This window comes from Hemiscyllium ocellatum, chromosome 12 (assembly GCF_020745735.1).
Source record: "Hemiscyllium ocellatum isolate sHemOce1 chromosome 12, sHemOce1.pat.X.cur, whole genome shotgun sequence".
Lineage (NCBI taxonomy): Eukaryota > Metazoa > Chordata > Chondrichthyes > Orectolobiformes > Hemiscylliidae > Hemiscyllium > Hemiscyllium ocellatum.
Window position 1 is genome coordinate 32334742 of NC_083412.1, and position 144179 is coordinate 32478920.

Below are 144179 nucleotides of genomic sequence, written 5' to 3' on the forward strand. Positions count from 1 at the left end.
ATCCTGACTCTATGCTGTTCTTTATAGATTGTGCAGCCCCTGTATCTCAGCTGCATCTCGCTGATCCAGAGATGGTGCTTCTTCACACATTAGGGCCAGTTTCTCCATGAGTTTGCAGGCAGCAGATTGTAGGTATCTGAAAACGGAAATTTCATAAACAAAGAGGGGTTTTGGATGAAGGGAAACATTTAGGATGGAAAGCAAGAGATTGATCAGGTCGTCTGCAGTTTATACTAATGCCAGTCAGCAGAGTACGGGTGAAGTAGAACAGGAGAAAGGCCATGAACATAAATCAGCCCAAATGCTATTCTTAGTACAATTATTTCAATTATAACCAGCTTCACTTCATCCCCATGGCTGGTCATGTCCAAAGAGCTCAGGCAAAGAATGCTTACTGGGATTTCTACGCTGCTCCCTCTCTGCTGCACCACTGTGTCCTGCAAGAAAAAGAGGTAAGATTGCCAGTAAGCATTTTACCATGCATTTAGCTGGAGGGCTGTGAAAGCAACACGTTGCAATTGGGAGGATAGTACCATTGTTAGGCAAGAACCTATTACAATGGTAATAGAAAGTGATGGCAGGTACTGCAGGGAACCATGCATCTGTGTGGAGGTCACTGAGCTTCATTTGGCAATGTGAAATGATGTTCAGGGCCAACTCTGGGCATTCACCTCTCTCGCTACATCACTCATTTCCTTTTCAGGCTTATGCCTTAAGCATCTTCGAGTCATCTGTGAAAACATAGGTTCTCTTCTCCTTTCCAAGTCCTGCACCACACCCAAAATGTTATGAGACATCTCTCTTTCCTGTAGCTATCTTTAGTGTTCTTTTCCGCTTTGCGAATGTGGTCATTGCTGGCTAAGGATGTTTTCCTAGTGGTAATGGATAGTGATTGCCTGCCACAATGGTACAATGTTACTTGCCACTAATCATTCCAAGCCTGGATATTGTCTCGGTTTTGCTATATTCGGACATGGAATCATGAAATGTGTTGAACAAGGTGAAATTATTTCACGTTCTCACTTCTGACCGTATGTTAGAGGGAAATTGATGAAGCAGCTAGGTCGGGAGATTCCTCTGTGGAACTCCTGTAGAGATGTCCAAGAGCTCAGCTGATCTACTTCCAACAACCACAACAATCTTCTTTTGCATCACATTAATCTCTAACCAGAACTTTTTAAATAAAAACCAATTTCCATTGATTCTAGTTTCACTAGGGTTCCTTGATACCACATTCGATCAAAGGTTGTCTTAATGACAAAGGCTTTCATCTCACTTCTGGAATTTAGCTGTTCCATCCATATTTGATCCTGAGCTCAGGAATTTAAGTGGCCTTGGTGGAACATAAACTTAATATCAGTGAGCATGTTATTGCTGAGCAAGTGATATTTGACAACAAAGTTGATGACACCTTCCACCACTTGGCTAATGATTGAGAGTAGATTGACAAAGTGGGAGAAAGTGAGGACTGCAGATGCTGGAGATCAGAGCTGAAAAATATGTTGCTGGAAAAGCGCAGCAGGTCAGGCAGCATCCAAGGAGCAGGAGAATCGATGTTTCGGGCATAAGCCCTTCTTCATTCCTGAAGAAGAGCTTATGCCCGAAATGTCGATTCTCCTGCTCCTTAGATTGACAGAGTAACAATTGGCTGGGGTAAATTTGTCCTGCTTTGTGTGTGCAGGACATACTTGGACAATTTTCTACATTTGAATAGATGCCAGTGTCAGAGTCAAAGAACTTGGCCAGGGGCATGACAAGTTCAAGAAAAAAATTCAAGTACTATCGTTGGTATATCAATGGGGCTAATAGCTGTTACAGTAACCAGTACCTTCAACATTTTCTTGATATCACTTGGAGTTAATTGAATTGGATGAGGACCAGCATCCGTGATACTGGGGACTTCTGGAAGAGGCCGAGATGAATCATTTGGCAATTCTATCTGAAGACTGTAGCAAATTCATCAGTTTTATCCTTAACACTGATGTATTAGGTTCCCCCATCACTGAATTTTAGAATTAGCTTTGTTATCACATATACTCACATGAGGACTGTGAAAAGTTGACAAGTTGCCACTTACGGCACTATATTAGGTACAATCTGTACATAGGTACAGACTCTTAAGTACAAATTCTTAGGGAAAGAAATTTTAAAAAATAAAGAAGTAAAAGTCTTTCCAACCCAGTTCACGTTAGCACCTAACCTCTAGTCTGTGTCAGGTCTTGACTCCAGACCATGTTGGGCTTGGTCAGGAGAGTACTCTGGAATGATCAAGACCAGAAGTCCATGCTGAGGCCAAGGGGGGCCCAAAAGAACACCACACTGGGCCGCCGATCGGCTGACACATTAGGCTCAGAGTGAGGCCGGACGTTCAGGACATCACCAAGAAGAAAGGAGAAAAAAAAGAAACACAAAATAAAACAGATAGAGTGGATGAGCTCCAGTGGAGGAGTCCTACTCCACCACTATCTTGGATCTGAGTCCGATATTGTGGAACTGCCTCCTACAGTGAGTTAATTGTTGTTCAGCTTTCTCAATGTATATGGCAGGACTGCAAAGATTAGACCTGATCCTTTAGTCATGGCATCACCTCCCCCTGTCTAACACTTGCATACCAAGCAGCATAAACAGCATGTCGTTCTGTGTCATAGTTTCACAGGTTGACACCTTAGGTATGTCTGATACAGCTTCTGACATGCCTCCTTGCACTCTTCATTTTAATCAAAGTCTTTTAACAGATCCAACAGCATTTGTATAATATGTGCGGCTCACCTTTAAAGAAGGGAGGTCAGCCTTAAGAGGTGCAGCCTAGATTGCACTGGCCAGGCACAGCTTGGTCTCCTGTTGAGTATGCTGGCATTTGGCAGCATGTTACACTCTGGATTGCAAGATCAAATAACAGTTTGTGTGTCTAAGGGTCTGATCATAGGATCAAAATTTCAGTGTTTAAATCAGGCCTTATCTAATATTTCTCCCATGTTCTTAATAAGCCATATGCCTCTATGTTTGCAGCTTACAGTATCTGGTTTTCAAAATGGATTACAAATATTCGTAACAACACAGTTTGGCAGCTTGATATGCAGAGATAGATTAGTCACCTTAAACACGCAGTTACATAAATCATTTGTAGAAACTGGATTTTCTTCTGCAAGGGGAATGTAAACAACTTTGACTTGCTGGTTTCTTCAATTCAACCCTTGTTGAAGGATTTTCGCACCACACTGCACTGAACTGATCAATACTTCCCACACAAAAGCAAAAATCCAATCTGTGGCAAACTGGAATAAAATCAAAATATGCTGGAAATATCCAGATATCAGACAGTATCTCTGAAGAGAGAAAAAAAAAATTGAGGTCAATGATCTTTCAATAGAAAGAAAAAATATTATAAGCATAACAGGTTTAAAAGAAAATAGAAAGAGAAAAATCAAATAATAAAAAGGGAAGGTCACAACGAGAATGAATACCAGGCAAGATCGAATTAGAGATGGAAACATGGTGTAAGGCAAGAGGAGATCATAATGACAGAAGAAAGGAAATAAACTATGGGTCCAGGTGAGCTGTGGATAGGAAAAGCAGGAGCATCAACAGTTGGTGTCAAAGAGAGAAAGAAGCAATCTGAAATGGGTCAATCCAGTGGTGAGCTGGCAGTGGGTGCCTAATTGAAAGAGAAGGTGCTGTTCCTCAGCTGAAATTGAGATTCCTTGGCACAGTGCAGAAAGCAAAGGATCAATAGCTAGTTGTGGGAGCAGGGCCAAAAGTTAGATTGGCAAGTGGCTTGAAGTTGAGCTCCACTTGGGATTTAAACAATGGTTTTCCGCAAAGCTATTACCCAATCTGCATGTGTGATGTGTTTCAGAGACCAATTCATGCACGGTGAATATAGTACATATAATTAAATCAGGAGAATAAACTCACTGTTTTACTTGGGAAATGATTCCAGGGCCTTGAATAGTTTGAATCAAAGGGATAAAAGCATAGTTACAGCATCTGAATTTACATAGGAGGATGCTGTAGGAGGAGAAGGGGATATCTGATGAGTAGATCAGAATATCCCAAAAGGTGTGTTCCACATCTAAGCTGAAAAGGGAGAACAATACATTTGTTGGAGGCATCACACTTAGGATGGTAGGAAAAAAGAACATGTTGGCAAAGACTAATAGAATTAGAATCCCTACAGTATGGAAACAGGCCCTTTGGCCCAACAAGTCCACACCGACCCTCTGAAGAGTAGCCTACCCAGATCCATTCCCCTACCCTACCTAACCTACACATCCCTGAACACTACGGGCAATTTAGGATGGCCAATTCAACTAATCTGTACATCTTTGGATTGTGGAAGGAATCCGGAGCACCCGTACTAAACCCACGCAGATATGGGGAGCGCGTGCAAACTCGAGACAGTCACCTGAGGCGGGAACCAAACCTGGGTCCCTGGTGCTGTGAGGAAGCAGTGCTAACCACTGACTCATCTTTAGACAGGGGATTCCAAGATTTTGATCCAGCAACTGTGAAGATGTGTTTATGGTGAGGATGGTGAGTGACTTGGAAACGAACTTACAGGCAGTGGTATCTTCTGCCCTTGTCCTTCTAGATGGTCGTGGCCTTGGATTTGCCAGGTGCTGTCTCAGGATCTTTAGTGAATTCAGCAGTGTATTCGAGAATAGTACACACATTGGTGATTTTCTGCAAAGATCCTGAGACAGCAACTTTCAAACCCACAATGTACAAACGTATAATACCATTTATTTTCATTTTTAAGTAGTGGCAACCATTGCCAAGACACTAATACACAAATAGAAATAACAATTGCAATTAACCAAGAATTTGAGATTTAACACATCCCTAGTCAGTGTGCATGAATGTCTGTGTTTAAGTTTAATCTTACTCTAAAGATTAAAACATCACAAGCTAATGAAACCAAGTGTTCTTCTGCATATCATGCAAGACAAGACCATTGACTTCACAAAATTGTTTACCCTCTCCTGAATAATTTTACAATATCAATCAAAACACTACTGCTGTTCAAAAATGTGTCACACATAACACACCTGCTCTTTTGCAAACTCAAATTACTCAAACAATGCTGGAAAAACTGTTGGAAACACTAAAAAACTGAAGAGTCATACTGGACTTGAAATGTTAACTGTTTCTCTCTCCATACATGCTGCCAGATGTGAATTTCTCCAGCAGTCTGTTTGTTCAGATTTCCAGCATTTGCAGTGTTTTGCCTTTATTCAAATTAGTGTTTTCTCTATTCAATCACTTCAAAATGCATTGAGTGGCGTTAAAGATAAAAAGACAACTGATTGTTCTCATGATCAAATGAACTGAGACTAAGAAAGTAAAACAAACAGACAATTGCAAGAAATTTAGACTTATGAAGAACTTACATTTGGTTGGCACTTGCAGTTCCATTCTTAAAAACAACTAAGAATTTTTTTAAAAAGTAATTCTGGTTGTTTGAATCTGAATTCACATGTCCTCGACAGCGACAATGGCCTTTATATTAGACTTTATCTATGGCAATATAAAGAACATATAAATGTACAGGTTTCAATTCAAACATCCTAATGCAAAATCATCTACTCCCACAACTGAAGATGATTGGACTGAATTTTCAGGCCTCACCAACATTGTAAATGGGGACAGACAGAACCAAACAGACATGCACTGGCCAACATCTCAGTATCCTGATCTTGTTGCCAGCACAGACATTTTTGGGAGAACAATGGATTTAGTCAATATTACAACCTACACATGGAGATTCCAGCCTGGAGCATCTCGGACTGAAAGTGTCTGCACATATACTGTGCCTGAGGTTCCATTTTGATATTTCAGGCTCTTCAACTTCCTACATATTGGAACACTCCTTCACTTACATCTCTGTGTGTAGTAATCTGTCAGTACAGTTTTCTAGTTAAAAGGTGGCTCTGAAGACGGTTCACTGGACTTGAAAAGTCAACTGCTTTCTCTGCTTAGATGCAGTCAGACCTGCTGAGTTTGTCTGACAATGTGTTTTTAGTTCTCTAGTGTACTGTCCAAGTCCATTCTCTTTACTAGGTAATTCTCAAGGTGTGTTTTCTTAACTGATGTTGGTCTTCTGACTAGTTACATCATGATTTCCATGAATCTCATTCTACCGCAACGTGCAAGTTTCTCTCTTCTTGGTTGACATTGCTCCACGATTTACTTTAGTTACCCAGGTTATGTTAGTAATCATTAATATTATCATTATCACTTTTCACCATAGAAGGCGATGAATGTAGGGGGTGATGGTGATAGGTCAGAATGGAAGTGGTGTGGATAGATGGGAAGGAAGATGGACAGGTAGGACAGTTCAAGAAAGTGGTGCCAAGAGGGAGGATCTGGGATAAGGTGGGGGAAGGGGAAATGAGGAAACTGGTGAAAGCGACATTGATGTCATATGGTTGGAGGATGCCAAAGTGGAAGATGAGGTGTTCTTCTTCCAGGCATTGAGTGGCTTGGATTTGGTGGTGGAGGCGGCCCAAGACTTGCATGTCCTTGGCAGAGTGGGAAGGGGAGTTAAATTAGTTGTCCACAGGGCAATGGGTTTTTGGGGTGCGTGTGTCCTGGAGATGTCCTGGAAACATTCTACAAGTTAACATCCTGTCTCCCCAACGTAGAGGAGACTACATCGAGAGCAACAGACACAGTAGATGTGTTGTTTGGATGTGTAGGAAAATCTCTGTTGGATATGGAAGGATCCTTTGGGGCGTTGGATGGAGGTGGGGGAGGAGGGTGAAGTGTGAGTCCAGGTCTTACACCTCTTGCGCTGGTAAGGGAAGGTATCAGGAGTGGAGAGTGGATTGATGGGGGGCATGGACTTGACGTGGGAGTTGGGGAGTGAATGGTCTCTGTGGAATGCTGATAGGGATGGAGAGGGAAATATATCTCTGGTGGTCAGGTCCAACTGTAGGTGGCAGAAATGGTGGACAATGTGGGTTGTATTCATAGATTGGTGGGGTGGTTGAGGACCAGAGGTCTTCTGTCCTTGTCGCGGTTGGAAGGGTGGGATCCAAGGACGGAGATACAGGAAATGGTGATGTGCTGGAGGGCATTGTTGACCAGGTGGGAGGGAAAATTGTGATCCTTGAGGTAGGAGGCCATCTGGGATGTTCTGGAGTGGAACTGGTCCTCCTGGGTGCAGATGCTGCACAGGCAGAGGAGTTGGGAGTAAAGGATAGCATTTTTACAGGTGGGGGATGGGTGGGAAGAAGTGTAGTTCAGGTAGCTGTGGGAGTCAATGGCTTTGAAGTAGATGTCCATGTTGAGTTGGTCACCGGAAATGGAGATGGAGAGGTCCAGAAAGGGAAGGGAGGTGTCCAAGATGGTCCAAGTAAACTTGAGGTCAGGGTGGGTGATGTTCATGTAGTTGAACAACCATTCAACCTCCTTGTGTAAGCTCAAGGTGTTGCCAATACAGCATCGATGTAGCAGAGTAAAAAGCAGGGGAATGGTGCCAGAGTAGCTGTGAAAGATGGACTGTTCCACGTACCCTACGAAGAGGCAGGCAAGGCTAGGGCACATACGGGTGCCCATGGCTACTGTTTTGGTCTGAAGGAACTGGGAGGATTCAAAAGAGAAATTGTTGAGGGTGAGGATCACTTCAGCCAAATGAATCAGTGTGTTGGTAGAGGGGTACTGGTTGGGTCGGCAGGAGAGAAAGAAACTGAGGGCTTGGAGGCCTTCACCATGGTGGATGGATATGGATAGGGACTGGTTGTCCATGGTGAATATGAGGCAATGGGGGCCAGGGAACCGAAAGTCATGAAGCTGGTGGAGGGTGTGGGTGGTGTCCCGAATGTATTTGGGGGTTCCTGGACCAAGGGGGACAGGATGGTGTCAAGGCATGAGGAAATAAGTTTGGTGGGACAGGAGCAGGCAGAGACAATGGGTCAACTGGGGCAGTCAGGTGTCTCCACCACACCCCTTTCCAAATCTTAGTTTGAGATAATGTGGGACTCTGACAGGATGTCTAGCTTATCACTAGGGTGAAGGAATTGTTCAGTGTTTGGAGTCGTTGTGCTGTGCTGCACCCTGCCTAATGTTGTATTGGTATAGCTGCCCGTTTATAATCATACTTCACTTGAGTAAGCTCAATGCCATCCTATTTCCTCTGAATGTCTCTTCAGGTGTACTGACAATATAAAAAGGTCTTTATTGATCTGTCTGTCTGATGACTGTAGGTATTGTTTTGTCTTCCTGACTACTTATGAAGAGGATTGGCAGAAAATCTAGTTAATGTTGACAGAGTTCTAACTCCCATGTTACATTTTGCAGGGGCTTTTCTCATGTTGCTGGACATCCTGGTGATCTAGAGCGATTATATTTGGCCTGAGGTTATGTTCCAGAATGGATAGGCTGGATTTTTAAAACCACCTCCTCAGTAATCTTTCTGCTGGTGATTCAACTGTGATGCTCTGTAACTGAACAGAGCTGACTCCAGTCTTGATTTTTAGGCATTGGTGAGTTTACAGACTTGATTGCTCTTTTTATTCCTCCAGTTGAAGATGGGTTGGAGAACTTGTCACCTGATTAATTGATCATTAACTAACTCCTTCTGAGAAACCTCAGGGTTTCAAGTGCTCTGATCACTGAGTCTGCTGTGGTTGAATGAACTCTCGCCACTTCAAATCAACTTGAATAATAGTCTTCCAGGATGAAATATATATCAGTCTAGTCAAACAAATTCATTATCAGTCTTTCCAAAAATCCTGATGAAATCATTGACTGTAATAGGCACTTGGCTGCATATGACAAACACTTGACACAGTAAGACGTAATCCTGCAAGTTTTTCAAAATGCTTAGCTATCACACAATCGGTGTATTTTTGTTTTGTAATTCATACCGAGGATGACTGCATTAAATTGCTGTAGGTTTCTCTTCACATTGTTTGGTATAACCATTCTAAGATCATTTACCAATAAATAGTGGATGCTTATAGAATGGTGATACTAAACTTGATGTGAAGAGAAACCCTGCAGAAACACCATGGGCGACATCAGTTTGTGCATCCATGAGGCACTGTAGGACATCAGCAACTTGTATTCAACCACAACCTTTAACCTTATGAACCCGAATATCCTCCCTTAACTATTACTGTCAAGAGAAAGCACCAACCCGGGTTCAATGAAGAGTGCAGGGAGCGTGTCTGGCTCAGCACTAAGCACACATAAAAAAAATGTTAAGATGGTCAAGCGACACAGGACAACTTGAATGACAAACACAACAGTACGTAAGAAACAGGGCTGAGTGATTCTGCAACCAACAGATCATATTGAATGGTGATAGGCAATTAAATTGATTATGAGAAGATAGCTTAACAATTATGCCCATCCTCAATAAGGGACACAAATTCAACCTGAACAAGTTTGCACTTGATCAAAGCCTTTGAAAGGGAGTGATCAACAATGCTTACAAGTGGGCCTTGCTGAGTAATAATCTGCAGACTGACATTCAGATTAGATTTTGCCACAGCCAGTTTCTTCTTTTAATACATGCTTGGTGTAATCATGGACAAGAACTGAACTCCAGAGGTGAGAAGGGAATGGCTGTCCTTGACAATTAACTAAGTGTAGTATCAAGAGGCCCAAGCATTTTCGAGTCATTTGGGGGAAAAGTCTCTATGGCAGCAGTCATACCTGGCACATAGGTAGATGGCTGTAGTTGTTGAGTACATTACTGTAGGAGTTCTTCAGGTCATTTTCAGCTGCTTCATTAACCTTCTGTCGATCATGGCGTCAGGAATGAAATGATTACTTATGATTGTTTGATGCTCAACACCATTTGCAGCTCCAGATACTGAAACAATTTGTGTCCATATATAGAAAGATCTGGACAACATCAAGGCTTAGGCTAATGTGTGGCACAAATATTTCTTGTCACTTAAGCGCCAGGCAATAACCATCTCCAACAAGAGAAAATACAACCATCACCTCTTGACATTCACTGGCATTACCATTTCCTAAATCTCCCACTATCAACAATCTGAGGGAACCCATTGATCAGACTCTGAACTGGGCAGGCCAGATAAATTCCTGATAAAGGGCTTTTGCCTGAAATATTGATTTTCCTGCTCCTCTGATGCTGCCTGACCTGCTGTACTTTTCCAGCCCCACATTCTTCACTCTTGTCTCCAGCATCTGCAATACTCACTTTCACCACATACATTCCATAGCTACAAGAACAGGTCAGAGGTCAGGAATTCTACTGTGGGTAAGTCACCTCCAAATTCCCTGCTACCTGACTACCACTGAGTAGGTAAGTCAGGAGTGCAATGGAATGCTTTTTCAATGCCTGGCCCAACATCACTCAATAACTCAATATCCAGCCAGAAAAGAAATGCCGGCTTGATTGTACCCTGCCCACCTTCTTCTAGATGGATTTCCTTCAGCACATACGCACAGTGGCAGCAGAGTACCATCTCAAGATGCACTACATTAACTCATGATGGCTGTTCTGACATAGCCCTCCAATCTCCCAACCTCCCAACAACAGTTCAGGCAGCATCTGAGGAAAGGAAAATCAACGTTTCAGGCAAACGCCCTTCATCAGGAATTTATATGGCCTGCCCAATTCAGATTCTGATCTGGCAAGAAATATTTGTGTCACATGTTAGCCTAAGCCTTGATGTTGTCCAGGTCTTTCTGCATATGGACAAAAACTGCTTCAGTATCTGGAGCTGCAAATGGCGTTGAGAATCAAACAATCATAAGTAATCATTTCATTTCTGACTCCATGATGGACGGAAGGTAATTGAAGCAGCTCAAAATGACCTGAAGAACTCCTGCAGAGATATACTACCTATGTGCCAGTTATGACTGCAACCAGTAGATATTTTTCCCCCCAATTCCCATTGACTCGAAAATGCATGGGCCTTTTTTGATAGAAAAAACAAAAAGGTGGCAGATACGTGGATCTGCCCAAATCACTCATCATCCTGACTTGGAAATAAATCATCATTCCCTCACAACCCATGATAAAATCCTGGGACTACCACCCAACAGCACTGAGTTACCTATACCCCAAAGACATTGTTTTACTAATTCCTGTCTAATTTAATAAATATATCATATTTAGAGCCTGGGACATCTCAGAACAAGTCATAGATAACAGGAGGTTATAAAAGTAAAAAAAAATCATTAAGTGATAATATGGAAGGCTTGGCTAGAATACAGGAGTTAACCAAACATTGTGAACATCAGATTGAATAAATTAACAATCCATCATATGATGCAGATCTGTGGTCACAAGATGCAAAAAATTTAAAAAGATCAATGGTTCTATGTGGATAAAGAGATCAATGTTGCTAATTAGCTATTAGCATATGTGATATTAACTCAATATTTAATTATTATTATGAACCACATTAAATGGTCAATAATTCTAGTCACTGACTATGAAGTTATTATAAATCAAAATGGCAGATGCTGCTATTCAGTGTTTGAAAGTGAAAATTATTTTTAAAACTCCAAATAAAAGGTTCAAAGAAATGCCAGATTATGAAACCTTCAACATCATTGGACATAACAAAAGAAATCTATACCCCTTCCCCACCTGGATATGTCCTAAATTTAGTCCAGGATTATTTTAGCAATCAATCTGAAGCTTCCTCTTTCATAGATCCAATGGCTTCTCCACCAAACATTCACAATCCAAGTTGGTCAGCAACCTGGGAGCTGAAGGATTAATTTAGCAGTTAATTCTGAAGCAACTGTCCACTGAATACTGTTTTAACCACCCACAATCATAAATTGGTATTTGCTACTAGGCTTCCCCCAATTGTAGTGTGGTGCTGGTAAAGCATATAATATTACTAGATATTATAAACTCTTTTATATAAACTATACTACAACTATTCCACTGCAAGTTGGAAAAGATTGTGAGCCAGCCACTCTATGTCTTCCCGTTAGCCAATTTAAGTAGCTGGAGAGCAAGAGAGACAACGTTTCGGGCATAAGTACTTCATCAGCCCACATTCCTGATGAAGGGCTTATGCTCAAAACATCGACCCTCCTCCTCCTCAGATGCTGCTTGACCTGCTGTGATTTTCCAGCGACACATATTTTGACTCTGACTCTCTCGCATCTGCAGTCTCACTTTCTTCTTCTCCCAATTGCACCCAACAATCTGATTCCAAGTTATCGCCAAAAGTGCACAATTATCAGTTTCCCAATTATTTTGCCAACCACTACATCAACTTTTGAAAGGATATCCTGACTGTCACATCAACAAAAGAAATTAAAACAGACCAACTTGTATCGAGCAAAAGGTAGCAACAATTTTACAAACAAGTAACAATGCGTTGTCTTGGCTATAAAACAGACAAGATTATTAGCATATGGTAAAGAGAGTACTTTCAAGTAGTATAATTCCTCATCTGCTCACATGCAAAATTAGTATTACAACCATATCTTGATTATTCGATATTTTTGATTTAGGAATTAAAAGGAGATGGTTTTAAAATGAAGAATTGTGAATGATTGCTGCACTTTTTAAAACAAGTAACCTTACACTCATTATAAGTGCTTTTTACACTGCTGGGTCCTCAAGTAGTGGGGGAAGCCTAGTAACAAATAAGCTGGGGCCAAGGGAAGTGTACAAATGGAGCTCCAGACAGCAAGAAGTCATTGATTGGTCTGTGCTATGGTAAACCAGTTGTTGATGACAAAGACTTTCTGCCTAGCAATAACTATTTGTTGGCTTCCAAGGCACTGAACAGCTGGGGGGATATTAACATTTGAGGGCGAAGCCAGAGGAGTTATCCCATTTCTCTAGAGTAAAAGAAAACTCTATCCTGAAGAAAGTCAGTTTGTTCCCCCTTATTAGGCATTATAAACTATTTTATATAAACTGTACTACAACTATTCCACTGCAAGTTGGAAAAGATTGTGCGCCAGCCACTCTATGCCTTCCTGTTAGCAAATGTAAGTAGCTAGAGCAAGATGATCAAGGAACAGCAAGTTCTGAAAAGCCAAGCGATGAACTCCATGTGGACAGGATCTATTGAACCTCCTTCCTAGTCTACCTTCTACCACAACACCTATATTTTGACACCCCCCCTCTCTCCCAACGTCTGTATCCATCTAGATTGGGGGTAGTTTGTAAGGGAATTATTGTTATAACTAGTAGAGTCGTAACTGTTTACCTTGAGCTAGAATCTATTCATTTGTAATGGATAATAATTCTTGTTAAGAACAGAAACGTGGACTATGCTTTTGGGCAACTTGGGTCTGAAGTACAGATACATTGTGTGCACATGTAAAAATCTTTTACTTTTATAGCAATTCAGAAGTGGTAGGGCTCGATTTCTAGCATGGTATTCTAGTGAGAAGTAACAGTACAGTTCCTGCTGCAAAGAAACCTACCATTCTACCTCATTGTTTTATCTGCTACTACTAATCAGTTGAACTCCAGTGTCTGAACCTTCATTAATTCCACAGTAAACATGCAAACTTTTCCATCTCAAATACAAGCTGTGAAATTTTAAACAGCGGTTCAGGACATTGTAAGAGTTAGAAAGGTGGATGTTATTACAATATTACAGCACTGAAGGAACCAGTTGGCCAAGTGTGCCTACTATTTGAAACAGCTGTCCAATTTGGCCCAAACAGTCCAGATTTGTTCACTTCACTCGACAAATCTGTCTTCAAGCACCTGTCAAACTGTTCCACAGGAACTTTGAAAAGACAATGTGTTCCAAATCTTTACAATCATTAGCAGGAAGAAAACTCTTTACTTACCCTCCAGTTCTTTTTCCAATTATTTAAATCAATGAATCTAGTTACTGACTCATACGCCAAATGAAACGTTTCTACCCTCTCCTCCCCACTTCAACTAAATTACCTCAAATTTTGATTAATATTCCCTCCACCTGTCCTATAACCTTATCTATGAGAGGAATCTAACTTTCTCCAAATTACTCCAAAATTAAACTCTTTCATTCTCAGGACCAATTGATTGAACGATTTGAAGCTTTCCTGAACTGTCATGCTCAGAACTACGCAAAAAACTAAAGCTGAGATGACCTGTAAAGGTTTAACATGAATTCTTTTGCATCTAATGTTACATATTTTGATGAAGGTTTACAATGTTATTTTGGAAAATGGATTTGAAAGTATTAGATTTTTCAGTTTTCATTTCTGTAGAAGTGCTTTTGTCCTTAAGGATCAAAAACTTTTAGCAAACTTTTAGTAGTTGCATGAAATCATGTGATTGAAGCTAAATGACTAGACTAGCTGATGAGGTAATTGCTGAAATGATGGTGAAGTTAAGATTTACAGTCCAGATAGAGAGATGGAGAAGGTCAATGGCAAGTCTAATTCAGACAAAAGTATCAACAGAAGGGTAGCTTACTGTTGGCAGCCTCTTGGCCTTCAAAGCCTGAAGGAATTATTGAGTTGTTTTAGCTATCCAAGTAGACAGGCAGTACACAGTCTTCTCAGGAAGACACAGGAACTGAGAGAATCACATTTGAAGAATGTAGAGACATTCACTGCTTGTGATCTTGTAAGTTGATCAAGAAATTAAAAAATTCATACGGTTGGGTTTTATAAAGATATTGTTAGGGAAAAGGATTAAATAGCAAAAGAACGATTCATTGCAAGTTCTTCCCAAATTGGATTTCATATAATTGTTATTTTTCCTTTCATCGAGTAAACTTATGTTTCTTTATTTACATCAGCAGATTGTTGTGAATATGTTTAGGGACTGACCACTGAGGTAACCAAATTGCAAAGATAAATCTGACATCTCACAGCCAGGTTTCACTCTGGGATCTGACTTGTCTATTAATACCATCAGCTGGGATCATAACACTATTTACTAAATCCACCATCCCATACATTTTTCTAAATTGCCATTCCATTTCCCAGCCATATCCAAAGACTTTAGATTTCAAGTCCCTCTTGTTGATTCCCTTGCCACGACTGTATGCTCCAAATGATGAATCTCTATACCATTACTTCCAAAGTGTAGCAGTTCAATTTATCTATATTATGTGTGCACTAGTGGCATATTTGGATTTTACCAATCTAGATTTCCTAAAGTTCTATTACTATCCTATTCACTAATTTGCATGTTGCCAAGGTTTGCATCATTTACAAACTTCAAAATTGTGCTCCCTATACATGAATCCTGGTCATTAATATATTTAAAGAAAAGCAATTTTCTTGACATGAATTCCTGGGGGAGCTCAGCTGAACACCTCTCCAGTCAGGTAACCATTTGTTCCATATTTCTGTCTGCTCCACTTCATGTAGTTACATATTTACTGTCCCTTTAAGAATAGACATCAGAAATAGAAGCACAGGCGATGTGGTAGTTTATCAAATGCCTTTTGAAAATTCTTCCATGGAACATGTACTGTACTGCCTTCATCAATGCTAACTGTTATTTCAATGAACTCAATCAGGTTAGTCAGACAATGGTGCAAATTTTAACAATCAGCACTAGCCCCTGCAAAGTATTCTTCAGGTTGGTGCAATCTTTAAAACCCAGACAAGCACCCAGTCAACAAACTAGCAAAAGCTGATTGGGGGCAAATGTTTGCAGGAAAGGGGACAGCTGGAAAGTGAGAAGCCTTCAGAAATGAGAGTTCTCCAGACTCTCGTTACTCCTGTTAGGATGAAAGGAAAGGCTGATAGGTATAGGGAATGCTGGACGACTAAAGAAATTGAGGGTTCGATTAAGAAAAAGTTGGAAGCATATGTCAGGGATAGCCAGGATAGATCGAGTGAATCCTTAGAAGAGCAGGAGAAGTATACCTAAGAGGGAAATCAGGAGGGCAAAAAGGGAACATGAGATAGCTTTGGCAAATAGAGTTAAGGAGAATTCAAAGGGTTTTTACAAATACATTAAGGACATAAGCCATGGGGTCAGGTTGGGCAGTGGGAAGAGATTGGTAGCATTGAGTCCAGCAGGCTCAAGGCAGAGTGGGAGGATTCGATGGCAGGGTGAGTCAGGGAGGGGGGTTGACTTTAATATTTCCCTAAGAGTTACAGCAGGTTTTCATTCCTCTAACCTCTCCTACGTAGCTTTATGTTGAAGAGAGTTGGAACCCTCCAAAATCTGTGACTCCAATTCAGACTTGTGGACAGTTTCAGGGTTCCAGATAATGGGTAGTTGTGCCATCAGCTTTCCAGCCAATTCCCATAAATCCCATTAGAATTCCACATGATCCCAACATGCCACAGGTCATTCTGCTATAACACAACAGTGGTGTTCCTCTGCAACCTTCATGCTATAGAAAACTATGCTACCGGAAACCATCATAGAAATTGTGCCGTGGAAAAGCCGCTATACCCATTCAGCAGAGAGTTGGCATTATGCAAACAATGTCCAATTCATCAATCGTGTTATAGTCAATTTGCGCTGAAGAAACACGCGTTATAGAAGAGGTACTTTTGCTCCAATCCACATAATTGTAATGACTACCTCCCTCTCACAATTTCTGGGCCATTCAAAAATCCATGCTGGTTGTCCCTTATTAACACATAATTCTTAAAAGTAATAATTATTTTTCTTCTTGGTTCAATGCTCTCAATGTTTTCTCACAATTGATGTAGTTATCCCACTTATCCTGATACGCACGCATCTGGAGATTGTGTTTTCCATTGTTAGACAATCCCTGGTATTGTCAAGAAACATGGAGGAACTCGATGGCCAATTGACAGAGAGTGTCACACGGGAACATGCCTTTATGGGGCTTCTGCTCCATTTCCACATCATGCTGTTGACCCAGAAGAACTGTAACTGCAACCCCCATGCTTTTGCTAGTATATGTGTGGGCAAGTCATTATCCTATATCCTTGACAGGACACAGCTCAAGTCCTTGCCAATTCCAAGACATCGCCACAATACTTTCAAAACCACTCCACAGTACAGCCAAAGACTTTGCAATTCTAGAAGTTGTTCTAAATTTGTAAGTTGAGGATGTGGTGCTTTAAATAAAACTTGCTGAGTGCCTTTGCAGCTAAATTCTTTTGTTTTTTTGGAAGCAAGAGTAACAAATGAATACATTGAACAGACCTGTGAGATCTACATTTGCAAATTAGTATGAAACCACTCAGGAGTACTGAGAATTGGTAAGACAGCACCAGTTCAGAGACTTCAATAAGGTATCATACAGACCACTTTGGAAACTATTAGGAGCACAATGCACTGCACACTAAGAACCTCTGATTCCCCTCATGTCATCCCCAATATCACTACTGGTCTCAAACATATAGGGCATGACATTCAATGAGATCTTTTGAAATTCAAGAAAATAATCCTAGTCTACTCACTTTCTCCTCACAAGACAATCCCCGAATCCTAGCAATGAGCCTAGTGAACCTTGGTTGCATTACCTAGATCAAATATATACCCTTCTTTTAGCAAGGAGGCTAAATCTGTACATGGTACTCCAAGACATTTGATCTCACCAAGGACTGACCAAAATAAAACATCAATGTCATAGCTAGATAATCTCTTGCAATGGCTTCTCTTCCTGGGTTTGCAGCTTGACCGATGGTGTTTCTCAAGGATCAAATCTTGACATTTGAAGGCAGAATGTAAGTTATCAGCTGCGTAATGACAAGAGTCATTTCTGCCTCATCTCTCATCTGCTCTGCTGTTGTTAAGTTATCAAACTGCTGACGTAGACATCCAGTTCTGGATGTGCAGAGAGTTCCTCCAACTAACTACTGGGAAAACTGACATTCCCAATCTCTATTCCTAGCTACTAACTTCATCCTCCTATCTGGCAGCAGTCTAACATTAGGCCAGTCTGTTTGAAACCTTAACATCACATCTGACCTACGTGCCAAGATGAAAAACTATTCCCACCTCTGTGACATTGCCTGATATCATCCCTACCTCAACTCATCTGCTGAAAACCTCGCCCATGCCTTTGTTACCTTTTGACTCAACTATTGCCCCATACTCCTGAATGGTTTTCTACATTCTACCCTCCATAAACAGGAGATCAGCCAAAATTCTTCCTATATCTTAAATTCCAACAAGTCCAGTACCTCCATCACTTGCTGACCTACAATGGGTCCTGATCAAGCAAATTTCTAGTTCCATTGATGGCTTTGTTCCTCCCTACATCATTAATTACACAACCCTTCAAGGTATCCCTTGATTCTGGCATCTTATACTTTCTCAATTTTATTTGCTCTGTCGATAGCAACTGTGTTTTCAGTGATATATCTAAACAACTGTGTCTTTCCCTCACTTACCCCTTAAGACACATCATAAATCTTATCTCTTTGGTCAAGTGAAAAGTTTTGTCTTGCGAGCAATACAGGCAGATCGCAGAGTTAAGTAGCATAGATAAGTAAATGATAGGTAAACAGCGGCAAAAACAAAAACACAGGTACAGGTGAATGCTAAGAGTTTGTGAGTCCATTCAGTAATCTAACAACAGTAGGGTAGAAACTGTTATGAAACCGGCTGGGGCGTGCGTTCAGGCTTCTGTACCTTCTCCCCGATGGTAGAAAAACATTGCCAGGGTGGGATGGATCTTTAAGAATGCTGGTGGCCTTTCCTTGACAGTGGGCCTGGTAGATTGATTCGATAGATGGGAGGTTAGCCTTTGTGATTGTCCGGGCCGACTTCACCACTCTCTATAACCATCTCCGATCTTGAATGATACAGTTGCCATACCAGGTAGTGATACATCCAGACAGAAGGCTCTTGATGGTGCACCTATAAAAGTTGGCAAGGGTATTCGCCATCATGCCAAATTTCCTCAGCTGCCTAAGGAAGAGACATTGTTGAGCCTTTGTAACCAGCGCGTCTACATGAAGAGTCCAAGAAAGTTTGTTATGGATGACCACTCCCAGGAATTTGACACTCTCTACTTGTTCCACCTCTGTGTTGTTAATGTGTAGAGGAGCATGAGTAACATCCTGTCGAAAGTCAATAATGAGTTCCTTGGTTTTGTCAACATTGAGAGCTAAGTTGTTCTCAGTGCATCATTTTTCCAGGTCTTCCATCTCCCATCTGTAGTCTGTTTCGTCGCCATCTGAGATTCGACTGACTATGGTAGTGTCATCAACGAACTTGTAAATAACATTAGTCTGGTAATTGGCGATGCAGTCATGGGTATATGGTGAGGACAGTAGGGCGCTGAGCATGCACCCCTGGGAGGCTCCAGTGTTTAGTTTGATGATGAAATACTGGTCCCAGTCTTTACTGATTTTGTCCTGTGGGTGAAGAAACAGAGGATCCAGTTGCAGAGAATGGGGCTTAGACTGAGATCGCTAAGTTTAGTAATCATCCTCAAGGGGATTATAGTGTTGAAAGCTGAACTGTAGTCAGAGTAGGATGCTTACGTAGCTGTTCTTGGTGTCAAGATGTTCTAGGGAGGAGTGAAGGGCAAGTGATATGGCATCTGTTGGTCCGATAGGCAAATTGGAGTGGGTCAAGAGTAGTGGGGAGGCTGTAGTTGATTAATGCCGTGACCGGCCTTTCAAAGCACTTCATGACCACTGTAGTTAGGGCCACTGGGCGGTAGTCATTGAGACATGCTGCATGAGCCTTCTTAGGCACTGGGATGATGTTGGTCAGGGACAATGGCCTACTGCAGGGAGAGGTTGAAGATGTCTGAGAAGACCTCTCTCAGCTGAACTGCACATGCTCTGAGTGCACAGTCTGGTCCCATCGCTTTCTTTGGAGTCATACGAAGGAAAACTGCTCTGACCTCTGATGCAGTGACTGTTGGGATAGGTTCGTCAGGACTTGTCAGAATAAGTGCTACCTCTCCTCCAAAATTCTACTCAAAACAAGTATAGAAGGTGTTGAGGCAATTTGGGAGGGATATGTCATCATCTGCTATCTTGCACTATCTCTTTTTAGAACCTATGATGTAATTCAGTCTTTGCCATAGTTGCCGGGTGTCTGTCTGAGTCTCTAGTTTGGATTGGTATTGGTCCTTGGCTGTTTTAATGGCTCTGTGAAAGTCATTATGGATTCCTTATATTTGAGTAGGTCTCCTGATCTAAAGGCCTCACACCTTGTTTTTAGCAGGTTCTGTATGTCCGGATTCATCCAGGGATTCCTGTTGGGGAACACCCGGATTGACTTTCTCGACATGCAGTCCTCCACACACTTGCTGATAAAGCCTGTGACAGTGGTGGCGTACAAGGTACCTACGGGCTGTTTGAACATGGCCCAATCAGCCGATTCCAGACAGCACCGGAGTTGATCTTTTGCCTCCTCTGACCAGCACTGGACGTGTGTCCACGAGGGGGTCTCCTGCTTGAGCTGTTGCCTGTAGACCGGGAGAAGAAACACAGTATTGCGGTTGGAGTTCCGAAAATGAGGGTGGGGGATGGAATGGTAGGCATCCCTCACAGTGATGTAAGTTCACTTTTATTTAGAGAAGCCAAAAAGGAGGAACAGGGAAGAAATTAAATTGATTTACAGGACTTCCAAATACTTAAATTGAAGGGATGTAATTTATTTTTAATAATTTGCATCTCAGCATTCAAATTGAATTCCAGGAGAAAAGGTCCTTCCTGCTCACACCTCGAGATACTGAAAACTGAATTGACTGGGATGATTGATGCAGTCATCAAAATAACAGAAAATTGTGCAGGTATTCAATCAGTGGACAGTTGCTCTCAATATGTGAAAACACTAACCCAGGGGAGAAGTGCTTCAATCACCAAAGGGATTTCATGGTGTAGTGGCACTGCTCCAATCTCTGAGCTGGAATGTCTGATCTACTCCAGAGGTGTATCATTGCACATTTTCAAAATCAGTCTCTACTTCCTGCCTTACCCAGCTAAGGTCATTTACAACCTTTACTTTCCTTTGTCTCTCTTGCTTTTTTTTTGCTGATGGAGTTGGTAAATGGCCAGCCAATGAGAGACGAGATAATTGATTGCTTGGTTTCAGCTACTTGTTGGAAAAATGCAGAGTCAACCAATTAGAGTTAAGTGGAACTGAAACTCGCTATTGGTAGTTTGGTAGGTGCTCTTCAAAAACCCAGATCTTCCCCATTTCAGATTGCTGTGTTGACAGCATCAATCATCTTTTACTTCACTTTTTGTTTATGGAATGGGAAAATTATTGTCAAGGCCAGCATTTATTTTCACCCAAATTGCACCTTAGAAAGCTACTATCCTGACCCGTTGTAGTCCCAGTGGTGTAGATATACCCATGATACTAGATTAAATTAGAGTGGTGCTGGAAAAGCACAGCAGGTCAGGCAGCATCCTAGGGGCAGGGAAATCAACGTTTCGGACAAAAAGCCTGTCATCATTTTGCCCGAAACTTCGATGTTCCTGCTCCTCAGATGCTGCCTGATCTGCTGTGCTTTTCCAGCACCACTCTAATCTAGACTGTGATTTCCAGCATCTGCAGTACCTACTTCTGCCTATACCTGTGATACTGTAAGGGAGATTATGGAAGGCAGCAGAGTTTGTGCCTGGCACAGTGAGATGCAGGCTCAGCATGGGAATCAAGGAGCTCCCATACCTTCACATTCCTTTCTTCCTGATGCTCCTTTTCAAATCCATTAGTGCTGAGTTTTAAATTAGATTAGATTAGATTCCCTGCAGTGTGGAAACAGACCCTTCGGCCCAACAAGTCCACACCGACCCTCCGAAGAGTAACTCACCCAGACCCATTTCGCTCTGACTAATGCACCTAACACTATGGGCAATTTAGCACGGCCAATTCACCTGACCTGCACATCTTTGGACTGTGGAAGGAGACTGGAGCACCTGGAGGAAGCCCACGCAGACACGGGGAGAATGTGCAAACTCCACATGGACAGTCACCCCAGAACTGGCTTACCCCATTTCCCTACCACAGCAATGGCCTCTGATAACCCTGCCTTTACTTCCATCAAATACAGCCTTAGGATTGACTGTTTTTCAGAACAGGATTAACTGCCCTGACTAATAACTAACCAAACCTCTGGGTAATCTGTGTGCAACTCTGTAACTGACTTAGTGTGAGTACCTGGACTGGTTGCACTGCACCGATAGGGTTGACTATGGCCCACCCCTGTCCTGTCAAAGTACGAACACCCAGAACGCACCAAATGGTCAACTGACTGATGTTAAATGCTGCCCTTGTCTTACTGAGTGAAAGGCATGTCCCTTGACGGGATTGAGGATTACAATCTTTGGACTTTGACACATGCCCATTTGGATGAAGCATAAGCAAAGTGTTGCTACATAAGCATCTGGCACATGCCACAACTGTAACATTGAATCAGCATGTCCACTCCCTTGACTGAACACTACTGACAATCATGGCAAACTGCCTGGCTTCGTGCATGCATTAAAAAGCAAGTCAGGACAAAAGTATTGCCAGCTTTCAAATTATGGTTGAGGAAGCAAAGTGGAAACAGTCAAGGCAGAATTAGTATGAGCATCAAAGCAGTTGCAAAGTGAGTGAGGGAGACTAAGAGAGCAACAAGGAACCCTGAGATGCACCCTGGTTGAATTCATGAGATTGGTTCTATACTTGCACACAAATATTCTCATAGCAGAATGCCAATGAAAGGTGCTAGCCCACTTCAAAGTGGAGGTGCAGTGCCATCTTGCGTGTGGATCAAAGATGTACCATATGGGTGCAGTGAGGCTAGTACATGTCTCATGTCAACATCTATGTCCAAAATGGAGGTCTGGAGGAGCATGCAGCAAGCTAGATTCACCAGGTACATACACTAACTTCCCCGTTTTCTACTTAGTGGAGAAGGTTGGGACTATAGAAACTGCATATAAACGAGGCAAGTCTGGTTAACAATGTGCATGCAAATAAATGGAAATAGACATGTCCCCCCACCCCAACCCCCCCCACCCCCGCTGCTCACTTACTAGATTTTTGTCTTGGCATCGAAAATGGGCCTTTCAGTTCTCAACTTCAAAAAGCTTCTCACTGCTGAACTCATGTGGCTTTCTCTTTCACCAATGCCAGGGACTGGAAAACTTGCACTCAATACTGCATTAGGAGAAAGTTTTGTTTCATAAAAAGACTGTAAACAATATTTCAAACAACATTCCAAATGCAACCATGGAGAAAATTCAGATCAATGAATAATGAGTATTAAAATATTATGGACACAAAGTTATAATAACAAGTTAATTTTGTCAACAATTCTTACAATGCTTGTAAACTTCGGATGTCACTCCATAATACAGCATTGATGAAGAACATTGTCATCAGTACCAATTAGCAACATGATATTTCTGTGAGCTTATTAGTTGAGTAGGAAATTAAAGAGTGAAGGCTGGAGCAATAATTCACTGGATTGAATATCAAAGTAATACAATAAAAGCACACTGCTGGGAAAAAGAATTGTATCTCTCTTTCTGCAGTTGTTATAAAATCTTTCCAAGTTGTTTCCAAATTGTTGTGCACCTAAATAATTCTGTAGTTTCTTTTTTTCCTTCTCTATCATAAATTTATGTTTTTCCTTTCAAGGTGATATGGCAGCCTCTTGTGAATATATTTGGTGATGGACCACCAAAGTAACCAACCAAAATAAAAGTTATGGTCTATCAAGCCAGGTTTAACTTTCAGACCTCTCTTGTCCTGTATTACCATCAACTGGGAACATAGCAGGATTTGAACTTAATCCTCAGTGATTTTACAAACTTACTGTGCCTCTGCAGTCTTTGCCCAGTGCTCATCATATTAAATTTACATGGGTGCCATCAACAAACTGGCTTATTTTGATTTTTTTTCCTGCATTTAGTTTATAAGTTTCATATGAATTCAATAATGCCTTAAGCATTGTCTGACAATCATTTGCAATTATATCCCACTGGGTGGGCGTGATTCCAGTTCCATACACCCTCAGGGACCTGAAGAAGAGAAAAAAAGGCAAAAGACTTGGTTACTATTATTAGGTGTTCCAAAAGTACTGTTGAGCATTGGAGTTCAAGAAGCCAATGTGTTCAATAAAATAAAATAAATCAGGACTGAGAAGATTTAGACTAGTCAATTTAACATTAATAACCTGTGTAGGTTACTGGAAATTGACATTCATATAAAAAGCACAAAGGTCATAAGGACTTGTTTGCACAGAGGAAGAGGAACAGGATATGCATCATGTATTTATTGGAAATAATTTTGAGTGCGAGCAGCAGCGGAGGTAAGACGAACCCGAAAGACTGCAGCTAAGGTAAGGCAGTTTTTTAAAAATTACTTACCGGTAGCGGACATCGGTGTTTTCCCTTTCACAGAAGGAGCGGGAGCAGCGGGGAAAGTGACGAGGACCAGAGGGGCAGCCGGGAAGGAAAGCAGTGACCATATATGTCAGCAAGGCGGCTAAACCCGAGACTCTACAACTGTGGTGTCTCCCACTCACCCTCCTCCTCTAACCTAGTTAATAAGGTAAGGTTCATTCTAAACTTCCTCTATTGAATATAAGTTTGTTATTAATTTTATATCAACTTGAACTAAGCTTTCTACTTTAAATCCTTCCCACTAGCTGGCCTACCTCTTGCTATTGCCTCATCTGCATCAACTCTCACCTCTGGTATATAGCTCAGGTTCCCACCCCCCTGCCATACTAGTTTAAACCCTCTCGAACTACTCGAGCAAACCTTCCACCCAGGGCATTGGTCTCCTTCTAGTTCAGATGCAACCCGTCCATCTTGTACAGGTCCCACCTTCCCCAGAAGGCATCCCAATTATCTACATATCTGAAGCCTTCCCTCCTACACCAGCTGCGCAGCCACATGTTAAGCTGTGCCCGCTCCCTGTTCCTCGCCTCGCTATCTCGTGGCACCGGTAGTAAACTAGAGAACATTACTCTGTTCTTCCTGCTTTGCAGCTTCCATTCTAACTCCCTGAAATCACTTTTTATATCCTCAATCCTTTTCCTGGCTATATCATTAGTGCCAATGTGTAACATGATTTCTGGCTGTTCGCCCTCCCCTTTTAGAATCTTATACACCCGATTGGAGACGTCCCGGACCCTGGCACCAGGGAGGCAACATACCTTCCGGGAATCCCTGTCGGTTCCCCTAACTATCGAGTCCCCTACCACGAATATTTCTCTATTCTGCCCCCTTCCCTTCTTTGCCACAGTGTCAGACTCAGTGCCAGAGAACTGACTGCCATGGCTTTCCTCTGGTAGGTCATCCCCCCCAGCAGTATCCAAAACGGTATACTTATTGCTGAGGGGAATGTCCACAGGGGATCTCTGCACTGTCTGTCTGTCCCCTTTCCTCCCCCTAACTGGAACCCATCTATCCTTGTCCTGAGCCTTAGGAGCGACCAACTCCCAGTAACTCCTAGGAGAAAGTGAGGACTGCAGGTGCTGGAGATCAGAGCTGAAAATGTGTTGCTGGAAAAGCGCAGCGGGTCAGGCAGCATCCAAGGAGCAGGAGAGTCGACGTTTCGGGCATTTTGCTTGACACTGTGGCAAAGAGGGGAAGGGGACAGAATAGAAAAATACTCATGGTAGGGGACTCGGTAGTTAGGGGAATCGACAGGGATTCCCGGAAGGTATGTTGCCTCCCTGATGCCAGGGTCCGGGACGTCTCCGATCGGGTGTATAAGATTCTAAAAGGGGAGGGCAAACAGCCAGAAATCGTGTTACATATTGGCACTAATGATATAGCCAGGAAAAGGATTGAGGATATAAACAGTGATTTCAGGGAGTTAGGGTGGAAGCTGCAAAGCAGGAAGAACAGAGTAATGTTCTCTAGTTTACTACCGGTGCCACGAGATAGTGAGGCGAGGAACAGGGAGCGGGCACAGCTTAACACGTGGCTGCGCAGCTGGTGTAGGAGGGAGGGCTTCAGCTATGTAGATAATTGGGATGCCTTCTGGGGAAGGTGGTACCTGTACAAGAAGGACGGGTTGCATCTGAACTAGAAGGGGACCAATGTCCTGGGTGGAAGGTTTGCTCGAGTAGTTCGAGAGGGTTTAAACTAGTATGGCAGGGGGTTGGGAACCTGAGCTGTATACCGGAGGTGAGAGTTGATGCAGATGAGGCAATAGCAAGAGATAGGCCAGCTAGTGGGAAGGATTTTCCTGGGAAGGAACCAAGGGATCAGTTAAAGTGTGTTTGCTTTAACATAAGGAGTATCAGGAATAAAAGTGATGAATTTAGAGCATGGATCAGTACCTGATGTTATGATGTTGTGGCCATAACAGAGACATGGGGTTGCTCAGGGGCAGGAATGTTTGCTGGATGTTCCAGGGTTTAGAGCATTTAAAAAGAATAGGGAGGGGGGAAAAAGAGGAGGGGGTAGAGCACTACTAATCAGAGAGGGTATCACAGCTACAGAAGCTTCCATTGTCGAGGAAGATCTGCCTACCGAGTCAGTATGGGTGGAAATTAGGAACAGCAAGGGAGCAGTCCCCTCATTAGGGGTTTACTACAGGCCTCCCAATGGCAGCAGGGAGATTGAAGAAAGCATAGGTTGGCAGATTTTGAAAAAGTGTGGACGTAGCAGGGTTGTTGTAATAGGTGACTTTAACTTTCCCAATATTGATTGGAACCTCCTTCGAGCAGAAGATTTGAATGGAACTGTTTTTGTAAGGTATGTTCAGGTGGGTTTCCTAACTCAGTACATTGACAGGCTGACGAGGGGAGACGCCATTCTAGACTTAGTGCTCGGAAATGAGCCAGGGCAGGTATCAGATCTTGTGGTAGGAGAGCATTTTGATGATAATGACCACAACTGCCTCACATTCTACATAGCCATGGAGAAGGAGAGGATTAGGCAAAATGGGAGGATATTTAATTGGGGAAGAGGAAACTATGATGCGATTAGACATGAGTTAGGAAGCATAGATTGGGAGCAATTGTTCCATGGTAAAGGCACTATAGACATGTGGAGACTGTTTAAGGAACAGTTGTTGCAAGTGATGAGTAAATGTGTCCCTCTGAGGCAGGCAAGAAGGGGTAAGATAAAGGATCCTTGGATGACGAGAGCGGTGGAGCTTCTCGTCAAAAGAAAAAAGATAGCTTACATAAGGTGGAGGAAGCTAGGGTCAAGCTCAGCTCTAGAGGATTACAGACAGACGAGGAAGGAGCTCAAAAATGGTCTGAGGAGAGCCAGGAGGGGGCACGAGAAAGGCTTGGCAGAACCGATTAGGGAGAACACAAAGGCATTTTACACTTATGTGAGGAGTAAGAGAATGGTCAAAGAAAGAGTAGGGCCGATCAAGGATAGCATAGGGAACTTGTGTATGGAGTCTGAGGAGGTAGGGGAAGCCCTAAATGAGCTTTTTGCTTCTGTCTTTACGAAAGAAACAAACTTTGTAGTGAATGAAACTTTGAAGAGCAGGTGTGCATGCTGGAATGGATAGAGATAGAGGAAGCTGATGTGCTGAAAATTTTGTCAAACATTAAGATTGACAAGTCACCAGGCCTGGACCAGATTTGTCCTCGGCTGCTTTGGGAAATGAGAAATGCAATTGCTTCACCACTTGCGAAGATCTTTGCATCCTCGCTCTCCACTGGAGTTGTACCTGAGGACTGGAGAGAGGCAAATGTAATTCCTCTCTTCAAGAAAGGAAATAGGGAAATCCCCGGTAATTACAGACCAGTAAGTCTCACGTCTGTCATCTGCAAGGTGTTAGAAAGGATTCTGAGGGATAGGATTTATGACAATCTGGAAGAACATGGCTTGATTAAATGCAGTCAACACAACTTTGTGAGGGGCAGGTCATGTCTCACAAAGCTTATCGAGTTCTTTGAGGATGCGACTAGAAAAGTTGATGAGGGTCAAGCTGCGGATGTGGTGTATATGGACTTTAGCAAGGCATTTGATAAGGGTCATAGTTTTAAGCTGGTTGGAGGAAAGTATAAAGGGGATGTCAGAGGCGGGTTCTTTACACAGAGAGTTGTGAGAGCATGGAATGCGTTGCCAGCAGCAGTTGTGGAAGCAAGGTCATTGGGGACATTTAAGAGACTACTGGACATGCATATGATCTCAGAAATGTGAGGGCGCAGACATGAGGATCAGTGGTCGGCATAACATCGTGGGCTGAAGGGCCTGTTCTGTGCTGTACTGTTCTATGTTCTATGTTCTATATGTTTAGTAGAGTTTAAAGTTTCGAAAGATTAATAAGATTTTGAAAATTAATGACAATCTGCAGAGAAGTTGAAAAATCCTTAGAACTGAAGGCAAAACTTAATGATAAATGGACCTGCTTTTGTCTCTATTGAAGAAAATTAATTAACAGCACTAACAAATAGATGTCTGCAGGCAACTGCTTTGGTTAACCACCCTCGGCATTTAGACAACAATACAAATAAAATTGATAGCATTTGAACAGATCTAGAAGAATTAAGCAGCTTGAGTTTAATAGTTTTTGGACAAATGGCAATTTCCTTGAGGCTAGCCATTATATTTTTTAGGCTTTTATTTTCTAATGAAGAACCATTCTTCAACAGTACTGTTTATGTGGAAACTATTGTGTTCAAAAGTAAACAGTGACTATAAAGTTTAATGTAATCTGTTGTGGTTTTATTGTACAAAATAAAAGCTGTCAAGGAAGCTTAAAGATTTACAGTACTTTTCCAACTGCTTGTGATAGGTAAGCTGATTTCCATTATATTCCCACTCTGCTACACTGTTTAATGGACTTCAGGTACAAGAAAGTGTCAAGGTTTCCAGAGAAGACAACTTTGAAACTGTTGCATTTCAATAAATCTTTTGTATGAAGATTATTAATATAGTTAAAAATCACACAACGTCAGACTATAGTCCAACAGGTTTATTTGGAAGTACTAGCTTTCAGAGCATTGCTTTTTCATCAGTTAACTAGTGTTGCAGGATCATAAGACACAGACTTTATAGCCAAAGATCATTGTCATGCAATTAAAACAATATACTGAACAAACCTAGATTGCTATAAAGTCTTTCATCCTTTAGAATGGGTTGCAGATTTTGATTCATTAATATGTAAATCTCAGGATGTCTTTTAAGTCACAATTAAAACCTGCAACCCATTCTAAAAGGTGAGCCTGAAGTTATCTTGAGAATGTGAGGTAAGAGGGGGTTCTGAGGGATCGACTCGGGGTGCCCTACTGGAAGGAAAAACCAATAAAACATATGATTGACACATACTGGAGTGATACGTCTTGTCCACTTCAAAATAGTACTTCAAGAGGACCAAGACATTCATTTACAAGTACAGTATTATTGTTTTCTTTCTTTCTGGGTTTCTGCAATCACCCCCCACCTGTAACCCCATCCATGATTCCAATTCTCCCCAGACTTAGGCAAATGGTGGAATCCCCTATCACCACTATCACCGTCACTGTTGCCGACTAAGCAGGCAAGCAGAATGCCTTGTTTTTCCTGTCAGCAAGAAATATCGATAATTGGCCAATGGTGTGTTGAACCCTTTAAGTGGTTGTTAATTGACCATTTAAGGGCCTTAGTTGATGATGTGTAAGGAAAGTAACCTGTGCCGTCATTCCCATGCCAGATTATTTGAACTCTCCTCCTTTTGTCCCGCTACTTCTAGGAGACGCAAATTCCTGCAAGAATGTGTGCTTTACATGATCACATTATTGAGTGCTATAGTCTGACTTGTTGCTGTTAGGTCAATTTGTTGTTTTAATGGCAGAATTGAGGACAGATAAGGAATATGCATAAGATTTGCATTTTGAAAGACTGTGCATTTTTTACTGTATATAGTCACTGGCTTGCACAGTGAATCACATTTGCACAGCTTAACTCTAATGTAGTTGTACAAACACGAAGCATAATCACACTTCCAGCGTGAGCCTTCCTGACATTGACAAATTCTTGCCAATGACTTACTTAATAGTGTTTTCAAAGGGCTCATGAAGTTTGGTTTACTGTGGTCTCTCATCCACATCAACTGCTTTCTGCTAAAGCTCAAATTTTTATAAGTAGTAGATAAAAATGCATTAAATGAGCAAATATTTCCCACTGCATTTTAAGCAACAGTACAGTTTATGTAGCCTTTGCATAATATAACTGAATGTAATGCACCTTAGTAAGATTTGTGAAAATATTTAAAGCTGAGCAAATAGTCTAGATTTTCTGATCGAATCAGCTAACTAAATAGCCATTTACTTTTAAATGGGTTTCTATACCAACATATTAAATTACACCAAAGCGGAAATTAAATTGCAAATCCCAATTGCATCATTCTGAGCTCTTTTTCAAACTTACTGTGCAAGTTTGCAATCATGTTTATTACTTTCCCTTTGCCTTGCATTTGCAGAGGTTACTGGATCGATTCAGGTTTTGTAATCTACAAATTTCAAGCAATCTTATTTGTCATAAATTTTGTGTCAACATTCTCTATTGTAAAGTTGTAAGTGCACAGTTAGGCTGAAACTCTTTCTGTAAACTTATCAAGATTAAACAGAACATTTCAGCTGCCAAATGGCTTTCACCCTTTATTTGAACCATCACTGCCTGTGGGAGCTGTTTTCCTTTCTGTTCAAATACATACACATTTGTATAGCACATTCCGAATACCCATAACTAACCAATTTGTCCTATTTTTATGTTCGTTCTAGGAGTTCGGTGTTCACCACCTGGCAACTAGCCACTCTCTGTCTCCAATGAGTAAACATGCCATTCCCCTTCCTCTTGAAATAATATTTTCATTGTCAATTCACTACTCACTGAGTAGCATGCCAACTACACAATCCACAACACTCAATTTCAACCTGAAAAAGTACTAACACCTCCACTATTCAATTGCACTTCCATCATTTACTCAAACTCAGTTTTGAGAAAAAAACTACCTGACACATGTCTCTCCAAATACCCCACCTCACCACCACCCCTACCAGTTTCAGTGCACAGGCATCACCTCTGAGCAAATTAATTCTCACTATAAATCTCGCCTAAGTCTAGCACATGATGGGATAATATTGATAACAGATCAAGAATTTTTACATGATCCAATTATGAATAATCTTAAAGAAAGTGTACAAAGGTACACAATCAGCTCAGATGCTTACTATGGTGGCAAAGTAACTCAGTGGTTAGCACTGCCACCTCATGAGCCAGGGACCCAGGTTTGATTCTAGCCTCAAGTGACTGTGTGAAATTTGCACATTCTCTCTGTGTCTGTGCAGGTTTCCTCTGCGTGCTCTGGTGTCCTCCCACAATCCAAAGAAGTGAAGGCTAGGTGGATTAGCTGTGCTAAATTGCCCATAGTGTGCAGGTTAGGAGGATTAACCATGGGAAATGCAGAGTTACAGGTGGATCTGGATGGGCTGCTCTTCAGAGGGTCAGTGTGAACTTAATGGGCTGTATGGCTTCCACACTGGAGGAATTGTATTACTGTGTATGAAGCTGATACTGACAACTTTTGATTCATTTATTGGATATGATCAGCACTGGCTGGCCTAGCGTTTATTGTTCATCCCTAACTACCCTTCAGTAAGTGGTAATGAGCTGCCTTTTCAAACTGCAGTGGTCCGTAAAGTGTATTATTAGGGAGTAAGTACCAGAATTTTGACCAAGTGCCATTAAAATGAACAAACAGACATAGAAACTAGGAAGAAAAGTAGGCCACTCAGCTCTTTCAGTCTGCTGTTCTGTTCAATAAGATCATGGTTGATCTGATATTATCCACATCTCTACCTCCCTGCATATCCCTGGTACTCTTTCATCCCCTTGGTAAGCAAGAATGTCTACTTCAGTCTTAAAAATATCTAAAGCTTCTGCATCCTTTCTCTGTTGAGGAAGGAAATGCCAAAGATTCAAAACTACTCAAGAGAAAAAAATATTGACTGATCTTAAAAGGACAGCATTTAATTTTTAAACTGACTAGTCTGGTTCCCCGCAAAAAGAAATATCCTTTCAGCATCCAACAGGTCAAGTCTTCTCACAATCTTATGTTTCAATTAAATCACCTCTGACTCTTCTAGACTTTAGAGCATTAAAACCCAGCATGTCTAACTTTTCCTCATAAGGCAATCTACTCAATCAAATATTAGTCTTGTAATCCTTTTCTGAACTGCGTCCAATACAATAACGTGGTAAATACAGTGGTCAGTCCTCGTGGTGAAGTCTCACCAATGCCCTGCAAAACTGAAGCATAACCCCTTACTCTTGCTTTGAGTTTGCTTGACAATAAAACATAACACTCTATTAGCTTTCCTGATTGCTTGTTGCATCCGTATACTAACCTTCTGTGATTCATGCACTAGAATACTCAGATCTCTCTGCAGCTGAGTTCTGCAAACTTCTCACCTCTTTTATATTCTTTCTGCCAAATGGACAACTTCCCACTTTCCCACATGGTACTTCATTTGTCAACTCACTTAACCTATTTAGATCTCTTCGAAGGCTCCTTATGTTCTCTTCAACCTCACTTTCCTACCTATCTTTGTGTCATCAATAAATTTAGCTGCAATACCTTCATCCAAATCATACATACAAATTATAAACAGTTGAGACCCCAGCCCCTACTCTCTGTGGTACACCACATCTTACCAACCTGAAAAAAAGACACATTTATTCCTTTCCTCCACTTCCTGCTAGAAAGCAAGATAGTATTCCCAAGTCCAGGTGGCAAGTCACTTGAGGGGAAAACTCGAAGGTATTATGTTTCCGTGCACGTACTGGATGGCAGAGTTGGAAGGTGGTGTTTGAGAAACTTTGCTTAATCACAACAGTACCTCTTGTAGATGATACACACTGCATCAGCGGTGGATGGGGTGCTAATCAAGCATGATAAGGCATGAAAAATTCTCAGGCTACTCAACGTGCTCATGATCAACTGTTTCAAACATTCAGTGCTGCTGCGTGCTTATGCTAATTATATTTGCAATCTTGTTGCATTATCAGTTGCTATGCAAACAACAGCCCACTCCACAATTGAATTTTTAAACTCAATCTCACAAAAGTACATAATTAGCAGCAGGTCACTAACCAGTGAACACGTTTCAAATATAGGCGAAAATGAGAACTGCAAATCTGAAGGTTAGAGCCCAGATTAGAGTGGTGCTGGAAATGCACAGCAGGTCAGGCAGTATCAGAGGGCAGGAAAATCGACGTTTCGGGCAGGAGCTGATTTTCCTGCTCCTCGGATGCTGGCTGACCTACTGTGCATTTCCAGCACCACTCTAATCTTGACATTTCAAATATAATCATTTTTGTACACAGCAAATAGAAATGACCTTAATTGACTTTAGCAGCGTGACTTGATTATGATGCTAGAGGACAAAAAACATACCCTATGTTTTTGATGAGGAATAAGTGAGTGAATATTAGCTGATTTATAATATTTCTTTGTTCATGAGATACAGTTGTCGCTGCCCGAGCCAACAATTACTGCCCATCCCAAATTGCCCTTGAGAATATGATGATGAACCACCTCTTGAACCATTGCAGTGCTTGAGGTTCTGAATTTTTTCTTCTTCAAATTGTGGGTAATCTTAAAGAACACACAAAGACAGCGTCAACAGTGCAGAGGACTTGTGCACTGTGCCAGGTTAGCACCAACATTTTTTTGGTCCGTTCATGAGATACAACTTGCGCTGCTAATCTATATGACTAATAGAAGCTTTTTCAATAAGACTTAACTCGATTCTTAGGTTTGTTCACATGGATATACTTTCAGCAGAAGATTAATAGGGAGCAATCAAGGGTGGTAATCCTCGACTTGCCCCTCCTCCCTGAGGATAATTGTGGTGTTCTTACCTGTGGTCTGACTGAAATCAATTAATTCAGAGATCAGTGAATGAACCATGGACTTTCTTGGTCCCTGTGCATATCGATTGGATAAATTGACAGAGCCATTGAAGAAGTGCAAGTATTGTATTGAAGGAGATTATTTGTACCTTTGAAGACATGTCGATGTTTTCGTTATGAATCTTTTTTTTTCCTTGAAAGCACATAACAATTACAGATTGAGCAATTATGAATTCGTAGCCTACATCGCTGGAGGTGTACTATTTGTGTTTTAATATAGGGTGTCATGGTAACCATGCCTGGAAGAAATAGGCAAATGTATTATTTGTTAGAGATGTTGTTTGCAAAGATTGGACAGAGCTTTCCAGGATTGGAAATATAGGCCATACTATTTTCCAGCAATCAAAGTCAAATTATTTTTCAATTAACTTTTTAGTGGTTATGTGACAATTATTCATGTATGCCATTGAGCATCAATGTGCATGAGGTAGACTGGTAATCAGCAGCTGTGCTGAAAATCTTACTTAAATAAAACACATTCAATATCTTGTGAAATTGGTAACATTATGATTTCAAAACTATATGTGGCTGAGAAGATGGATATTCTCAAACTAGTTTGTTAGTCATTGAATTATGTGATAAGTTGTTTTCCTAAAAAGGATGATATACCATCATTATTGGGACACTTTCCTTTGCTGCAATGAAAAGTCTCATCATGTGTCTTGTAGACAGGGAATTATAATATGAAAACAGAAATAATAAATAACAAAAAATAAGTTTTAGTCACATTTCATGTGACAAACTACAGAAACAAGGCATTCACAATATCTAAATTTCAAATTAAATTATAGGCTTTAAATCGATCTGTTACTTCAGGTTTCTTTGAGTGACTGTCCTTTTTCCTTCCTCTTTGTCAAAATAAATACAAAATAAGCCCTTTACTTGCATCTATTTTAAACAGATACTGCTTGCCTTTACCACTCTCTTCCAGTTCACCGGATTTCCATTTTTCCCTGCATTTGTGTGAGGCTTTTATTTCAATACTGAATAGCTTTTATTCCATTTATTGACTATGGTTGCTTCATTGTAAATGTGGAACTTTTAAGGATAAATTCTGGTATTGTATCTGATCAATTCTTCTTTGAACAACAGCTTGGCACCATCCAGTACAAAGTAACCTACTTGATTGGCACCACATCTACAAACATTCACTCCGTTTACCATCAGTGCTCAGTAGCAGCAGTATGACAAGCAGAGTAAGCAGTGAAATACATGGCAGATGAAATATAATATGGATAAGTGTGAGATTACCCATTTTGGTCGCAAAAACGGGAAAGTGATTATTAACTGAATCGCAGTAGATTAGGTAAGGGGAGGTGCAACAAGACATGTATATCCTTATACACCAGTCACTGACATTAAGCATGCAAGTGCAGCAAATGGTGTAGAAGGAAATCTCCATGTTGACCTTCAGAGTGACATGATTCAAGTACAGGAGCAGGAATGCCTTACTGAATTTTACAAGACCTTGGTGAGACCACACTTGAAGTACTATGTGCAGATTTGGTCTCCTTTTCTGAGGAAGAATATTTTGGCAATGGATGGAATGAAACAAATGTTTACTGATTCCTGGGATGGCAGGAATGATGTATGAAGAGAGACTGGATCAGTTAGAACTCTATTCACTGAAGTTTAGCATAATAAGGGAGTGGGGTAGAATCTCATAAAAACCTATAAAATTAGAACAGGACGAGACAGGGTAAATGCAGAAAGGATGCTCCCAATGATTGGGGCATCCAGAATTAAGATAGCAGTCTAAACTTATGGGCTGAACTATTTAAGATTCAGCTGAGGAGCAATGTCTTCACCCAGACCGTGGTGAACCAGTGGAATTCTCTGTCACAGAGTGCAGTTCAAGTCAAAACAATGAATATTTTCAAGAAGAGTTAACTATAGTTCTTGGACTCATGGGATCAAAGAGTGTGAGAAGAATGTGGGAACAGAAAACTGAGTTGGATAATCAGCCATGATCGTACTGAATAGGCGAAATAGGATTTGAAAGGCCAAATAAGTAACTCCTGTTTTTATTTTCTATGTTTCTGTACACAACACAGAAATTCACAGTCTCCTTAAAAAGCACCTATTAAACCTATGACTATTACCACCTAAAAGGGTTTTGGTAGCAAATACAAGTAACGTTTGCACTGCATATTTGTCAGGCAATGATCATTCCCAATAGAAGAGAATCTAACAATTGCCCCTTGACATTCACTGGCATCACCATAATTCAGCCTCCTATTATCAACATCCTAGGGGTTACCATTAACCAACAACTGAACTGACCTATCCTATAAATACGTTGGCTCCAAGACCAGGTCAGAGACTTGCAAATCTGCAGTGAGTAACTTACCTTCTAACTCTGCAAAGCCTGTGCACCATCAACAAGATTAAGTCAGCAGTGTGATGGAATACTTCCCACTTGTCCTGACGAGCGTAGCTCCAACAACACTCCAGAAGCTTCACAACATCCAAGCCAAAGCTGACTCAATCACTTCCACAAACATCTACTCAGTGGTCAGTTGTGGCTATGTGTACTATCTACTAGGTATACTGCAGACATTCACCAAGGCTCATTAAACAGCACCTTTCAAAGCCACAACGACTTCCATCTAGAAAGGCAAGGATCGTAGATACATGAGACCATCACCACCTGCAAGACCCCTCTTCTCCACTCTCATTTATGATTTGGAAATATATTGCCGTTCATTTCGTGTCACTCAGTCAAAAACCCAGACCTCCTTTTCCAACAGCATTGTTAATGTGTTTACAACAAATAGACTGCAGCGGTTCAAGACAACTGTGCAACTCCACCTACTCTAGGGCAACAATAAATGCTGACTCAGTTAGCAAAGGTATATACCTTGAATGAGTTTTTTAAATGTTTCATTAAGGTATATTGTATTTAATGTTGCAGAGGCTTGCCACAGCTTTACTTTATATTATAAAGCAGCAAGTTGTTTGGCAAGGGGATGTTTCCACTGTAACAGTGAATGAGGATATGGTGGAGAAATTATAAATAAAAAGGCAAAAATGATTTGGAGATACTTAAATGGATAGATGTGCTAAAGTAAAAATGTTGCCTGATTCAGATGGGATACATCCTTGGTTCCTCAGGGAAATCAAAATGGAAATTCCAAAGGTTCTGGTCAAACCACAATCTTCTAATCCTCTTTAGATTTAAGAATGAATCAGAGGACTGATGAATAGGAAATATAATACCACTGAAGAAGAAAAAAGGACAAACCTGGCAATTGCAGGTCTGCCAATTAACATCACCAGTGAGGATGTTAATCCGGGATTAGTTCAATTAGTATTTGAAAGTTTGTTAATAAAAGCAATGGAACATTGATTATGACAACGGCAAATTGTGTTTGACTAACTTGAGACCTTTGACGAAGTAATGGATAAGGTTAGTGAAGTTAAATACAAGTCATTCTGCTTTAATGCCACAGTTACGTCTCTCTGCAAACCCGTGCTATAGAAAATCATGCAGTAGGTGATCACTATAGAAAATTGTCCAAACCACTCATGATTCATTAATGATATTACAGCCAATTTGTGTTAATGAAATATGCAGTATACCCAAATGACCTGTAATTTATACAAATTTTCAAAATGCTTTTGAAAGGTTCCACATAGCAAGCTTGTTACCAAATTGAATTCCATGGGATTTGGAGGGTAGTTGCTGTGTACGTACAAATTTGAGAAAGGTACAGACAGCAGAGAGGAAAAAAGTAAGGACTGCAGATGCTGGAGATCAGAGACAAAGGTGTGGCACTGGAAAAGCACAGCAGGTCAGGCAGCATCCGAGGAGCAGGAGAATCGACGTTTTGGGCATAAGCCCTGAATTCCTGCCTGACCTGCTGAGCTTTTCCAGCGCCACACTCACAATACAGACAGTAGAGAGTAGGGGTGAAATGGTTGTTTTCAATCTCCAATGTCTGTACTATTTTACTTTTATGATAAATGTGAATGATGCCATTTTACAGAAAACAGAACAAACTGAGGGTGTAGATAAACAAAATTTCTCAAGATGGTAAGTCAGATAGAGAAGGCTTTTAAATAGCATAAAAGACTTTAATTACTGAAGAAGCTGGGATGTTCTCCTCCTATCAGAGAAGGTTAACAGAAATGTTTGTGAATCTATTCAACATCTTGAAGCATTTCAATAAAGAAAGCAGCATCCTAGTGGCAGATGGATTGTTAATCTAATGATCGAGATTTAAGATAATTAGACAAATAACTAAGGGTGTCATGAGGGAATAGAGTTACAAAGGAAGTTGGATGATTTGGAATGCATTGCTGGATTGGATGGGGGAAGCAGACTCAATAATAATATCCAAAAGGAATTGAATAATGACTTGAATAATATGCTGGGCTACAGGGAAGATCCACAAATTGGCACTCATCCAATAGTTCTTTCAATGAGCAAACACAGGCATGATGGAATGAATAGTCTCATTCTTTGGTCAGTCATTCTGTGGTTAAGGAATATGAATTATGCTGTTATTCAAGTAAACTGCTCGCAGATTATGAACTATAACATAGAATGCCTGAACATTGATTCTAAGACTGTACAAATAAATTAAAGTCCAATCAAGAAGGAAACACTGACAGACCTAATCAAGTAGAGTGGCTCTAGATACATGTGGACCCATAAATATTGGAATAGATCAGTTGGACCATATAGACTGGGTCCATACTGTAACATCTCTGCATGATATACATCACACTTCAAATCTGAAAGTCACATGCTAATTACTGGGATGAATAACGAACAGGAGAAAGTGAGGACTGTAGATGCTGGAGATAAGAGTCGATGAGTGTGGTGCTGGAAAAGCACAGCTAGTCAGGAGGCATCCAAGGAGCAGGAGAATCAATGTTTCCAGCATAAGTTCATTCCTGATGAAGAGCTTATGCTCGAAACGTCGATTCTCCTGCTCCTTGGATGTTGCCTGACCAGCTGTGCTTTTCCAGCACCACTTTCAGTTAACTGCTCTGATTTGTTAAAGTAACTAATTTGCACAACTAGCAAACAAAACTACCTCAAAAATTCACAGTACCATTCCAAGATCTAAACTACCATCCCTTATTGTAGCACTGTTACACACATTGGACCCCACATCCAAATACTTTCTCAGGGCTTCTTTCTTGTATAAAGTTTCAGCATCTGTCTTTGCATCTTGTGTTTCTTTTGGTAAATGTGGAGAAGAGAATTACTGAGTTTATTGTTTACTGAGATTGTGGCAAGCTCCACATTCTGAGATAATGTAAGTAATGACACAACAATGGAAGTTGTTTCATTAGATGCCTTTAGTGCCTTGTAAGCTTTATGTGAAGAGATTCTTTTCAACACTAGAGTGTTTATTTATACAAGGTTAAGAGGTAGGAAGTAAATAAAAGCTTTTTGTCAGTGATGCTATAACTGATTAACTGATTTATGAATAGGTAAGAAAGCCAATTTTGAATGGTTGCTTTTATTGGCTCCCAATTCAGAATTATCGCTCACCCATGGTTCACAGTCTTCTGCGATGTCAGAAACCATGCACACTAAATAATGGGCCCTGCTCCATCCAAACGACAAGGAAATTTGAAATGCACACCTTGCAATGGACGCAGCAAGTGTGGAGTGCTTTATGTAGGCTGACTACCTGCAGACTTATCCTGCACTGGCAAAAATTGCTGGAAATGGGAAGGGGGCAGTCTAGAAACAGATCCCATTTTTGGCTGCTTTCCAATTCAACCCTCTAAAAAATCCAGGTTTTGGTGTTAATTGTATAATTAAAGCTAAGAATACACTGATAGAGAGCACTGCTTGATAAGTACCTTGAACACATTAAAAAAAAACTTCTAGGCTGCTAGGTCTTGTTTAGAAAGGAAGCAGATATTTGTGATGATGTGTTCTTGAAATTATGCCATATGAATTTTTCGTTATTATTTAGCCTATTTTTATAATCAACTGTTCAGAGACATTATCACACACCTCTGGAGCAGGTGGGACTTGAACCCTAGCTTCAGCCTCCCCCTACTCTGTTATACTGGATCAAAGTTCTGGACTTTTTAAATTAACTTTTAAGAAGTAAAAAGGGCGGCTGGGCTATGCAATAGGAAAAATACCTGGACATTGAGACAGCTGCCCAGAACCATTGTTCAGCCCGAAAATCCAAGTCACATCTCAACTCTAAAAGAACAATCAACCAGGCCTAACGCTACCCAACTCAGACTGAATGGGGCCTCAGCAAATACCAATCAATATTCATGCACAGATATGCCAGACAGTCCACTTAATCAAAATACATTCACACCTACTCTTAACTAGCAGATAGCCAATTGACCGCAAAAGGGAACACCAGGCACACAATGGCAAGCCCAGGTTTGGTGCGAAGATAACTGGCCAGCAATTGGTATAATTGCAGGCCCTGATCTGACCTGAGAGAGCTATCCCTGCAGCTAATATCAGCAGAAGGATTCCAAAAGGGTGATTTTCCCCAAGAACTATCTACGCAACTATCTTCAGAAGAGGGATATCAAAGGCCATTCTGAAACCTACCAACACAGGCCTGCACCTTTCCGGGGAACCGATGGCAATCGACCACGACCAGCAGACCTGAGCACAGACAACCTTCACAAACTGCTGACCTGACTGACACCACAAAGCCTCAGGCACACCTTGAGGTGAACACCGGCTCACATAAACCACCAGAAAGCTAGAAGAACCAAGTACTCACCGTAAAAATCCAAAACACGTCCTACTCGTCAGCGGACTTAACCTGGAGTTACCTTTCTGTAGTTGGATAAACGCAGAGATTCTTTTGCCCTAAAACACTCGTCTCCTGTCTTCTTCACTTCACAGTTCCTAAATAGGTCCAGTGCCAAAGCCAGGGATCAGGGGGTGATTTAAACCACCTAAAAATCAGCAAATTACTATTGCATGCTAAAAACCCAACAATGGTCCAGGGGTGGGGATGCTGCCAGTGTCCCATTAGAGCTAAGGGATAATGTGAGCAGCCACTGCTGGCATCTAGTATTCTTGGGGCGTCTCCCATCCAAGTACTAACCAGGCCGAAGTCTACTTAGTTTCCAAGATGGTATCAGCCATTTTCAGACTGCATAGCTGTAGATGTTATACTAGTATTAAATGAAACATTGCTGCCTGGTGACCCAATTCACCAGTTGATTTTAAAGTTAATTAACAATTGCCCTCTTTCTATTTAGCTTATTCTGGTACAGAGACTGGAGCTCTTATCCAGATTATCAATACTCCAGAAAAATTGCATCTTTAATACTTTGGAGGATAGTATGTTCCAAAGAACAGGTGAGGATTAAAGTTGTATGGGAAGAAAGAATTGGAAACGTTTCAACCTAGATCCTAAACCACCTACTCCACTTTTAATGAAGGCAAAACAGGAGTAAATCACTAGTCTGTTCCCCAGACCTGGGCTAATTCCCGAAATCTCTTAAGGAAGCTGGGTGATCAGGATCTATACTTTAAAAGTTTTTTGAGATATTAGAAATATGAGATTTATAAGATTTGGAGTAATTCCTTTACTTTAGGATAAAATGGAGAAATGATCTCTTCTGACTTCTGTCAACGACTCACTTGCTGTTTAAAGGTTAGAACAGACCCAGGTTACTACACTGGGAAGATAATCACTCCAGTCAACAATGATCCAAGGGAATGTACAAGTGTCGATTAGGTATCCAAGTCTGTGAGAAGTGTTAGTAAAGTCAGATTTTGCAAATAATTGTGCTTTAAACTATCTATTTAATTCTAAGATCTAAGGTAGAATAGAGTTGGGGATCTAGTGGATATCAAACTAGCATGTCTATTTGGTGACAATGTATATGTGTTTCATGTGGCCATGCAGATTGCCCTTTGAGAATTGAAGGGTACATAGGAAGCCATTGCAGGATCAGGTTGTCGCTTTCTTTTCTAACAGATCACTGGCCCTCAGAGATGGGGGCAAACTGCAATAAAGCTGAGAAAGAGAGCTGTAGAGCAAAATGAGGCAGCAAGTCTCCATTCCTCACTTTGTTGGCTATGAGTGAAAGCTTGCACTTGGGTTACAGACATCAAGTCTGTGAGAGTTTCCGTGTGGCTAGAAAATTCACCTCAATTGTCTGAAGGTAAGAATCTTCAGTTCATCCCTTACTGTGAAAGTCAATTATCGGTTGAGGATTTACCTGGCTAGGAAATTAAGGAAACCTTGGAGAATAATTTTAGACTGGATCCTGGAGTATGAATAATCCACTTAAGTTAGTGTACGAAGGATCAGCATGGGATTTTCAGATGTGTGGACATTTAGAAGGTGAAGTTCTTTTCTTTAAAAAATAGACTGTTGCTTTTTATATAAAAAATTAAAGTAAAAACCTTGAAACTTGAAATTATTTTGCGCAATCTTTTCAGTTGATCGTTGGAATTCAAATATCTATTTAAAGCAATCAGCCTCCGAGAAGATCATAAATTTTTTATCTTAATATTAATTCTTTTTCCTGGAGTTGTGGATCCACCATTAAGCCTTAGCCTGCTCATAAATCCTGAATCCCACCTTAACTAGCTTCTGTTCCTCTACTGATTTCCTACTTGATGGGCAGCCAGCCTGTAAATCAAATAAAATGTAATGAAAATGTGATAGTTGTAATGACTGAAGGGATAGATTCTCCTCTCTCAACCTTGCTAATATACACAGAGCTGATTTTTACAACCTGCAACATTCTTGGCTAGACATCAGCTGGACTTATAAATATAACTGCCTAGCCTTCCTTGTTAGAGAAACGTAGACCCATTTTATTGCTGATCTGCCTTAAGAGTTCTCATTCTAATAGTCTGCTAAATTAAAAAAAATTCATTGGTTTGAGTCCACTTGAATATAATAATCTATAATCTCAGAATGTTAATACGTCGGACTACCTTAATGTTGTTGAATGAGTCATGAGTGAGCACTAATTCTGATTTAATTGTTAATGTTAAATATACAAATCATGCAAAGGTTCTGTCTACTTAATTTTGACTTGTTTGTTGTTCAGATATTGTGTGTTCCTTTCATTAAAACAGATAACATTGATTTTAGTAAAAACAGAAATTACTGGAAATACTTTACAGATCGATCAATATCTGTGGGGAGTGAAACAAAGTTCATCTTTCAAATTACCAGAATTGGGAAAAGTTAGAGAAGTGATAAGATTTTAGCACACAGAGCGGGGGTAGGGAAGTAGATGATTTAACGCAGTGTAATGTAGGAGAGATTCAATGATAAAATGATTGATGAAGCAAGGCCAAAGTGATTGGCGATGATGTAGGTAAAGGAACAAAATATTTGTTGCGAGGACATGTGAATAGCCACATCAAACATCAAGCCATCATGTCTAGGGCTGTCACTGACTTTATTTTCACTAGACATCCTCCCTCTACAGCCCCAAACTCAGAAACCCCATTTCTAGCTCCTTTCCAAGAGTCATGAACAAGGCTGCTTCAGTTAACCCATCATTTCAGCCTGTTCTTGCCCCACTGAGTTGATGTCTTCCTCTCTGAACAATTCTCCTTCTCCCCTTGTCCAGTCTTTTCACACCTGCTCCCTGACTCTTCTGTTCTGTCTTGTCCTGTTCGTTTTTGTTTTATAGTTTCCAGTTTCCTCACTCCAACTAACTTCTCCTTAGCATGGCTATCCACTGTCTCCCAACCTCCATCACTCACCAGGACAACCTGAAGCCATTCTGTTTCCTCTTTGAAGAGAAGCCCAACCCATACCCATCCACCATCACCTTCCTCCACTTGGCTGAACTTGTTCTTACTTCAAACAACTTTTCATTTAAAGCTGCTGAATTCTTCCAAATCCTAGATGTTGCTATGACTACTGGTAGGTGGGGGGGGGGGGGGGGGGAGTGGTTGGCGGCAGTGGGAGATGGAGGGGGTTGTCTTTTTTTGAGGAGCATTTCTTGCCACTCGCGGTTGCATGTCTCAACTCTTTTGCTGGTACATTGACAAGTTTCTCTTGCCCTATACTGGAGGACTCCATCCCTTTTGAATAAAGTCTTTATTATTTTATCTTCACGATCCATTTCTAAATGTTCCCTTCACTACCCCATCTGCTGTTTACCCATATTTTAGGATAGACTATTGACCAATATTCACTGCAAGCCACAGACCTCCTTCACAGCTACTTTTACCATGTTTCCTTATATTTCCTCATGCAAGGATTCCATTCCATTCACCCAATTTCTCTACTTCCATTTCATCTATTTTGGTGATGTACCCTTGCATAACAGTACCTTCTGCTATGTCTTCCTTTTTTCCCCAGCTGAGGATTCATCCATCCACTTCGTGGTTGACTGATCCTCAGCTATGTTCTGCACATCAGTTGTCATTCCTTCCTCTCCGTTTCAGGAGCACAATTGGGTTTCCCTTGGCGTCACCTGCTACTCTATACTCTCTGTATTCAATGAATCATCCTCCATTGTCTCCAGCATAATGCCACTACGAATTGCATCTTTTCGTTCCCTGCCTTTCAGCATTCAAAGGAATCATTCTGGCTATAATATCGTGATGGATAATACTCATCCAACCCTGGCCAAAGCCCCTTTCCTGGTAAAATGCCTGCCTTTAGTGTCCTGGTCACCTGTTATAAGTATTAAAATCACGGAACAGTTTGTGAATTCAGAACTTACATTACAACACGAGCTCTTTCACAACACTCAGAGAACACCATGAATTGTTGGCCCATTATGCTTCTTTAGACACTGTCGAAATTACAGATTATTTCTTTGTAGTAAGCAAGTAAAACCCCACAACTTAACAACTGAATGTAAAATTTTAATAAGCAACTTCAGTGATGATCACCATTAAAAATTTAAAGGCTTTGTGGTACAGTGGCAGTGTCCCTATCGCCGATCTGGAAATTCAAGCCCCATTGTAACTGGAGGTGCATCTTTATATGTCTGAATAGATGGATTATAATAATTTTTAAAAAGTCTTATGGTAGTGTCCCTACGTTGGGCTAGCAGATCTGGATCTAAGTTCCATCTGCCCTCGAGGTGTGTCGTAACATGTCCAGTTTGATTAAAAATAATAACAGCTTGAATCACCAGAGGGTAATGCGAGAGCTCCCTCTAAAGGAGAGTCTTGAGAAATCATCAAGTTCCAAACATGTTATCGCTCCTCCATCAACTACTACAGTGTACAGCTTTTGGCACTTTTTAAAACAGACTACACAAGTTGCAAATGTCTATCATTAATTAATGCTATGCAAAGATTATTACATGATTTCAGATCAGATATGAATTTAAATGAAAATAGTTGGTGCTATATTTGAACTTGTCAATCTAAACAGAAATAGAATTGAGCTTAAATAAAGTCTTTAGAATTTCTCATACTTCCTACCTTAGTAAATGTAATTTAATTGCATTCATTTCAAATGCTAAACAGGTTGATCAGGAAGGATATGAGGAATGCTATTTTTCTGAACATTTACACTAGCATTAATGATAATTTAAATGTCCATGGATGGGGACCTTGATGCAGCATTTGAATAAATGGTCTGGAACAACCTCTACTAATTGAGTTACACAGTTAGTTGGACAATGAACCAATGCTCACATTCAGTTGCAAATGCTGAAAGTGAAGTCCCATTTCTATCTGTTGTCTGCTCTGGCTCCTTCAATAAATTAGTTGGGACCTTTTCTATGCCAGGCCTGTCAGACATTAACTCCCATACAAAATTTATCCTAATTTTTACAAGTTCATTTAGCTTGTAATGGAAATGGAAATAAACCACATTAGTTCAACAGGCTTGTCAGAGGTTGGGTGTAAAACACTTGAATGAGATATATTAACAGTCCTGATGCTGGTATTGTATCTTTGTAACAGTATTGACATCTTGAATTTTGTCATATTTTAGCTAAGTGTCAATTGTGTCGACTTTCATGGAGGGCTTTTCTCCACAAGGTCCAGTGAGATAGCTTATCATATTGTTCCAAAACACCCCGTTAATAAACTGTCCCATCTCTATAGAAATACTCTCATCTCATGCTAGCCCCAATGTTACCACTCATCATATTCAGAAGTACTTGTTACTGGGATATCAAAAACAATCAACGGAACAGCCCAGGGATAGGCCACTCAGCCCACCAAGACTGCACCAACGCAGGATGCCTTTCCTGAGATAAAAACCTTTTGAAACTGCAATGATTTGCTCCCAACTTTGAGAAAGGCCTCCATGGACCTCTCACATGATTCTCCTAGATTTATCACCCTAGCATGTCACTCAGGACCTAAAAGATTCCACCCAATATCTCTTATTTCAATGAGCTAGAATTTTAGAAAATTTATAAAGAAAATCATCATGGATTGAATTTATGCTTTTTTTAAGTTTCCACAATTAAACTATTTGCGTGAGGTTTGTGTTTTTTGTTACTTTTAGGTTGATTTGTCTCAATTTACATAATTTCTAATGGCAGGCTTTGCTAATTTTAAGAAAAAGAAGTGTAGCTGTTCATCCCACACCTGCTCCGGATATTAAAGAAAACACATCTCACTCTCTTGATTCACCCACACTAGCTCACAGATAAAAATTGGATAGGGATGAAGAAAAACAAAGTATGCTTTCAAAGGATAATTCATGTCAATCTCTCTTTCGTTGCTTAGTTGAATTGTTGTTTTAGCTGGAGCAAAGGTCTTGAAAAACAGAGCATTCTCAGTTAACAGTGTGCCCTCTTGAAGTTAACTTGCCAAGTAGTTTGATATCTCAGTTGAACCTGAAGTTGAACCATATTTTCAGATTCAAGGTATTGCTGTTTATCATGTTAGCTATTTAGTTGACTAGCTGTTCATGATTTCTGATATCTCTGTGTGGGCTGTCTGGTAGAATTCTATCTGTACAGCTTCTACTGTTTTTTTTAAACCAGGCACAAGTGTAACTGCCTTGTCAACATGACCTGGAGCAAGTCAAATGGTGGCCCAATAAATCACAACCTAGCAAAGCATCTCAACTCTTTTGCAAGGTTTTTGAAGGTTTGTAGCTCAGGTTGGGGTTTAGGGTGTAGCTTTGCTCACTGAGCTGTAGGTTTGATATCCAGATGTTTCATTACCAGGCTAGGTAACATCATCAGTGGTGACCTCCAAGTGAAGGGAAGCTGTTGTCTCCTGCTTTCTATTTATATCTTTCTCCTGGATGGGGTTCCTGGGGTTTGTGGTGATGTCATTTCCTGTTCGTTTTTTGAGGGGTTGATAGATGGTATCTAGATCTATGTGTTTGTTTATGGCGTTGTGGTTGGAGTGCCAGGCCTCTAGGAATTCTCTGGCATGTTTTTGCTTAGCCTGTCCCAGGATAGATGTGTTGTCCCAGTCGAAATGGTGGTTTTTTTCATCTGTGTGTAGGGCTATGAGGGAGAGAGGGTTGTGTCTTTTTGTAGCTAGCTGGTGTTCGTGTATCCTGGTGGCTAACTTTCTTCCTGTTTGTCCTACATAGTGTTTGTGGCAGTCTTTGCATGGAATTTTGTAGATGACGTTGGTTTTGTCCATGGGTTGTATTGGGTCTTTTAAGTTTGTTAGCTTTTGTTTGAGAGTGTTGGTGGGTTTGTGTGCTACTAGGATTCTGAGGGGTCTTAGTAGTCTGGCTGTCATTTCTGAAACTTCTTTGATGTATGGTAAGGTGGTTAGAGTTTCTGGCTGTGTTTGGTCTGCTTGTCGTGGTTTGTTCTTGAGGAATCTGCGCACTGTGTTTTTTGAGTATCCATTCTTCTTGAATACATTGTATAGGTGGTTCTCCTCTGTTTTCCGAAGTTCGTCTGTGCTGCAGTGTGTGGGGGCTCATTGGAATAGTGTTCTGATACAGCTTTATTTGTGTGTATTGGGATGGTTGCTGGTGTAGTTAAGTATTTGGTCAGTGTTTGTCGGTTTTCTGTATATGCAGGTTTGTAGTTCTCCGTTGTCCTTTCTTTCGACTGTGACAACCAGGAATGTGAGTTTGTTGTTGGTTTCTTCCTCCTTGGTGAACTTTATGCCTGTGAGGGTGTTGTTGATGATGTTAAATGTCTCTTCTATCTTGTTTCATTTTGTGATGACAAAGGTGTCATCTACGCAGCGGACCCAGATTTTTGGTTTGATGGTTGGTAAGGCTGTTTGTTCTAGTCTTTGCATTACTGCTTTTGCTATGAATCCTGATAGCGGAGATCCCATAGGTGTGCCTTTGGTTTGTTTGTAGACTATGTTGTTGACCTAGTAGAAGAGTCACAGCACTGCATCCACTGCACTCAGGAATTCCTAAAAACCATCAAAAACACCAAAATAGAGGAAGACGAAGCAATGATCTCATTCGACATAATAGCACTGTTCACCTCCATCAACATTGACCTGGCAAAGGAAACACTTACCACACTTTTAGAAGAGACCATCACACACACACCAACCACCATCAATCACATTACCAACGAAAACATCATGAAGCTAATGGATCTGTGCCTCACTGCCCATAACTGCCCATAAAGTTGTGCTGTACTTCATGTTTGAGCTTTAGAGATAATCATATCTCTAATTGCATAAAATATCCAAGACACTTCCACCCTTGCATATTTATATTATTTTAACCAAAGCAAAAATATTTTGTTAATTCCACATATGCATAAAACTCCTGTCATCAATATTTATTTTCAATATTCAATTTACGATATTTGCAATTTGCTTATTTGTGGGAATTCTAAAACATTAGTACAGTTCTTGTAACTTTAATTACTTGTATACAGATTTACATCACTGCAGAATTTACTCATATATTAAAATTACATTTTATTATTGAGAAAAATAATTTTCTTCTTGGAAAATGCTCTTTCAAAGGAAAGTCACTGCTAGGAGTTACAAAAGAAATATCTATCTCAGAGTTAGAAGTTATCAGTATAAACAATGTTTTCCTCATTTATATAAATGATTTGAAGCTGAACATGGGAGGTATAGTTAATAAGTTTGCAGATGAAACCAAATTGGAGGTGTAGTGGACAGCAAAGAGAGTTACCTCAGATTACAATGGGATCTTAATCAGATGGGCCAATGGGCTGAGGAGTGGCAGATAGAGTTTAAATGAGATAAATGTGAGGTGCTGCAGTTTGGAAAGGCAAATCAGAACAGGACTTATAAACTTAATGGAAGGTCCTGGTGAGTATTCTGAACAAAGAGACCTTGGAGTGCAGGTTCATAGCTCCTTGAAAATGGAATCGCAGGTAGATAGTGAAGAAGGCATTGGTATGTTTGCCTTTATTGGTCAGAGCATTGAATACAGGAGTTGAGAGGTCATGTCGTGGTTGTACAAGACATTGTTTAGACCACTTTTGGAATATTGAATGCAATTCTGGTCTCCTTCCTATCAGAACTTGAAAGAGTTCAGAAAAAATTTACAATGATGTTGCCAGGATTGGAGGGTTTGAGTTACAGGGACAGGTTGCAAAGGCTGGGGCTATTTTCCCTGGAGCATTTGAGGCCGAGGGGTAACCTTAAAGAGGTTCATAAAATCCAGGTGCATGGATGGGGTAAATAGACAAGATCTTTTCCCCAAGGTGGGGAGTCCAGAACGATAGGTTTAGGGTGAGAGGGAAAAGATTTAAAAAGTCCTAAGGGGCAACTTCTTCACAGAGAGGGTGGTTCATGTATGGAATGAGCTGCCAGAGGAAGTGGTGGAGGCTGGTACAATTACAGCATTAAAAAGGCATCTAGATGGGTATATAAACAAGAGGGGTTTAGAGGCATATGGGCCTAGATTAGTTTAGGTTATTTGGTCAGCCTGGACAAATTGGACCGAAGGGTCTGTTTCTGTGCTGTACATCTCTGAGTTTAAAGTAGCCACTCCAACCTCCCGGAACTTGCTTAAACATTTTTATTGACAAGAAGGAATTTCTCTCCTTTCCAAGATTAAATATTTTATTTTCTTGGTCTTTGTTATTCCCCAATATCATGTGATTGGTGATGCAGGGCAGGCCAATGGTTGGTGTCCAGGCAATAGGTGGGCAATTGATAATACATGCTTGATAACTTATCTTAAAGAAATAGAACATGATTTATGAATCAAAGTTGTGCTTTTTTAGCTTCACAATTCCAATTGAATAAAGTACTGTCAAACATACATGCCTTCTGAATTTTTCCTATAGATCTTCCATGGATGGGACAAAAATATGTTCAAAGATATGTTTTCCTGAGCTTCTAAGTATCTCCCTCATTGCGCGAAGGAGTACAGCCAGTCACCTGAACTATACCTGCACTGTCAACCTTTCTGAAATTTAACAAGAAATAGATATAACATTTTTGCCCAAATTGGTGACTAATTTCAGACAGGAAGGTGAAGCTGAGGCTTTCAAATTAACATTTTCATTAAAGAAAATTCAGTTCATTGTTTTGATTATATTGTCAAAATGTTTAATTTGCTATTTGTCGCACCATGAACTCGCTTCATTGGAAGGACATGGATTCTTAAGGGGTCTCAACCCTCTAAACTCAAAAAACATGGTACAGCATAGAACACTATTTGACCTACTAGATGTTATGAAACTTTTAAGACTGTTGTCATCTTGTGCATACTAGTCTCAAACTTGCATAGTGCAATAAGGAGCCAGGGAATCCAATTTATTATTTCCTCCATTAGCCATGAGTCACTTTGAGACAAAGATGATCTTTGTACATATATACTTATGTGTAGAGTGCCATTCATTGGGCAGTTTTATTTCAAAGTTTGAGACAGTGGATTATGGGGACAGATTTTGGAAAAAAGCTTTTAAAAAGTAGGCATGACAATAAGAACAATACAATTATAATAAACACGCAAAGCCCAATTGGGTGACAGGCTCTCATTAGACTTAAGTCTTAAGCCCTACTGGCTTAAACGTCTTCAGAATCAAATTTATCTTTCAACTTGCAATGCTGCCGTTAATGCAGCGAGCTAAATACAACAACCAAGGTAACAGCAAATTTTGTGAATTTACTGTAGCCCACCTTCCTTCTTGGTTCATTTATACTTTTGTGTTTATATGAGTACACACCAATTATGTAAACAGAATTTACAAACTACAGTCACTTTATACATTATCAAATTGGCTGCAAAAATGCAGAACATAAAAACTGAGCAAGCTTTCAGAACAGATCTAAACCTGTCGCTAGTACTTGTCTCCTTTCCGAACAATACTATGAAAAAATAAAAGTCATTTGTTAGCAATTTTTTTTAAACAGGAGGTACTAATAAGACTAGAAGATAAAGATCATGCAATCAGTCTTCTGTGAGATTTCTGCTAACTGTGTTCTGATTAAAGATAGTCTGTGGTCTGAGGTGGGATTTCTGGTGTTCAGAATGGTAGATGACCCATTGATATTGCAGCAAAATTATTTAAACAAATTATGGTAAACTATTTCCCAACTTAATTGTAAGAGATACAAATAGATTTGTAGTACTACTTATGACCACTTCACAAAGCATTGTTTATTAAACATGTAACCTTTGTTCTGCTCTCCTCAAAACTACAGATTTACAGACCTTTAATACATTTCTTTTAATATGATTAATTGAAAATTGTTCATTTTAAAAGGCATTTACAAACAATTTTCCTTTTGTTCCCAAGAAGTTTTGCTTTTTTCTTTTGTTGGTGTAATCTTTGGTACAAAACTGCAACCAATATAAAGCAATTCTCCAGCAATCATGACTCAACAGTTATAGCCTATGGTTTAAGCTGAACTACCTCCAGCTCTACACCTGGGTTTAAAAGCCTCACAAAACTCTGAAAACACCCAAAGCAGAAACATTTTCTTAAAATGTTTGAGATTACAATGAATGAAATATTAAAAACTTTTCCACTACACATGCCCACAGTTATTTTATGCCAATCTAATACATTGTATGTGTATTCTGAATAGTATAATTCCATCTGTCATTTTACAAGTTGAGCTGAAAATCCACATCCCTGTTGAAACAATGCTTTCAAGCTTGGCTGTGACATGATATGGATTGTCATTTAATTCCACAACAGACGGTGAAAATTATAACTCCATGATGTACCTATCAGATGAAAATAGCAAAGGTGAACATGAATCAAAACTTTCCTTTCCTGTTAAGAATCATAGCTCTATAGCCGCAGATTCAAGTTTAGACTCGAAGAGGGGAGATATTTGCAGAAGAATATTTCTTGGAACCATTTCCCACCTACACTGACTAAAATTATGCCTGTTTCTCAAGGTTACACCACTTTAATATAATCTGTAACAAAGTTTTATAGGTGACATCAACGTTCAGCATGCTAGCCTTTAAACTAGCACTTACTAACATAAGGAAATTAATTTTGTGCTAAACATAACCCACGCTTGAATTTCCTTGATCTTTTACATTGGTTTGGTTAATTGATGACTAAATGGACTGGAACACAACCTCAAACTCCCGACCACTCTCATTGTTTAATTTTTGTATAAAGAGACAACTTTATTACTGAAAGGATGGAATACATTGAGAAATTTACCAGGATTAATTTTGCAGTGATTGATTATGTGGTAGAACTTGATTGTTGATTCCTAACTTTGAGATAGTGAGAACTGTACATGGTGCTGAGTCAGAGTGGATAAGAGTGGAGCTGGAAAAAGTACAGCAGGTCAAGCAGCATCAGAGGAGGAGGGGAGTTGACGTTTCAGGTTGGAAACTTTAACTTATCTTATTGGACTTAGTTATGACTGTCATTATCAATGGTTAGTAAATAGAAATCCAGAAGGGATGACCTGAAGATCTTATTCATGGCATAGAAAATTTAGTTTGTGTCAGATATTTTTTATAAGGATGATATCACAGCTAGTGCTGGTGGCTGAATCCCAAATTAGCGTCATCCTATCATCTTAATAATTAATCTATATCATAAATACTTGTGCCCACAGCACCTATCCTGGTAGCACAATAGTGAGTTTGCCAAGCTGAAAATGATCCTCATATCGCAGCTCTCTGTGCCCTGACAGCCAAATCTCTAACCATGCTTATGTATCATGCCCAACACTCCAGGTTTGGACACCATAATACACTGCATTCACTTTATCCAGCCTATTTACTACATTTACAAAGAACTCCAATAAATTTGTTAAATATCATTTTCTTCTACAAAACTATGCTGACTTTGCCTCATCTTATTATGTTGTTCTAATGCCCAATGAGATGTTAGAATAACTAGCCTATAAGTTTCCTCCAGCGTCTCCTTCTTTTCTTCAAAAGGTAGTGTTATCTTTGTGGTTTTCCTATCCACCGGACCTTTCCAGGATCTTCAGCTACTTAAGTTTAGGACCCTAGAATGCAGGCCATTAGATCCAGGTGATTTGCTCTTCATTAATCTTAGTTTTAACTTTAGCTTTCCTATTCCCTTCTCTCTCACAATTGTTGACTATTTTAAATTTCTTCCTTTCTCCCTTTTTCCTATTTTTTTCTCTTCCACTGAATCTCAGACCAGCTTCAACAAGGTGAAGTCAACTGCAGAACACTCTTGCATGATCCTTTCACTGAGCTCATTGGTATTAAATCTAAAGATATAGAAATTGGCAGTTATGAAATAGTTGTATACTGCTCAAAAATGATATAAAACATGAGCATTTGAATTACAGTAGAAAATGGTAATGGTTTTCCAGAAACATAACTTTTCTCATTCTTTTTAAAAGTCAACCCTCATGTACAAAATTAAAACCAATTAATGAGAGTTGGGGAAAAGGTTGGAATCGTTATCTTTTCCTATTTGACTTAGTTATGAGTGTCATTATCAATGGCATGATCAGCTTATATCATTATGTATGAAGCCATGGTTGATGCAAACAGAAGAGAGGTGAGAAAGGAAATTAATATAGATGACAAAGAATATCAGACATAAAAAGAACATGAGAGCCAATTACATGGTTGGAGCAGGCAACTGACACCAATTAGTCCACCTCCTTGGAATGATTGCAATATTGCACTAAATACTTAAAGAGTACAGTGCCTTAGATAAATCTCTGGACTCTCTCTCTATAAAACCTTGCACCAGTGCGTAACCTCAGCTGCTCCTTAGAAACATGGAAGGTTTTTGGTTTCCTATCCAATATCTTGGAGTAGGTTGGTAACAAATTCTCTTGATACTTCTTCCCTTGGACATTACATCACAGTAAAGTTTCCACATAAATGGACATTGCTTTCCTAATATTTTGCTGCTTATGAACACATTAAGTTTTATTTTTGTAAAAGTGTCTTGAATTTTCCATTATAGAATGCGAGACCACAGCAGAGGAATAAAGTTCAAATGGAGATGGATGAGATCTGATCTGGTAAAATGCTCTCTTGGTATAAGGCTTCCTAAGTAACCTCTATTGATATGCCAGTGAATTCTGTTTTATCCAGATTTAATGTCTCCTTACGACTAAGCTAAGAAAAGGCCTTCTAAGGATATATTCGGCAGTTAAGAATAGCAAACCCAGTTATTATTACAACTTGAATACATTTTCTGTTTCAGATGATTTGTGGTTTTTCTTCCTTATAGCACCTCAGTAAGCTCAAAATTCTGACCAAGAGGTCTTTTACTCAATGAACATGAATTTTTTGACCTAAAACTCAACCAGTATTTTTCATGTGAAATTAGATACATTGAGACGGTCGTACATAGCTAAGTTTGGTCATAAAAACTGATCAATCATTTATACTACTATAAATTTTCTCAACTAGATACTATAATAACTATGTTTTAGGAATTAAATATATTAAACAAACAATCAGATTTCCTGCTGAATGTGAATGAAATGAGTTTACAATGGTGAAGAGTCACAGTTTTGGATGGGATAGTAGATGGAGGAATGTATCACCACTATGTTTTATCTAGAGATGAGAAAAACTTTCCACTCTGCCACAGCTTTATATTTTCAATCATTACGCAGTAACACAAAAGCAACTTAGAGTCGGCTCCTTCTCCTGCTCAAAAAAAAGGAATTGTGGTCCCACACAATCACTGGAGTTTAACCCAAGATGATTACAGATGCTGGTCCACTGCATGAAATAACACTCTCAAAAACTGTATGACTGAACTTTTTGTTTTCAACAGGCATATAACCATCAATAAAACAAAGTATTATGATACCACATAAAATGTATTTTTCCAACGGGTAAGCAAGCACTACTGAAAATTATACAAGCCTTTACTTAACTTGGAACAACACAGAACATCTCTAAAACATGGCTTCCCACTTCTTCAAGATGGACATCCAAAAATAATTTATACAGAACCAAGTCCTGTTCAAAAAATGCAGTCTGTCCTTCAGAAGGCACTGTAGTCTCCTGAAATTTATGGCTGCACACAGTCATTGCTTTCATAATCAACTTGACACAACCACAGAAGAACAGGAGTGCACACAGCTTCGAGAAGATGAAAAGTTGAAGGCGGAAACAGCAGACTTCAAAAGTGGTCCATCTCCACAATGTTAATAGATTTCCAGCAGGCAGCGCTTCTTAGGAGGACAGAAGTGCCCTTTTGTTCTCAGCTGAAGATGCTAATTTACATTCCTTCTGAATAATAACCACTGTGTTACAAGTGAGTACAAGTTCACAGCTCTGCTAATGCTTCAGTAGATGGCCTGAGGACGTTTAGTACAATAGTAAGCTTCAGATGCAGCTACATAAGCAGATTCTGAAAAGAAGTCCTCTTGGTATTCAGCCAAAAATCTGTAGATTTAAAGACACAAAATGAACTATAGTTTCATTAAAATATTGCTATTGAACATGATTAGAATAATCATCAAATAATGAACAGTTGCCAACTTTCCTAAAAATCTAAAATCTTCTTCTAATACTGTTTTGTAATTTGTTAGAATTGTGTAGTCCATACCAGGAAAGGATGGCAATTTCCTTCCCTAAAGGATATTAGTGAACGAGATGGATTTTTTTGGACAATCAACAATGCTTTCATGATCATCATTAGGTTCAATTTCTGATTTTTTACAGATGTGGGAGTAATGGCCTAGTGGTCCAGAGTTCCAGATTTTTACTGAATTCAAATTCCATCATTTGCCATGGCAGGATTCAAACTTAGTTCCCCAGAACATTATCTCAATCTCTGAATTAACAGTCCAGCAACAATACCAATAGGCCATCGCCTCACGTATTTGGAAAAAAATCTGGAATTAAGAGTCTATGATGATCATGAATCTACTGTTATAAAAATCCATCTGGTTCACTAATTTCATGGAACCTTTACAGAAGGAAACTGCCATCCTTACCTGGTCTGGCCTACATACTCACAGCAATGTGGCTGACTCTTAATTGCCTGCTGGGCAATTAGGGATGGGCAGTAAATACTGGCCTAGCCAGCAGTGCCCTCATGCCGAGAATGAGCTGTTAAGTACCATATCATCCTCCTTTGTTTTTGAATATACATGTTAAAGATGGGTTGCAGCCAATCTTCTACTTATACTAAGCTCTTAATTTTCACAATTCTGGTTTATAAATTCAACATATTTTATTAAAGCCTCTTGCATATCGGTTATTCTGAATAGATATCATGGTGGTATCATAGCTTTCAGTATTATATTCATAAAGTTTGCTTCTATGATCATGTGCACAGTTTAGTTTACTGGGAAAGTCTATCAATGTGTTGTGTGCTAAGCAACACTAAGGCAGGTGGTCAAATATAGCAGAAAGATCAATGTTCCGATTGAAGAAATGAGTTGTTATGGATACTAATATGTCTCCTGTTTCATTACTGAATATTATGATTGTTTTAATGGAAGATGGTGACAGAACTGAAGAGGTGTTTTAGAAATCTGCATCACCGATCGATTTGTAAGCCAGAATTAAAACTGAATAAACGAACACATGTTCAATTTTGTAAACTTCAACGGTAAACATTGATGAAGAAGCAACTACCCGCAAAAAAATCCTGACAAATGTTTTGGACAGGAAGTGCTCATTCTACTCAGTTTTCAATGAGTTGTTGTCAAAGTGAACGATCTTCAAACCAAACTGTCAGACCATACTCTATTTTAATTTATTATCCCCACTAAACTTAAAGAGTGAAACAGAAATCATTCACGATTCTGTCAAAACATATATTTAAAGAATAACTTTCCTTAAGGTTCTTCTCTTCAATTCCTGATGAACCAATTACACACTTTCAGCATTCTGAGGTTTATTATATGTAAGTGATTCATATCTCATATTGCCAGTGTATATGACAGTGAAGCACAGCTAAATACACATGGTTCAAACACTTTGATTAATACGTCTAGTTGCCCCCGTTAAGAAATCACATACATAGAGCTGGCTCATTGTTTAAACTGTATTTTCATTAGTCACAATAAAATCTGTCCTGCCATTAAATGGTATAAATAGGCCAAGACCAAGCAAAACCATCACAAAATAATTTAATTATTGTAAATTAATAAATGCAATAAAGAAAAGCAATTGTTTTTTGCATGGTTCTGTAATGTGCAAACAGTTAAGAATTGTTGACAACACTCAAGGATATGCAGAATTTCTTGGAAGCAGAATTGAACAGATCAAGAGTGATTTGCAAAGCTTATATCAAACCACACGTGGTCAACCAAATATCAACCTCCAATATCTATTAAAGCAGACACTCTGGAATATGCTGAGCATTTCCCATACCTTGGCAGCCATCTCTCTCTAAAGGCTACTCTGATGAGAAGATTCAACATCAGATTAGATGCACCATATTACCCTTCTGCAGGTTATGGCATATAACTTACAATAAAGAACTCTGTAAGTCAACAAATATTTTAACAGACAGTTCAAATCTAGTGATGTTTCAATTATATGTCAATGATACACAAGCACAAGAGAAATTCCATCAGCCCCAGCTGTATCCTCAGAATTATCTCAGAGGACCATGGAATAAATGCCATTTTTTTCTTAAAAGCAGCTTCACAAACATTCAGCAAGCTCCTGACATAAACACTAATGGAGCAGACAATGTGTCTGAATGGCTGATAAGTAGCTAAATGGCTAGCGTTCCAGGAGGAGACAAACAATATACTTCAGAAACACACTGAAGTTCTCTTTGAAGCACAAAAGCACTAACATTAATGACTGAGAGGAGCTTGCTAACAAATCATTTATCCATCCTTCTGCATCATGATTTGAGTCCAAATGCCTTCATTATGAGGTGGCGGAGGCAGAGAAAGGAAGGAGGTAAATCCAGCACTCCAGATCCCACTATTTTGTGGGATGTCCTGCCACAAATGCACAAATCTGTAAAACTAGAAATCAGCCTATCAAGACACATGGGGGGTGGTGATAGCCTGGTGGCATTATCACAGGACTGTTAATCCAGAGACCGAGGTAAGTTCTGGGGACTTGGGTTCAAATCCCATGATGGTGGAACGTGAATCCATTCATGAAGAAGGGCTTATGTCCGAAACGTCGAATCTCCTGTTCCTTGGATGCTGCCTGACCTGCTGTGCTTTTCCAGAAACACATTTTCAGAACGTAAATTCAATAAAACTCTGGAATTAAGAGTGTATTGTTGACTGTGAACCATAGCTGATTGTTCGAAAAACCCATCTGAATCACTAAGGAAACCGCACTCCTTTCCTGGGCTGGCCTACATACTGACTCTTAACTGCCCCTCCGGGCAGATAGGGATGAGCAATAAATGTTAGCCTCGCCAGCAATACCCTCATCCAGTGAATGAATTATAAAAATATAAAGACCCATGGCAGAAATTCCACCTCCTAAGAGCAGATATCACTCTCAAATCAAGGGATAGTTCATACCAACAATTAGGTGTTAAGTAACTTCAATATTCCTTAGTAATGATTCATTGTTCTCCCCCTCTACTTTTCCTCTCATCTGAGGAAGAATGTTCTCGCTCTGGAGTGAATCCATCGAAGGTTTACCAGACCGATTCCTGGGAGAGCCGGCCTGACGTATGAAGATTGGATCATTAGGATTGTGCGTGTGCGTGTGTGTGGGGGGTGAAGTCTCATACAAAAGTCTAACAGGGCTAAACAGGGTCAATGCAGGAAGTATGTTCCCAAGAGATGGAGACCAGAACAAGGGGTCACAGTCTCAAATGCATGAAAGCCATTTTGGACTGAGATGAGGAGAAACGTCTTCACCAAGAGTGGTGAGTCTGAGGAACTCTCTGCCACAGAAAGCAGCTGAAGCCAAAACATTGAATCCTTTCAAGAAAAAAAACAGATAGCTAAAGAGATGTAAAGGTATGGTGAGAAGATGTGAAGTTGGATGATCAGCTGTAATTACATTAAATGGTGGAGCAGACTCAAAAGGTTGAATGGCCTGCTACTGCTCCTATTTTCTATGCTTCTATGCGCAAGCTAAGACGTGTAGCAAAGCAAATATTAGGAGGACAAACTTAATCTGGTGAAGCTGCATAGGGACTGAATGAATAAGTCACAGATTTCCTACAGTTTAGTACATGATTCAGAAAAAAAAACTGGTTTAGGAAAGAACAGTTAATTCTTCATTTTAAATTCAACATAAAAAGAAAATTTCCAGGAAATAATGTAATCTGGAAAGCAAAAGAACAGACAGAAGAAGGATTATGCTTTGTTGCTATTTATTACATACTCTTTGTTTAACATTCAATGATAAAGTCTTGAATATCTGACACAACCCATACTGGTTCTCCTGTAATTTTCTAGAATTAACTGCTTTAAAAATTGTTAAATACTGAAGTGCAGATTTTGTCAGGAACCATCCTCAAAAGGTTTGCTTGATTTTATACAAAAATCAAAGAATCAGCCTTTTCCACAACCCATTAAGAGCTACATATCCATTACTGGTCAGACAAACTAACAATCTGTGATAATTAGGGAACTGAGATTTCTCTGAAATTGCTTTCTTGGCTAATTTACTGGTTTTAAGTAAATGGGATAACAGCTCTGTTCAAACAGCAGACAAAGCAATTTCAGACAAACGCACAATTCATTTGAATTCATTATCTTATAGTGGAATTTCAAGATCAGAATTTGAAACACAAGTTGACAGATGGTCAGGTTTTAAATTTTCTTTTTACAGTCGATGCTATCATTTGTATTTCGACTGTAGATCAAAAGAAATCAGGTAAGGAACAGAAAAGGTTGAAATTCATTAATTAGAGAAAGAAGTAGTTAAAAAAAGTCATTATTTTATCTTATCAGTTTAAGAGAAAAAATATTTGTCTGCTTGTGATCAAACAAATACCCTGTTAATTACTGTGGAGAAATGATGGCCTAGTGATTTTATTGCTAGACTGTCAATCGAAAGACCAAAGGAATATCCTGGGGATCAGGTTCAAGTCCTGCCATGGCACATGGTGGAATTTCAACTCAATAAAAGTATGGGATTAAGATTTGTTGATCATTGTTGCTTATCGGAAAAACCCACCTATTTCATTAATATCTTTTAGGGAAGGAAACTGTCATTTTCACCTGGTCTGGATGACATGTGACTCCAGATCTACAGCAATGTGGTTGACTCTTTACTGCCCTCTGGGGTGAGCAATAAATATTAACCTCGGCAGCAAATGCCCTCATACAATGAATTTTAAAAAAAAACTTTATTGATATTTTTCATATTACCTGACGACAGTTTTCAATGTAACATCTGACACTTGCTGGTTCTTAAATGACACACGTGTAACACTTTTCAATGAGAGAAATATTTTAACCAACACCTAAGAATAAGCTAACAAATATGAAAGTGAAGGCAGAAAAAGACTGTCTAAACTGTCCCCTTTAATTGTAATCCATAATGCATCAGAATGTGGATTTACCATCTAATGTCTTAGGAGAAAAATAACCTGGCAAAGTGCAAGACTTTGAATGGAAAAATTATTCTTTGACTCTTTAGGCGATTGTAATAGTTTTTATATCAGTTGACCTTCACCTCAAATGGCAATTAGTCTTACTCTGTTGAAGGAATCAACCTTCACAGCACAAGCCTGCAAATTGTTCCATGGGTTCAACATTATCTATGGAAAGAAAAATTGAAGTAAGGTTGCTAACACCACTTACAAATATAACCCTAACCCGCTGAAATAATATTCCACACAAAGACAATCAAATTCCTTAAGTATTTTAGAAACACTGACTGAACTGTTCAAATTTAGACAATAAGACAGGAGCAGAAATTTGACCATATGGCCCATTGAGTCTGCTCCACCATTCAATCATGGTTGATAAATTTCTCAACCCAGTTCTCCTGCTTTCCTCCCTTTGATCCCTTAACAATCAAGAACCTATCTATCTTTGTCTTAAATATACTCAATGACCTGGCCTCCACAGCCTTCTGTGGCAATGAATTCCAAAGATTCACTACTCTCTGGACGAAGAAGTTTCTCCTCATCTCCATTCTAAAGGGTCTTCTCTTTACTCTAAGGTTGTGCCCCAAGGTCCTCGTCTCTCTGCTAATGGAAACATCTTCCCAACATCCATGCTATCCAGGCCTTTCAGTATTTTGTAAGTTTTAATTAAATTCCCTTCTCTTCCTTCTAAACTCCATCGATTATAGACCCAAACTCCTCAAATGTTCCTTTCATTCCTGGAATCATTCTGGTGAACCTCCTCTAGGCCCATTCCAGCAACAGTACATTCTTCCAGAAATATGTGGCCCACAATTGCGCACAATATTCTAAATGTGGTCTAACCAGAACCTTATAAAGCCTCAGAAGGACAACTCTGCTTTTATATTCTAGTCCTCTTGAAATAAATGCCAACATTGTTTTTGCCCTTGTAACTACTGACTCAATCTGCAAGTTTACCTTCACAAGGAACTTTAAAATCTTACTAACGACCAAGTTCAGACTAATTAGCCTATAATTTCCCAGGTTTTCCCTTCTTAAACAGGCAGATTACATTAGTGATTTTTCAGTCCTTTGTGACCATCCCTGACTCCAGTGATTCCTGAAGATCACCACTAACACCTCCACTTTCTCATCAACTATCTCCTTCAGAACTCTGGAGTGTAGTCCATCTAATCTAGGTGATTTATCCACCTTTAGACCTTTCAGTTTTTGTAGCACCTTCTCCTTGGTAATGGCCACCATAATCACTTCTGAACACCCCCTCCCCACTGCCCCAACCCACCAATTCTCTCGAATATTTGGGATGTTACTCATGTCTTCCAATGTGAAGACTGACACAAGGTATTTGTTCAGTTCCTCTGCCATTTCTTTGTTCCCCATCACTACTCCTCCAGCATCATTTTTCAGTGACCTAATGACCACTTTTGCCTCTCTTTTGCTGTTTATATACCTAAAGAAACTTTTGCAATCTTCCTTTATATTACTGGCTAGGTTACCCTCATACTTAATCTTCTCCCTCCTTAGTTCTTTTTTAGTTGGCCGCTGGTGGTCTTTGTCAGCTTCCCATTGCTCTTCCCCACATTATATTCTATTCTTTCTCTTTTACTCTTATGCTATCCCTGACTTCCCTTGTCAGCCATGGTTACCACATTCTCCCTTTCATAGCTTCTTTTCACCAGAGATGAATTTTTTGCTGTGGCTCCCCAATTACTCCCAGAAACTCCTGCCATTGCTGTTCTGCTGTCTTTCCTGCTAGGCTCGTCTCCCAGTCAATTCTGGCCAGTTCCTCTCTTATACCTCTGTAGTTGCCTTTATACAACTGTAATACTGTTACATCTAATTCCAGCTTCTCCCTTTCAAACTGCAGAGGAGCTTCTATCATAAAATGATCACTACACTTTACTAAAGTATGTGAACCCAGTACCTTGAGCCTACCTTACTAACTGAGGCGTAGCAAATGGGGATTTATCATTTGCTTTTGAAGAGACCAAAACTAGATACAATATTTTCAATGAAGCCTAACAAAAATTTTCCAAAAATAAAGGTATGATTTATTTTAATTGTTTGCCTTGTAAATGAAATCCAGAACTCTGCTTTAGCTACAATTTTAGCTGATTCTCAACCCATTGCAGCTCATTACCAATAATGCTGCAAATATCTGTTAACATATTTTAATTCCTTACCTAAGGAACAGCTCAAGGTGCTTTACCAAGACCTTCAAATTCCGGTCAGTAATTTGCATTTTTCCCAACAACTCTGGTAGCTTCACTGCAACAAAATAAAATAAATCACAGTTGAATTCAGTTTTGTTCTAAATGTAAGTTGTTAAGTCTGTATTAAAAAGCGGAGAAGTATTTTTTCCTACCATTTAAATCTGGTCATATGTGAATTTTTAACATTGATTATACACATTTTCACAGAAATACCTATTGTCACAAATTCAAAACTGTACACAATATAATGCAGCTTGGTCAATCAACATTTAGGGATTGCAATCCAAAGAGAAAGCAGTTAGTTTGATGCCATATTTTTGTTAAGGATAGATACAACAAATGATGGTCAACTCCCAAAGATACATTCTAGCTTAACATTCAATACCAGTTAGATTAATTCAGATATTTCCCAGTTAAATCATTGAACCAAACTGCAAAGTCAACTGCCTTTCGACTCATCATGCCTGTACCAAATCGTTGAAACAACTATTCAATTAATTCTACTCCCTTGTCGTTTTCATGTTTAAATGCAAAATATGGTAGAACTAGATTTTACCAGGGAGGTTTAGCTGCCATTTTTGAAAATTTTGTACATTAAGAATGAAATGCTCTCTGATATTCAGGTTTTGAACAGTTTTCCATTTAACAAAAATGATTTGATTTACATTTCGTTTCTATCATTTTCAAGGCCCACTTCAGTGGAAGTTTTCATGCCTGTTGAAAAGCTTTTAGAATGGCAGTCAGGACAAATGTAATTGGGCAGGGGGCAAAAATTCAGTTTGCTGATGTTGGATTAAAATGTTACAATTAAGTTCATGACAGTCACCTGACCCATGTTTGCATTCAATTGCAAGTCATTAACACAAGTCACCCCAATCTGCTGGAAATATATTCATGGCAAAATTTCACTCACCAAAAACAAAATACGTGTTCACAAATCCACCATATGAATGAATCGTCTACCTGACAGGGTAAAATTCTTCCTCCAAGTTTGAGTGAATACAAATGTCTTCCGTTAATTGGTACTTTAAAACATTCCTATTCAAAATGTTTACTGTGAGAGGTGAAGTCTCTCCACTTTTATCAGCCCAGGAGTTATTTGGGGCCTGGTCTGTTGCTGTTAAACACTTACAATGTTAGAAATGAAAACTGATCAGGTCAACTAGCCTGTCCATTTGAGGCAGCCACACTAGCTGCTAACAGCAAACCTGACTGAAACATGCAAGCAGGTCTGAACTCAAAAACAGGCTTCATTCAAAAGCTCATATTTTTGTAATTGTGTCCTTTCCTCTGAAAAAAAAACTAGATTTGTAAGGTTAGTGAGATGATGGTGCATAAGCTGCTCGGTGTAGCTTATTTTGTGCTTTGAAGTGAGTACCCTGGCAGATATGAGAAATGTGGTGCCAAAGACACTACACAATTAGTTGCAATGAAGGTACAGACATTGATTGCACATGAGGCAGGGAGATGCCTGGTACCTAACCTGATGTATGACAGTTCTCTAAAGTGGAATTGCAATGCTCAGATGATTCATACACTTGTGGCACTGAAGCCAAGTACTTTTGAGCTGCCCAAAGCAACTGAATTCCGCAGTTACCTCTGTCAGGAATGTCTTTATTAGTCAGGATCGTGTCTTATTACCATCCATAGGGAAAATAACTTTTCTTCTCCTACATCAGCCTTCAGCACAGCCTGTAGGGTTGCATCACTAAAGTACAGTGCCCCCTTTTTTGCCTAATCTTTGATATTTCCAAGGGTCGGTGGGGGTGATGAGCAGAGGTTCAGTGATGCTCCTGAGTTACAGAAACTGAAGTGTTGTCTTCGTGCCTTTTAAACATGGCATCCAGATTTGGAACCAGGAAGATCACAGCAGGAGGCAGACCTCAGTGTCCACGAATTTTGGTATTTTATCCTTGTATGAATACATAATAAGCCAAGAATAACATAATTCCACGGGAAAACTTAAACTGCCGCTGTGTGGAAGTAAATTCTGCCTTTTCAGTTTCATCCACTGAAAATAATAATGCACGATGACTTACCAAACAGTCGCAAAAGGTGGTGAGCTCCATAGATATAAGAGGGTGCAGGAGGCTGTTCAATCAGTGGATAATTATCTGGCATCATTTTCCAAGACAAAACCTGTTAGATCAACACAAAACTCAGTTTTCAAGTCATATGTAATGACTAAATTAATAGCTTAGGTAACAACTTTTCAACAGATTAAAATCAGTTCCAATTTACACCAAGACTCCTCAATGTGATAACATTTGAAAAGCATATTGGTATACTTCATACCTGTCTACTTGATCTTGTTCAAGATTTATTTTGTTAAATCTTAAACACCAAGACTCAACCTGTTAGCCAACTTTACATTTCCAATTTCATACTGTAAATGCAATGAACTGAAATATATTATGCTTAAAATAGCCAAGCTTACATCTGCTTTCATTGACAATTCTAAACATTTTAGGCTGATACTACTAAGAAATATTCTCTATTCTTTACACTTCTCAAGTTCAAAACAAAAAAGTAGACTTCTACATAGAATTATTGGAAATTTTAAAGTGGTAAAAGGACATCTAGCAGATTTCTTTAGATCTCTGAATTATTTACTGAACTTTTAGTTCAAGTATAATCTTCAAATCCAGACACTCCTAGCCACTATATTTAAATCACTGACATACATCTTGAAATAGTCCTTCAACTTGGTTTTCTCCCTTCCTATCTGTATTTAATTTAATTTGCTAATTTCCTCTTAATTCTATATAGTACACTCTCCCGTAGTCTGGTACATGATGAAATGCTTTTCCAACCTACCTAATAAACTACACACATTGCATTTTCCCTAACACTATACTGGCTACTTCTCCAGTTATGTCACATGTCATCCAGTTGAGTATTTTTCATAATTTTCTCTTACTTTATATTTAGCAATGTCACCTTTAATTAAAGCACTGAATATTACATGCCTCCACCAGGTTTCAACAAAATTGCCCCACCCCTCCACCTTCAGTATAAAAATGCCTGAGATTTGCTTTTCTTAGCAGCTAGGATACTCTTTGTGTTTACTATTACAATCCTGGCAGCACCCACTATTGAGCTCTGCAGCTACCAGGAGTGAGGACACTGCTAATCAATCAGCTTGGTCACAGCTTCTGAGGGTAGGACTTCTTCCTGAGTAAGGGATGGAAGTCTTGTAATTATATAAATTAGCCAACCATGGTTGTGAACAGACTTCAAATGGACAAATTGGCTTTCAGTCAACTTCTATCCAAAGATGTCAATTTTTTTTTCCCTTTAAAATTTGTTAAGTAACAAACTATGACAAACTTAGGTTCACTTTACTTCTTTTTGAGTATGACGATTACTCTGTGGAGAAAGCAGAAATACGGCTTTGCATTAGAGAATCAGCCATAATTCTATTGAATGGCAGAGCTTTAGTTTCAAAGGGCCTTCTGCCTATTCCTGTGTTAGGTTGCTATGGTTCTACATTAATCTCTCGACCACTCTGAACAGCTTGGGCAATAAAATTCCTTGTGTTTCTTAGAATTATAGAATCCCTAGAAAATGGAAGCAGGCCATTTGGTCCACTGAGTCCACACTGACCCTCCAAAGAGCATCTCACCTAGACCCAAACCCCCGCACTCCCCTTACCCTATCCCCGCAACCCTGCATTACCCATGGCTAATCCACCTCGCCTGCACATCACTGGGCTCTATGGGAATTTAACAAGGCCAAACCATCTGATCACTACACCTTTGAACTGTGGGTTGAAACCAAAGTACCCATAGGAAACCTTTGCAGACACGAGGAAAACATGCAAACTCCACACAACCACCCAGAGGGTGGAATCGAACACAGGTCCCTGGTGCTGTGAGGCAGCAGTGCTAACCACACAGCCACTATGCCACCCTTGATACTGAATATTTCTGAAAAACTACAACGTTTGTCCAAGTTGTCTGTCTCTTTCATAAACAAGTGAACCATAACTGCAGAGTTTTTCAAACTACCCTCCATTTTGCTACAGGACGTTTATTCTACAGAATTTTGAAAAAGGCAAAAAAGGAAACTGTAATTTGACCCAAGGTTAATGTAACAACTCGAATACAAAGCTGTCATCCTAAAAATGTGTTGATTCATCAAATAACCTCATTCTAAAGCTGCATGAATATAGTTTAAAATATTGTGACAAATTCAAATAAATAATTTGTTGCAATACAATTAGTCGTTTCAGCATGAGCTCTGTCATACTTATCCCATCTATCTATAGAAATACACATTATCCCATACTTAGTTTCATTTCACTATTAACTGAAATGCCTGCCACCTATAAATAAGTCCTTGCCTCATTCTGTTGCCACAACCTCATTCAGCTCTTTATACCTTCATGTATCCTCTGATTCTGCCCTCTTTTAGATGGCATATTTGTATCATTATTATCTGCAGAACTATAGATCATTTCAGCCCACAATCTGAAATGCTCTGGTTGAGCACTTCCATTTTTCCAAGCGCTCAGCTCTCTGCTCTCTTAAGAACGGATTCCAATTTGTATAGTGGGCTACACCATCAATTGCTCTTCCAAGAATCTTCCTCTTCCTTGGAATGAGTGTGCTTGTAAAGTGGTTGTCATCATTAACTGGCTATGTAATCCCAAATGAGTTCTGGCTAAATATAAAATAATACAACTGGAATGTTTCTCATTGGCTAGTAGAAGTGCAAAAAAGTGTTGACTTGTAACAATGGCAATTACTAAAGCATGGATTGCTTTTGTGGAAGGCAGAAACAGGTTCGCAATAAGAACATACGAAATCAGAAAGAAGTACTACAAATGGTCTTTTTAACTAATATATACGCATATGCAGAGCCAAGAAAAAAAAATTAGGAACTCCTACCTCATTCAGTTCATTACTCCTCCTGCAGTCAAACACTGCAACCCCTTCTTTACTAGGTGTGAGGGTGACAGGAGAGGAAGAGCCACTGTGGACTGGTGTTTCTTTAAAATACATTTGAATGAAACAAAAATAAACTTTCATTTCATAAAGTTAGCAAAATTAAAAAAGAACAGGGCACAAGATGTTACTTCCAAGCAGAATTCTCCAGCACACTAATATCTTAAAACAGTTTAAATGTGCAATTTATTTTCAGCGTTCTTATGAGAAAAACTAGTAAAATCATAAAATTCAACATTGTACGAAGTCATAACAATTCCATGAAATGAAAACAGAGTTTGGCACATGTGGCCACCATAAGGGAGAAATACTGGTTATTTCCTGCAAGCGAACTTTCCCAGGGTCCTGGCTGAGTCCCTACTGCGCCTGATCTGTATCAATGACCAATATACGGAAACCCATTTCAATGCTGTCAAGTTCACAGAGGAAAATATTGACAGTACAAAACAATCAGCAACCTGCAAAAGAAGTCAGATCAAGTTTGCAATTGGCCAATTTAGTCGCAGGCGAAATTCAATATAGTTAAGTTGAAGGTGTTACATGACTTGGGGAAATAGATCCACAAGGTGATGACTTAATGTGTGGGAATACCTAATCAGGAAACATGAAAGGATACGGGGATCATGTGGAACAGCTATAAGCAAGTAAAATGTTCATTCTACTACTAGCCTCAAGACAGCATGGTAAAGTTACACAGCGCTCTGATTAGACCTTCTTTACATGAGACATCTTTCAATGAAATTGACAAGTCAGTGCTTTGGGACTTTGACCAGCTGGAAATAAACAGACAAATCCATTTAAAGGATCACTAAAGGCATACAAGGAAGACATCCACGCTATCAGATTGGAAGCCAGTTCCAGAAGGTAGAAGAATAGATTTACAAACATCTGACTTATGAACACTCATCCTTATAAGGTGGTTCCATACAGGGTGCAAATTTAAAAGATCCAACATATAAACATTTTCTGTACTTACGAACATCTACTTCATATTGCCCTGCATTGTGTTCTGACCTGCATATAAGTTGACTTGCAAAGAGACTGTCAAGGACTGAACCTGTTCACAACCTAGTGACTGCCTGTAACCACACCCAATCTCATATACTTGGCCAAATCTAACATCTTACCTTACTAAAACCATACACTTCAAAACCATCGTCATTTAAATTGCAATATCCTACAATTAACCATGGCTATGTCACCAAATATCTTTCATAAAAAGGTGGCCTATGATCACCACAGCAAGAATATTCACAGGTGCAACCTGGAAAAGGATGTCTTTTCAATTAAGATCATCACAAACTCACAGTTAAAGTGTTAAATACCTACTTTTCTCCAAGTGTAAAAGCAGTCTGGGCATTTGGGCAGATTCATAAAACCGGCGCTTTGACTGTGGGGAAGCACTGCTTTCAGACAGCCTGTCACACCCTGATGCATGCCGTGCTGATCGCCTCAATGATTGAACAGATTCAGGATCAATTTTCCGTCTCTTTGGTGTTGCAGGATCTCCCGACAACGGCTGACTATCTGTGGATTGTGGTGTTGACGGGTTCAAAAGAGGAGGAGGACTTGGAGAATGTTCCTTTTGAGGTCTATTATTTAAAAAGCAAAACAAGCATTTAATTAGATGCCATTTTTAAGTAAATAGAGAAACAACAGATGAAGTACCATACCATCAGACATATTGAGAACTGACACACGTAAGCACACAGCTATAATGCCAAAGTGAACAATGATCCTGGTTAGGAAAACCAAAATAATGTATACAGTGGACTATATTCTCTTAACAACTCTTGTTTTTTACATTTATCAAAGCCTTTGTAAATCACCTTTTACATATCTGACAACTTTTATTTTTCTCTTATAGCACCTTCACCTCCCAAACACTTCCCATATTTCATGATATCATAATCTTTCATTATCCTTTTCTTCCCACACTTACAACATAAATTTCAGTCTAATTTTAATCTCAATTTATGAATGAAAACTTTTATTGAAACTACCCCTTTTTAGCATAATGGAATATATGTAGTTTGTATTTTCTCCCTTTCATATTTTGAGATTCACTAACTTGGTTCATTAATTATAGGCAAGGTGATTTAATTCCACCAGGACTCTTACTGTACATTGCATTTTTTTTTGCCCCAGCACCTTAAACCCAAATACTTCAGTAACGTTTTATATTCTGTTTTTACACTGACCCTAACAAATATTCGGGTCACTATTTCTCCAATTATTTCACTATTCTGACATCAGTTATGTATTCCCCTTCATTTTCTATAATATCTTAAGCAATGCTTCCTTCCTTGTTGGACAATAAATGTACTGATCGGAAAGCAGTCTTGGATGTAGTTTAAAAAGCTTTTCCCATTTTGACCCTTTAATTTGCATCAATCTTGAGACAGTTAATATCACACAAATTGACATCCTGATGATTTTTTTTAAACTGTCGAGAAATTTCTCCACCAGCAAATTTCTAATATCTTGCACAGTGTAGCAATGCCAACATTGGTAATTTTCTTTGATTTGTTACTCCGTCCATACAGTTTCTGACCTCACAGCTTATTTTAAACACACTTACAGAATCCTTTAACTATTCTTCCACCTACCCAGCCCATGCTCCTCTCAATCTCTCATGAAAAGGCCGTAATCTTGCCTCCATTATTGCCATTTTGCAAAAATTTTCATTCCAAGTATTCCTGACAAAATAAATGCTGAAAAGATTAACAATTCAAGACTGTAAAACCGACTTCTACCAAATATGATTTTTGTAGCTAGTTCGTTTCTTGGAAAAATAAATATCTCTATTTTATCAAGATCATAAAATCTATTAAATTTTCTATTTTTGGAATTTACTTACTTTAGCAAAGTACTAGTTGATTAAATAAAACTGGTGATAAATGTTCTATTTATCCAGTGCACTGATCCCTGTCAAAAATATTAAATCATTCCTTACTCACTTATGGGTAAACATTGATAGTTTTAACATTTGAGTTTGCAACTAAAAGATGTTTCCCGGCAGGACTTAAATACAAATGAAAATAATTCCCAACTCTGAAACGGAACATGAAATTTGCAAAACAAGCTGGTTTTATTTAATGAGCAGTAAATAATGCCTGAAAGCAGGTGTTAATCTTTGTTTGAAAACTGCATATGTTAAGTATCATTGTACAGTATATTAATACAAAAGAATAAACTATTGCACACTCTTAAATTAAAAATGACTTTGTCAAAGCCACAATCATGGCCGAATGTAGTGCATACATCAGATCAATATATTTCAGTAGATTGATACTATCACCAAAAAGCAGTAAAAACGTTCAAACAGAACTAACAACATTGTGAGCACACCTTAGCTTTGAAATAAATCCCCAATTATAAACAACAGCTTCTGCTCACAAAAATATGTGCCATCTTACAGGGAAAAAAATAACAAGTACATCAAAACAAAGGGTACTGAGAGCTGTATCTTCCTGTGCCATTTCTGCATTGTTGGTGAAAGTAATAACGGTGTTTGAAAAATAATATATTAGTAATAACATAACCAATGTGCAAACATTATCAAGAATTGGAACCAAGATCAAAATAAATGTCTCATCAATAGCATATAAGATCTCTTATCACCTATCTGGGAACAGAGAATTAGACAAATATATACTTTGCTATGATTTTCACATTTCCAATGAAATACTAATATTGAAGTGAAGTGGGAGTATATGAAATTCAAAAATACAGGACCATATAAATATTAACAGCTTGTTCCTTCTCAGAGTTGCTAGAAGTATTTGCAACAAAGGTCATCTTGGTTCATCCATATCAGATGATTTTGGATTCAAGCACAAAGCACAGGATAGGCAAGCACTGAGAGAGTGCTACATCGTCAGATGTACCATTTTTTGAAAGAAATGTCTAAAACATTCAAGTGGACGGAAAGATTCCATGGCAGTAATTGAACGGTAGAACATTTTGTGTGTTCTGAAATAAAAATTCATTCCGCAAATGACACCACTTTACCAGTTTGATTGACCCTTTACTTCACTTGCTGCTTGTAGGACCTGTGTGTGAACTAGATATTGCATTAATCAACAAATGTGATTACATTTCCAATTCATGAGTTTTGAAGTGTTTTAGGACATTGAGAATGTGAACAGTCCTATAAAGATTGAAGTAATTCTTGCTGTTTTTGTTTCCCTGGAATGTGGGGAATTTTCCTTATAAAGTCAGGAAATATAGTTCAAACATAAGCTCCGTACTTTGATATGGGTACCAACGTAATTTATTTAAAATCCTCTTGAAGAGACCATGGACTTCATATCACCACAATAAAATGAGCTGTGACGATCTCATATCCTCAGGCAAAAGAGAACTTACCTAACATTTGACAGGGTTTCCTTGATGGGAACAAAGAATTTAGATGAAGTGACCTTCTTGAACTGAGCATGTTCATACTGGTAGAGCAAAATCATGGGTAGTGTGAAGTCAAATGTGATTCTTAAACCATCCACCATTTCTTTACAAAGTTCAACACTGCAGAATAGAAAACATTTCATTACTCAACAAGAGCCTTGTTTATTTATTGGTCAGATGTTGCAGTAAATATAATAGTGAAACCATCAGTTCTGAAGTTATTAAGGAGTAAATAAAGCCAGCAACTTCAAATTCTACTCTTCTTCAAACTTTGCTCCAAAAGGTATCTCAAAGCATTGAATAAATGGAAAAAAAGCAAAGTTGGGGTATTTACACAACAACAAATAGACAACAACTCAACATGCCAGAGAAAAAAAATAAAATTTGTCTGTTAATTAACAAAAACATTATTGACAATAAAAATTAATTTTTTACAAAGCCAATCAAATTTTAATTATGATTGTTGTAAGTCATTTTATCTGTTTAGATTGTATGTCACACAGTGACAATTCGTCAATCAGTTTGATTAATATTCCTAATCCCCTGCAGTTTTGGATTTCTAATTATTTCAAGTTCCAGTGCAAATGGCTAATGAAGTTCAATGTAAAATGAATGGCTAAAATCTTTCATTGTTGCTGACCAGTATATTTTTCCATTTCCAAAACCTATTATGTAGACTTACTTTTTCTCAGGTGGAATGTAATGAGGATTCATTGGAATCTGTGAATTACTCTGATGATGACGACACCTTTCATTGGCTGAAAAGGCTGCATTAATTGCAAAATGTTTCACATAGGATTCCAAAATATTAATAATGTTCGTCTGACATGGAAGCTTCACCAACTGAAAAATAGATTATTCACAATTTTATACTAATCTGTAACTTTTAAAGTTATAAGCATTTGAAAATGAACATTAAGCATAATCCAAGTTAAAACCTGAAAGTGCCATAATTGTCCCAAAGTAATGACTTAAACAGGAATATTGTATACCAATCAAAATATCCAGATACTGGATCCAGCTATTTAGTATTAAGTCAGTGAAAATAAAAATTAAGACATCTGTAATGGAAGGCCATTAGCTCCAATATTACACTATAATTCCACAGTTTTCAAGGTTGTTTGTAATAGTTGTCACAACTGGTGGAATTTTTCTTTCAAAAGTGGCTTATGACAATTAGATTTTTGTATCTTGTAATAGTGACATTAATGACTATGGTTAAATATAAGATAGTTTGTACAACAGAATAAGTAATATCATGTCTTCACAGACAAACAGCTTTCTATTGATTGAGAAATGCTAGTCATGGAATGGGTGCTACTATACTTCAGCTCAAAATGTAATGGACCATGAGAAACTTTGTGACGTCCAAGTGTGACAAGGCTTTTTTTTTTAAAGTCAGTCGTAAGTATGTACAAGATCTGCAGAAAGATAAAGCATTTGTACAGTGGTTGAACATGGTCTCCCATGGATGATATGCATGCTGTGGGTGCATATCTTACAATATGGAGGTGTTTATACAATAAACCATTAATACTGCCTTAACATAACCACGGTAAGGCAAGTGGAGTAAATTATAGTATACATCATCAAAACATACATAGTTACAATTGGCTATACTAAAACGTGTTCATTATGAAAAAGTCAACTTCTGAAACTTCACATTGCTTACCCTCAGAAGGTGCCTCTGGCAGACCTACACTCAAAATACATATCCTTTCAATATTGGCAAACATTTTTAGCATCGATGCAAAAGATGAAAAAAACTTTTAAAATGGTATGCTGTACAATAGGAAATATACAGCTGAAAATGTGTTGCTGGAAAAGCGCAGCAGGTCAGGCAGTATCCAAGGAGCAGGAGAATCGACGTTTCGGGCATGAGCCCTTCTTCAGGCTCATGCCCGAAACGTCGATTCTCCTGCTCCTTGGACACTGCCTGACCTGCCACGCTTTTTCCAGCAACACATTTTCAGCTCTGATCGCCAGCATCTGCAGTCTTCACTTTCACCAATAGGAAATATACCTTTTTTCTTTTGTTGATGTAATAGCAATCATCCTCAAGTTTCTTTTTCAAAATGTCTGGAATTTCTATATTTATGGTTTTCTCTTCCATTTCCTTTTTAGAACAAGTCTCTTGATCATCCTTCTAGATTATGAAGAAAATTGGTTATATTGGATCAGTTTAACACACCACAATACCAACTCCAGCTGTTAGATTTTTTACATCTCCCTGGTGCTAAGATGCCTGCGGCGGTAAGAAGTGTTTAGTTACAATGGCTAATGATTATATAATTGCTAGTGTTCATGCATGCATGTATATTTGTGTATTCACATTTTCTTTGAGGGGTATGAGGGAAAGAGAAATGGAGAGGAAGGGGGCATGGTTACTTGGTGAGCCTGAGATCTTGCCACTCTCAGCAATAACACACTTAACATTTTAGAAAATTATTTATAGGCATGAAATCTGAATTTAAGGTTAATTACAAATATAAATTACAAAATGGCTAAACATAAAAGTACTTTGTATGGCTTTACGGTTGCTGGGCTTTATAAGACTCTTATACACATCTCCTTTAAGTCAAGGAAACAAGAAACAGTTTGGAGAGGGAGATGAACCTCGACAAGATCTGAGATGCATGATGAGAGGTTTTTGGCTGAGTTAATAATTAATATTTTTTCTGTAGTTTAGTATACTATTGTGTACAAAATGGTGTATACGTTCACCAGAGAAGCTTCCAAAAAAAATGTGGTTTGACCCATACATCACTTAGTGCAAAATGAGTTTAAAATGTGAATTGCCAGCAATGTAATTTAAAAAAGAAAATCGACAAACCATATTAAATTATTGTGGCACGGTTTACTGAATGAATTGGTTGTACAAAGATACTATAATGACAATCAAAAAATAATTTTAAAATGTCAAATGCATTGTTTTTGCATCCAGTTCAGCAAATTCTTTCAATGTCACTTCACCATGGCATTCTTGTAAGGATTTCACTCAGATTTGATGCTTTCAAGGTCAAAATTATCCCTCCACAACAAATCATTTCTAACCATTAAACTGAATATTCCACATTTGAGCAATCTGCTGACACTTGATGCACTAATATGGTGTTCCAAGATGTGATAATGATACCATACCATGCCCAACACAGCTAGTAGATTTTTAGCCTTGTGCAGACACAGATATAATTAGAGGTAATTTAAAGAGAAACGGGGAAAAACATAGTAAGTCAATCTCATTCTCTTTAGAAAAAAAAGCAAATAAATATCAAGGTGATCGAAATTAAAATTATTAAGATTGCTTAGAGAATTAAAAAATGCCAGGAAATAGAAGTTAAAACTTTGATAAAATTTGAAAAGAATAAGATTTCTCCAGCCAATGTAAAATAGAGTTGTGTAGTATGTGACCAAGAAGAGTCACTGAAACAAATAAATGAGAACAGAACATGAACTGATCTTCTTGGTAATGAAAGAAATGCACTATATCGCAAAAAATGCAGATAGATAGGTGTTGATTTCTTGTTTATAAAACCCCTAATGCTTTGTTGTGTATTGTTCCTTTGCATTCTGTGTTCAAGATTCTTGGTACTACAGTTCAGATCAGCTCTGCATCAACATTTAAGATCTAAGAACTGCAGCACCTCAAGAAAGTAACTTGTCACCACCTTCTCAACAGCAATTAGGAATAGACAATAAACATTAGCATGGACAGTAACATCCATACTCACAAACAAATTAAAAAACAGAGCTGTCTATATCCAAACAATTTGAGTCAATATCATTCAAGTGAACGTCAATATAGCATATCACCATCAGACAATCCAACTATAAATTACACCATTTTGGCCATTTACATATCATTGTTTTTCTGAACAGATCTATTTTATTTTGATTTATTCTTTAGATGTGTATATCACTGACAAACTGGATTTACTACTAATTACTATAATTATCATTGTACCTGCCCTGAATTTCCCACATTTGTAATTATACTTTTGATCATCCAATCAAAAGAGCAGAATTTCATTCCCTCGGTTCCAAACTCACCTGTGAGATAAAACGTGACTCCCAAAGATACCAGTGACATGACCCAGACAGCAACTGGAGGAAGATATCCAATTAAGTGGTTACACTTAATTAAGGCTGGCATGCAAGCTCCCAAGAGTGGAGGATTATTTGGAGGTTGCTCACTACTGATTGATCGACAACTGCCATGAAAGTAAACCTTGCTGAAATTGGAAGGTAAGCAAGAGGGCTCTTTCATTCTCAGTTGCCAGTCACAAATTACGTAGAGAAGACAGCCAGGAGAGTTTGGGCTTTCAGAGGTCAGCAGGAAGCCGTGAACATTATCCAGCACTGCAAAAGTAAATATGATGGACTATTTTTCATAGCAGGGTATTCCAATTAAATTGGAGCCTTTGGCCTCATTGCGTACCTGTACTCCTTTGAGAAGGTCCTTAAATTTGATACATGGAACCTGATCTATCAGGTGTTCTCAATTTTTGAACTGATTTCCTGTAACTTTCCAGCAGATGGCCAGTTTACAAGACTCGACACCTCTTTTAAAATTACTGGGGAGGCGCACATCACTAAAATGCTGGTATGCCTCATGGTGCAGCATAACTGTAACTTCATCATCTCCAATTCCTCCACCTCACCAGAACAAAAATTCAGCCCAACATCTCCTGAAAAAGCAGCTCGCTGTCATAGTTCATTTTATCATACTCTTCTGAAGCACCCTGGGACATTTTATCATGATAAATTTATTGTTGTTCTGGTAATGCTGGCTCATTACTTAAGTGAAACCAGTGATGGTTGTATTTGGGCATCCTAATTGTAAATCTTTGTAAAAAATAAAGTCTACAAATTTTTATTGCGTGTTATTAGTTTCTGTGATTCAGAGGTTACTGGGAACTGTCAAAATAAAATTCAGAAACAAGTTACAATCAATTAAAGTTCAATACGGCTAACAAATATAGAAATGAGAGACACTAAAAAGCCTACAACTGCATTTTAAGTAATAAATTTACATACTTTAAGAAAACATACAGAAAATATTTTATCATTGTGGCAATTTGTCTTCCTGCAGACAATCGTCACAGATGATCTTGCGCACTTTCACAGGGCATTTTATTGACACCAATGTTGTTTGAGGATAGTATTACAAACATTAAAATATGCTTAGTTTCAGTAAAAGAAACATTTTATTTCTATTCCTTTTCTATTTTTTATTCAAATGTAAACTCCTAGTTTTGATGAAAAATTATACACCTGGAAAGTTACCTCTACTTCTCACAAAATGTTCCCGATGCTGTTGCTTTAAAGCATATTTTGTTTTATTTACCATATCTATTATCTCTTCTGGTTCACTGTCATCTTCACACTCTAATGATTCGTCATCTGTACCATCTATATCATTGTCATCATCGTCGTCATCATCGACCTCATCGTTAGAAGTAGCACTTAAAGCTTCAAAATGGAAGGAAAACATTTTTATTATATATCTGTCGAAAATGTCATTAGTTTACTGAAGATTTTAGAGAACACAACCATTGGCAGGGGTTGGGGGCAACAATACTTAAAATTATTAAATCTAATGAGGAAACTCTATATAGAGTATTAGGAACTTTCAACTACGCTTTTAAGAGCTTTCTCCTCACTAAAAGAAAAACATTCTTTTCATTAGTCTCGCGAGCAATACGTTAGTTTTCCGGACTTGAGATTTTCCTGTGTTTTGACTCAAACTTCAATCTTGGGAGTATCTATTGCTTGAAAAAAAACCTCTTTCTGCTAATGATTGTAATCCATTCAGGCCTTTTGTACCATTATGTTTACAGCTTTACTAAATAATTAAAAAAAAGTAATGTAACTGCTCAAACAAATGAACTTTCCAGAGTAAACACTTCGAATTAAGTGATTCTTAAATCATGAGCAAAAGTTCCGTTCAGGAACTGAACAAATGTCATCAAAATAACCTCATCAATATATGTTTTAAAGAATGTTGAATGCTTAGTACAGTACGAATTAAAACAAATCTTTTCAAACATAAAATACAAAGGTCATACACATTTGCCTTTATTTACACTGCTATTCCCAATTTCTGTTGAAATAATGGCCCTGTGATAATTGAAGGTAATCTTTTCATTCCCTTCAGCTGCCATAAATAAAACAAAGTTGGCAGTGTAATATATTAAAGCATAAACACACACAGTGCAGAACACCGCACTATAAATTACAAACGTATAACAAAGATAATAAGAAACTTTAACATGCCACTGTAATAAGACCTCTATTCTGTTCATTCTTCTTGAATATCAAATAGATCACAAAACATTAAAAATATGACAATTGATTTTTGATCATTTTGCTAAACATAAATACTTTACCAAGACAAAGGTGCAACATGTAATGTTTGCGGATAAATGCTTTCTCTATCTTGCTTCATTGTATCTATTTGAAAAAAAATGTACATCCTGACACAGAAGTTATAGGCCGTAAGTTGTATAAAAAATAATTGCAGGCTTTTCAAATCTCAGACCATGAACACATGCAACAGTAATGCACTTTAGCCAGCATTAACAAGGGCAAAGTGGCTCCTTCATCTCTCTGCAAACTCACTGGGAGGTGGAACCACCCTCAGAAGAACAGCTGTCTATTGATTGGATTGACCTGCAGCTCCATCGGTCCTGGAAGGCCAAGGACTCAGAGGGCTGCCAGAAACGAGATTAGTATAAATAAAAGAGGTTGCGAACACTGTCACTCTGTATCAGTGTGCATCGTGTATGTGAAATCAGTTTTGGTGAGAAATGCAGATGACAGCATAAAATTACTGAAGGATATTGACAAGTGAATGGGCACTACTGTAGCAAATGGAAGCACAATATAACCAAGTGTGTGATTATCCCTTTTCAACTGAAAAAGGATAGGTCAGGTTACTTTCTAGATGGAATAAAGTTAAATACGAGGATGTCCAAGGAGATTTGGGAGGATACATCTTTAAAATGTCACAAACAAATGCAGAAAATAATCAAGAAAGCTCATGAAATACTGGCATTTATATCTAGAAGGTTGCAGCACAAGAATGCAGAAATTGTACAAAACTCTGATTAGCCCCCACTTGGACTACTGCGAGCAGGTTAGATTAGATTTACAGTGTGGAAACAGGCCCTTCGGCCCAACAAGTCCACACCGACCCGCCGAAGCGCAACCCACCCATACCCCTACATTTACCCCTTATCTAACACTATGGGCAATTTAGCATGGCCAATTCACCTGACCCGCACATCTTTGGACTGTGGGAGGAAACCGGAGCACCCGGAGGAAACCCACGCAGACGCGGGGAGAACGTGCAAACTCCACACAGTCAGTCGCCTGAGTCGGGAATTGAACCCGGGTCTCAGGCGCTGTGAGACAACAGTGCTAACCACTGTGCCACCGTGCCGCCCACCATCTGGGCACATCTTCGGAACGATATACTGGCATTGGAGGGAGTAAAACGCAGGTTTGTAAGAATGATTCCGGGGCAGCAGGGATTATGTTATGAGAAGACTTTGTACAAATCAGGCCTGTTTTCTCTGGAATTCAGGAGGTTGTGGGGTGATCTGATTGGACTCAAGATATTAACAAGAAAAGACAAAGATAAACTATTTCCACTAGTTAGGGATTCCATAACTAGGGGCAATAGTCTGGGAATTAGAACCGACCTGATCATGAGAGATGTTTGAAAGCACTTCTACACAAAAAAGGGTATTAATGATTTAGGACTCTCTTACACAAATGACAGTGGATTGTTGTTGTTAATTGTAAATCTGAAATTAATAAATTTTTGTTACAAAGGTATTAGGGGATATTGACCAAAGACAGGTATATGGAGTGAGGCAAAAAGACAGCATGATCTCACTCAATGGTGGAACAAGATAAAGGGATGAGTAGCCTACTCATTTGTTCCTGAGGCAAAATGGGCAAGTCCTTTGGTCTTTTTCTTTTCCTTTGTCTTCTTCAGTCTTAACAAGCTGAAAAGGAGCAACATCACTAGAGAAACATCATTTTACTGAGGAAATCCTGGAACCAACATAAGCGGAATAGTAGCCATAGTTAAGTACAAAGTTAAAAATCACACAACACCAGCTTATAGTCCAACAGGCTGATTTGGAAGCACTAACTTTTGGAGTGCTGTTCCTTCATCAAAATAAACCTGTTGGACTGTAACCTGGTGTTGTGATTTTTAAATTTGTACACTCCAGTTCAACAGCAGCACCTCCAAATCTTAGTTAAGTAGGATAGTATAAACATCTGTCTAAGTACTTAAGTTTTTACTATCTAATCTTTAAAGTGATTGCCAGGTTAAGTAGTGCTGAAAATAAATGGTTGGTAGCACAGAACTTAATCATTGCTGAAAGGAGATACGTTGAAGCTTTTCATCTGAATTAAGAGGCAAGAAATAGATTTGGCAAAAAAAAAGCACACCAATTTATGCAGCATAAGAATAGGGTGCTGACTGATTGGATCATAACTGGCATGGAGATGCACCAAGAACAATGAAACATCACCTTAATTCCCAGACCAGATAGGGATATTCTGGGATGAAGAAAAGTTTGGCTGTCTCCATGACTTTTGTTTTTGCAAAAGATGCAACACATGTACAAAATCCCTTTGCTTACATAAAACATTATCCTGAATATTTACATATGTTGCTTTGAGAATGTGAGTTATTTACTACTCTCCATATCAGAGGATTCAGACCGATAAATTGAGAGGAAAAGTGAACATGAAAATATCACTGATAAAGACTGAAAATAGATACAGGAGGGCAGTTAAAGTAAAACGGAACCTAAAGATCTTCCCTATATAAATAGTACACAAGTAGAAGGAAGTGGGGTGGGTATTTTAGAGCCAAGGAAGGTGATGAATGCTTCAAGGGGCATGGCCAGTATAGAATACTTAAGTCATTTGTCCTGGGGTATATAATGGATGAGGAAGCTGACAAAGTATCAACAGAAGGAGTGGTGATAAACAGTGATGGATAAGGTGAACATAGTGAGGTGAAAGGCTGGCTGTGCTTACACTGGATAAATTGCCTGGTCTGATCGCTTGTATTCCATGTTGCTTAAGGAAATGAGTGTAGAGATAATGGAATGATTTGTCATAATCTTCCAAATTTTACCTGGCTTTGTGGGGGTGTCAAAGACTTGGAGAATTACAAATGTCATATCCCAATCAAGAAAAAAAAATTTGTGAAGACACTGCTAATGACTACAAGCCAATCAGTTCAACATCAATGGTGGGTATTGTTTTATAAATAATTATCAGAGGAAAGAAATATCCACAAGCACTTGGAGAAATTTCAGCTATGTAAGCACAATCAGCTCATTTCCTTAGAAGCCAAAGCTTTCATTACATGGAAAGAGGTCTTTCTGTCCATCCCGTCCATGCTGATCCTGGTGCATCTATATATTTTAATGTCATTTTGCATCATCTGCAGACTTACATGCCTTGCTTTTTCCAGTACTTCTTAAATGTCTTGAAGATTCCTGACTTGACCACCCTTTTAGGGAGTAAGTTCCAAATATCCACCACCCATTGGTGAAAAACATCGATTCAATTCCCATCTGAACCTCCTGCTCCTTACCATAAAACTGTGTAGCCTGGTTATTGAACAGTTTACTCTGACTGAGGTGTGCACACCTCAATTATGTCACCCCAGGACTCTGCTGCTCTGACAAAACCAAATCTTAGCCTATCTGGTTTACCTTTGTAGATCCAGCCCAGTCAACGTCCTGGTGAATTTCCTCTCTATCATCTCTAGTGCAATCACTTTGTTCCAATAGTGCATTAACCTAACTGGTAGGGAAGGCTGATGACGGGAAAAGACAATTGATATTGTCTTTATAGATTTTAAGAAAGCTTGGATAAAGTACCAGTCAAAGGGCAGATAAACAAATTGAGATGCATGGAATTGATGAGTGTCAGTTCGGATTTTAAAAGATTGGCATAAGGATAAAACAGTGAATTGTGGCAGATGGTTATTTTTTACCTAGATGGTAATAGACAGTAGTGTTCTCCAAGGGTCAATGCCAAGAAAACAGCATCTTTTGTTGTTGTAAGTTACTCAGGTCTTGAAAATTTGGGGAAAATCTAGACATACAGCTACTAATGAAGATAATTTCAAACAACGACAAAAGGACATAGACAGGTCACACCAGCAGATATAAATATTTTGCCACAGTTTCAAAGGATGAAGGATTAGGTTTGAGAAGTTGGGGTTACAATTGAGGACCAATTTCATAGAGAGATACAAAATGATGGCAGGATTCGAGTACACAAAAGCCTGAACAAAGAGACCTTTGGTTCATTGCTCCTCAAAAGTGGAATCACAGGCAGACAGGGTAGTGAAGAAAGCATTTGGTATGCTTGCCTTTATTGGGCAATGCAAAACGTGTATGAGTTGGGAGGACATGTTGTGGCTTTACAGGACATTGATTAAGCCACTTTGGAATACTGTGTTCAATTCTGGTTTCCCTGCTATAGAAAGGATGCTGTGAAAACTGAAAGGGTTCAGAAAAGATTCATAAAGATGTTACCAGAGTTGGAGGGTTTGAACTGCAGGGAGAGGCTGAATAAGTAGGGGTTATTTTCCCTGGAGCGTTGGAGACTGAGGGGTGACCTATAAGAGGTTTATAAAATCATGAGGGGCATGGATAGGGTGAATTTCCCCAGAGTAGCAGAGGGTATAGGTTTAAGATGTGAGGGGAAAGATTTAAAAGTGACCTAAGAGGCAACTTTTGCACACAGAAGGTTGTATATGTATGGAATGAGCTGCCAGAGGAAGTGATGGAGAGAGGTACAATTCCAACATTTAAAAAGGCATCGGGATAGTATATTAATAGGAAGGATTTAGAGGCACATGGGCCAAGCACTGGTAAATGGGACTACATTAATTTAGGATAGCTAGTCGACATGGATGCCTTGGAACGATGACTCTATGACCTGTTTGTATTCGCTGGCAATACAGGGACTATGGGTCAGAGACTTAAGGTTTTTGGGAAGAAATGCAAGGAATAATTAAAAGAATGTATTTTCTACAGTTACTGAATGGAACTTGCTGTCTAAAAGGATGGCAGAAGCAGAAATGATGAGTGATTTCAAAAGACTTTGGCTAGCCATTTATACAAGTAAACGCACAGACTTAGAAAGAGCACAGGAATGGAGTTGCTTCAAGTTGACGATCGATTTGATTTAATGAAAGGCCTCCTTCCATGCCATAATGATTCTACAACTTAAAAAAAACTCACAGTTTTCATCATTGTCTTCCTTTTCATCTGCAGGGAGACTTTTCAGCACTGAGTCAACACCAGGTAGCCGGCAACGACGCTTCTTTTTCCCTTTGTTTTTCCTAATCACATGAAAGTTAGTATTAAACCTAGCAATCCTTCATAGATTCATTTCACAACACAAGAACTTGAATAATTTCCAGAAGCAAAATTTAGTTAAACACTTTTCTAAATCTTACAAAAAAATAAACAAAATATCCAAGTTTAAATATTAAATAATGTCAATTAATCTGAAAACAATCACTTCAAAAATTTAAGGAGCGTGATAATAAGTTGATATCAGCATACATAAAAAAGGATGCAGTTTCTGTAACCCTCAAACTGCATTTATTGCATTTAACATTTTGCAAACATATTTAATTACCAAGAGTCAGTTAAGGTTATTCAATATTTTTCAGCAGGACTATTTATTTCTAATCCAGCACAGTTTGACACCAATACAAACAAAGTCACATAAAAGAAGTGAACATTTATATATCTCTTGCTGGATATGGTCTTCAGCTGGATAAGTTGTAAGTGGTCCATGGTCCTTCTTTCACAGCACTGCAGATAGAAATCTCTGAGGCAGCTTCAATCATAGATCTTTGTGTACGTGATGTACTGAAGTTTCTGCCCGACATTGTACTGGCTGTAATTTCTGTACAAATTTTATTCTTGCTTGGGACTCAAATGTCAGCTCATTATCAATCACAGAACCCTTTGCATGAAGGCAACTCACACTGAATATTTTGGAATACTCCAGTTGTGGCTTTGCACTTTGACTCAAGTTAAGAGCACATTTACTCACCTTATAAACCTGTTCTTAATGGGGCCTGATTCCATTTGTGCAATAGCTATGCCCTGGCAGCACATTGTATTCAGAAAGAAACATGAGAATTCATTTGATTCTCAAACTTCAAATCATCAATCCTCTAGGTTGAACTTCCGTAGAACTTCTTACTTGCCAGATTTCACATAAAAGGTTTATGCATTTATCTGACCAAGCTGCCAAGTTTTTGTTTTAAACAAAGTTATTATTTTGCAAATATTTTGGGGTATGTAATGATGCTTACATCACGTAAATTATTCTTACATGCGAGCCACAGCTTTCTTGGCCAATTTACGCTGTAATCTGCGATTTTCATCTGTGTCACGAAGTACATGATCTTCTGCTGCCCATCTATCCCAGCTGGAGACAGGAGGATAAAGACAGGTAAAAATAAAAGGCAACAAAAAAAAAGAAAACTCAAATCAAAAATGAAGCTTACAAAACCGAAATAAAGCCATTAACCCATTCAAAAGCATAAATTTACTTTTCAAATGTGAAATTCTCACTAATCCGTCAGTGAAAGGGTTAAAAGTATATTTAAGGAAAAAGGACAGGCCTGCTAAAATCAAAATTTTAAAAACACCACAGCAATTCTTTGAAGAAATTAAACTAAATACAACATTATATAGAAGTGCTTACTTACCATAATATATTTACTAAACATGGGAAAATAGAATTCAAAAATTCAGTGGGTATTAGTTTCAAATTGAATCAGGTACTTGATATTTTATTTTGAAAAGTAACATCTGATCCATTCAAAATAGGATGAATGATTCAATAAATAATATTTAAACAGAATAAATCTTGGCCTTTGTTGCAACGTCTGCTATTCACAAAAAGAGAGTTGCGCAACACTAGCTCTTTTCAATTTTACAATGTAATCATTAGACTTCAACTAGATACTACTGATTTTAAATTACTTTTGTAAAAGCTATTTGACTGTTGTGGTATGTTCAGATGTAGAAGATCATAACAATGGTATAAATAAAAACCAATCAGTAACTATGTAAGTAGCCACTGTTTTTAAAAAAATAACGATAAACTGGACTTCGATTGTTTGCAGCTAATTCATTCCTACCATACTGAATCACAGACACAAATGCAAAGTTCCAAACACCAAGTCCATTAATTGTCAAAATGTAACTTGGAAGGAACATGATACAAGCCTAATCAATGAAATAGATGACTGAAGGAGTGAACTTTAATAGGAACAATGAGAACATACTGTACCAAATAACATAAATAATAAATTATTTGAAGGAATTAACCTACTACTTTGAAATTGTACATGGTTTAACAAAGTATCCTCCTTTTTCTTCTACTGAAACACTCAACTAGAGCCATTAGGGATTTAATGACAGCTCTGTTATCAATGCAAAAGACAAAGACTAGCAAAATCTTACATTGTTGTATCTCACAGCAGCAATTCATAATGTTATCCAAATATCAAACATGAAAGCAACTAATCCAGAATTAGTGAAAAACATTCTCCAAAAAAATATGAACTGTAGGTTATTACTAATATGTTAAAACAAAAATCTTCAATCCTAGAAGTATCCATTTCTTTATTGAGAAAATACAGAAATTTAGAGACCTGATAATCTATACAGAGTAGATTCCAAAATTAATGATTCTTAAAACAACTGGAAAACCATATTTCATTCTTTTACACTACAGTTCACATTTACCTATAAAATAAGGGTGGAATTGCCTCAAGCTAGAATAGGAATGGTTTTACAATTGAAAAGTAAATATATGATGCTGATTGTACATCACATCTGACTGCTCACATTGCAACACAGAATACACCGGTCTTTCTCTAATGTAGGTGAAATGCATTTTTAAAGACTGTTTTGTAGATCAAACTCACAAAGCAGTTCAGAGTTAAATAATGAAATAACGTCAACCAGAACTTCACATAATCAGATTTATTTGGGATAATTATCCTTGTTTGGTAGTGTAACAAAGTTGTACATAAGAGTTGTACTAATATTTATTAGTATTGTATCAAAACAAACAGCAAAAACAAAATACTTTATAAAACTAAAACATCAGTTTTAAGTGAGGGGATTAACAAAAACAGCATAGAGTTAAATAAAAACAGTGCTTGCCTATATACCTACAAGCATGAGCATTCACTAAGAGATCATACACTAAACAATGTGGAGATCAAAGATGCAGACAGTAAAAGTAGAAAATTATGATAATCAAATTACAGCTTCTGCATTTGTTTGAACTAATGTTTCAACCTCTCAACAAAGATTCTTTGAGGCTTTCAATAAAATGAAACAAAAGTTGATAAATGTAAAATGGCTAAAATAAAAATCATTGGACTTTATCAGAAAACACACCACTTCAAATGGCATATTAAGCGAGGTGATCAACTGGCGGATGTCAAAAAATACCTCAAAGTGCTCATTAGTTGAGTTTGAAAATAGTGTTCAGATTATCTATACATTAAATGGTAATTGAATGTATATGTAGAATCAAAAATCATCTGTATGCATCCTTTCAATGATTTGCCTTTCTATAATTAAGATAATTAATCTATACTATTTGCATCACGAGTAAAGACTTGATGATCAGAGTCTGAGTTGCCCTTTGCTGTTTTGTTATCTCCAAATTCTGATCAGAAGAACCCATGATCAGACAGGGGAAGTGAAAAATACTTATAGGTGTATGTTGCACACACATGATGTTTTTATTTTGGATAAAACAGGGTGCAACATAAATTATGTATGAAACATGGTAAAGATTTCACTTGCATTATTTCAGATCAGATCATTCGAAAGTCAGATGAACAATTGAAAGGGTGCAAAATCAACAAGGATAATTCCACATTGTTGAGTTATGAGCAGAAAATTAAAAGAACTTTTATTCTCAGTAGCAAAGAATGACAAGGCAAGAATTGTGCATCAAGAAATATCCTCTTTCTGACGAACCAGATGCACTAGAAATAGAAGTTACATGGGAATCAAGACAACATTTCTTTAAAAGAAAATAGAATTAACAGACTAATTGTTAAATACACTGAATGAAGAATCTATCGAATCAGTCCAGCACAATAAACTGAATGGAGTTGTCACTAGTGAAAAGTGCAAGAATAGAGGCTTGGTTTAAGGTATAAAGGGAGAACTCTATCAAGTACAAATCTAGAGTACAGAATTTCGAATTATTCAGATTAGTTCAATAATCTTTTCACTTGCCTAGTCCTCTTATGCAAAGTGTACAGATGCCTTCTTTCTTCAAGAGACAATCTGTCTTGACCAACACAAAAGGATACTGCATCCTTCAATGTGCAAAGTGCATGGTAATAACTGCAGAAGTGCTCAAGGAAACAATGCAATAATACAACTTTATCAATTTATAACTATATAAAGCATTAGAGTTGAGGTAATATAGATTTCTTGTCACAAACAGCACAGAAAAACAGCAATCTTGGAATTGGTAAATACCAGACAAACACAACCAGAAAGAAACAGAAACTGGTGAAGCTGTAATCAAAATCAACACATGGTAACTGATTTTGTTGAGTTGTGTGGTGGTGCATGCATTATTCTTGCCTTAAGCATCTGGAATTTAAAAGCAAATATAAGGCTAGAAATCAACCAGCTCTTCTTCAGTAGAAATCTTGCATCTTCCAATATTGACGCAGAAATCAAATTACAATTATTTCAAATTTTCCAATTATTGTTTGAAAAAAATGACTCAGTGGTTTTAGTAGTTTTTAAATGGTACTGAACTTCCATGTTGTTGTGATAAATCTCCCAATATAGTTTTATACATTTCTTCTCTGCCCCAGTGAGGTCATTTTATGCTTCTTTTTATATTTTCATATGGCATGACATAGAAAAAGACAATTCTGCACACCAAATCTGAAATTTTAGCTATAAGCTTTCTCATCTACCATTACCCTCTGCTTGTTCCATATACTAATTATTTTATCAAACAACGAATCTTAGACTTAGACTTAGACTTACAGTGTGGAAACAGGCCCTTCGGCCCAACAAGTCCACACCGACCCGCCGAAGCGAAACCCACCCATACCCCTACATTTACCCCTTACCTAACACTACAGGCAATTTAGCATGGCCAATTCACCTGACCCGCACATCTTTGGACTGTGGGAGGAAACCGGAGCACCCGGAGGAAACCCACGCTGACACGGGGAGAACGTGCAAACTCCACACAGTCAGTAGCCTGAGTTGGGAATTGAACCCGGGTCTCTGGCACTGTGAGGCAGCAGTGCTAACCACTGTGCCACCGTTGTAGAATAAGTTATAACATCTACTTTCAAGCAGATAGACTTTACAGACTACACAGTTAAATACACTAAATGAAGAATCTATCCAATCAGTCCAACACAATAAACTGAATGGAGTTGTCACTAGTGAAAGAGTGCAAGAATGAGGCTTGGTTTAAAGTATAAAGACAATCACCTTAACCTTCTAATTATTCTCCAGGTGAAATTTCAGGCCCAGTGGCATCATTTTTATTTCTCTCAATTAACACATTGAAAAATATGAGATTACATTTTTAAATCCAATCAGGTTTACCAAGCTGTTTCATTTCAAAGAATCCTGAAGTGTTCAATGATACTTTCCCATAGCTTCTACATTGAATTTCCAATATCTTTATTAATTTGCACTTTAACTCAATTAGTCTTCCTTCAAGTTTACACCTCTCCTGCCTTCCCTAAATCTCCCCTACCATTTAAACTCTTTCAATCATAATTTGTTGGTAACCATCTGACCATGTCATATACCTAAGCACTTGGATTCCACTGTTGCAATCTCTGTCTGAATCATCTCCAACTTGCATCTTTCTCCATCCACTGAATATGATCCCCTTCCTATCTCACTTCCTTCTATAATCAATACAAATGACTTCCAACCACAAACTTCTAACAGCGTGGCATTTGACCAGTAGACCAAAGCTCTTCGGTTGATCACTCCCTTACCCTACCTTGGATATCTTTATTCCCAATAAAACCTTGACTCTTTCCCTTCAAATTCTGTCATTAGACCTCGGTATACCCTCAGCTTCAGAATCTTTAGTTCAAAGGACAAACATTGTGTTGGATTTCTGCATATTTGTACACAGCCAGTTTTGATTGATATAATATAGCCAGATAGCGATGGCAATGACTAACTCCACTAACAAGGCATACCAGTATTTCACAACAATTACGAAATTAAAAGTTCTGATTTTTTTCCACTACCAACCATTTCCTCAATTTAGCTCATGAACCAGAGCAGCTCATACATCAATTTATCAGTAAGACTGAGGTTATATATTTTGCCACCTTGCTGTTCACCACTTTTCACTTATCCAATAAGTGAAATCCGCCATAGCTCCAATGCTGTGTCCATACCTAGTCCCTCTCCCACCTCCTCTCACTCCATCTCCAAGCTCAATATACCCATGAAATGCATTCCATACTCCTTTCACTGCATTCCACTGAACATTTAAGCATCCAAATTCTTTCAAACTCCCCAATATTCATTGACATTTTAAGTTCTTGCCTCGTTTAAGACACTCCTCAAAAGAATTTTTTTATATGAAAGACAACAAATCTATGATTTTATGAAATTCTTATTAGAGTCCGAAAGTCAGAGTTGTACAACACGGAAACAGAGACTTCAGTCCAACTTGCCCATGCCAACTAGTTTTTTTTACATTAATCTAGTTCCATTTGCCAGCATTTGGCACATATCCCTCTAAACCCTTCCTATTCATATACCCATCCAGATGCCTTCTAAATGCTGTAATTGTAACAGTCTCCACCATGTCCTCTGGTAGCTCATTCCATACACGCACCACCCTCTGCGTGAAAATGTTGCCCCTTCCGTCCCTTTTAAATCTTTCCCCTCTCACCCTAAACCTATGCCCTCTCCTCCTGGACTGTCCCATCCCAGGTAAAAGATCTTGTCCATTTTCCCAATCCATGCCCCTCATGATTTTATAATAATTATAAAGGTCACTGCTCAGTCTCCAATACTCCAGGGAAAGCAGCCTAAACTATTCAGCTTCTTCCTACAGCTCAAACCCGCCAACCCTGGTAACATCTTTGTAAATCCTTTCTGAACCCTTTCAAATTTCACATCACTCCTATGGCAGGGAGACCAGAATTGCACTCAATATTCCAAAAGTGACCTAACGAGCTTATTGAAAATTTTGAGATCCTCCAACTCCACAAAAACATTTGTTACTACATTTTCCAAACTACTACTATACATAGGTGAAAGATTGGTGGAATCATCTGAGTAACTATGTAAGCCATTGCTCCGAAATATGCAAACTTCTGTCCTTGGATCAGTTGAATATTTGCTCCATTCAGGTCTCTGATTGTAGTTTGATCTTTCTATTTAATTTAAGCTTGCCAGATGTAATTAAGAATCGACTTAGATGTATATACAGAATTAGTTTCTTAGAGATGTAAAGAATGATCTTACCTTCTGTTCCAACCATTAAAATGAATCAGATATTCTGGGATCTTTCGGCCTTTTTCATCTCTACTGACTTCTACATCAACAATCTGTAAGAGATAATTAAACATCCTAAAACAGTGCAATAAAAAAAATGCCACATACTTATTTCTATTATTAACCATATGTTTTTACACATAACATTTTTATCATTAGAAATTTAGTAACATCATGCAAGTATCTAGAGGAAAACAAAAGTCAGGGAACATTATTATCTGTTCATTTATTTTCAAATGAATGAAAAGAATTAGCTGTTTATTTTTACAAACAGTTAATGATAGTACAGAACTATAGTACTGCTGAAAAAAGACATTTTGTTGAATCTTTATGTCTTGCAGTCATCAAGATAGTCAGTCAGACCTGCATACACTGCAAGCTATGTACGTTAATACAGTCCTAATCTTTGCAGGCAGACAGAAAATGTGCATGCACTGTACTTGTTTCAACTTAACAAGGTAAGTGAGTCATTTGCTGGTTCATTCTGCAGGGCAATGACTTGATCAAAGTCAACATGACTGGTTTGAAATTTAAAATAGCGTGGCAGTAAACTGTCAACCATTAGGAACTGGCACATTCTCCATGGCAATGCCTCTACCATTGGGACTTCACTTGCCAACCAATTAGTACTCTCCACTCATACAGTATAAATATTGCTTTTTCCCTTTAAATTGTATCCATGCAAATTACCCTTGATGGCAAGATAAAATGTCTGGACAAAACCTCTTTTCTCAGTAAAACCTAACTACAATTTTGTTTGAAATAAATAGAACTAACGTTTTACAGCAAAGGCAACAGTCATCTAGCTTACCATGCCTATGTTGGTCCTGAAACAACAATCCAATGAATCTTTACTTTCTTTTCCTCTGAATTTTCTACCCTATCTTAAAAAATCTGATATCCAAATCCAAAATAAATGTAAAGGTAGTTAACACACTCATTGGAATTAGCTTTTCAGCTGAACAGTAAAGCAACTGACCCATCATCTAACCTTTTTGATAATTACAGTGCCATCTGAACAATCATTAGGTAATTGAAAGCACCTATTCAAGTCAATTTTAAAAAGTAATGGCTTCTTTTCAGTTCTGCTTTTGTACTATAGGCAGAACGCCCAAGAATCTAATGGGTTCCTATTCTGAACAATGAACTTTTACATACATATGATTACAGCATTAGATAAACCAAAACATCACATTGTAGTTTGGAATAACACAAGTAGTAAGTATAAAGGAGCTTCTTCATTTTATTTGGTTTCAAGATATACGCTGGTAAGGCCATTTCTTGCTGACTCTGGAAAGGTATGGTTCATCATCATCTTGATTTGCTGCAATCTTCACAGTGGTCCAAATCAGAAATACCATGAGCCTGAGGAGAAACCACAACTGATACCCCTGTGATGCTGCTCTTGACCTTTATAGGGCAAGGATGTGTTCTTCAAACAAAGCTCAACGAATGGCTACAAGTACAACACAGACACAGAGTATTGGTGGTCAGTTTGGAGGTCTGGAGAAGTGGAAATGATCACTTCTTCCTTCTCATCAGTAGTTGAGTTCATCAAGTTGTATGACTGTATCACATCTCACTATAAAGTCTGATATGCTGGAATCCTCCTCTTTCAGGATAGACATCACAGAATGCTAAGTCTAATGTGGTCCAGAAAATCTACTTGATTGTCTGACAATAAGGGGAAGATGTAGTCTATACATAACAGCAATTATGTACAAGTTGGACTAGTATGATAGATCCCACCACCAATTTTTTTTTTAAATCTCCCTTGAAAGAAACTACTTATACTTTTGTTTAAATTATTATTCTTTCCACAACTCCCATGTCCTTTGCACAAGATCTATGAATTCACAAATTTAAGTATCTCAGTTTTTCCAGAAAATGCTCTCTTCAGATTTGGAGAATTGGTAGATATCAGGGCTGAAAACTGTTGACTTTGATTCTGTTCCTAACATCTTATGGTCTGAAAGTCCCTATGAACTGAAGGTACTTTAATCTCTTGGATATCTTTTGTGTAAGACAACTGCCTTGTTCAAGCAAGCAATTGCTTCTTGACTGTATTCTGAATCTTTGGATGCTGGTTGTCCCTTCTTATTTGTTAGATGAGTTATACAGATCACATCTTCAATCTGTGTTAGCAGACTTTCACTTTCCATCTCCAATGATTACTCCAGAAGCCTGTAGATGTTTTATTTCAACTTGGTGATTAGGGTGAATGCTTTAGTCACTGATTACCCTCAGTAAATGCACTCATGGTGAAACCACTATGTTCACTTTCTCAACCATATAATTTGTTTTTTGCTTGGCAGGACATCTATCACAGTTCAGCCTGGGACAACAATGAGATGAAATTCATTGCTTGAACTTGTCTTCCAAATTAATTCAGCAACATCAAATAAGTTTGTCACTACCATTTCATCATCAAACTGTGTCACACTTTGAATTATGTCAGTTAAAGACACATCCATGAGCTCAAGTGGGGAGTACTGCTCATTGCTTATCTGGTAGTTAGCATTTACATTCAAATTTTGCAGACTGAAATCTCTTCAGAGTTCGTAGTAGTTAAAAATATATCTGCCAATTCAGTACTGTTGCAGGTATCTACCTCACTTACTGTATGTAATAAATTTAAATACATAGGCAACATTGTTAATCTGAATGGTCTTCTGTTCGAGTTTCACCACAAGTCTAGGGAGCCCCATAAAATCTTTTACTGGTAGTCCTTTGACTGGTTGCTCCATGACCAGGTGTTCCTTAATTTGTTGATCCACGACTAACAGTTCTGTGACAAACAGTTTAGTTGTTGTTTCTTGACTTCAACTAGTTTGACTCCTTCCATCCTGCACTGGTTTATCACGTGTCTTTCGTACTTCAGAATTGAGTGGATTCTACTGATCTCCTATGATAAGGCTGACCTTCTTGTATAATTAACCACTGTTGATTCCAGATTTCTGCTTCAGAAATATTTGAATATTTCAGAAATATTTGAATGGATTTCTCCAGATTTGAACCTTCACTTGAATGTAATCAATCTCTCTGACAAGGACTCATCAGCAATAGCTCTAATTCTGTCTTTCATGAATCCTGATATTAAACCATTAGTCCTATTGTTGCACTGATCTCTAGGGATCCTTAATGAAATTATCCATGGATTCACCTCAACCACTGAACTGTTCTGTGACTATTTGTTCCTAGATTTAAGTAATTGTTAATGGTTTCAATACTTCTTCAAAAGTATTGTTTTGATGAGCTACAACATCATCAGCTGAATCCAAGTTGGATAAAGAGGTGTTCAACTTCTGATTTAGTACCTAATTTGGAAGCAAATTTGTATCTCAATTATTTTTCCAATATATCAACTCTCTGTTCAACTTACCCCATCTCTGTAATTATTTCCTTTTCTTGTCATTAGAGATTTTACTTTTGCAGTATAGCAGTGATGCTACTGTGTATTTTGTACTGGACAGTCTTCCTGAGTTTCTGTAGTCAAAATGGAGGAATCCCTCGTTCTGTGAATAAAATGGAGCATTTGTGCCTTTTCTACTGGCTTCTGCAGATGAATCTCACTAATCATGGCATTAATAAATGATTCCTATTCCCAAAGCAACTTTAATGAATGAATTCACTTCCTATTAACAGCCTTTTCCCAAGTGAGTCTTATCTATGTTTTGTGTGAATAACTCTTGTCATTATCACAGTTTATGTAATGAATTTTCCACCTTTCCAACAGCACCAATAGTCTGCTAACATATTTTTCTGTTAAAAATTGTCTGCTTAGGCTTCTGGAATTCTCCCAGTTGTTCTAATTCTGGTACTTTGATATAATCGGGTCTATAAGTGGATGCAGTTCTTAATTTCTCTTATTGTAACAGTGACTTATAGTGCTCACTCATAATGAGTTGGCATTTGATATGAGCCATAAGCAGTCAACAGTCAAATGTAGCAAGACCTGGACAACATCCAGGTTTCAGCTCAAGTGGCAAGTAACACAAATGCCAGGCAGTGGCCATCTCCAACAGGAGAGAATCTCTCATTGCCCCTTGATATTCACTGGCATTATCAGCCCTAAACTACCGACTCTCAATATCCTGGAGGTTATCAATGACCAGAACTGAATTGGACTACTGATAAAAGTATAAGAGCAGGACAGAGGCTAGGAACCCCACAGCCAGTAACTTACCCCTTAACATCCAAAACCTGTTTACCATCTACATGGCACAAGTCTGGAGTATAATTGAATACTCTCCACTTGCCTGGACGAGGGCAACTCAAACAACAGTCTAGATGTTTGACACCATCTAGGAGAAAACAGCCCGCTTGATTGACACCATATCTAGAAACATTCACTCAATCGATTACAGGTATTCAATAGCTGTTGAAACATGTGGCACTGGAAAAGCACTGCAGGTCAGGCAGTATCCGAGGAGCAGGAGAGTCAACGTTTCGAGCATAGGCCCTTCATCAGGACACATTCCTTTAGCAATAAAGGTCAAAATCCAATTGCACTCCTTATTACCTGCTGAAGATTAGCTATGTGCAAGTCTTGCATCAAAGCATTTTGATGTTTATCCCCATTTAGATATTAAATCGCCTTTTTGTTCTTGCAAACAAAATGGATAACATATGTATATATTTTAAAAACATGTACAAAATTTTGGCTCATTCACTTAACCTATCTAAATCCATTTGTAAATTTCTTATTCCTTTGTTGCAACTCACTTCCTCACCTATTTTAATGTCATCTGCACAATTGGCTATATTTTATTCCTGCATCCAGTCAATAATAGACCATAAATAGTTAAGGCTCAAAGACCAAACTGTGTGGCATTCACCAGTTACAGCTTGCTACCCAGAAAGAGACCTATTTCTCCTGAAACTTTGCTTTCTGTTGGTTAGCCAATCCTCAAATTAATATATTACTTCTAAATCCAGGTGATCTTAGACATCACCTCTCAGAGTGAGCTGACTTAAATTCACACCATCTTTTCCACCATAGCCCACCCCAATCCCTGAGATATCTCAGCACAATTTTATTCAAATTCTTCTCCCAAAATGTCCAAGCACTTTCCATGCCAAAATCTCACCCAACCTATCCCCTGCAATTATCTCTCCTCAGTTCAGGATTGAGCTCACCAACGCATCCAATATTTCACCGTAATACCTCTCCCCAAATCAGAGGTCTCACGAGTTCCAACTTAATCCCAATCTCCACCCTCACCCGAAGATCTCAATTCCCCCCAATCACACTGATATCTCAGTGCATTCCCCACTTTGAGATCTCAGCACCCTCTCAGCCCAGCCTGGGATTCTCATCATTCCCCACCCAAGAGCTCAGCACACCCCATCCTGAGAATGCAGCCCTCCTCCAACTCTGGTTCTCAGCCCCTCCCAAGTTCACAGTGCCCCCCCCCCCCCTACACTGAATCGCAGCCCACCCTGGGATCTCACCTCCCACTCACATAGAGATCTCGCACCCCCCCACACACACACAACCCAATATGTAATCTCTCCCCATCCCAAGATTTCTGCCCCCACACCACCTCATCCTGGGATCTCTGTCCCCCCCCTACCCCACTTCCCCATCCCTGGATCTCAGACCCACCCAACTAAGTACTCAGCACCCCCTCCTACCCCAACAACCCTAAATTGCAGCCCACCAGGGGATCTCAGCCCACCCTCTTCGATCCCAAGATCTCTGCACCCCACCTCAAGATCTTTGCCCCCACCCACCCCACCCCTCTGTGATCTCTACCCATGCCCACTCATCTCCCCACCCTGGGATCACGGCCCCAACACCTCCCCACTCCTAGATCTCATCCCCGCCCAACAAAGATCTCAGGACCTCCTCCATACCCCGAAATCTCAGCTCCCGCCAATTACCCTGAGCTTGCAACCCACCCAGGGATCTCAGTGCACCCTGCACGCTGATAACTCAGCTCCCCCACCCAGAGATCTCTGTGCCCCACCCCAGCATCTCTGCTGTCACCACCCCATCCCAGGATCGCTGACCACCACCTCCTCACCCCAGGATTTCAGCCCCCTCCATCCCAAGAACTCAACAACACCCACTCGCAGAATACAGCCCTCCCCAAACTGGTTCTCAGCCCCTCTCCAACCTGAGATCTCAGCCCCCATCCTCCCATTACCCTGAATTGCAGCCCATCCCGGGGTCTCAGCTACAACTCCCCACCTAGAGATCTCTGCCCCCACCCGGGGATCTCTGCCCCACTACCTCCCCATCCCTGGATCTCAGCCCGCCCAATCAAGATCTCAGCTCCACCACTCCCCCACCAACTACCCTGAGATCGCAATTCACCCAGAGATTTCAGCTCACCCCGCACCCAGAGAGCTTAGTCCCCCTCCCCCAAAATTCCCAACCACGGGATCTCTACTCCCCACCCCCCCAACCCCTCACATCCACACCCCGGGTTCTCTGCCCCCCACCCCAATGTCCTCATCCCCGGTTCTGTGTCCCCCACCACCTTCACAACCCAATATCTCTGCCCCCATTCTGAGATCTCTGCCCCCACTCTCCTCCCAACCCCGAGATCACTGCCCCACTCTCTCCCCCACCCCAAGACCTGTGCCCCCAGTCTCTCCCCCACCCCAAGACCTGTGCCCCCAGTCTCTCCCCCACCCCAAGACCTCTGCCCCCACTCTCTCCCCCCCACTCCTAGATCTCTGCCCCTACTCTCTCCCCCACTCCTAGATCTCTGCCCCCACTCTCTCCCCCACTCCTAGATCTCTGCCCCCACTCTCTCCCCCACTCCTAGATCTCTGCCCCCACTCTCTCCCCCCACCCCGAGATCTCTGCCCCACTCTCTCCCCCCACCCCGAGATCTCTGCCCCCACTCTCTCCCCTCACCCCGAGATCTCTGCCCCCACTCTCTCCGTCCCACCCCGAGATCTCTGCCCCCACTCTCTCCCCCCACCCCAAGATCTCTGCCCCCACTCTCTCCCCCCCACCCTGAGATATCTGCCCCCACCCTCTGCCCCACCCCGAGAACTCTGCCGCCAACTCTCTCCCCCAACTCTGAGATCTCTGCCCCAACTCTCTTCCCCAACCCCAAGATCTCTGCCCCAAACTCTCTCCCCCAACCCCGAGATCTCTGCCCCACTCTCTCTCTCCCCCCACCCCGAGATCTCTGCCCCCACCCTCTGCCCCACCCCGAGATCTCTGCCCCCAACTCTCTCCTGCAATCCTGAGACCTCTGCCCCCAACTCTCTCCCCCAACCCCAAGATCTCTGTCCCCAAGATCTCTGCCCCCACCCCCTACCCCAACTCTCTCCCCCCACCCAGAGATCTCTGCCCCCTCCGCATCCGTAGATCTCTACCCCTTTTCTCACCTCAAAATCTTTGCCTCCGCTCTCTCCCTCCCACCCTGAGGTCTGTCCCCTCCCCACCCTGATACCTCTGGCCCCACTCTCTCTCACCACCCCGGGATCTCTAACAGAATATACCTTCCAGGCCGATCTCTTTCCCAATCCATTCCCCCACAGTGACCCCTCCTATACCCCCACCCAGTGATCCTTGGAGGGTGGGGATGGGGTGGGTGAGGAGGCGGACCCTGCAACCGCTGAAACAATAGAGAGGGGTAGGGGAGGGGAGGGGAGGCCGCGGTGCCGCTACCTTGGCATCGTATAAAACCTTGGCCTTTGTGGGATCCGGCTCGAAGCAGAGAACTCGTTCTCCTTTGCGAAATTTAAATTTCATTCCCCGAGTGTTCATTTGGTCATGATGGAACGGGAGGAGGGAAAGGGGTGGGAAAGGGAGGTGGGGTGGGGACGGGGCAATGGAGACCGTTAACCCTTTCACCACGACAATGGGCCGCCGCTCATCGTTTCAGCTCGGGAGTCGGAGACAGGCACCTGTCAGGACAGCTAGTCAGTGCATAGGCCCCCTCCTCCTAGCCCCGGTCTGACAGGCAGTATCCTGGACAGCCCTGCTCCTGGGGGAAGGGTCCTCGCACGGCCGTTAGCTGCCGGCTGCATTTAAACTGAAGCTGTCCCGGTGCGCGTGCATCAACCTACTTTCTGATACGGTAGTTAAAAGAGATAAGCGGTAGTATCATTTGCTTTCCTTTCAGATTTTAGAAATGTAGACAGGTAATAGTGACTTTATACCTATGTGTTTTGAGGATAACAGTCCTTTGGGGTCCGTTTCCCGGGATTTGCAGTCGGCCGACTCCTTAGTGCTGGTCGCTGTATGATACTGTGGGAGCAAATTACTGCAAACCTGGAGGAGCGCCGCCTCGTCTTCAAACTAGGCACTTTAAAACCTTCTGGGCTCAGTCCTGAGTTTAATGCCTTCAAATTGTGATCCTATTCCACCCCTGACTTTTAGCTTGTCACCTTCTCTGTCACCCTCTCCCTCTTTCTTTCCCCCCCCGAGTTGGACTGTCTCTTCTTTCCAGAATGGCAGTAAGACACACACCATTTCGTAGAATCACACAGCACGGAAACAGACCATTAGTTTTCAACAAAAAAAAGGGGGGGGGGGGGGCAGCACAGTGTTCAGCACTGCTGTCTCACAACACCAGGATGCCAGGTTTGATTCCACCCTTAGGTGGCTGTCTTTGTAGAGGTCAGGTGAATTGGCCATGCAAAATTGCCCATCGTGTTAGGTGTGTTATTCAGAGGTAAATGGGACTGGGTGGGTTACTCTTCGGAGGGTAGGTACAGGCTTGTCCCTACACTGTAGGGAATCTAATCTAATCTAACATGCAGAACGATAGCAGTGACTGGATTCACTATTGGGGCAGCACTGCTGCCTTGCAGCACCAGGGACCCAGCCTCGGGTGACTGTGCAAACTCCACACAGATATTCTCCCAGTGTCTGTGTGGGTTTCCTCCAGGTGCTCCGGTTTCCTCCCTCAGTCCAAGATGCGTGGGTCAGGTGAACTGGCTGTGCTAAATTGCCCATAGTGTTAGATGTGTAAGTAAGAAGTTGGTGAGTGGGTCTGTGTGGGTTACACTTTCTTCAGAGGGTTGTTGTGGACTTGACCCAAAGGGCCTGTTTCCACACTGTAGGGAATCTAATCAGACCCTTCAGTCCAACCTGTCCATGCCAACTAGGCTGCTCAAAATAAACAAGTTCCACTTGCCTGCATTTGGCCCACATCCCTCAATGTTTCCTATTTGTGTACCTGTCCAATATCTTTTAAATGTTGTGACTGTATCTGCATCTGCCACTTCCTCTGACTTGTTGTTCTACATATGGAATGTCTACCATTGAAAACAACCAAATGCTGGAGATCACAGTGGGTCAGGTAGCATCCATGGAGAGACAGAAAGCTAACATTTTGAGTCTAGGTGACTCTTTGAGAGCTTCATCTTTGTCATCATGACTCAAAACAGTGTGAGAAACAAAGCTCACTTACTTCAATAATTTCAGTCCGAAACAAGATCTGAATCAGTAGTGTCATTTATTTTACTCTTGCAAGAGGTTATGGTGTCCGGTGTCCACTGTCCACAAGGCAGGGACACACGAGCATGCACGCACATACATACATACATACATACACACACACACACACACACACACACACACACACACACACAGACAGAATTCAACTAGTACACAACATTTATGTAATTTGATTCCTATTCTGTCCTCCCATTGCTCCTCCTCTGTTTAAATCTCCCACCTCTCTAAGACTGGCACCCATTACTCTTGTTCATCTCTTGCCTTATCCGGCCTTGTCTGTGACAAAATGCTTATTTCTGGCCTCACAAGGCAGTTTGACCACATCCTGCTGTGGGCCATTGTTAGGTATATCCTCCCTTACTTGTGACCTTATGAGCTCATGACTTCTTGATTGTGGTTTGTTCTTGTTTTTTGCAGATGCGGGAAACAGATGCTTATAACTACTGTTTGTACAGGCATATCTAGCTTAACCCCCTCCCCTCACAGCACCTTATCTATTCGTCTGTAACACCTATCATTCTTTGCAGGCACATTTCAGCTAATACAAAAACAATTATGTATTTCCTTCACATAGTTTCCATTCTTGTTGACTCAGTTCTTGGCTGAAACAATTACACACTCGTGCGAGTTCATTTACCTTGCATGAGTAAAATGATTGCAGAAGTAACACTACTTTACCTATATCCCACAGTAGTGTACTCTCTTTCACCATGGGTGCTACCTGACTTGTTGTGATCTCTAGCAAATCTTTTGTTTTCACTGAACAACAACTTGCAGAAGCAACACAGAAATCGCTGGAGAAGCTCAGCAAGTCTGGCAAAATCTGTGGAGAGGGAAGCAGAATTACAATCACTGGACCTGAAACATTTAAACTCCGCTTTCTCTCCACAGCTGAGCTTTTCCAGCAATTTATGTTTTTGCTTCAGATTTCCAGCCTTCACAGTTCTGTTGCTTTATTACAACTGGCAGAACATGATGCACACAGGCAGGCCATCCTGATCTGCAGGGTGGGATATATTTGACCTTGGGAGTGTGGAGTGCATGGAAAATCTTATTATAGAGTCATAGAGATGTACAGCACGGTCCAACTCGTCCATGCTGACCAAATATCCCGACCTAATCTTGTCCCATTTGCTAGCACGTGGCCCATATCCCACTTAAACCCTCCCAATTCATATACCCATCCAGATGCCTTTTAAATGTTGTAATTTTACCAGCCTCCGCCACTTCCTCTGCATTCCAAGCTCTCTCTGTTCAGCAACACTCCCTAGGACCATACCATAAAGTGTCTAAGTCCGGCTCTAATTTGCTTTCCCAAAATGCAGCACCTCGCATTTACCTGAATTAAACTCCATCTGCCACTTCTCAACCCATTGGCATCTGATCAAGATTCTGTTATAATCTGAGGTAACCTCCCTCACTGTCCACTCCACCTCCAATTTTGGTGTCATCTACAAACTTACTAACTATAGCTCATGCTCACATCCAAGTCTTTTATGTAAATGATGAAAAGTAGTGGACCCAGCACTGATTCTTGTGGCACTCCACTGGTCACAGGCCTCTAATCTGAAAAACAACTCTCCACCACCACCATCTGCTACCTTTGAGCTACTTCCGTATCCAAATGGCTAGTTCTCCCTGTATTCCATGAGATCTAACCTTGCTTACCAGTCTCCCATGGGGAACCTTATCGAACACCTTACCGAAGTCCATGTAGACCATGTCCACTGCTCTGCACTCATCAATCCTCTTCATTATTTCTTCAGAAACCTCAGTCAAGTTCATAAGACATGATTTCCCATGCACAAAGCCATGTTGACTATCCCTAATCAGTCCTTGCCTTTCCAAATACATGTAAATCCTGTTGCTCAGGATTCTCTCCAACAATTTGCCCACCACTGACGTCAGGCTCACTGGGCTGTAGTTCCCTGGCTTGTCCTTAGCACCCTTCTTAAATAGTGGCACCACGTTAGGCAAACCCCAGTCTTCCGGCACCTCACCTGTGACTATCGATGATACAAATATCTCAGCAAGGGGTCGAGTAATCACTTTCCTAGCTGCCTACAATGTTCTAGGGTACACCTGATCAGGTCCTGGGAATTTATCCACTTCTATGTGTTTTAAGACAACCAGCACTTCCTCCTCTGCAATATGAACATTTTTCAAGCTGTCACCACCTATTTCCCTCTAATCTATATCTTCCATGTCCTTCTTCATAGTAAACACTGATGCAAAATACTCATTTAGTATCTCCCCCAACACCTGTGGCTCCACACAAAGGCTGCCTTTCTGATCTTTGAGGGGCACTATTCTCTCCCTCGTGATCCTTTTGTCCTTAATGTATTTGTAAAAACCCTTTGGATTCTCCTTAACCCTATTTGCAAAAGCTATGTCATTTCCCCTTTTTGCCCTCCTGGTTTCCATCTTAAGTATACTCCTGCCGTTTTAAGGATTCACTCGATTTATCCTGTCTATACCTGGCATAAGCTTCCTTCTTTTTCTTAACCAAACCCTCAATTTCTCTAGTTATCCAGCATTCCTTATCCCTATCAGCCTTTCCTTTCACCCTAACAGGAACATACTGTTTCTGGACTTACATTATCTCATTTTGTTCCCTTTTTCCAGCTGTCCAATTACCTGCGAATATCTGCCCCCAATCAGCTTTTGAAAGTTCTTGCTTAATACCATCAAAATTAGTCTTCCCCAATTCAGAACTGCAACTTTTAGATCTGGTCTATCCTTTTCAATCACAATTTAAAACTTATAGAATTATGGTCATTGGCCCCAAAGTGCTCCCCCACTGATACTTCAGTCACTTGCCCTGCCTTATTTCCCCTGATTAGGTCAGGTTTTGCACCTTCTCTCGTAGGTGCTTGCACGTTTTGAATCAGAAAATTATCTTGCACTCACTTAATAAATTCCTCTCCACCTAAACCCTTAACACTATGACAGTGCCAGTCTACGTTTGGAAAGTTAAAAGCCCCTACATAACCACCCTATTATGCTTACAGATAACTGAGCAATAAATTTGTAAGCAGATTTTCAATTTCCCACTGACTATGAGGGGGTCTATAATACAATCCCAATAAGTGATCATCCTTTCTTATTTCTCAGTTCCCCAAATAGGTTCCTTGAATGTATTTCCAGGAATATCCTCCCTAAGTACAGCTGTAATGCTACCCCTGATCAAAGTTGCCACTCCCCCTCTTCTCTTGCCTCCCTTTCTCGCCTTCCTGTAGCATTTGTATCTTGGAACATTAAGCTGCCAGTCCTGTCTACCGCTGAGCCACATGTGTGTAATTGCTATGATATTCCATGTTCCTAACCTTGCCCTGAGTCCATCTGCCTTCTCTGTTAGGCCTCTTGCATTGAAATAAATGCAATTTAATTTATCAGTCCTACCTTGTTCTCTGCTTTGTCTGTGCCTCCCCTGACTATTTGACTCACTTCCCTCACTTCCTTTCTCAATATACCAGTCTCAGATTGATCTCTTTCCTCAGTATCTCCCTGGGTCCCGTCTCCCCCCCCCACACACACACACACACACACATATATACCCACCTTAAAATCCTCCCAAGCAGATCTAACAAATCTTGCCAGTATATTAGTTCCCTTCAAATTTAGGTGCAATCCATTCTTCTTGTACAGGTCACTTCTACCCAGAAGAGATTCCAATGATCCAAAAATGTAAATCCTTCTCCCGTACACCAGCTCCTCAGCCACACTTTCATCTGTTCTGTCCCCCTATTTCTACCCTCACTAGCTCATAGCGTCAGGTGTAATTCAGATATTACTACCTCAAGGACCACCTTTTTAATTCCAGCTTATCTTTCTATATTCTCCCTTCAGCATCTCATCCTTTCCCCTTCCTATGTCATTGGTTCCAATGTGTCAATGACCTCCTGCTAGACCCTCTCCCCTTTGAGAACATTCTGCACCCCCTCTGAAACATCTTTGATCCTGGCACCAGGATGCAACATACCATTCTGATTTTTTTGCTGCCAGCCGCAGAAATATCTGCCTGTGCCTCTGACTAGAGAGTCCCTTAACTCAGTCGTGCGCTTGAAACCTGACGTACCCCTCATTACATTAGAGTCTACCTTGATACCAGAAACTTGGCTGTTTGTGATGCATTCCCCTGAGAATCTATCACCCCCTACATTTTCCAAAACACCATACTTATTTGAAATGGGGACAGCCACAGAAGACTCCTGCACTACCTGTCTACCTCTCCTACCTTTCCTGGAGTTAACTCATCTATGTGACTGTATCTGTGGCTTTTCTCCCTCCCTATATATACCGTCCACTACACCCCATTACTCTGGTAAATTCCTCATTGCTTCTAACTGTCGCTCCAACCAATCCATTCGATCTGATGGGCTTCGCAACCGACGACATTTATTGCAGATATAATCCTCAGTAACAACGTAAACTCTCTCGAAACTCCCAAATTCGAAAAAAAGAGCATATCACTTTACCAGAGGCCATTTTTGATCCTGGCAATCTACAGACCCAGAAAATAGCGCCATCTAATTGCTCTACCAAACACCGCTTCAGGCTAACTTAGTACTTACGGCTTATAATTTTAAAATTTAATCAAGAGACAGATCTCAATAACACATACAATCAAGAAATAACCCACACTACTACCTATTGTAGATTTACAGCAAGCCTGCACTTAAAATTATGCACTTATCTGTTTTTATGCTGTGACGTCTCCCAAACAGCTTCCTCCAAGATCAGTTGTGAATTTTGCTGTTTGTTAAATTTTCCTCGATGCACATGTGTCCAGCGACGCATGAATTCAAACAGCAAAGGCAGTAACTGCACAGATTCAGTTAGCAATGTAGGTTTCTTTCTCTCTGTCTCTCTTTTACTGACCATGTGCTGCTTACCATCTGTGCTACTCCCTTTTAAAAGTGTTGTTATTTTGATTTTTCTTTCTCCAAAGTTCCAAATGAATGCAACAGCTTATAAAACTGTAATTGCTGCTCCTGCAGTTTGAGGAAATCAACTCCAACCCTAAAATATCTTAAATAAGGAGCAGCTGTTACAGCCACAAACTTTTCCCATCCTCCGTCTTGGATTATTGAAGCATTTTCAGAAATTAAAAACTGTGACGCTTTCCTTTATGCACGCCAACCCAACCAAACTTTTGTTCCATTTCTTGTGCACAGTCAGGTAAGAGACTTAACCATTGTGAATGTATATATGCTGCTATCATGGCACAGTCGAAAGGATGGCGTTGGAAAAGCACAGCTGGTCAGACAGCATCCAAGGAGCAGGAGAGTCTATGTTTCAGGCATAAACCCTTCAACAGGAATACGGAGGAGGAAGGGAGATAAGAGGTAAATGGGAACGTCGGAAAGTGATAGGTGGAATGCAAGTGGGGGATAATTGTGATAGGTCATGGGGAGAGTGGAATGGATGGATGAGAAGGAAGATGGAGAGGTAGGACACGTCAAGAGGGTGGTGCTGAATGCTATCAGGGCAGCTGGACAATAAATGCAGAAAGGAGTTTATCGAATTGTTTCTACCTTCCAGCTGTAGATTACAGTGTGAAGATGCTGCTGACTGTGGTTGCCACTAATGAAGTTGTTTGAAATTTAAAAAATGCATTCATACAGTGCTTTTCATAGCATTTCAGAGTGAAAGGCATTCTAGTCAATCAAGCAATTTGCAGTACAGTCACTGTCTACAAATGTGGCAACCAATTTCCTCACAAAGGAGACAAATTGCTGTTTCTCAGCACTTTGTTTTGCTTACTGTGGATTATTGTCCTGCTTTTCTATTTAATCATCCCGAAAATGATACCTGTGACATGTGCAGAGCTCCTTCATCATTACACTGGACTGTCTGCTAGACATTTGTGCTCAAATTTAAGCTAGATGTACAACCCATAAGCTGCTGTTTTAGAGATAACCATGTTAACCAACCAAGACTTCGCAGATTTGTAAAGTCAAGTGCTTGAGTTAAACTTGGATGAACACGTTGGGAGTAGAAGTGACGACATAATATGGTTTATGAACCAATTGGAAAGAGACTAGGTCAGCACAAAAAATAAAGTTTGATTAAGTAGTAATTTAGAAAGATGAGGAATTAACTCATTGAGGCAAAGCTGAAGAAGAAGTTTGTTGACACAATGTGGACCAATGATGAAATGACTTTAGGAATGAAGGCAAAACACAGAATAAGATTTTTTTTAAATTAAACTATCATTGTGTTAGCTTTTTTCAGGTTGAGAAAACAGGGCTAATTTGTTAAAACAATGCAGATTATGGGCAATATGACCTGTTGAATAATATAAAGTTTAAGACAGAACAAATAGTTGCAAACTCATTCTAACTGTTGGGAGGTTAAGAATGAAGGACCAGATATAAAATTAATAATTAAGAGACCTAGAGCAGAAAAAAAATGATGAATGGGTTGGTTCGACATTGGGTTTTTGAAGAGCTCGAGAGAAGAGAATAGAAGACTTATTAGACTAGCCACTGATGTGCTCAAGGCAAGATGAACCAGAGGCAGGCGCTATCACAGATGGAAGTGGTGGTCATCTTAACAGACAGGATATAAAATCATATGGATACCAAGCTTGCAAACAATCTAAGACGCTAGCTGAGAAGGAGGATAGAATCAGCAGCAAGGGTTTTAGAGTGTGGTCAGATGGGTGAGTAAAAACAGTTATTTCAGAAGCTTGGAATTAGTTTATTCCACCATTCAACAATTGTTTCTTTGCCTTTTTGTTGAAATGCTAAATAGTTAGGATTAAATGCAATGAGCACGAATCTCATTCATCAGTGGTTTCTCTTTTCAGACATGCTGGCATAATGGCGTTGAACTTTTCAAGGCAAAATGAAAGCACCTAAGACTAACCCAGGAATTTCTTTCCATTGTCTTTGAAAGCTGCTAATTATAAATGAAGGAAAGAGACTGATTTGACTTCTAATAGTAGCCATGGTCAGAGTTTGGCTCAGTTAACAGTATGAGAAAAACTTCCCATTGATTATCTAGTGAAGGTTGACGTCACAGTGTCACAATCTCCAGTCTTTAAGCAAAAAGACAATTGTTAATACAGTCAGACACTGTTAGAAGTGGTATTTTTGTTGCTACGTAAATTCTAGTTTCTCCACTCCCTGTTTGTTTCTTCTTGTCTTGCTGATGCCATATACAAAATTTTTCAATCCGAAGTAGTTTGCACATTTCCCACATTGATAATGAGTCTTGTAAACCCCACTGTTTCTGCAGCAAAGCTGAAATTTTGGTAATACATTATAATCATGCATAAAGTATTTATGTGACTCATATATCCTGATTTGAATCAAAATGAAATAAGACACAGTTAAGCAGCCCTAGTTATGTTTTAGATTACTCCGAGGTCATAATAATCCTGCATTGAATATATTTGAATTAGAGTCATAGAGATGTACAGCATGGAAACAGACTCTTCGGTCCAACCCATCCATGCCGATCAGATATCCCAACCCAATCTAGTCCCATCTGCCAGCGCCATATCCCTCCAAACTCCTCCTATTCATATACCCATCCAAATGCCTTTTAACTGTTGCAATTGTACCAGCCTCCACCACTTCCTCTGGCAGCTCATTCCATACACGTACCACCCTCTGTTTGAAAACGTTGCCCCTTAGGTCTCTTTTATATCTTTCCCCTCTCATCCTAAACCTATGCCTTCTAGTTCTGGACTCCCCGACCCCAGGGAAAAGACTTTGTCTATTTATCATATCCATGCCCCTCATAATTTTGTAAACTCTATAAGGTCACCCCTCAGCCTCCGACGCTCTGGGAAAACAGCCCTAGCCTGTCCAGCCTCTCCCTGTAGCTCAGATCCTCCAACCCTGGCAACATCCTTGTAAATATTTTCTGAACCCTTTCAAGTTTCACAACATCTTTCTGATAGGAAGGAGACCAGAATTGCACGCAATATTCCAACAGTGGCCTAACCAATGTCCTGTACAGCCTCAAAATGACCTCCCAACTCCTGGACTCAATTCTCTGACCAATAAAGGAAAGCATACCAAATGCCTCCTTCACTATCCTATCTACCTACGACTCCACTTTCAAGGAGCTATGAACCTGCACTCCAAGGTCTCGTTGTTCAACAACACTCCCTAGGACCTTACCATTAAGTGTATAAGTCCTACTAAGATTTGCTTTCCCAAAATGCAGCACCTTGCATTATCTGAATTAAACTCCATCTGCCACTCCTCAGCCCATCGGCCCATCTGGACCCATCTGGTCCAGATGCTGTTGTAATCTGAGGTAACCCTCTTCACTGTCCACTCCACCTCCAATTTTGGTGTCATCTGCAAACTATCCAAATGCTTGAATAAAGCAATGTAAATAATAACAAAATGCAAATTTAGTGTTTAGAAAATTAAACTGTTTGATAATTTTGATTAAGTCACATCGAGTTAAGAGTAGAATATTAATTAAATAATATTCAGCATGATTGATCTAACACTTTTGCAGCTTCCATGTGACCTGACAAAAACTGGTCATTTTGTTTTACATATTTACAAATAGGAAGCTTTGATCATGCTTGCATTTTAACTATGATTTAAATAAACTCAGTCATGTGGATTGAAATGTGAAAGCTGATTTATAAAACTATTGTTAGCCATAGATCTTCCATTTATAATATATTAAAAATGTTGCTTCTGCACAAGTCTCTTGTCAATTCTCCGTGACATTTTAAGAAGACATAGAGTTGACCAAGGAAAAAAATTGCTATTAAGTATACATTTTATTTTTCAGGCAGAATTTGATATTGTATTTCGAAAATTAGTAGCATAATTGATGTGCTGGTATGCTCACTAGCGCTTAATGTCTAGGTTGCCATTTATTCTAATAATGCCAGCATCATTTATAGCTTTAAAGGCCAACCATATGATTTGCAGTTCTATCATAGTGAATTTGAAATATAATTTTAAATTGCATTCGTCCGACTGGAGTTTCTTGAACTTCTCAAACTGTCTCAGTTCACACTTTTTTTGTTATGATCACTGAAGAGAAATGTAACTTAGAATTACAAATTTCCAGTGACTGTCTAGAAGGATCATAGTATTTTAAGTTTTGACTTTTACTGTCAAAACAAACTAAAAGTAAGATTGCTCAAATGCTGTTACAGTGGCATGGTGTGCCACTATGGTGGCTCAATGGTTAGCACTGCTGCCTCACAGCATCACAGACTCAGGTTTGATATCACCCTTGGGTGACTGTGTGGAGTTTGCACATTCTCTGTGTTTGCATGGGTCTCCTCCGGGTTCTCTGGTTTCCTCCAACAGGAGGAATGTGCAATTTAGGGGATCGGCCATACTAAATTCCCCATTGTGTCCAGGGATGTGCAGGCTGGGTGGATTAGGTATTGGAACTGCAAGGTTACAGTGATAGGGTGGGGGATTGGTCTGGGTGGGACACTCTTCAGAGGGTCTGTGTGGACTCAATGAGCTGAATGGCCAGCTTCCACACTGTAGAGATTCTATGAATCTATGAACATCCCTCATGCAACTCTTCATTTTCCAAGAGACTGGTTGAAATTGATTCATATCTCCTGAAGGCTTGTTACCATTTCCCTTTTCCAAACAAATAATTTCTAATCCCCAGACTGGCCCTCCTAGTGAGGGTTAACCTGTGGATTCGTATTCTAATCAAATTTTGACAAATCTAGTAGTCTCATTTAAACCCTCATAAATTTAGTCCTGGCTACATTCCATGTGGTAAACAATAGCAACTGGTGGTCTATCTCTCTGTGTATTCCCTCTTCTCTCGCTCTCTCGCTCTCTCCCCCTCTCTGGGGCCCGGGTCATGGATTACCCAAAATGACTGCAGGGAATGTCTGTAGGGAATGGGCAAACTTTCAGAGATCCTGGTTCACATAGGGATCAACAGTGTAGGTGTTACAGGAACGAGATCCTGCATCAAGAATTTAGGGCCCAGATTTTAAAAAAGCAATGTCAAAGGTCATAATTTCCAAATTATTCCCTGTGAGATGTGCTAATAGGCAGATAGAACAGATGAATGCATGGCTGATGTAACGTGGAACAGGAAAGAGAGCTTTAGTACCTGGATTACTGAGTTTGTTTCTGAGGAGGATGGAACCTGATCAAATTCAAACAAGAAGAGCAGTATCAAAAACAGATACTTTTGCTGGAAAAGCTCAAGAGGTCTGGCAGCATCTAAGGAGAGAAATCAGAGTTAAGGTTTTGGTTCCAGTGACCCTTCCTCAGAACTGATGGTCACTAGGATAAAGAAGATAGGGAGGAGGTAAGGAGTAAATGGTAGATGGCGATAGAACCCAAACAGAGAGAAGAATAGTTGGACAGACAAAGGAATGGATAATGAATAGCTATTAATGGAAATTGTTAGTGGCAATTCACCCTCCTCACTAGTGATCAGTGTCCATTTCCGTCTTCAGCTTGCTGCAATATTTCAGCAAAGCTCAACACAAGGTGGTGAACAGCGCCTAATCTTAAATTAGACATGTAATAACCTTCCGGCTCCAATGATAAGTTTAACTTACGATTCAATAAGATTCAACAACAATTTCAGATCATGAACTCTACCTTTCACCTGCTTTGGTTTCTTCACTATTACCAAAGAGGAGGAGAATAGACGTTTCGGGCATGAGCCCTTCTTCAGGAATTCTTGAAGAAGGGCTCATGCCCATAACGTCGATTCTCCTGCTCTTTGGATGCTGTCTGACCTGCTGCGCTTTTCCAGCAACACATTTTCAGCTCTGATCTGCAGTCCTCACTTTCTCCTCTTCATTATTACCATTTGCTTTGCCTTTGTTCCATGCTAACTCTATCTAGTGTTGATTTCTCCAGCCCTCTAACCTATCCCTAACCTTCCCTTTTGTTCCACATGACCCTCCCCCTTCCTTAGCAACATAAGCCCAAAATAGTTCTACCTCTCTTCACTTCCAAAGAAGAATAAAAACTTAAACAATTGCAGATGCTGGAAATCAGAAACAAAAATAAAAGTCATTCGAAATGCTCAGCAGGTCTGGCAGCATCTATGAAGAGAAATCAGAGTTAACGTTTCGGGTCTGGTGACCCAAGGTTCTGAGGAAACATTACCTCTTGATTTCTCTTCGCAGATGCTGCCAGAGGTGCTGAGTTTTTACAGCAATTTCTGTTTTTGTGTCTAAAGAAAAATAATTGCACTCAGAATGTTAACTCTGTTTCTTTTTGCACAGAAGCTGCCAGAACTAAATGAGTCTTCCTCACACCTTCTGATTTAATTTCAGACCTCCTGGTATTCACTTTTTTTTTAAGAACTTCAATTATAACTGCCAATTATATGTTTACTGAAAACCTATTTTCACTTGTACAGTTTTGGGTGTAGCAACAGCAGTGTGGAAAGAGTATTTGGTAAAATTAACAAGAAATAAATATATCCTGAATGTCACTGCGTGGTTAACGTGGACGCAAAATGATTAAGCCTATTAAGTTAGTTATGGATTTGACTTAACATTACATCATTTGCATGTAGAACGCTTTTGTATTCAAACGATCCATCATGACCATCTTCTGTACAGTCAACTTATCTGACCTTTTAGACTAACGCTTTTAATTTTAATAATACGAGAGGTCATGAGGCATCACAGATTCATTCAGGAGCATATGCAATCATTAGATACTCTTGTTCATTTGAATTATAGTGCAACATTCAGAAATTGAATCTCAAGCTTTCAGACGTGTATGTGATATTTAATGACAGCACTGCACTGCGCCATGTTATTGTTTCACTTTCTAGAGTAATTTAGTATTTCTATAAACCTAACGTATAATCTCTTGATAAGCTTACCTGTCCATTATTAGTTATAGAAGTATTATTTCTGATTTTAATTTCTATTTCCTTGTTGAAGCTGTGTTTCTGTATTACTACTAACAAAGAAGTTTAAACGTAATTGAATGTTATCTTTTTAGATTTGAGTAAATAGTCATTTACATGTACAGTAGAGGGCACTGTTGTCTAGCATTTCATGAAATAGTTTTAACAAAGTTAAGATCATTTGGAGAGGAATGAATAATAAAAGTAATTGAGTATTTTCTTAAAATTCATTTATGGGATGAGGGCATCACTGGCTAGGCCAGCATTTATTGCCCATCCTAGAGGGCAGTTAAGAATTAATCACATTGCTCTGGGTTTGAAATCATATATAGCCAGACGGGAAAGAACGTCAGATTTCCTTCCCTAAAGGACATTAGTGAACCAGATGGGTTTCCCCAAAAATGGATTCATGGTAATCATTTGATTCTTAATTCCAGATTTTTAACTAAATTCATGTTTCACCATCTGCCATGGCAGTATTTGAATCTCTGTCCCCAGGATATTACCTGGGTTTCTGGATCAACAGTTCACTGATAATACCATCAGGCCATCACCACCTCGTGTCATTTCCATGATCGTGCTACGGGCACAGATCAATTTCCCGGTGAAATACTTTTGTTTGTTGAAAGTGATTTGAAGTAGGGAAATGTTTTGATCAATTTTTCACTGAAGACTGCAAGTCTATTTACTGGGACTGAACCGTGATTTTTATCTTACTCATGAGTTAGGTAACCTCAATTGGATCAGTTATTGCCTGTGAAACTGAAAGTAATCCAATTTTATTTTGACTATTTTGCCTGCAATATACAGAATTCTCTGTATTCTTAATTTTTGAGTTAAAGTTTATTAAGCAAACTCACTTTACAGATATTTGTTTGCAAATTCAAGTATACCCAAGTCATTCTTCCTCTAGATGCCATAGTTGTACCCAATCATTTATTTGAAAATCGCTGCATAAACCTATGCAAACTCCCATTGCTGTGTCATCTACAAAACACTGAGATGCACGACCCAAAGTCACAGAATGCTTGGCTTTTCCTTATTGGGTCATAGTTTGTCAGAACTCCATGGCTAAGGCACCAAAATCTGCTTAATGTCTTAAGTAGTATTTGTATAAATAAACATTATTAGTCAGTAAACATCAGCAATTCTTTTCTTATCTCTTGCAATTGTGAAGAGAAAAGAAGATGACATGCATGTTTATAGTATCTTTCACAATCACAGGAGAAGAAGTATCATTGTAAGAAATTTGGCAGTCAATTTGAACACAGCAACACCCAAGACAGCAATGAAACATCAAAGAATCTGTTCTTTGATTTTGAACGAGGGATAAGTTAAAAATAACTCTTCCCCCCCCCCCCCCCCCAAGTCAACAAAAGAAAGTGCCTTGAGATATTTTACATTCACATGAAAGGGCATATGGGGGGAGTCATCTTATTTGAAGGACTGCACATCTGATAGTGCACTATCTCTCAGTATTGCACTGGAATCAGCCTTTTTTCTCAGCTTTATTTCATAGAATCTGCAGTGTGGAAGTAGGCCATTTAGCCCATCAGGTTCACACCGACCCTCCGGAGAGTATCCCACCCCCTACCCTATATTTCCCATGGCTCATTCACCCAGCCTTCATATCCCTGAACACTATGGGCAATTTAGCATGGCTAATCCACCCAACCTACACATCTTTGGACTGTGGGAAGAAACCGGAGCACCCGGACGAAACCCACATAAACATGGGGAGACTGTGCAAACTTCACACAGACAATTGCCCAAGGCTGGAATTCAATCAGGTCCCTGGCTCTTTGTGGTTGTAGTGGTAACCACTGAGCCACTGTGCTGCCTGTTTCTTCTTTTTATGCTCATGACCTAGAGTGCAACACATACGTAACCTTCTGATTCAACAGTAAGGGTACTTGCTACTGAGTCATGGTTGACACTCGATGAGTATCATTTTGGCCTTTGACATTTCTGCTTTTATCTTGATGATTTAATGCAATGTGATAGGAATTGTTTTTCAGATTAGTTTTCAGTTTTCCTTATAAATCTGTTATTCATTTTCTTGTTTGTCTCTAATGTGGGTTATCATTTTATTTAGAAGACCTTTTACTCTTGTCATTTCATGCTAACAAACGAAATCTCTTTGCCAAAAAATGTAATTGTTGAAACACCTTCCATAAGCAGAAGCATTTTGGGAATGAAAAATGTCAACATTTTATTATTTCTAACTACACTACAAATCTACAAGCTATAAAAGAAAATAAAAATTAAGTTAAATTGAATCTCAATCCTATATATACATAGAATCATAGCACATTTTTTGAGTTCTATACTATCCTCACAATGTTTCCAAATGTCATGTCATATCTGCAAGTTGTGGCATGTACCCTAAGGCCTAAATTAATGTATATCTATAAGCTTTGGCATCATGCCTAATTCTAAGGAAGATTAAAACATTATTGCCAGTGCTTCTGTAATTTCAATTCTTCTGGTCCCAAGGCTTTAATATATTTACATAAGAATAAGGATATCTACAAACTTTTCCTCTTTCTTTCAATATCCATAACTTACAGCCGCTCCTTTTATACTTCCATAAAACATTCTTGTTTAAGTTACATGTAAGGAAGTATTGGTTAAACAAGTTTCCCTAAACTGTGAGTTTCAACCTCTTTTAAAAGCAGGTACTTTAATGTCTAAAACTGCTGCTAATTTTCTTAACTATTACATGCTCAAAATATTTGAGTTTAATATTAGCATTAGTAAAAATTATCTTCCAACCAGTTGACTATTTTAAGATTTTTAGGTAATGGTAGGAAAAAGAACTTGGATGTGAAATTCAAATCTAAAGCACAACTGGAGATGATGGTAAAAAAGTTGATTACTCCACCAGCGATGCATGCTGTGTTGATTTTTCTCCTTTCAGTGACCTGTTCTCGGTAACAGAGGGAATGATTAAAATAATGCCTTTAGTTGATCTGATTAATTTATTGTGACGAGTAATTTGTTACAAAAAACAGTGAGACTTTTGAACAGTGTCGCCACTCTCTGGCACCATCTAAAACACAGAAAAATAAACCACAAGATAGAATATAAAGGCAGCAAAATAAAGATATAAAGAAAAAAAAATTCAACTTCACAGTTCTTGTTAAGTGGGAAAACATGAGTCCCCTTAGCGCGCTGCAGCCGCTGGAATGAAAGTTGCACTCTTTGGCACCATCTTGCCTCCATCAATGCCTTCGCCACTATGAGTCCTCAGTGCAGATACCACCAATGCCGCTGACAGCTCAAACTCAATTCTGCCACCATCATGAGTCCACTTTAGGCCCACATTGCCAATGCAGCCCCCAGGTCACATTGGTTGATATGCCTGAGTTAGCTGTCCCTAAATGAATGTGTCGGCATTCAAGAGGTGGGTGCTTTTAGACATAAGTCCCGAGTGTTACTGACTCTACATGTGAGTGACGGGCCTGCACTGAATTGAGCAGAGTGAGAGTCTTGTTTTTTTTAAAGAGAGGTGATAACGAAGATGCATTCACAAACCCTAATGATACAGGTGAGGTCGTTAAACACTTTTCAACACTGCAATCAGATCCTCGGGGTTAGATTTTAGGGCATTTCTCTCTCAACAGCTGCCTTCTTACCAATTTTCTTGAAGGGTGACTTGTGGAAATGTAGCTTATTGCTTTGAGTCAACTTCTGATACTAATGAATCAAGCATAGCACTTGACAATCTTTCAATCCACTTCCCAACCTAATGTTCCATGTATAATACATCTGACTGTATCTGAATAAGTTAATTACACCATTCAGTTTTCCACAGTAGCTCCCCTTTAAGAAGAACAAGTTGACTTTCAGAAAACAAAGATAAATTGCTAGAAAATCTCAGTAGGTCTGGCAGCTTCTGTAGAGAGAAATCAAATTTAATATTTAGGTCCAAGTGACCCTTCTTCGGAACTCAGTTGACTTTCACGTCTGAGGGCTTTATTGAACATGTTAATCTTGTGCTTTTAGGTTCCTATTGTGTGTAAAGACAGCCAGTATCATGGTTCACCATAAAATTAGTCCTGTAAGCTTTAATTCCAGGAAAATTATTGATGGCAGGTTGTCTAATGTGTTATCCTCAGATTTATTAGTCTCTCAACATGACATATTTCCAATGATTCTGTGTACAATATATTGAACAGATTGCAGGAAAAAAAGATTGTAAATGGTGGAAGATAGGTATTAATTATAATTAGGTACACTTGCTAATTATAATTAGCAGCAATAATCTACTTTTAGCAACCATTTGAATAACAGAAATCCTTTATTGTATTCTAACTCGATTATAAATTAAGACAACATTTTGTCATTTCATGCCCAACTAAGTCTAACCATTAGGTTCATTGCTTCCAATTATGTAAAACATATTTCTTGTAGTAATACAGTGACACAATTTGCTTTATTCAGGAATTGTACAATTTTATGTTATCTCTTTAACTGTAACATCAAAATTCCATAATAATGGAGTTTGGCATTGGTAACGTCAACATATTGACCAGTTGTTCATTATTGATTTCATTTGCCTGTCAGACCAATTTAGAATTCTAACATCCTCTAATATTAGAAAAGGACATAAATTTTACTGCATACACTTAGCCCTAATTATTAAAAATGAATATGTTTACATGTTTAAGAACATCTTTAATTTATTCCAAGTTCCTATATTTTAAGTTGTTAAGGTAAGATCAGAGAAGATAGTTCATAAGTAGCTATCTGTCATGCAGCCTGACTAGTGATACTGTGATTGAAGATGGTGAATTTTTGGCAGACTCCCTATCCATGCTATAGGCCCTATTAAAGTGAAGGATGAGGAAAAGGTTAAATGACAAATTAGTCAATGTTTTAATCTAAGTATTTTTCATCTTATGTGACAATCTCTACTGAGACTGACAATAGTTTAAAGAGAAATTTGTACTTGGAGGTTTTAGCTGAAGTAATGGCACATCAAAATTAAAGGAACTACTGTGTCAATCTCTAAAGATATATACTATAAATTAAACAATATTTTAATAAATATCGTCTTATAGCAATGATTTAGGTGTGGTTGCAAGGTGATCACAGCTGGAGACTAAATATTCAGTGACACATGACTTTTCAAAGGAACAGACAGAAAGGAAAGGGTGGTGAAGTAGCTTTGTTAGTATGAGATAGAATAAGTACCAAGGAAAGAAATGACATTAGGTCGGAAGATGTAGAATCCATATGTGTGGAGGTAAGGAATAGCAGGGGAAGAAGATACTGGTAGATGTATTCTAGAGGTCCATAAGGCAGAGGATAAATCATGAAATAATAACATGTTAAAAGGCAGTACATTAATCATGAAAGACTACAATCTTCATGTAGTTTGGAAAATCCAAATAGTAGCCACAAGGAAGAATTTATAGAATATATTCAAGACAGACTCCTGAATCAGTATGTTATGGGTCTAATCGGAGATTACACATTACCAGATCCAAAATAGTGCAATGAGGCAGGTTCCGTAAGGCAGTCCCTTAGGAGAAAGGACCAAAGAATGGTAGAATTTTGCATCCAATATGAGAATGAGAAACATGGGTTAGAATAAATATGCTAAACATAAATAAATAAAGGAATGAGGCAAAGTAAACTAGAGAGGATTGGGAAAGGAATTTAGCAGCAAAGATAGTTGAGGACCAATGGCAGGCATTTGAGAAAATAATTCATGGCTCACAATCAAGATTTAACATTAAAAAATGTGGCACTGGAAAAGCATAGAAGGTTGGGCAGCGTCCAAGGAACAGGAGAGTCGATGTTTTGGGCATATGCCGTTCATCAGGAAAATGGAGGGGAAAGGGGGCTGAGAGATAAATAGTGGGGGGGGGGTGGGGATGGGGTTGGGGGGGGAAGGCAGGTTGGAAGGTGATAGGTGGAGGCAGGTGGGAGGTAATTGTGATTGGTTGGTGCGGAGGGTGGAGTGGGTGTGTGGGATGGAAGATGGACAGGCAGGATAGATCAAGAAGGTAGTGCTGAATGGGAGGGTGGATCTGAGATGAGATAGTGGCGGGGAGATTCGGAAATTGGTGAAGTCGATGTTGATGCCGTGTGGTTGGAGGGACCCAAAGCGGAAGATGAGGTATTCTTCCTTCAGTTGGCGGGCGGGTGGGTTTGGTTTGGTAGTGGAGGAGGGACTTGCATTTCATTGGGGGAGTGGGAGGAGGAGTTGAAGTGGTCGGCCACAAGGCAGTGGGATTGGTTGGTGCATGTGGACCAGAGGTGTTGTCTGAACCTTTCTGCGAGTTTGATGTTTTGTCTTCCTGATGTAGAGATGACCACATCAAGAGCAATGGACGCAGTGGATGAGGTGGGTGCATGTGCAGGAAAATCTTTGTCAGATTTGAAAGATCCTTTAGGACCTTGGACGGAGGTGAAAGGAGGAGGTGTGGGCACAGGGTTTACACCTTGTGTAGCAGCAAGGGAAGGTAATGGGGGGGTGAGGGGAGGGGAGGTGCGTGTACCTATCCACATCCCTGATGAAGGGCGTCTGCCAAAATGTTGACTCTCCTGCTTCTCGGATGCGGCCTGACCTGGTGTGCTTTTCCAGCACCACATTTTTCGACTCTGACTGTGCAGCATTTGCAGTCCTCATTTACTCACAATTAAGATTACCCCAATGGGAATGGTGGGTTCTAGGAATGGGAAAAGGCAACCATCATTAACCAGGAAGTAAAAGACAGCATCAAAGTGAAAGGAAAAAAAAACATACAATGTGGGAAAGATAAATGGTAAGTCAGAGGCAAAAACAAATTGCTGAAAAAGCTCAGCAGGTCTGGCAGGTTCTGTGCAGAGAAATCACACTTAACGTCTTAGGTCCAGTGACCCTTTGTCAGAACCCTTTTGTTTCTGATTCCCATTATCTACAGTTACTTTGATTTTTATTTGGTAAGCTAAAGATTGGGAAAGCTACAAAAAAACAACAAAAGTGACCTAAGAAAAGAGAAAATAACTTTGAGTACAATCTTGCAAGTGATAGAAAGATGCACACAAAGACTTTTGTCCCACACTGGAAATGCGACATTTTATGGGGCAGAATCTTCCATTGAGCAGTCTACCTCTGGCACTGGACATGACATTTGGTGTTGCATCCATTCTGGGGTGTGTAGATTGTTCTCAAACCATCATTTGATTCTCAGCTTATTTAATATGCATGCACAAGGAGAAAAGCAAATCTTATAGAGTGCACTTGAAGGAAGTCATCACCCCAAATGAAACCCTCTAGAGTTGAATTTCCAGGTACCACATTTAAAGGGTAGCTCACAGAGAATCCATTACACATTGCAAAGCAGGAGAATTAATCAGCCTGATTTGGTCACCTCCACCCTCTCTGGAGGTGACGGACAAAATAGAAATTAGACATGAAAACAGAAAATGCTGGAAAAGATCAGCAAGTCTGGCAGCTTCTGTGCAGAGAAATCAAAGTTAACACTTCAGGTCCAGTGACCCTTCCTCAGAACTTTCTCAAATTGGCCCCACAAATCAGTAACGCCTTGCTAAAGGTTCTACTCCAGGTCATCAAGGAAAGGTGGTGATCCTATTCCCAAGCAATAGCAGAAGTAGGACATCATCTTGCCTGACAAATGTAGCCTGAACTGAGATACCAGCAGGGATTTACACCCATTGGCCTCACGAGATCCGGAACCAGTACAGGAACAGGATTCACCATGTGCTGCACTCTGCAGGGATAAACTTCTGGCACTGTCTATTGATGCTATAAACTGACATTCCAAGGGCAGCACTCTGTCTAACTCTGCCAGTTCTGAGGGATGTGAGGTAGGATCCCATACAAGCCTACGATGAGCACCACTTGGAATTTGTGCACTAAATGTTTGACAGTCAACTCATGCCATTAATGTTCTGTTAGTTGCAGGAAAATGTGCCTTTTAAACATTCATTGTGGAGGGCTCTGAAGCTGTCATGGCTGTACAAGCACATGAAGTGCTCATGCAGCTTTGGTATGATACTTGATCACAGAATCACAAAATTGTTACAATGCGGAAGGAGACCATTCTGCCTGTCATGTCTGACTAGCTTTCTGAACATTTTAACTGTGTGCAAAACCTTGCCTTTTCCACGTAACCCTGCATCCAATATTTTCTTGACTGCCTCAATTGAACCTGCCATTTCCAGGCAGTACATTCCATACTCCAACTATTTGCTGTAGTTGAAAAAGAAAACTATAAAACACAATTTTTGCTAGCTCCCTCAACCTGGAATAAGTTAGCTATAAGATTCTTATGGGACTCTCTACCTCAACTCACCACTGCATGACTTCTTGCTGTGCATCCTCAAGTACCTGGCTCACGATGTCACCATTCATTCTTAAAGGAAGTTTCTCAGTCCTCCATCACCTCTTCTGTGAAGATTACCCACTCTGTGGAGAGTGGAGCATATTGTGCTGATATGGTACATTCTTTTGGGGGAATATTCAAGTGCACTACCTGAGTGGTCTAATCATTTTGAACCCTAACAAAGGCATATACAACATTATACCTTTCCTCCCATTGTACCTTCTTCCTCAATTGTGTCATTGAACATATTTTTTAGGGTGCCCTATGTTATCTGATAGCCAGTCTCATAATTGACATGGTGTTGAAAAACATGAACCATGTTCGAGTGCTTCAGAACGCAGACATCATGAGATGTTTCTGGGTAGTGCAAACCTGGAAAATATCTCCAGTATGATGACATAGCAACTGCACTTTAATGCACTGGAAATCTGTTCTGTTGATAAAGAGACAAGGAGGTGTAATTGCCCAGGGAGCAATATGTGTGAAATTTATAGCTCCTTGTGCCTCTGTTACTCGTGAAATTGCAGCAAATCCTAATGCCCTAGCTCTGTGCATCTAAAAGGGACCTCTCAAATTTATAGGCTGTTCAGAAAAGGGAATCTGTTACCACCTGGATTCACTTGTTTGTCACTGACTGGGATACCCGGCAGAGTCCCCAGTGCTTCCCTGGAACAAGCCACGGCAAAGAGATTAAAGGCTGTTGTGACCTCCAAGGCAACCAACATGAGAATGCCTCTCCGTCTTTGAAGTTCCATGTCCTTATCCAACAGGTCATATATGTAGGAAACTAAATCATGAGACAGAGTGCCTTTCTGCACTCCCTCTGATTTTCATTGATTCCAGTTTTGTTGGAGCTCCTTGATGCCACTCTTGGTCAAAAGCTATCTTGATTTCAAGGGGAGCTGCTCTATGTCACCTCTTGATTTCCACTCTTTTATCCATGTTTGGACAAGACTTTAATGACATCAGGGGCTGAGTGACCTTGGCAGAATCCCAGCTGAGCATCGACCAACCTGAGCAGATTATTGCTGAAGAAATGCAGCTAGATGGCACCGATTGGCAGTAATTTGCCAGATTGAATTTGTCCTTTTGTGCAGAGGACGTAGCTGGGTAATTTTGCGCATTGTCAGGTAGATGTCAGTGTTGTCAGGGCCTATTACGTTTGCAGTATCAGGAACTTCACCAGTTGGCATATTCTGTATTTTATATAACCTTGGAGTACATATTCATTCAGCAATTTGTTTTGCAAATAGTTCCCCTTTGTATTCTTTCACTTTCCTTTGCTTTTTATTTGTCACTGTGCTGCTACATTTCTTTTTCATCATTTTGTTTCGCTGTTACATTCTTTTTCAATTCTTTCTCATGGTTCAGAATTCTCAGTATCTGCGAAGAAAATCAGCAAAATGCAATTCCTATATAAAAACAAACTTTTGGCATGTTGGCGCATAACTGGCTGGTAAGAAGAGCAGAGTAATGGTCTATAATGTTTTGTTCTTACCTCTGTGCTCTCTTGAGTTAAAAAGGCTTTGTATTTTGAAAGCATGTAGATTATTTCTAATTATGACCTGTCTTTTGCAGATAATCAGAAAATGTTAATCATCAACCTAATAACAACTGGACATACATGGAGATGCATGTTTAGGAGCAAATCACAAAAAAAATTCTAAAATATAACCTTTGCTAGAAAACCACAAAGTTGCAAACCAGTGCTGTCTACTCCCCATCCTATCCTGACTATGCCTTTCTCCCATAACTCAACTGATGTAATTTTCCAGATAGCCGTTTACATACCTTTATAAACATGCATTTTTGAGGGGGGGCCCTTTTGTGGCTCAGTGGTAATGTCCCTACTTGTGGACCAAGAGATCTGGGTTCAAGTTCCACTTGCTCCAGAGCTGTGTAAGTACTTCTCCAAACAGGTTGATTAGAAAAAGAGAGATTAGATTAAAAAAGAAGTTCATTACAACCATCCACCTTTAACATCACAGTTTCAGTCTGTGTCCATTTCAGGATACAACTGAATCCTATTTCTCAGCTGCATCCAATTATCCACAACTAATGCAGCCAGTACATAGTTGTCAGCCTTGGTTCTGTGTGTTGGATGCTTGCTTTTGAATCAGATGGTTGTGCATTGCAGTACTTGATCACACAAATAGTGCAATACTGAAGGAGTTCACTACAATACCAAAGATGCATTGAAACATTAAATATACATCCTGCCATCCTACTCAAGTGGTCAGGAAGATGACTGGAATCATAAAGATTCCAGTAAAACATTTTGAAGTGAAGATGGGGAACTACAGACAGTATCTTGCCTATAGTCATCTATCAATCAATATTATAAACAAGCATCATTATCAGATTGTTATTTGTGGAAGCTTGCTATGCTGAAATTGATTGCTATATCTCCCAGTTTTCAGTAGTAGCTACACTTCACATTGTCTGTTCAGCAATTTGAACATCCATTGGCCATGAGAGTAGCTACATAAATGCAAATCATTCTTTCTTTGTCTTAGGCTTATTTCTGGAACCATTCTTGCAAACTGCTTTTGCACTCTCTCCAGTGCACTCACATCCTCCTTGTAATGTAGTGCCCAGAAACTGCATTTAATACTCCAACTGAGGTCTAACAAACGTCTTATACAATTATAGCATTACCTCCTTTCTCTTAGATTGAAGTTGGAAATCAAGTTGTTGTTTGTTGAGTTCTAATGGTGAGTGCACCCTGACATTCCAGTCCTCAAATTTAAAGTCCTATCCACCTGCTCCTCTAATTCTCCCTCCAATCATTTCAAGAGTAAAAGACATATTTCCCATCCAAACAAAGTATTGCAAACACTCAGGACCATCCTTCTTATAACCAAAATCCAGACACGCCATCAATAAATATTAACTAGAACACACTTTTGGTGCTGCTACAGAAATCTCTTGGGAAGTGTTGTTGCTACAGTGCTTTGAAACTTACTTTCTCTTCTTCACATTTAATGGTATTTGTACTTTGGGAAATTTCATAATGTGTTCTGGAAGCATTTCTTGTGAGTTAGTTAACTTTTCTGAAGAAGGGTCACTGCACTCAAAACATTACCTCTGATTTCTCTCCACAGGTGCTGCCAAACCTGCTAAGTTTTTCCCCAGCAATTTTAGTTTTTAGTTAACTTTTCTAGTTTATATTGACAATAATTATATCACAAGTATTCTGTATGTCAGAAAAATTGCAAAGGGCAACCCTCTTTGGAGAAAACATTGTTTTTAAATAAACGTTTTACTGTGGTTTTTTTGCTTTCAAGTCCAGTCGCACAGCAAACCACAAAAGGTTTCATTCTTCAGTTCAGCCTATTTCCAAATGCAGTTTATTTACCAAATAAATAGTAAGTATAAATAATTCAGATAGCTTTGTTTATAGCTATCATGCTTTTATTGCATTCAAAATATAATCATGCTCCTTATTGTCACTGATTGAAAAGGTACCATGGTTGCGCCTTAGGTTTTGAATTATTCTAGAGCTTAAGCATGGGTTGTAAATATTTCCTTTCCACAAAAGGCACTTCTCTTGTGATCTACGATGCAATATCTATTCTGAGGCTGTATGTCCTTAGCTCCAGATTGCTGCTGAGAGAATTCAAAATAATAAAATGTGCTTTATTTATTTAGACATACTGTAAATGGTCAATCTGCAGGCTATTCTTGTACTATATTACCCTTGTGTTTGGAAGACCCACAATGGTACAGAGTGTTTGTGCAGGAGAAATAAATACCAGTAAAATTGAAAAGAATGCATTTCCTCTTATGGATCAGATTGTAATGTTGTTGGTGCAACACAGGCAGTAGCGAAGGTGATCGTGGAGTAGGATCGGCCCAGCAACGAAAGATGGTGCCTGACAATTGGCGACTTCAATGTTGGTTGGGTCCAGTGTAGACGGCGGTGAAGCAGTGGAGGAGTGATGGCAGCGCTGGCGTTTTTGATGGTAATAAGCTGGTTCAATGCTGATGGACTCTCTTTCAGCTTTTTCCTTATTAAATTATTCAAACTGGCACCAAATCATGGCAACAAAGGAAAGTTTTCACTATTTTATTGGACTCTTACTGTAAAATACAGTTGACAATAAAATCCTTCATTTATTCATTCGTATTATGCACTCTGTCTTTTCAATTTTCTGACCACATGATGACAAATGGGGATGTTTGCATGCTATAGTCATTGTTGCTCCTTTGTTTAATGTTGGAGCTTCCATATTGTGGGCCTTGGACTACAAACATTCTGCAAGTCTGAGATATCCAGTGGCAAAGTGCAGAAGGAAAAGTTCCAAATTAAGCCAGCTCTTATCTTGCTGGAGGCAGCTCTTTAATCATCTGGAACAGACTGATTTTACCATCACTCTCAATTAAAAAGAAAGAACCACAGAACCTCTGAAGATGGAAAAGGTTGGAGACCCCTGATGTAAAAGTAAAAGAATGTTGCAGGCTGGATCTTTATCCCATAAGTGGAAGTCAGGAAATTTCCTAACTCAGTGTGGCCACCTAAGGGGAAAGTGCCAGCAAACTTGGGTGTTGTATTCTGTAGGATAGCTGATAACAGGAGTTGGGCCTACTGCACTGAAAATGAGTTCAGAGATAACAAGAGTGGTTGGATGCAAAGGATGGCTACTCAAAAGGCTCACCTTATTGCTTGGAATTTTGCTTCTGTTATAATAGTGGCAGCAAAACAAAATGAAGCTCTCAATCTCACTCTTCAGAAACTCTTATTCTTTCTTATGCTCCACACATCACTTTTATGTCGATTTGTTATAACATGCTGCACCACATCCAGGTCCCTCACACCTTGCATACCAAATTATGGTATTTCTATGTACAGTTACCCACTATGCACTCTGCACAGAAACAATAAACCATATAGAGGTGATAGGATGTGTGAAGTCAATCATTACTTTCTACTTCCTTAAAAATATGATTCAGCCGTACAAAAATGCCAATAATCTAGATGCTTGAAAATATCAGTAACAGAAAAAGACAATTGAAATAACTTTCTCTTGTATAAATAAACATCATGTAATTCAGAACACTGATCACAGGGCAAGAACTGTCAATCAAGTAATGTTTTCCCTGCTTCAAAAGTCTAACGGATACCTTGCTCAGAGCACTTTAAACTATTGTTTTTGATACTTTAAACAGCCTGAATGGCTAACTATTTTGTAAAGGTGTAGTTAAAACAATATTGTTCTCAGAAAAAGTAGAAAGTTATAGATGAATGACCAATGGTGCTACATACAGTATTGCAACTGAAGGGTTTATTGGTTCTGTAAAAGAGGATACAGTGGCGAATGGGGCATGAAAGGATCATGTAAAATCACAACATCTCAAATACTAGAACTGTGAAGTTAAAAAAAACACAAGAAAAGCTGGAAAATCCAGTTTCTCCAGTATTTTCTGTTTTTTTTAAAATCATGGTAACGGCAAAACTGAGGATGATGGATATAAGGAACCATTGGGGTTGAAGATAAAAGCATGAGCTTGACATGGTGTGTACGAGGGACCAAAAGGGATTCAAAGGAGGGGCATAACTTGTCATGGCGAGGATATGGGTCGGAGCTTTTGAACCTACTCTTTAAAAGGATCTCATCCAGACTATGGTTCATGACAACTCCTACAGCCTGGGAAACATTAGCTTTAAAGTTTCAAAACTGGGCTGGTTTCATGGAATTTGGCCTGTACCCTTAACCCAACCAGGAGGAAATCATGTGTGTCAGGAATGGTGGCTAGGGATGAGGACAAAGGACAGAAATAGGGGAAAAGGTGCAGAATGACTGCAAGATCATGAAAACAGTGCTGGTCATTCCTAAAGCAAATACACAGCTCCTAATGGTGGGCAAAAGTGAGAGGTAGCAGCTCTAGTCTATATTTGGACTTGAGATCAGCAAGGGACAGCATTGAAGACTTGTCCCCTGCTCTTCTAACTGCCAGAAAGCTGGCTAAATACATTATAGATTAGTTGGAAAGCATTTGTATGTGTCACTTTATGGTGACGTAGTACTTTTAGGTGGAGTTACTGCACCTGTGTGCTACTGGCTCCACCAAGAGGAATTGTTCCTGTGAAACACAGCCAAAGTCCAATGTTATTCTTTCTAATGTTATAAAGTCATGAGGGGCACAGATAGGGTGAATAGCCAAGGTGTTTTTCTGAGGGAAGGGTAGTCCAGAACTAGAGGGAAGAGGTTTAAGGAAAGAGGGGAAAGATTTAAAAGGGACCTAAGGGGCAACTTGTTCAAACAAAGAGTGGTGCATGCATGGAATGAGCTGCCAGAGGGTGTGGTAGAGGCTGGTACAATCACAACATTTAAAAGGCACCTGAGTAGGTATATGAACAAAAAGGGTCTAGAGGCATGTGGGGCAAATGGGATAGATTCATTTAGGATATCTTGGCCTGAATGAGTTGGACTGAAAGGTCTATTTCCATGCTGTATAACACTGTGACTCTATGACTGATCGAGGAGGCTTCGCAGATAACATTCCAAATAATAAAAACAACATTTTGAATTCAAGCACTAACTGGAATGATCATTTGTCTCTCAAGTTACATGCAACTGATACATGAGGATTGTAAAATCAGAATCTTTGAAGTGGCAACATGCACATGCACAACTCCATCATCATTATATCATCCGCAAAGGTCTGCACAGCACATGTTCACAGAACAGGCCAAGCTTGAGATGGGAACAAAATAGGGCCAGAGAGTAGACAACAGATGGGGCACTGGGTCAGGGAAGGGCAGCAGAGAGAAGGGGAGAATGAACTGCAGGGGTGAGTAGGAGAGAATGGACTGGAGAGGAGGGCAGACAGAACAACAACAGTGGGGAATGATGGTTCCAAAAAGTAAAAGTTTACAGTATTTTAAGCAAATGTAATGTTGCCGTTTATCTCAGGAGGGTTGGAATATAAAGGCAGCGATGTGCTTCTGAGACTTTACAAAGCTCTAGCTAGGCCCCATTTAGAATACTGTGGCCAATTTTGGGCCCCACACCTCAGGAAGGACATTCTGGCAATGGAGAGTGTCCAGCGGAGATTCACCCGGATGATCCCTGGAATGGTAGACCTAACATACGATCTTGGGATTGTATCCGTTAGAAGAAAGTGAAGACTGCAGATGCTGGAGATCAGAACTGAAAAATGTGTTGCTGGAAAAGCGCAGTAGGTCAGGCAGCATCAAAGGAACAGGAGAATCGACGTTTCGGGCATAAGCCATTCTTCAGGAATGAGGAGGGTGTGCTAAGCAGGCTAAGATAAAAGGTAGGGAGGAGGGACTTGGGGGAGGGCGTTGCACATATGATAGGTGGAAGGAGGTTAAGGTGAGGGTGATAGGCCGGAGAGGGGGGTAGGCGCGGAGAGGTTGGGAAGAAGATTGCAGGTCAAGAAGGCGGTGCTGAGTCTGAGAGTTGGGACTGAGAAAAGGTTGGGGGAGGGGAAATGAGAAAGCTGGAGAAATCTGCATTCATGTCTTGTAGTTCCACCCCGACCCCAAATTTACCTGGACTGTCTCAGACTCCTCCCTCCCCTTCCTAGACCTCTCCATTTCTATCTCGGATGACTGACTCAACATGGGCATTTACTATAAACCGACTGACTCCCACAGCTACCTAGATTACACCTCCTCCCACCCTGCCCCCTGTAAAAACGCCATCCCATATCCCCAATTCCTTCGCCTTCGCCGCATCTGTTCCCAGGAGACCAATTCCAATACCGAACAACCCAGGTGGCCTCCTTCAAAGACCGCAATTACCCCTCAGATGTGGTTCACGATGCTCTCCACCGCATCTTCTCCACTTCTCGCTCCTCTGCCCATGAACCCCGCCCCTCCAATCGCCACCAGGACAGAACCCCGCTGGTCCTCACCTACTACCCCAGCAACCTCCAGATACATCGTATCATCCTTTGTCATTTCCGCCACTTCCAAACAGACCCTACCACCAAGGATATATTTCCCTCCCCACCTCTATCAGCATTCCAGAAAGACCACTCCCTCCGTGACTCCATCATCAGATCCACACCCCCCATCAACCCAACCTCCACTCCCGGCACTTTCCCCTGCAACTGCAATAAATGCAAAACTTGTGCCCACACCTCCCCCCTCACTTCCCTCCAAGGCCCCAAGGAATCCTTCCATATCCATCAGAAATTCACCTGCACCTCCACACACGTCATTTACTGCATCTGCTGCACCCGATGTGGCCTCCTATACATTGGGGAGACAGGCCGCCTACTTGCGGAACGTTCCAGAGAACACCTCTGGGACACCCACACCAACCAACCTAACCGCCCTGTGGCTGAACACTTTAATTCCCTCTCCCACTCCGCCAAGGACATGCAGGTGCTTGTCCTCCTCCATCGCCAGACCATGGCAACATGACGCCTGGAGGAAGAGTGCCTCATCTTCCACGTAGGAACCCTCCAATCACAAGGGAAGAATGCAGATTTCTTCAGCTTTCTCATTTCCCCTCACCCCACCTTTTCTCAGTCCCAACCCTCAGACTCAGCGCCACCTTCTTGACCTGCAATCTTCTTCCCAACCTCTCCTCCCCCACCCCCTCTCCGGCCTATCACCCTCACCTTAACCTCCTTCCACCTATCATATGTGCAACGCCCTCCCCCAAGTCCCTCCTCCCTACCTTTTATCTTAGCCTGCTTAGCACACCCTCCTCATTCCTGAAGAATGGCTTATGCCCGAAACGTCGATTCTCCTGCTCCTTTGATGCTGCCTGACCTGCTGCGCTTTTCCAGTTACACATTTTTCAGCTTGTATTCATTAGAGTTTAGAAGGTTGAGGGGAGATCTAATAGAAACTTACATGATAATGCATGGCTTAGAAAGGGTGGACGCTGGGAGGTTGTTTCTGTTAGGTGGGGAGACGAGGACCCGTGGGCACAGCTTTAAAATTAGAGGGAATTCATTGCCACGGAACGCAGCGGAGGCTAAGATGTTAAATGATTTCAAGGCAGAGATTGATAAATTCTTGATCTCACAAGGAATTAAGTGCTATGGGGAGAGTGCGGGTAAGTGGAGTTGAAACACCCATCAGCCATGGTTAAATGGTGGAGTGGACTCGATGGGCCAAATGGCCTTACTTCCACTCCTATGTTTTATGGTCTTATGGTCTAGTGTTCTTAGGTTATGTTCAGCATTGTTTCTAGGCATCTCTTTAAATGTACACTCCACCCATTTTCACCTGGAGTCAAGTTCCATTGTAAATTCTAAGAGCCATATTAACATTTTAAATGTGACCTTAAATGGTCTGCTTTGCTCAGGATATCACCCAAATACTATAACTAAAATGGCCATTTTCATGTCACTGCCACGCATACCACAATTCGCATTTAAAAATTGACCCTATAATATTACTTTCAGAACACAGATACATTAATACTGATATTGGTGCACAAGAAATTTGGTGTCTCCATATAGTAGCACACTATGTCTTTGCCTGAACAAAGCTGTCGCAGAGAATTGTCATCAGTCATAAAGAAAATGTTTTGTCTAAATTTGAATCTATATCTTTTAACATGATTTTAATTGCAGGAGTTACTGGAAATTCAAGCAAGAATTAATTTTGTGGCTGAACAATCTGAGAATTATTTAAAGGTCACTTTATAGCAGCTATGAATTTAACTTGCTTTGGGCGTGTAACTTACAAATAACCTTAAAGATATGCACGAAATCCAAAAACAAAATTTGATCAGGTATGCTTTGTGTAGCAGATACATTGCAAAGATATAGATAGCTTATACAATAGAAAAATACTGCAGACGCTTGCAATCTGGAATAAAAACTGCACCTGACAAAGGGGCTACACGCCAAAAGCTTGTGAAATTTCATGTAAATCTGTTGGACTATAACCTGTTATCATGTGACTTCTGACTTTGTCCACCCCAGTCTAATGCCAGCACCTCCACATCATGGAATAAAAAGTGAAAGTGCTGGATAAACTAAGACAAGTCATGGTGGTTTTGAAACATTAATTCTTATTTCTTTCTCCACAGAAACTGACAGGACCTGCTAGGTTTCTTCTGAATTTTCTGTTTCAATGATTACAGATAATTTGTATACATCAAATTAATTATGTGTTTGCGTATTCATAAATAACAACATTAATAACAAGCATGAGTAATCGAAACAATACTTGATACTACAAAAATAACATTGACCAAATGGAACTCATCGGGACAATCTTAAACAGGTCTGCACAGAAAAATGAGAAATGTATTGAAAAGTTCTGTGAGGCCTTTCTTGACATCGGAAACAGCTCGTCACATTCTGTAATTCTGTTCCAGGTGTTGAGAGGAGTTTTTCACTTGGGAGCCATTCCTTGCCTATTAAAGGGATTACTGCTTGTTAATGATGTGATTAACTGCAAACTTCACATTATTTTGCAGCTTCCCATCCTACCACCTGTCTCAGGCAAACTAGATGCCAGGAATTCTTGACATGCAAGTCAGAGTGGGTGAGACTTGCTTGTTGCCGGCTGTGTGAAGGGTCCATGTTTATATACAATGCAGTGTCACCCATGTTACCAGAATGCCCTTCCCTTCCATTATGTCTTAGTGCTGCCTAAGGTTCTACTGTTGAACTGAAGGGACCCTGCTTGGCAGTGGAACCCCTTCGTGTTGGAAGTTTATTTGGGCAGTCCTTGGAACATTTGTGCCCGGATAGCTGAGAAATGCTGAAGGTGCCCTTATCTCCTGGTGCTGCCTGGCAGTCCCCGACCCCCTACAAGGAAGGGGAAGGGTAGCGTGTGTCAGGTTCTCCATTAACCGAGGGATGAATGGCTCAGGCTATTTGTGTGCACCACTCAATTAGACTCTGAGAGTTCTGGACCTGACTCTCCATGGCTGCTGCTGTACTGTCCATCAAGACGGCAAGACGCTTGGATGCTTGAAGCAACTGGGCCCCCATAGCAGAGCTGCTCTTCTGCAGTCTCTGTGCCATTGCTGCCTGCCAGTACTGTTCTTCCCTGTGCATGTGGACAAAGTCCCCAGTTGCCAACACCACTGCCTCAAGCTGAGAAAGTGCCCAATCTCAAACAGTTGAGTGTTAGCAGCATGGGGCACTTCTCTCCAAGTCTACTGTGGAGCAACTGCAGTGAGCTGCTTAACAGATTGTGATTCCAAACATTCTAAACCCGACATTCTCTTTCCCTGACATCTTCTGAATGAATGTCCTTCAGTGAGCAGGAGAGCTACTTTTTATTTCTATGAAATATTGTAGAAATCATATGTTTCAGATTTCCAGGATTTTCTTCAAAATGTTCAACAGACATTTAAAGTGTTGCATTTGAATGCCAGAAGCAAAATAATAAAAATAAATATCTCAAGCACTTAACACCTGAAAATGATTCTCATCATGGGTTGGTTACTGCTTCCAAGACCACCCACTGCTGCCCTATTTTGACATTTCATTTCCCACACTATTCTTAAGCTTCCTCTGAGTGTGAATGCCTAATTAGTGCAGCATAATAAGCAGATTTTTGCTGTTAACCCAGGTTCACGAGAAAATATGCGGAGGTTGGCGATTCAATAATCGGTTTGAAGTAGAAACATGAGAGCAAAACATGGAGATATTTTTTATTCCAGCTCACCTACTGAACTTTCTTCTCAGGAGTGCAAAGGTTAACGTGTTTGCTAGCTACATTACTCAATAGAGTAACTCAGAGTAACTCCATTCAGCATGATGTTCTGAATGTCAATTGAAATAAGTTCGAAGACAGTAGATGCACAAATTGTTAAATGTGAATGGAAATTACAGTGATTCTATTTTTTTCTAAGGAACGTCATTGAAATATTTATTTTCTGATGCTTCCGTTCAGAGCACCATGAAAAAAAGATTACCTTCAACCCCAGAAAATGAATGCAATTTTTTCACCTTTCACGCACTATTTTCATGAAATTGTGTGTTATGTGATCTAATGAGTGTCATATTCCAGGGTATCCATTGCAGAGCACATGCAGCCTGTTTGCACCACAGGCCAAAACTCATTGCATAAAGGGGAACATACAAAAACTGCAGAGATGATCATATTACGAAAACAGAAATACTTGGAGAAACTCTACAGGTCAGAGTTTGGAGTTCTCCAGCGATTTCTGTTTGTGTTTCAGATCTTCAGCATCTGCAGTTTTTGTTTTGTTTTATTTTAGATTATCATATTGCTATACTCACCTGGAGAAATTCTGGAGACAGTGGTGGCAGCTGTTCATGTTGTTCTAGTTCTGCAGTTTCCAATGTGGGAACAAACACCTCTTGCCAGTGCATTTCCGTATTTGACTCATAGAGCTGCATAGCAAAAATACAGACCCTTCTGTCCAACTCATCCATGCCAAACACATATCCTAAATAAATCTCTACCTATTTTCCATCATTTGGCCCCTATCCCTCAAAACATCTCCTACTCTACACCCATCCAGATGCGTTTTACATGTTGTAATTGTACCAGCCTCTACCACTTCCTCTGGCAGCTCATTCCACACATGCACCATCTTCTGCATGGAAAAGTTGCCCCTTAGGTCACTTTTAAATCTTTCCCCACTCACCCTAAACCTATGCCCTCTAGTTTTGGACTCCCCACGCCCAAAGCTATGCTAACTATCCCTATTCAGTCCTTGTCTTTCCAAATACATGTAATTCCTGTCCCTGAAGATTCCCTCCAGCAACTTGCCCATCACCAACGTCAGGCTCTTCAGCCTATAGTTCCCTGTCTTGTCCTTACCACCCTTCTTAAACAGTGACACCACGTTAGCCAACCTCTAGTCTTCCGGCACCTCAGCCGTGATTATCGCTGATACAAATATCTCAGCAAGGAGCCCAGAAATCACTTCCCTAGTTACCCCCAGAGTTTTAAGGTACACCTGATCAGGTCCTGAGCTTTATCTATCTTTAAGCATTTTAAGATGCTCAGCACGTCCTCCTCTGTAATATGAGTAAAAAATGAGGTCTGCAGATGCTGGAGATCACAGCTGAAAATGTGTTGCTGGTTAAAGCACAGCAGGTTAGGCAGCATCTCAGGAATAGGAAATTCGACGTTTCGAGCATAAGCCCTTCATCAGGAATGCATTCCTGATGAAGGGCTTATGCTCGAAACGTCGAATTTCCTATTCCTGAGATGCTGCCTAACCTGCTGTGCTTTAACCAGCAACACATTTTCAGCTTCTCCTCTGTAATATGGACATTTTTCAAGATGTCTCTATTTATTTCCCCATATTCTTATCTTCCATATCCTTTTCCATAGTAAACACTGATGCAGAATACTCATTTAGTATCTCCCCCAATTCCTGCAGTCCCACACATAGACTGCCTTGCTGATCTTTAAGGGACCCTATTCCCTCCCTAGTTTTTATTTGTCCTTCATGTGTTTGTAGAATCCCTTTGGAATACCCTTTACCTTATTTGCCAAAGCTATCTCATGTTCCCTTTTTTGCCTTCCTAATTCCCATTTCCTATTGCTTTTATAGTCTTCTATGAGTTCACTCAATCTCTCCTGTGTGTACCTGACATATATTTCATTTATTCTTAGCTAAAACCTCAATTTCTCAGGTCACCCAGCATTCCCTACACCTAGCAGCTTTGTCCTTCACCCTAGCAAGAATATATTGTCTCTGCAATCTGGTTATCTCATTTTTGAAGGCTTCCTCATTTTCTAGCCATCCCTTTATCTGCAAATTCTGGAATCAAGTGCCACTTTGTCTCACTTGCTGCCAACGACAGTGGTGTAACAGAAATACAGCTTAAAAATATAGCAGCTAGAAAAGTGGGAACATTAGCCAAAGGGAAAGGAATTGAAATTACATTGCACGTAATTCTTATTTCAAATGATACACAGCAACTCTGGAGAATGCAAATACTGGAATTTGTAATGTGTGCGTTCAACCAATTCATCCAAAAGAGTGGTTTTTGTTCAATTGGTCAGAGATTCACTGTTTACATTCAGTTGAGTAGTGTGAAGGACATCTGAGGATGGAGCTGTGTTAAAATGAAGTAGACAAGCTTGCTTCACAACAGAATGCAATTGTCTCTAAGGATGAAGCATTTAAAATTATCTCTTTACTTTCAGAAAGATCAGTCCAGTGTAGGAAATAGAACTATTATTTTCATTTTTTTTTCTTTTTCTTGTTAAAATTGTAAATGTTAATATGTGAGTGCAAATAACTGTTTCTGAAACATAATTAATGCAGACTGTTAACACAATACTTTAAAAAATGGCATATATTGACTCCAAATAAGTCAATTTTCTCTTTTGCTGTTCACATATAAAATCAATAATGGAATATAAATAATGATAGAATTAAATTTGACTTTTTTCTTCTTTCATTACTTTTATTTGAAGAAGGTGTATTGATGGCAGGCTTCACTTTTACATTTCTGTGATTTGCTATCATGATGAATATGAGGTAGAGTGTCAAATACTGCAGAAATTTTATGCCACTGACTTTTCCATAGCTCATGTTATAAATTTTACAAGATAGAATATTTTCCTTATGTGATTCAAGGAGATGTGCTGAGAGTGGCAGAGATCCTTGCCTTATCTGGCTTATGTGTGATTCCAGATCCATAGTAATATAGTTAACTGTTATCTGCTCCATGAAATGTATCAAATGCAACTTTAAATAAGATGGTTTGCTTGGCATCAGCTTCAGTACTGTAAATGACAATATTAAACTTAGGCCTTTCAATCTTGCAACCATCTCCTTATTAACACCTGGGGGCTAGAGATAAAATTGGGAAAGCTGTCTCATAGTCCAGTCAAGTAGCTGCTCAACATAGTCACATACATGGAATTATGCTTTAAAATGTCCCCGACTTCACCATCACCATCCCTGGATAAGTCCTGCCCCATCACCAGGATGCAGCTGTCAGAGGTGGTGTCACTGCTGCATACACTCGAGAGAGTTGCCCGAGGGATCCTTGATATTAATTCCAGAGCCAATAACATCTCATAGCATGTCAAAAATGGGCAAAAAAGCCTCCTGCTGATTACCAGATACTGTACCCCCCCAGCTAATGAATCAGTATTCCTCCATGTTGAACACGACCTAGAGGGAACACTACATGTTGCATTGGTATGGAACTTTCTCCAGGTGGAGGACTTTAATGTCCATTATCTAAAGAGGCTCAGCAGCACTACGATAAGAGCATACAATATAGGTGCAGAATTAGGCCATTTGACCATGGCTGATATGTTTCTCAAACCCATTCTCCTCCTTTGATCCCCATACCAATCAAGAACCTATCTATCTCTGTTTTAAATATACTCAATGACTTGGCCTGCACAGCCCTTTGTGACAATGAGTTCCACAGATTAACTACCCTCTGGCTGAAGAAATTCCTCCTCATCTCAGTTCCAAAAATCATTCCTTTACTCTGAGGCTATGCCCTCAGGCCCTAGTCTCTCCAACTAATGGAAACATCTTCCCCTTGTCCACTCTATCTCGGTCTCTCAGTATTCTGTAAGTTTCAATCAGAGGCCCTCCATCCTTCTAAACTTCATTGTACACACCCAGAGTCCTCATTCGCTCACGATATCATCCCTAGGATCATTCTTGTAAACCTCCTCCAATGCCAGGTCATCCTTCCTTAGATGCAGGACTTAAACTGCTCACAATATTCCAAATGTGGGAGGAGAAAGTGAGGTCTGCAGATGCTGGAGATCGGAGCTGAAAATGTGTTGCTGGAAAAGCGCAGCAGGTCAGGCAGCATCCAAGGAACAGGAGATTCGACGTTTTGGGCATAAGCCCTTCTTCAGCCCTCCAGCAACACATTTTCAGCCATATTCCAAATGTGGTCTAACCAGAACCTTATACAACCTTAGCAGTCCATCTCTACTCTTACATTCTATTGAAATTAATGCTAATGTTGTATTTGCCTTTCTAGTCCCCAGCTGAACCTACATATTAACCTTTAGAGAATCCTGAACTAGGACTCCCAAGTCCCTTTGTGCTTCAGATGTCCAAAGCCTTTGCCCATTTAGAAAAGAATCTGTGCCTCCATTCTTACTAACATGCATAACCGCAAACCTGCCAACATTGTAGTCCACCTGCCACTTCTTTGCCCACTCTGTCCTAGCCTATACAAATCCTTCTGCAGCTTTGCAGCTTCCTCAACACTACCCATCCCTCCACCTATCTTTGTGACATCTACAAACCTATTAACAATGCCCTCAGTTCCTTCAGCTAGATCATTAATGTATAACGTGAATAGTTGTAGTCCCAACAGGGAGTATTGCAGAACTCCACCAGTCACCGGATACCATTGTTATGCATTGGACCAGACCTTTCACAGCATTCTTAAGCAGGCAGCCCAGACCATAACTTTGCAATTTGTTTTGGTAGGTTCACAGTGAAAATTACCTGGAGTGAGTTAGCGGGATTGACTACCAGGTTTTAAGACAGCTAAAAATTTATTCTCCAAATTACGGAATGAAGCACAAAGAACAGAATAAGGAACATCTACAGAACTCAGTCTATTCAAACTAGACTTAATTATGCTGCTCCAAATGTGCATAACAGTTCCCAATAAGCAAACCCCTTAAACACAAATGAAACAAAGGCTTACAGGTCGAAGTTAGAAGGGCAAAAGGAGAGAGAGTCCAGTAGCCTGTTTCCACACAGCCCGATGCTGAATTAGCTCAACCAAGACTTCAGTTTCTAGGACTGACCACTTCCCTTTCATTATTTGGTCACTTCTAAAACATAAGCTTTGGCCTAAAGTCTCAACTGTTTGCGTATAAACCGAAAGGTCTTTCATCTCTGTACCAAACTGGTCGATTCAGAGCCTGAGTGATTTATGACCCCTCTGAGAAAAACCAAGAACACAGTATCCTTGAGAAAAGGAACAGCTTTTAGAAAAGGACCAGCTTTGTGTCTTTGAGAAAGACCCCTTTATCCCTTTTTCATGCCTTCCTACAGTTAGCCTAACCTCTAACCATGCCAGTACCTTACCCCAATCCCAATGGCTGTTATCTTATTTAGCAGCCTCCTGTGCTGCACCTTGTCCAAATGGATCGTGTCTACAATTTTTTTTTTGTCTAACTTGCTTGTTACCTCCTCAAAGAATTCTAACAGCTTTATCAGGCATGACTTAACATCATTGTGAATGTATCTACACCAAATGAAATGTAGCAGTTCAAAAAGATGGCTCATGCTCACCATCAAACTTAATTCAGGAAGGGCATGATGGATGGAAAGGCAAAGGCTGGCATGTATAGTGTCGTGTATTGGCTGAAGGTTGACATAGGGAATAAGGAGGCATGAAGACGAGTGAAGTTCATGCATTAGCATCAGTTAGATGCTTCATCATTGAGTATATTCAAGGTGGAGATGAATTTTCAGGGAATCAATGAGTATGAGGAAGGCTCAGGAAAGTGAGTTGAGACAAGAGCTCGACCTTGACCATATTGAATGGTGAAGAAGATTAAAGGGATCAAAATGGTTTACTTTGGCTCCTATTTCTTATGCTCTTACATCCTTAATTGGAGAGTTCAGCTTTTAGCTTGTGTCTTTTAAAAAATGTAGATGCCTCTGAGGCCCTGGATAACAAAATGTGTCATTTATTTAGAGGGCAAGTGTACAATTGCTTTAGATATGGTACTCCTAGAGGGAAGTTTGTTTGATGGTTGATTAATTTACAGGCAACAGAAGACAAACAGACCATTGCAAAATCAGCACAACACACTCTTTCAGCCAGTATGCTGAGCCTGCCTGTTTCTATCATGATGTGGAGGCACCAGTATTGGACTAGGTGGACAAAGTCAGAAGTCACATGACACCAGGTTATAGTCCAACAGGTTTAGTTGAAATCACAAGCTTTCAGAGCATAGCTCCTTTGTCAGGTGTAGTGAGAAAGAAGAGCACGCGGACACAACTTATAGGCAGAGAGATCAAGGGCAGAGAGATCAAAAGATCATACAACTGGTTGATTGATTGAGTAATTTATTGTCACTTGTACGAGAGTACAGTGATAAGCTTTGTTTATAAGCAGTACAGGCAGGTCATAGTTAGCAAGGATGTACAGAACAAAACATCTAGACGGAGGCATATAGTTAACATTGCACAGGACACACAAGAGAGATCAACATTAGCAAGATCAGCATGATTTGAGGCTAGAGAATACATTCAATAATCCAATAATAGCCAGGAAGAAGCTGTCCCTGAACCTACTGGTGCATGTGTTCAAGCTTCTGTATCTTCTGCCAGACAGAAGAGGTTGTAAGAGATCATTGTAGGAGTGCAATGGGTCTTTGATGATGTTGGGCAGCATTTCCGCACATTCCCCCACATTTATCCCGGCCCCTAACACTGTGGGCACTTTAGCATGGCCAATTCACCTAACCTGCACATTTTTGAACTGTGCGAGGAAACCAGAGTACCCGAAGGAAACCCAAGCAGACACGGGGAGAATGTGCAAACTCCACACAATCAATCGCCTGAGATGGGAATTGAACCCAGGTGCTGACCACTGTGCCATCGTGCAGCCTCAGCCTGTTTAGCTCTCCCTATAGCTCAAATCCTCCAACCCTGGCAACATCCTTATAGATCTTTTATGAACCCTTTCAAGTTTCACAACATAATTCTGATAGAAAGGAGACCAGAATTGCACACAATATTCTAACAGCAGCCTAACCAATGTCTTGTACAGCAGCAACATGACCTCCCAACTCCTGTACTCAATACTCTGACCAATAAAGGAAAGCATACCAAATGCCTTCTTCACTATCCTATCTACGTGCGACTCCACTTTTAAGGAGCTATGAACCTGCACTCCAAGGTCTCTTTATTCAGCAGCACTCCCTAGGACCTTACCATTAATTGTATAAGTCCTGCTAAGATTTGCTTTCCCAAAATGCATCACCTCCCATTTATCTGAATTAAACTCCATCTGCCACTTCTCAACCCATTGGCCCATCTGATCAAGATCCTGTTGTAATCTGAGGTAACTTTCCTCACTGTCCACTACACCTCCAATTGTGGTGCGGTTTAGGGTGAGCGGGAATGATATAAAAGAGACCTAAGGGGCAACTTTTTCACGCAGAGAGTTGTGCGTGTGTGGAATGTGCTACCAGATGAAGTAATGGAGGCTAGTACAATTGCAACATTTGAAAGGCATCCTGGATGGGCGTATGAATAGGAAGGGTTTGGAGGGATATGGGCTGGGCGCTGGCAGGTGGGACTAGATTAGGTTGGGATATCTGGTCGGCATGGACAGGTAGGACCAAAGGGTCTGTTTCTGTGCTGTACATCTCTATAACTCTATGACTAAGCATCAACAAAAGGAACCAATTACCAGGCAATTAACATTTTACCAAATACAAAGATATCATGTGGAAAACAGTGGAGGTTTGATCTGATCAATATACTTCTGGATATTCTCCACACTTAGCAAGGTCTCTTTCAACAGTTCAGTACAGGCCAACTCATTTTTTCTATGGAATGGGTAAACATTCAACTAAACACAGAATGCAAAATCTTTGAGTTTAGCTTGCACACTACTTCTGTGAAAGCAAACACAAATTTTAAGTACCAAAATAAATTGACCTTTGAAACTAAAATATACATAGTTTAGTATGGCAATTTGTTGATTCCTCAGTAGCTAAGAAAACGCAGCGGCCACACATTTCTTTCAAGCAAAGGGCACACTACAGGCAAAAGATGGACATGAATCTGCTCATGAAGCATTGGACCTCTACCCAGAAGGACACACTACAAGAAACACTGTTCCCCTCAAAATGTATCACAAGGATATGGGTCGGCAGGACTCTTTCTGCCTGAGCTCCTATGGATACTTCTGCTCTGCTTTGAGGGTCCTGACTTCCACATAAGTAAATTGGCAAAAAGAAAGGTCTATCAAGTTTCAACAGAACATTGCTAGCTAGATCAACCAAATTGATGCGAGCATGTTAAAGTACATTAGTGCCTGTGCTGTGGACTGCTGCTCTCCTAGCTTGCTAATGCCAAAATTAGATCCTTATGGGCTTGATTCTTAGCTGTACCAGCAATATTCAAATTTGTTAACCCATCTCTTAGATAATTCAGAAGAGTAGAGGTCAGTTTTGCAATAGACATTCCATTTTGTCACACATATGGAATTGGAGCAGGAATGAGCTGTAGTAATCACCCGTCCTCATATTGTCTCCCTAGGAGATACCTCCTCTGCATTCCATCTTCCATCTCAGTAACGTTTGAATAACCAGACAACAGGAAATCCCTGCCAATCTCAGCCAGGTGTACCTTTGCAATCTTTAATCCATTTCTGAACAAGAATGTAATTTATTTTTCATCGAAGGCATTACTCGGGTATACCTACAACAAAAAGGTAATGCTGTTATGCTTCAATTACATAGGGTATTGGCAAGACCACATCTCCAATACTGTGTACAGTTTTGCTCCCCTTATTTATTGAAAGATGCATTGAAGGTGATTCAGAGGAACATCTTAGAATAATAGATTAATATCTGGAGTCAGTGGATTATCTTATAAGGGTAGAATGGACAAGCTGGGCTTGTTTCCCCAGGAGTTTAAAAGATCCAAGAGGTGATTTAATTAATGTGTATGAGAGTCTGAATCATCCTGACAATGCGGATGTTGAAAGGATGTTTCCTCTTGTAGGTGAGTCCAGAACTAGAGAGCATTGTTTTAAAATTAGGGATTGCTGTTTTAGGCCAGAGATCAGAAACCTCTCAAAAGATTGGGACACTTTGGAATCTTCTGCCTGAAAATATTTTTACAGGAGATATAATTGGATTTTTGTCAGACAGTGCAATGAAATATTATCAAGGGTAGATGGGAATGTGTAATTCATAACACAAGCAGATCAGCCTTGATCTTATTGAATGGTAGAGCAGGCCCAAGGGACCAACTAGTCTACTTCTGCTCCTATGTCACCTGTTTGTGCCACGTTGCATTTAGGGTCCCCAAAACTGTACATAGAAAGATAAGTTCCACACTACTGGGCTCCCAATGGGATTTGTGTTCAAAAGGCAGTTAAGAGCCAGCAACAGTGCTGCAAACGTTTAGCAGTAATTCTCTGAAAAGCAAAATTGTGCTCCTTGTTGCAAGGATGGGATCAATACATTTTTTATACTGAATATTCCAGGAAATGTAAAGTGAAATAGCTTATAGTTAAATTTATAATAAATCCTTTCACAATATGTTTCACTATTTTCTTAGCATGGGTTAATAACCTCTCATTAGCTAGATATTTTCAGGGAATGGTCAATAACATATTAAAATCCTCTTCTCATTATTTCTAGATGAGGCAATAATCATTCAATCCTTAGTGGACAATGTCTTTCAGTTAAGGTGAAAGGGCAGTCTTCACAATCATTCATGTTGGGAATAGGCTAGGGTTATTGCTGGAACTAATGTCCAGTAATCCATTTGGGTTTGAAGTAAATTTATACTTTCAAATTTCCTGCATTTCTAGGGAGCTGCTGCAGCCGTTACCATAGCTTCCAGAGACTTGAAAAATTTGCATCGGCTGTTTGTAGTACATGCACATACGATGTTAACTCCTGCTGTGAGTCTATGTCCCTTGATACCTATTAAAATTTGCTGAATTCTGTGTTGTTTTCATTGACAGATGTGTACAAATGAAGCATTTTCGCTTCCGATAAAGTATATGCATAAATTCATTTCAAACCACTTGGAAGTGTTGATGGAAAAATGTGTAGATATTTTAAGCAGCCTGTTCAGACATGTCATGACCCTTAGGTTTAAGGTGAGAAGGGAAAGATTTAAAAGGGACCTCAGGGAGAACCTTTTCACACAGAGAGTGTTGCATATATGGAATTAACTGCCAGAGAAAGTAGTGGAAGCTGGTACAATTACAAAATTTAAAAGGCATCTGGATGGGTGTATGAATAAGAAGGGTTTAGAGGGATATGGGCCAAATGCTACCAAATGGGCCTAGATTAATTGAGGATATCTGGTCCGCATGGATGATTTGGACTGAAGGGTTTGTTTCCATGCTGTACATCTCTAAGACTTTCTGACTCTATGTGTGAGGGAGGTGGTACCTAAACTCAAACATTCTGATCCAGATTTAGGGACACTAACACTGTGCCACAAGAGCTTATGGAGTGATGCATAGGTATTTTCAATCGACCTGATTCAGGAATATTATGACAGACCTTTGGAGTGGGTGAGACTTGAAATTAGGCCTTCTGGCTTAGAGGCAGGGACTAACACTGCTCCACAAGAGGCTTTGGAAAGATATGCATGCTAGCAGGAAATACCTAATCAGTGGATATACCTGATAGCTGTTGAATTAAAATCAGGGTGGCACGGTGCCTCAGTGGTTAGCACTCCTGCCTCACAGCGCTAGGACCTGATTGTGTGGAGTTTACACATTCTCCTTGTACCTGTGTGGGTTTCCTCTGGGTACTCCATTTCCTCCCATAGTCCAAAGTTGTGCAAGTTAGGTGAATTGGCCATGCTAAATTGTCCATAGTGTTAAGTGCATTAGTCAGAGGGAAATGGGTCTGGGTGGGTTACTCTTTGGAGAGCCAGTGTGGAATTGTTGGGCCGAATGGCCTGTTTCCACACTGTATCTAATCTAATCATTGATCATATTACTGTTAACACAAAGAGGATGGAGCAAATTTATATCCAGGTCACTTCAGCTATTGTTTAATAGTTGTACATTTGCTAGTGGAATCAAGCACAATGTACAAAAAACATACTTCATAACTCATCTCAAACTAACTTGTTGTCTGACTTAAAAGCAAAGGCATTATTAATGCTGAAAGTGAAGGTTGTGATTGAAATGCAATGTTTGGGCTAGTGTAAAAGCAACGTTAATATTGCTTCTAGCCCATATTAAAAGTCATTCAGCATTCCTTGTGTCTCACACTAATTGCCTCAAGCAGAAATAAGAATGCAAATTGTTACCAAATGACAGCACTATTAGCGTCAAGAATGAGAATAGACAAATTAATAGTTCAGAGAAGAAATTGCAGCAGAGGGTAGATCGCTGTTTGCCATGAGATGTGGTGGGCGAATTGTAGTTCTATTTCTGTGTCCATATGGGCAGTAAAGCCATGTAATTTCTGTCCTTCTGGTTGTAGATTCTTAGATCTGAAAACTGGAAGATATTCAAGTCTTAGGCAAGGTAAAGGGAGCACCACAGACAGAAATAAAGCAAAAATGCTGATTGCCGATACAGAGAAGCCACTAATGAGTTAACTCCTGTGAAAGAGATTCTATGGAAAGATGAAAGCTCATAGATACAAACAAACTCACTTTGAAGCATGTGAATTTACATTAAAGCCTAAATAGCATGTAAATCAGACAATGGAAATGCAAAGAAAAGATACACATTTAACAACATATCTTTCAAATGATTAGATGAAGAAAAATAGCAGAAAAATAAATTATTTTGTTAAACTTGCAGTTCTTACTTAAATGAACATAAAAATGAAGTCAACATTTAATTTTTACACCAGAGATCAAATATTGGGTTTCACCCATATTTCAACAAGAATAAGAAATTGAGAATGTAATGTTATTTCTGCCTTAGTGCACCATTTTATAAATGGCAAAGTCTTGATGCAGGAGCATTTCACGTTCACACATTAAAAGTAGTCTGATAATTATTTAAGAAATAAAGTAGTAGTGGTTAAATGATATAATATTCTGATTCTAAACTTTTGTAGATTGTGAGAGATGGGGAAGGTTCAGATTGGCAAGAAAGTTGAGTAAGAAATGTTGCAATGCATCTCAGTTTCAAATTCTTAGCAGAAGAATCATATTTTGCTGTGCTAATGATCAATTTAGTGTAGTTATAATCATACAAACAAAATGCATTCCTTGATGGATCTAATATATTATTATGATTATTAGAAGTCAATATACTTTCTGGTAGTTTAACATCAC

The 144179-nt window shown here is 39.7% G+C and overlaps 1 protein-coding gene across 5 annotated transcripts; it reads right to left on the bottom strand.

The window, feature by feature from the left end:
• Positions 1-51112: 51112 nt before the first annotated feature.
• Positions 51113-98527, bottom strand: LOC132821012 (male-specific lethal 3 homolog). 5 transcript variants are annotated; one of them, XM_060833483.1, is made up of 15 exons: positions 98288-98377; positions 94034-94166; positions 90622-90704; positions 84431-84526; positions 83320-83420; positions 77373-77497; positions 74049-74171; positions 72708-72868; positions 71990-72145; positions 70228-70317; positions 68948-69210; positions 67562-67662; positions 64709-64808; positions 62640-62724; positions 51113-55355 (listed from the first exon to the last, which is right to left on the bottom strand). In XM_060833483.1, the coding sequence occupies exons 2-15, from the start codon at positions 94064-94066 to the stop codon at positions 55256-55258; spliced, it is 1617 nt and encodes a 538-aa protein (XP_060689466.1). In that variant the 5' UTR covers positions 94067-94166; positions 98288-98377; the 3' UTR covers positions 51113-55255. The 5 variants fall into 5 exon arrangements, with proteins under 5 accessions (XP_060689466.1, XP_060689465.1, XP_060689468.1 ...); XM_060833482.1 differs by lacking the exon at positions 94034-94166 and having other exon boundaries at positions 98288-98527; XM_060833485.1 differs by lacking the exons at positions 84431-84526; positions 94034-94166 and having other exon boundaries at positions 98288-98527.
• Positions 98528-144179: the final 45652 nt, after the last annotated feature.

What these genes read in the sequence shown, in the direction of transcription:
- LOC132821012 (XM_060833482.1), bottom strand. Translation starts at nt 98,386, where the DNA reads ATGAACACTCGGGGAATGAAATTTAAATTTCGCAAAGGAGAACGAGTT. An exon ending in TTGAGAGGAGCATGGGCTGG is followed by an intron (nt 69,211 to 70,227) that starts GTAGGTGGAAGA and finishes TTTAAATAATAG; the next exon opens with ACCTCAAAAGGAACATTCTC. An exon ending in CCACCTTTTGCGACTGTTTG is followed by an intron (nt 62,725 to 64,708) that starts GTAAGTCATCGT and finishes ATTTTGTTGCAG; the next exon opens with TGAAGCTACCAGAGTTGTTG.